Here is a 132,113-nt window from a genome sequence, read left to right on the forward strand (position 1 = left end):
AAAGCTGAAAATTTTAAATCAGATCTAGCAGATGATGCATGTTAAGTGTGCCTCTCCTGCAGTACCTCCCTGTAACCACCAGAGGGCAGACACATCAAATAAATCTCCTCGTCTGAACGGGCTTCTCTTGTCTGTTTCTCTAAATGCAAAGCTGGACCTCTCTCAGCTGCAGGGTTTCAGATCCTGTAAATTAGTGTAACAAAAAAAAACAACCAAAAAAACATGTTTAAGCCGGAGCTGGCTTTGCATCAGCTGGATCATAACATTGTTCTGGAGCTCATTCATACTTCCTGTCGTGACTTCAGACACAGCTACTTGGACGACAGTTTTGCACCGCGCCTACAGAAGTGGAACAATGAAAAGCATCCTTCAACAGTCAGTGTAGTTTTATAGAAAAAGCTTGTTCGGACGCTCACTCTCACTCTCTCCATGATTTATTTTGACTGTATTTGGGTGCAACTTCCTACAGTTTAGTGTCACAAAGCTGTGTGTGTGTGTGTATCATCTGTTGGTTTTTATATTGTTTCATCACAGAATCAACGCCTTCTGTTTTTAAACCTGGGTCCTAGCTTTAATATTTGGGGGTTTAAATGAATGTTTAAAAAGAATTTAGTGAATTAAAAAGTCATCAGGGCAAAACATGTCGGACCAAAGATCGACCACTAGATCGGCCACTGACCAACTCCGATTGTTATTCTAATTGTCTGACAGCATTATTAGAAGAGATCCCTACACATAGAGGCAGTTTTGTTAAAGAGTAGGATCCAATCATAGACTGTGTAAAACTCAGACGTGGTCTCAGTGACGTCGACCGCTGGTTTCTGAAGAGGCAGTTTAACCATGTTAGAAAAAGCTGACTCTGATCAAGAAGTAGGCAAAGAGGTGGAGCTGCTGAGGCGGGATGAATAAATATCTTGGGAACTGAAACACGCCCCTCTAGCTCGTCTAGCTTGAAAAACAGCCCCAAAAAAAGCCGAGAGTTTAAGGTCAGTAAATGGATTAAGTTAGGATTGAAGACTAGCCTCCAGGAAACATCTCCCAACAACGGCATCCAGCTGTCCGTCAACTCGGACACGCCCCTCAATAGCCTCAATACTATCAGAACAGATGCATCAGAACCTGAATGCATGTTTTTTATTTGTTGTATTTTATCTCTGCATTAGACCCTTGGTGACACAGTGTTGTTGTGTTTGTGAGTGTAATTCCGATACTGACCTGTAGGTGGAGTCTTGGCTTATGCTGGACTCCAGGTCATTTCAGCCAAGTTTTGTGAATGAAGTTTTCAGCGTGCAGCGAGCTTAATTTGAGTTTAATCTGAGTGTAACTAATTGCATTTTGTTCTGTAATTACTGGAAGAGGTAAATAAACAGATCGGCATATCCAGAATGATGATATGCATTGGATATTGGATTTGTTGCATCGGCAAGAACACACTTCCAAACTAGATCCAATTCACCCCTCAGTTGCCGACTAAGCACAATACTGGGTTTGTTTGAAATCTTTATAGGATGAGTTGAACCCCACTGGAGTTTTTTAAGAATAAATAAATTAGCTAAAAGGACTAAAACTGCATTTTGAACCAGGCTGTAAACTTGTTTATTTCTCATGTAAAAACTGTTTTTTTTTGTTTTTTTTAACATGAGCCCTGATGGAGATTCCTTGGCGTTTTGCAGCCAGCCCCAAGTGGTCACTCGATGAACTGCAGTTGCGTTGCACTCCTGCATTTAGCTACATGTTTGAACAGCTGAGGCTGCAGCTTGTTTGAAACCAGAACAGAAGTTGTTACATCGCTCTCATTAAAAGGCACCCGACTCCATTGACAAAAAAAAAAAAAGTAATCGTACCTCCAAGGATACAGGAGTTGCTGATCTACCGCCCCGCCTCGATTGTGTGACCTTGTGTTACACATTGTTTAGGATACAAACGGCAACAACTCCCGTGTGATGCGACATAAAACTCCCTTCAAGTCAATGACGTCTTTTGGTTGTAGAAAAATGTGACAACTGTTCTGTTAGTTAAAAAATATGTATCGCACTCTTTTAACAAAAGAACGTCTATCTGTCTCTGAGGGATTATTCTGCAGCCAGCACACACACACACTGTTTACAGGAGCAACTCAATAACTTTAGTACCTATCAGTCATGTAGACCCCAAAATATATTAAATAAGTACCAGGATTAAAAAGACCTGAACTATCCTGTATACAGTATAAATGTGTTCCTTCATTTGTTTTCACAGTGCACAATGAGCGATGACTTAGAAGAAGTTATTCTTAAAAAAAAAAAAAAATGTGTGGGTGAAATGATTCACCACCTGGTAAAACCCAGCAGTCATCACAAAAACAAACCTTCTTCCATGTCATGTCTTGCTGAAAAAAATGTAGAAAAAAGTATCCCCCTGGTTGGTTCTCCCCTTCTGACTGGACCCTGGGTCTACTCTGGGTCTCCCCTTTCCTAAATCTCTAAGTGAGTTCTTTCTTTACGGGGGCCAACAGACGTGATGATTGCTCAGTTCTTGGTCCTTAACACAAGTCAAAATATCCCGCAGACTTTGGACACAACACAGCAGAAGTATTTTCAGCAGAGCACCTTTAAAAGTCGTCAATTTTGAATTTGAGTAACTCCACGTTTACAGACCAGCGCGAACAGAGTGATCCCTCTTAGTGCTGTTTTTCTGTCATTGCCTCACGGTTGGTCGCCGTCTTAATCGCCTCAATTGTTTTACAGCAACTGGCAGATGTAGAAAAAAAAAAAAAAAAAAAGAAGGGGTTTAAAGACAAAGAAAGAGATGAAGAAAGAGCGACGTTAAAGTGCAGGTTTCTGTAGTGTCACGCTGTATGTTACAGATTGTCAGTCAACTCTCAAAGGTTCACACAGAAGAAGTGCTTTCTAGAAATACTCATCAGGGCCGTCGAGTGGACAAACAAGAGAGTGGGCGGGGTCATGAGACACATGTCAGCGATGTGTGCTCTCTGCGTCCCTGATCAACCAACCAGCGTCTGGCAGTGAATATGTCCACGGGGTTACCTGGGAGGTCACAGAGCCCCCCCGAGGCTTATTGTTCCTTCGCAGGGCCGCGTCACTTGTCCTGCCCCGCTCAGAGCGAATCGGGTGTGAGGATGGAGGACGAAGGTCAAGAAGGCGGCGGAGGACGCAGGCTCTTACACTTCATCTCGTCCAAGCCCTTCCAGTATTTGTAGTTCTCCGACAGATGCTCCATGAGACCGGGCAGGTTGGCGAAGGCTGAGGGGGGGATCATGGGAAAATTCACATGTGGTTAAGACAAAATCAAACTGCAGAAAAATAAAACAAAAATAAAAAAACTACAAGAATATTTCATTTTGAAATGGTTGTAATGCTTTACAGTCATGGTCGTGTTAGACTTATAAAAGTTTGTCAGGGTGTGAATATCACATTTGGACATTAGGGTCTGTCTTTGTGGAGTTTTAAAAAACATGCTTTAACCATTTCGAGCCCTTGCAGCCTCGTGCACTCATTCACTTTCAAGGCGACGTCAATTAAGTCAGGGTTTAGGGAGGAAATCGAGATTCAACTCATATCTCCTTCACTTTCCCTCCTGTCAATAACAAAGCTGTTTTTCTGAGCGCCCCCAGAGGCCTGGAGGCCTTCAGTTGATTTTGATGGTTTTTGCAAAAAATGTCTTTATCTTTTCTTTATTGTGTTTGTGTGTTTTTGAGTCTGCAGCATTAACGCCCTGTGTACATTCACAGCTTTAAATTGCACAGCGCACACAACCTCAGTTTCAGAGGTTGGTTTTAATACCTCAGTCTGCTTAAAGTCTTTATATGTGATTTTTCACACTTAAATATAATATAAATCAAGTATATCCTCTGAAAATAACTCTGTGAGTCATGACTGTCTACAATGGGTGTAACACCCGAGTCCCATTGTCTGTGATGTTTTCAGAGTTTTCAGAGTCCTATCTTCAGTTTGTTTACATCGCCGGGACGGCCGACTGACTCCTCCCCTCACGTATAAAAGTTGTTTAATTGAGGGACTAGAGAAAAGAAGAATAACATACTGTACTCACTGCTTAACTGTGTTTCTAGATCACGCTCATTTCAGGTAAATTTACATGCAGCGTGAAGATACGAGCATAATAAAGATCGCTAGCATTAGCATGCTAACACAACAATGCAGCGCGAGTTGTTTTGGTTTCATGCTGGTGCTCAAGGGCGACATCTGCTGGATTAAAAAATCGCATATAAAGCCTTTAATGTTTCACTTTATTTAGGAAAATGAATAAATCATATCCAGGTATCAGCATCTCTAGACCTCGATGAGCGCGGAGGAGCTCCAGAAGTTAAACTGACTTACTGAGAGCGCCGTGTGCGCAGCGACAAAAAAAGTTCTGAGGCAGAGGGCGTTTGAGCTCAGGACACTGAGCGCTGAAAAAACTGAACTGCATGGGCTTAGTAATTAAAATGAGCGCTGCCAGAGGAAACAACAGCCTTAGTGAACACATGCTCTAAATCATTTTCAGCTTGTTTGCTGTTAATGCAGATGCTTCGGCTTTTTGCAGCACATTTTTTCATTTTCAGTTTTTTGCTGTCATTGCATTTATATCCACTTTGCATCGTTTCTGAAATTGCTGCATGTTTTTTTTCCCCTAAACTATGTCACCGTATGATTCTCTTCTTAAATGAAAATAAAGACATACTCTTCTCCGCAAAGCTAGAAATACTTTTTCCAGGAACAGATTCCGTCGACTGTCCTGAGACGACACACACAGCTCCTCTTCCTGTTATCACTCAACATGAACTTTAAGCAGGAAGATGTGTTTTTCTATGAGGGTGTGTGCGGTTCATGTACAGTGTCTACTGTTATGTACACTCTGCAATGTTGCTCACACACACACACACACACACACACACACACACACACACACACACACACACACACACACACACACACACACACACACACACACACACACACAGCATTCGGTCTGCAGTGTGTGTGTGTGTTCTCAGTTCACGACCTGCTGTTGTTTACATCTTAATTTCCGCCCTGTTGCTGACCCGCGGAGAATCTCTGGACTCACATCGACCTCATGTTGGTCTGACAGCGACCCAGTGACCCCCGTTCAACTAAGAGAGGCTACATGTGTGTTTTTATGTTTGTGTGTCCTCGTCTCCTGAACCCCCGTCATCCCCTCCTCTCTTTTTTCCAAACTTTTCCTCCCCAGACGCCCTCGCACTTTTCTCTTTGTCCCACTGACATTTGAAATCTTTCCGTGACATCAGAGCTGTGTTGACAGTAAACAAGTTCCCCTCTTGGGGAGCCTTAAACTAAAATTCAGTGGGAGTGAGGGGAACTAGAAGCTCTGTAAGTCACATCCCTTCTTACTGCTCTCCCTTCTTCCTGAAATCTGCCCTGAAAGATGAAGACTTCTTTGAAGGCAGAGACAGAGCGCGGGAATGATGATCTGAATGTTTCAGGTTCTGTGTTATCCTGATCTTATGTGACATTTATTCGCATATGAAGTGATCATAAATGAGTGTTGAGATTTAGGGGTCTATAACCAGGCTGGTTCTACTTCTACTTAAAGTTGAGAATAAATCTCAATAGATGTACGCTCCTCGTTATCACAAACGTCCGACGATATGAAAAATGTTTTGTGAATAATCAAATGGAATCTTTCAAGTGTCAAATAGTGCTTTCACACTTGCACAAAACTCCTGATTTTTAAAAAAAAGTTTTCAGGGTGAGCTCTATGTGTGAATTCAAACAGACATATTTTTCACTCAGACTCTATCCGGAGTTTCTCCTGCCAGCCCTCTAGAATTGTTTCCACATTGAGTCTGAGTGAGCTGATGTGAGAACACAGCAGGATATTCTCAGGAGAATTCACCTCGAGCAAGTTGGAGGGGGTGTTGGCGTTTATTCCTTGCGATTTGGTGCACGGTGCGTAGACTGTCTGCACGCGACCAGTGTGATCTCCGTGCGCTAGAGCCGGGAACCTTTTTGAGTCTCAAGATTTGATTCGATTTTGATTCTTGGGGTCACGATTCGATTCAAAACGATTCTGAATTCATGATTCAAAGTCTATTTTTTAATGAGTACATTCTTGACTATCTACTCCAGTCATCTGTGAGACCGGCTGAATGTCTTGTTGCTCCATTCTACTGAGTTAAAAAGCTAGCCTTAGCACTTAGCAAGGCGTGACTGATTAGACACATTTTTTTTATATTTTAGGAAGTTCTGAATTGATTTAGAATCTCAGAAGATAAGAATCAAACATTTTTACATAAATCGTTTTTTTTTTCCCACCTCTACCTTGCATGTAATTGAACGGCTGCATCACATTTTCTGTTCCCCAGTATGTTCTTCTACGCTCTTTTGTTGATATTATGAAATCATGTTTCTGTCAAACTACACAAAGCACTGATATAGAGGCAAAAATTCTCATTATAGCGTCGTATAGTGGACTGTTGCTTTGTTCCTTTTACCCCGTGTGACACTGACACAGTAGTCTCCCGCTGTGAGGTAAATATGTGAACAACCAGATCAGGAGGATTTCAGGGGCAGTCCTCCTTCAATTCCCAATAACATTTTCAGGAGAGCTTATGGTTTGCGCAAATTTTTCTAAAAAAGGAGGTCCAGTACATTGACTAAAAAGTTCAAGCCGTGAAACAGCTCTCACGGCTCTGCAGGGCAACCCCAGCAGTACGAGGTGACAAAGCTCCACAAAGCCAATTACTGTAAGTGTTTAAGTTGTTTCTGAGTAAACATATAAGCTAACCTCTTCCCACACAGTCAGACGCCTGTTTATATGCACAGAGCTTTTATTTTTGGAACACACACCCCCTCTACTTGGAATTGAAATTGAAACGAAAATAACCAAAAAAAAAATAAAGACACACTGCAAAAGAGTACAAATCCAAAAAGTTCTCACCGTCCCAGGCGTCGAACATATCCGTGATGAAGTAGTCGATGAAGGAGATCTGAGATTTGGGGACGCTGCAGGTGTTTCTGTCAAACACAGGCATCACCACGGGCAGCCCCTGTCTCTTCTCCTCGTCCGTCTGCACGGCAAACACACAAAGATGACAATTAAATGACCATACCAAGTTAATACACGTAAAAATCTTTACATGAAAAACTGCAGCTTGGAATATAAAAAGTCCAAAAATAAGATCAAGTATTGAAAGTAAGTCAAAGACAGATACACTGCTGCTTCACTATTTTTTTTTTTAACATGGCATTATTCACACTGGGCCGTGTGTTTGTGTGTTCCCCCCCTCACCTGGGCAAAGTACTCCTCAGAGATCCGCCCGGCCCACTCGATGCACAGCTCGAGCGGCCTGCAGGGGTTGGCCACGTCTGCACACTTGATCAGCATCCTCTTGATGAGCAGGCGGTTCTCCGGAGAGTTCCTGATGTTGGCCTGACCCTCACAGTCGCTGTTCATGCTCTGTTGGAGAGAGAAAAAAAAAATACATGCAAACCACTTCTTTCAAACGCTACGTGGACCTTCTTTCTAAAATCATATTTATTGCAGTTTTTAGTGTGTTTAATAATGATGTTGTCATATTTTGTAGTTTGTGTATTTTTAGTGTGTTGAATTCTCTAAACTTCAGTGGTAGCAGACGACAGCTGATGTTTGCAGGGACGGTAAACATTGCCATGGTTACAGCATGCTCCACCAATCCAGGCATGTCACTGTGACACTCTAGGATTGTGGGTAATGTAGTTATTTTTTTCCCAAAGACCACAAATAAATGATGTTTCTCTTAAAGGCTTTATATGTGATTTTTCACACTTAAATGTAGAAATCAAGTATATCCTCTGAAAATAACTCTGTGAGTCATGACTGTCTACAATGGGTGTAACACCCGAGTCCCACTGTCTGTGATGTTTTCAGAGTTTTCAGAGTCCTATCTTCACTTTGTTTACATCGCCCGGATGGCCGGCTGACTCCTCCCCTCGCGTATAAAAGTTGTTTAATTGAGGGACTAGAGAAAAGAAGAATAACATACTGTACTCACTGCTTAACTGTGTTTCTAGATCACGCTCATTTCAGGTAAATTTACATGCAGTGTGAAGATACGAGCATCATAAAGATCGCTAGCATTAGCATGCTAACACAACAATGCACCGCGAGTTGTCACAAATCACATTTATAAAGCCTTTAAAACCATCAAGGTTGACATCATATGAACTTGTGTCTTTTGCAGGAGCATTTATCGCAACACATTTTTCTCACACTCACGCTTGTGCTGGTCTCTTCTATGGCGGCCATCGGCTTGTTGATGCTGTTGACGAACTTGCTGACGTGTTCAAAGTGTCGGGTCATCTCCGTGGCCAGGACCATGTCAATAATGGCCTGTCGAAGCGTCCGGAACTGGTTCCTGTCAGGAGAAGAAAAAGGATCAGGTTCAGGAGTAAAGGCCATTAACGTAAATCATGCTAACAGAGGCTACATACTGCTTCTAACTGACCTGTCTGTGTTTTTGAAGATGTTGCTCTTGGTGTCTCGGACAGTGAGCTGGAAGGCGAGGGCGGCGTGGTGGCTCTCGAGCACGGCCGTGTCGTTGTACAGGATTGCCAGTTCGCTGCCGGCGTTGCACAGGAAGGAGTTGGTCCGGCCCGGGTGGTCCACGTCGTGCACTGTGGCTGCTATAAGAGCCGCCACCTCGTCCAGCTGGTCCAGACTGCCCTGAAGGAAACAACAGAGAAAGGAGACATTTTCACACATGCACAAAACTTCCCCAGAAATTTTCAGGGAATGCTCTCTGCTAAGGAAGGAATACAAAGAGAAGAAACCATAAAAAGCAAATTTCAAAACAAATTCCTTAAGATCAAGAGGTATTTATGGTATTTAAATCCAAACTTGTGTCATTCTACCGACCTTGACCCGCTCCTTGCGCAGGAAGTAGGCCGTGGCATGCAGCACGTCTGCGGCGTGTGTGGAGTTGTGGTAGGAGTTGGAGGAGTGGTAGCTGCTCTCCATGAGCTGCAGCCAGGAGCGCAGCGTGGCCTCCGAGCAGCTCAGAAAGTCACACACGCCGAAACTCGTGAAGATCTTCAGCCCGAGGTACGTCAGCGGCCTGCAGAGAGAATATCACAGGAAAACACGAGCTGAATGGACCGCAGTGTGTTTTAAACCTCAGAAAGTTTTTCTTTAAAAATACCTCTCCGGCTAACTAGCTGCGAGCTGAACATTTACAATACAGATACAAGAGTGAGGCCTTTGTTCTCATCTGAATCTATCAAAAGAGTGAATTATATCCCAAACATATCTTTGCATATTGTGCATTAACATGACAGAAATACGATCCTTCCAATACGTTTTATTTTTATTTCTTTCATCCAGAAGAAACATCAACATTTATTCAAAGATTTTTCACACTTAAATGTAGAAATCAAGTATATCCTCTGAAAATAACTCTGTGAGTCATGACTGTCTACAATGGGTGTAACACCCGAGTCCCACTGTCTGTGATGTTTTCAGAGTTTTCAGAGTCCTATCTTCAGTTTGTTTACATCGCCCGGACGGCCGGCTGACTCCTCCCCTCGCGTATAAAAGTTGTTTAATTGAGGGACTAGAGAAAAGAAGAATAACATACTGTACTCACTGCTTAACTGTGTTTCTAGATCACGCTCATTTCAGGTAAATTTACATGCAGTGTGAAGATACGAGCATAATAAACATCGCTAGCGTTAGCATGCTAACACAACAATGCAGCGCGAGTTGTTTTGCTTTCATGCTGGAGCTCAAGGTCGACATCTGCTGGATCAGATGCGAAAATCACACATAAAGCCTTTAAAACCACATCAGTAGCTCAAAATGCGCAAATTTTGCAATGACAGTAGGACACCTCCCTAATGGGGCCCCATCTGACAGCATTGCTCTGCTTACGAAATCATGTATTATGCTTTTGAAAACCAAAGCTCGTCGATGAAAATCACCGGAAGAGGAAGAGCATCTTGACACTTCTAGATCTAATAGAGGTTTGAGGGGCCCTTAACTTATTTTTTTGCAGAGGGCCCCAGCGGACTCGAGAATCGCCACTGATGATATCCATGCAACAAGCAATACATTTATTCTCTGAACTGCTGAATTGGCGGTGATTTTACCTCTTGTGTGTCGCTGCCTCCAGCTCCAGGATGTTGAACTCCCAGCACTCCTCATCGTTCAGCATCTCGGCGATGGATGGAGGGACGTCATTCAGAGTGACGGGGATCGCCAGCTGGCTCTGGCTCATATCTAGTAGAGTACATACACACTCAGTTACACACACATGGTTACACACACACACACACACACACTGTCCAAGGTGATTTGACCATAAAAGGGGCAAACAGAGAGCGAGAGCTCTGTCGGGGGATTTAAACGATAAGTGTCTGTACCCGCCTTGGTATATACATGTTCAAACACACTGGCTTAACGTCTCGCTTCATAAATCAGCTCCTCTGAGACGGTGATTACATGAACGGTGTTTGATGAGATTGTTTAAAAAACCGTCTGAGAGCAGAGGCAGGGCAGCTCTTTGTTTCAAGTTGATGAACAAGAAGACGAGTTCAGCGAGAAAGAGACTCTCCCCTTCAGATCCTCTCTCGGCTAAGTGTCCTTGTGACTTTAATCATTGTAATGGAGATGACATAATACGGCGTTAACACCCCTAGAAGGCTCCCAAGAACATTGTGATATCTTCAGTAACCACATGAATATTTATATATTCATGTGATTCAGTCCCGGCAGCAGACCTTGTGTTTCATTATATCTGTAATAATGAAGAATGAATTTGATTTCTTTCTCCTTTGACTCTTCTTCTCTGTCTTTTAATTTTATTTTATTCTTTCATTTTATATAACTAATTTGTTTGTTTGCCCTTCCTAAAGATGTTAAATATCGTAAAGAGAAAGGGAAGAAAAACCTTGATGGAGGGAAAAATGTATGAATTTATGTAACACAGATCCAAGCTACCTCAGTTTGACTTCAAGCTACTTTAAACAAACTGTAAAACATGTTTCTGTATTGTAAGTGTTATTTTTAGTATTTCCACGTCACTGGGGGAGACACAACCTTTTTGACACCACACCGCTTATAAAAATGTAAAATATTGTCATCCTTATGTTGAATATAAAATATGTGTACTGTATGTTACGACATGATGACAATACAAAGTAATAAAAAAAAAAAATGAAGGCCACGGGCTGAACCCTCTTCATTTCTCCCCGATCAATACCCCTCCACACACCCCGTATGCACAGATGTTCCACTTCATGAGTGACTTTGTTTTGTTGAGAAGATGCCATTTTTCTATGTATTTTGATGATTATTCAAATTCAGGCTGAGCTCAAGCCTCCAAGAGAATTGTCTGTGATCTTGGGGGTTTTCCAAATCTCCCAGACTGCTGGTAACATCTGGATTAACAAGGTTTTCAAACCCCTACCCTGATGACATTACTGAACTGATGTGATCCTGCTTGGAGATAAGAACAAACTTTTGCTTGAATCTACTCTGAATTTACATTAAACAACCTGTGGGAAAAGTCCAGACACAACTGTTAAAGGAAGAGCTCGTTTTAAGGGGAGACTCCAATATTTCTTTGAAACTTACTTTTGCAGAAGACATATTCATTTCCAGAGAGTCTCCGTAGCCCATCCTGGAGAGAGAAACAACAAATACAAGACATTGTATTTAAAACAACTGTATCCAATGAATATCATCTTTAGAATTCCCTTCTGAAAATATTTTCAGTAGCAGTAAAAAAAAAGCGATCACCCGTAAATGGTTACAAACTGATCCGCCCAGTAGATAACTGTTTCGAAATTATGAAAGAGATTCACGAGATGGAAAAGACTGACTTTCTTATTGAGCGTAAGAAAGGACTTGTACAATGCAAAAATGGGTCAAAATGGAGACAATATTTGACAGATCAATGGATAAGGTGCTAGGCGGTTTGCCCCACTCGTTCTGACAACTTTATGTCGTTTACCTCCCTTTCACTGTTTTATTTTTTATTTTACTTTTCATTTTATTTTATCATGTAAATTACGAGCAGATATTTAAAGACCCCCTTGTGAACTGCACTACTTACGTTATGCCCTAAAATTGTCTAAATGTCTGACAATTATTCTGATGTTATGTTTATGTTTGATGTTTTTCTGTTGAAAAAATAATAAAAAAAGTTTTAGTGGCGACAAAAGAATAAAACAATTTTTTTGGAAAGAATTGGTTTCTCGAGATCTCGACTTATTCCGGCATCATCTTAAAAATTGTGGTTGTCTTGTGATAACTGAATCATTTTCTAGGCTTAGACCACGACATGCCACGCTGCTGCTCCCCCTCACTAATGAGACAAGTTCAGCCTGTTTCTAGATAAATTATATAAGATGAGACCTCAAAAACAACCAGAACGTACTAGGAGTGAATAAAATACATCGATGCATGTCTGCTTTGGGCTTCCGTACATAGTGAATGGTGACTATTTTATATTATTAAAAAAAGTCTACAAAAACACATCATGTATCATATCACATGAAGCCTATTGCAGATTGTTTTAATCCAGACACACTGGATGTTTCCCTGCAGTGACTCACCTCACTGTGGGTGTTCTTTCATGAACTTTAAGAAGAAGAATAAAATACTCTGTTGGCATTTAAAAAAAAAAAGATCTGATTTGATTTTGGAGGCCAAAGACGATGTGATCAGACGAGAATGCACGTTCAATATCAAAGGTGTGAGATGAGAACCTCTCCTTAAGAAGAGGATCGATCACATGTACTTATGAATGAGTGAAATGTCTCACTCTTGCTGCTTACGTTCATGAGCCCCCCGACCAGGTCGTTGGTGTGGGGGTCGTCTTCTTTGGAGGCGAGCTGCGGGGAGTAGAGCTCGGTGGTTCTCAGGATCTCCAGCACGCGGTCCAGAGCCTCGGCCACCGTCACCGGACTGCTCTCCTGCGCCGCGTTTATGATGTTGATCACCTGAGGAAGAAGGGACAGAAACGTCTCTATTCTGCTTCAACAGAGCCTCCATACAAAACACAAAGAGCCCCTCTGCACGCCATGCTGGAACACAGAGCGCTCCTTTCACTGTGCACGGTTCATATGATCTCGTAGAAAACTCTTCTGGGGGGAAAAAAAAAGCTCCTTTAAGGACCTCGGAGCATCACAGGCCCTGCAGGAGAGGACAGATCTATTAACTGTCTTTTATCCAAAATCTGATGTGGCCTCCTCTCTGCTCTGGGTTATTGTTGCTCACGGCACCTTCACATCATGATAACGGGGTCGTGGAGAATCCAAAGATGAATCCCTGATCATATCTGAACAGTTTTCATTTATATGTTATGTTCTCAAATAAACCAAGGACTCAAAACACATCCTGCTCTTCAAACATTTACTGTAACTAAATATCTTAAAGGAGAAATATGTAAGAAATCTACTGAATTAAATCTTAAAATGTCCTCACTATACGATCAGACATTAAGGAAACATGTTGAAGTGCTGGCATCTCTGACAACAACACAGCAGCCAGTATGTCCTCCTTCTAACTTTAGATTCTGCTCCTGAATGCTCTGGATTTGTTTGGACCAGAGAAGGTAGGCGGTTTTAAGGCGACCCCCCCACACATTGGCCGTTTTGGACGCCCCTCGGTTTGCCATAGTTATCAGGTCAGACCAACAGGTGTTGCAGCGATGGAAGCGGGTCAAGAGAAGTGGTTCAGATAGAAGTGATTGTACCCGACCTAAAAAGCCTCTGCATGTTTCTAATAAGCTCCACGAGCAGAAACGTGCTCAAACTAGGATCAATACTGGAGATGCTTTTTGAAAAATGGAGAGAGGTTAGAACACAGAAAGGTTTACAGACCCATGCAGAGCTGGATAAACACTGAAGCTTCAGTGTCCACCACATGGTGACCTGTGTGAGCATGGACTCTAGAGAGGAGGGGGGGGGGAGACAGCTCTCTCTAATGTTTTGAATTTGGACTGCAGTACCCATTTTAGACACTAGGTGTCCGAGTTATGTATTGCTCCTTTAAGAGAGGCAAAGTTTTTGAATGCCTATCTAGAGTCAAATACATTTGGTGGTACCATGTATTACATAAACCTTAGCTGTTGGTTTAAGTTGTTGTTCTTTCACTGTTTGTGCAAAAAGTGTAACTGCTGGCGGTTTTGTACCTTGGTGATGGGAGCTTCGATGGTCATGGAGTGAATCCTGGCGACAGAGGAATATCTCCGGTTCTGTAAACCCGAAGCTGCAAAAAGAAAAAAAAAAAAGAAAAAAAAAAGGATATTAAGTTCAGTGATTCTCAGCTGGTCCAGCCTAAGGACCCACCACCAACTCCGTCATGCAGAACTGCGACCCAAATTTGGGATTTTTTTTTTAACCAATCAGATTTATACATCAGGCGGTATCAATGTGTGGCAGAGCAAAGAAACAGAACAAAACAAACATGTTTAAAAAGCACTTCATTGACTTCTTTACACAGTTTTCTTTCTCCCCGGATACACCTCGGCGACCCACTGAAAATGACTTCACGGCCCACTTTTGGGTCCCGATCCTACTGTTGAGAAACCCTGATTTAGACCTGACTATAAATCATTTTACACAAGGCCTGTTGTTAGCTCCAAACAAAACACTTGATGAAGTGAAGGAAGGATGTAAGGAAATTTAAATAGAAGAATTTAAGAAATGTAAATGTCAAGAAAATGTGAAGTAAAGAGAAGAAAAAACATGAGAGGAGATAAGAGGAAATTGATTTGATTGAAGAGTAGACGCAGAAGAAGAAGAAGAAGAAGAAGCACTCAGCTGATTCCTGAAAATAGCAGCAGCTGTTGAGTTGAAGAGAGCGGCCTGTGATGTCATCGGCCCAAGTGGCGACTATCAAACAGTCTGACTCACGCTCTCTCTTCTATTCTTCTTCTTCTGCTTCTTTGTGTTCTTACTTTATCCTCAGCGCAGTTATCTCATTACTGCCGTCCGTCTGAATCTGCTGCTTATCTCCCCTGCAGACTCTGCAGCTCTCCATTCATCCAAACAGAAGCTGAAAGGAAAGATTAAAAAAAAACAAAAAACAAAAAACACTGAATGGTCTCACCGTCACTACCGCGAGAGCTGAGCGATCGGGACTCGATGGAGTCTTTCCTCCTGTCGCGGTGACGTTGAGAATGGCACTCTGTGGATGGGAAACAGTGGTCATTTAATATAGAGAGACAGTTTGGACAGATCCATGCAGATATGTGCAAGTTTTATTTAGCTTCTTACGCATTTGACACAATTTGTGCTCTTATCTATCTTTATGAACTTCAGGCTGCAGAGAGACTGTCGCCAAGTATTCATTTTTTCTGAATTGGACTTTTCTGTCTTTGGAATGATCTAACTTCAGTAATTACAGCTAACTAGTAAGGGGACAAACGTAAACCAAAGCAGGAGAACCAAAATGTGCAACGTTTTTTAAAGACAGTAGGAAACCTCCCTAAGGGGGCCTCAATCTGACAGCATTTACTCTCGTTGCCCTGCTGAGCATAGCTTGCATTATTTGCCTTGAAAACCGAAGTTTGTCAATAAAAGTCAACAAAGAAAACTGGTAATTATCCGTTTTAACCGTCTTTAGGAGAGAGGGCCCCCCAATTGATTTTAAATAATGATTTGAAGGGGTTGTGTTCAGATATTTCAGTTCAAGAAAATGTACAAGAACAAAGTGATCAGACTGTATGAAACTGGCAGTTAGTGTGTTCTGTGTGTGTTTTTCCTTTTTATTTCTGAGGAAGTGAAGACTGAATTGTCGGATTTGTTTCATGTTGGCGTGATATTCATTCATTGATTGTAATTTGGACAGAACATCCAGACATTTATTGTTTTGCTTTTTGAGTAAGGGGGCAGGCAAAACTAGATTTATCCTTCTCCCTGCTCCTTTCTGTACATGGGATGAAGTGTGAATCGCCGCTGCGTTGATGTACTTTACAGTCTGTGGTGTTTTGTTTGTTACCTGACTGAGAATGCTCCCCGCTGCATCTCTCCTCCTTGTTGAACTTGTGAATCTGACAGACAGAGAGAGGAAGACCTGAGTTAACTGAAGGTTAAGAATAACAAGAGTCACTGAAATAACATCTTCACCGACAGAGACACAATCATCGTGATTCCCTTCACACTCGTGTTGTCATACTGGAAATCAGTCTCGTTTTCAAAACCGGTCTTGAGACCACGCTTTGAGGGTTTCCGTCTCGGTCTCTGAATCCAAAGCATTTTTCACTCGGACCTGTCTCGGATCAAGACCGGTCAAGACCACCACTGATTGGCTGTAACTGGATCTTAGGCGGTCGTATCGCATATCATAACTTATCGTGTCCCACCGTATTGCATCGTATTGTAACGCACCGCATAACGTATCATACTGATCGTTTCAAATCGGATCGTATTGTATCGGATGGTGAGTTCCCTCGCTTCCTAACAGGATTCATAAATTATAACAAGCAGGGCCATTCTTGACCTCCGTAGGTCAAATAGACAAATACGCCTAAACAGCAGCTTTGGTTTGTAAACTGTATTGTGTTGAATTGTCCGTCCGACAACACAGTTTCTAAATCCTCAAGTTTAATGAATGTCTGTGAATTTGATATTTTGTTCAAATCAAAGAACAGAATGATGACATGCACACATCCAGAGATAAAAACTGTCATGTTATTTCTATTTGTAGCTTTTAGCGATGTTTGAATTTGGTTTTTTTAGGGAGCCTTTAATAAAATCTGGCCAGGGACAACAGATGAAAATTTGCCTTTTGGCTAACTCTGGCATATTTACCAAAATGTTTATTAATATGCAATGTCCCTGTAAAATAAAACAATAAAAAAAAAATAAAAAAAAAAATTCTGTTTACGATTCACTATTCTGTGACTGTGAACCTTATATAACACTGTCCTGTGTTTATTATACTATATTTCATGTGACAAATGTCCTGTACGTCCTGTTAGCCACACAGAGGTTATTGTACATATGAGGAGCCTCTAATCCAGTTACAGAAGATTTTCTACACCCAGTGACTCACTGCACCTTCACATGCTGCTGACAGTGCAGCCTGCACGATTATGCAGCAACGAAAGGCTCATCAAAAAAAACCTTATAATGATGATTTCTTATGTTACAAAATCAGCATGTTGAATTATTTGTATGGAAGAGAGGGAGTCGATCCCATTTCATCTTTCTCACTCTGCTGCCCCTTTAAATTCCTGAGTCGTGTCTCTCGTCTCTGCAGCGCGTCCCATTCTCAGTAAATAGGATTAAGGCAGTATAAACACTCATGTAGACAAATAAGGGCGCCTGATTGACCCTGGCTACAACTACTTTTTCCTTGCGGGGCTGCGAACTCAAACAAACATCTTTAAAAATATCTTTGGCATTAGCTTGACTAAAGCTTGAGATTCCATTGAAGACAAGTGGCCGTAAACCTGCTTAGACAAAAAGCTGCGTTACAAAACAACACGATGTGATGGAAACTGTGCGCCGCAGCCAAACGTCTGAGTGGGAGGAAGAGTGTTTTAAAATGCTCAGATGAAAATGTTCAACACAATATCAGATCCTTGTCATGCTGTAGAGCCCTGTGTGGTCGGGGGTCATCAAATAGTCCACCTTCATGTCTACACTGCATCTGTTATGTGTGCTAAAAAATGCTTTAGAAACAGAGAACACTTTGATCATTCTGTTTAGTCTGACAGCGCACATCGTCTCAGGTTGTGGGGTATGACTTTCGGGAATGGGATCAGTCTCTTCCATGTCGAAGGGTTTCCCGCTCCAAACGAGCAGGAATGAGGCTTTGGCAGGCAGACGCCAGCGGCTGACTCACCCTGTGCACACACCATGAAAGCGAGCGGTGAGCTAAAGCTCGCTCTCGGCGCAGCTTTGTTGGGAGTATAAATAGATCTGGCGCCTGGCTGTTAGCCCTCGCAGGCCTTAGCGGGGGATCCTGGGGGGTTTAGCCGTAGCTTAGCATAGTATGACGTTATTGGCCTAGAACCCAGCTGAGAGCAGCGACACACACCTGCAGCGGGAGTAAAAGCGTGCACGCTGCTGAACCACAAAGCTGGAAAATCTGCAAGGCGGTTTCAATCTGACACCACGACCTGAGGTTCATTTTGAAGATTTAAAGATCATAAGAGAACGTAATGTACTTTTGTAATATGTTGTTTTTATGTGATATCACAGTGAAGGAGCTTTAGGGCTATTTCTGACCCGACAGCTGTGTTGTGTTATGCATGCTCACTGTCAAAATAAACCAATAAACTAAACTTCAGCAGAGTTTGTCATCTGCACATAAGACCTAATTTACACCAGGCTTTATCGGGCCAACCAGGATTGAGATTTGTTCAAATTTCGACAAAAGAGCAAAAACAACTTAATTAGTTGTCTGATTTGTTTATTTTATTTTGTGAAGTTTAGTTTTTTGCTGAAAAGTTTCTATTAATAAATGTAGCTTATAAGTTGACTTTGGATCCGCGGCTGCCTTTTGTTTTCATTTGATAGCGTGTTAAACCCGCTCAGCAATGGCTTACCTCATTGATTTTGTTTGAAGCCATCACATTAAATTAGTACAGTTATTTTACAAGAAATACATTAAAGGTTTTTAGCAGTAATTATTTCTCCAAACACAAACAGAGTGTGGGTGAATTGGGCTGCATTCAGACACCCAGAGAGAGGAGCCATACAGATTTCTGTTTTTTACTTTTTATTTTCTTGCTCTTTGGAAATGGACGGTAATTCTTAATCAGTGTTTTTAGTTGTCCAAGTAAACAGTTCAAACTTTGGACGATCCTAGTAACCTTTGCTTGCTTTAATGGTGTTGTTCATATTCAGATGTATTAGGGCAGGGGTGGGCAACTGGCGGCCCGGGGGCCACATGCGGCCCCCATCAACCCTCAACGTGGCCCTCAGGTCAATTTTTACACATCAATTAATTGGAAACATGAAGAAAACAAGACAAAATCTGCCATGAAATCATGAAAACCAGAAATATGTCCATAATAATATTTGATCAGTGGTATATGTTGAGTTAAATTTGAGACATAATTGACTGTAATCGTTTTTGTATTCTACAATTTGGCAATCTGGCAGTGAGAATTGAATGAATGTGGCCCTTGCTGTGACCAAAGTTGCCCATCCCTGTATTAGGGGATCACTGGGCTGTGTGGTAATGGGGCTGGGCGATTTAGTCTGTTTTATTATTATTATTTTTATTTTATTTCTCCATTTTATTTTGTCTTTTTACTGCGCTGTTATTTTGACTGTTTTTATTTAAAAATGTATTTCTTTTTATTATGTTTTTTTTTTCATCTTGTAGGTACTTAGGTCCTTGCCTTATCTATATCATTGTCTGGTACACAATGCTGGGATTTTGGGGATGGGGGCGTGTGGGTATGCCTTGTTCTGCTCAATGGAACTCATGTAATCGCCTCCTGCCTACCCATATTGAAAAAAAAAAACAATAAATATTTGATCACAAAAAAAAAAAGCTTTGAACGTGGTGGTCGTTTGGATGTTTTTTTGGGTGTGGAGAGAATCGTTGGAGCGTCAAACTTCATTAGTGGAAGCCTTCACTAAGTGGCCTAAAAATGTGTATTGATCAATGTGTATTCGATTCTGACAGCCACTCTGGAGGCAAAAGGCTGTGACGTAACCTCTTGAGAGAAGCTCTACTAAAAAGGCCTTCAGGGTTTTTTTTAGAGTGCTGATGATTGAAACACATTCAGATTTTTGTGAGGACGCTCGGGTATCTGCAGCCCTACTCAGACTGCCGCTACAAGATGTGATTTGTACGCCCCTGTGACGTTTAGCTTTCAATGTGAATGTCGCTGAAGCGTAATGAGGGGAGGACGTTTTGGAGGTCGTAACAGAGGTGAGACACTTTCAGCTGAGCCAGCGGGGGGGAGCACAGCGCTGTGTGTGTGTGTGTGTGTGTGTGCATGTCTGACTGTGTGTGTATGTGGAGCTCCAGCTGTGCCAGGCTTCTACAACGCCGTCACAGAATCAATATGAACGGCTGAGCTTAGTTACAACACTTGTGTGAAAACAGCAGACTGATCAGGGCTTGTGTAACACATCAGATTATCATTCCACTCACCTGATTATTGTTGTCTATGTGAGGTCTCTTGATGGCTACAAAATGTCGAATCTTCCTGTAACAAGAGACGAGAGTGTGTCAGTCGCTTTAGACATCTCGGTAATGACGTCGACCTCTTGGGAAGATTTTAAAACATCTCACCCTCCTTGGCCGACGACGGGTGTTATCTTCACATGCTGCTGGATGCTGTCGCCTGCCTTCTTCCTAGCGAAGTAAATACCCTGCCACTCCTTCACAAACAAACAAGCAAACAAAAAAAAAACCAATCAGGACATGATGCAGTACTCTCTCACTCCACAGATGATAACTGTGAATGATTACACTTCTTACCTTTCCTTTCTTGATGCAGGTGTTGATGGTGTCCAGCAGGTCTGCTCTGTTCTTGTCGCTCTTGGGGAGTTCAGTCAGCTCCTTCCCCATCAGCTCCCCCTTGTGGTAGCCCATCATACGCTCAAACGCTGGATTTACATACTGCGAGACAAAAAAAAACAAAAACAGGAAGATATTCAAGTTTAAGTCGAGCAATCAGACCGTTTCTAAAATGACTCTTTTGTGTTGCTTTGCGCAGTTTATCTGATGATTTTGTATAAATGTTTTGGGGTTTTTTTTGCACGTTTTTTGCGGTGAGATGTTTCTTCGTTGTGACGAGTATTTACAAGTAATTAAACATAAAGGCAATAACCTATACAGCGTTGCACTCTGTTGCTTCGTCCACCATCTTGGACATGCTGTAACCATGAAAGTGTGACTTCCATAAAAGGCTTTCCAACATGCAAAAAACTCCTGAAAAACTCCTGACATTTCCATTTCTGCCGGGCCTCACACTCCTCTTCACACTCATTCCTTTTTCTGAAATCTTGACACCAAAACCCGACTCTGAAACGCGTTCCTTTTTACAGAAGATGTCAGCTGTATTCATTCAACAACGAAAAATATACATTAGGGACTGGACGCTCAGACGGTCCGTCACATGGACTCAGGAATATGACAGCAGAGACGGGATCAGTGTCGTGCCTTTAAGCGCCGTGCTTTAACTCTTATTAGCGTTCAGATAGACGACTCGTGATCGTGCATTTAAAGCAATTTAAAGCACGCCGTGAACGCAAACAGCTGAATTTTTCACTCTGACTTTACCCGGAGTTTCTTCTGCCAGACCCCTTCGTATTTTTTTCTGCATTTGAAATGATGTCTGTGCCTCCCGAGACCCCCCCCCCTCCCCCCCCCCCTGTCCCCCAGGGAAAACTCCCAGCTGTGAGGGACATGTGTTGAAGAGCAGCTCAGGAAGACTTCATGGACAGGCTGTGCTGATATTTTCTGCACATTTTCAGGAGTGCATGTGTAAACTGGGCTACATACTCTTTTGAAAATCACATTTTTGCAGCTGAATGTGTCACCAACAAACAACCTTTTTGCTATTTTAGATCCCCTTAAAACTGCAGTTCTGTTGAAATTGAAAAAAATGTGAATACATCCAAATACTTACTTAACCAGGTTCTTCAGATTCACATCTTTAGGGGAGCCACAGACGGGCTAAGGAGTCTTCTGAATCTGGCTTTAGTCTAATGCATCTGCATGTCTGTGTGTGTGTGTGTGTGTGTGTGTGTGTGTGTGTGTGTGTTTTCTCTACCTGTATTATGTGGTCCTCGCTGGTGATCTCCACAGCCTCTTGACAGTTCTCCAGAGCGGTGAACACAGAGTTACAGGCCCTGCAGACGGATTAATAAATTTCAGTCCATGCACTTTCTTTCACTGTCTGGGATGTGTGATTTTATTTAACGTGGTTATCTTTTAACTTTACCTCAGTTTGAACTGACAGCGCACCTCCCCGTGCTCAATCTGAATGAGCTCATTGTAGCAGGCCGACACACTGCTGTTCTCCGCAAACCTCTGCAGGCGGAACGAGGTCAAGTGACAAGGGAGAGAGAGAGAGAGAGAGAGAGAGAGAGAGAGAGAGAGAGAAATGAGTCAGAATGTGCTCAGCAGCCACTTGTTCTGTAAACTCCGACGTCATTTTCACACCTTCAAACACTGCCGATAGTCGGAGCCTCTTTCAGGAGAGTTAACGTGCTGCTATTTTAGCGTCTGCAGTCACTTAGAGGCCTCAATAAAAGCCTCGTTCAGAGACAATGATGACACGTTCACTCTGTTTTTGAAACACAGCTGTACGTACCCTGCTGAATCCAGCACAGAGGAGAGGAAGAACAGACGGCTCGTCCTGGTCTGCCACTCTTTAAAATAAGAGAAAAGAATCGTCACAATCTACAAACCAAGTCTTTTTTTTTTTAGGAAACATCCTTGTAATGATCAACTTTGTGACCTGACAGTGAAGGGCTTGTTTATGCACCCTCACGGCCACTTCTGTTTGACTCTGTGACCGGTACAGACATTCGATTTGAAGTCACATATAAAACTAGAAAACAGAGAACAAATAACAAGTCAAATCAAACTTACTTTTGTGGCACAATGGCGAGAATAACGGTGTTCTCAGAAGGCTTTGTGGCTCTGATCAACCTGGAAATAAAAATATGTGGATTAAAAAGTCAGCGGGAGTTCATTCCATTCACACTTTGACCCCCCATGAGAAGCGGTTTGGACTCAGGTGCTGGATAAACATGTGGTCCAGGTTGGAGATTAAAGTCATGGCCACAGAAGAAGGGCGGGAACGTTTCAGCACTTTACACACAGACGCCAAACACACACATCTGCTGCAGAGGTTCAGCCACAAAGCCACACAAGAAAAGGGAACACAGTGAAGGATGTAGAAATGTGTTCTGAGTTTAAGACAGTGGTTCCTGTTAAGTCTTCAAACGCCTGAAAAGAAGACAGAACTTGAATCCCAGAGTCACCAGTGTGAAATCAAGAAAATGTGTTTCAAGAGTCAAAGAGGTTTCTGAAAGTGGCCAGAGCCTTTTGCAGTGGAGAATGGGAAAGAGAGACAATAAATACATAAATAATAAAGAAATAAAGTGACAATTTGTGTTTTAGGCTCACTTAAATGTCACTCTGTTTTTGATTAATAATTGAATTATGTGGGATCCTTTTTTTCCTGAAGTAGTTCATAGTGTTAAAAATCAGGTTGTACATTTCAAGTGTTCTTCCACTGAACACCAGAGGGCGCCAACCAGTGCTCCACAGCAGTTTCCCCCAAACTACACTTAAAGGTAGAAACCAAAACAAACTGCTGTTTGGCTGCACCTCCACCTCCTCCAACGACACACCTCCAACCCCCCTCCCCCCCTCGCGTTCGCACGAAGGAGTCGAGCACAAGCGGCGGTCAAAAATTGCTCGAGCTGCAATCGTCTGTGACCTGCATTGTTGTTGTTAGCACGCTAATGTTAGCTTTTTAGTTATCTCGTAGCTTCACATTGCACATAAACTGACACAGAATGGCCGTGATCTACAAATGTTTACGTGGCATTGAGGTCTCTGACAACAACGCAGACAGCAGGACTCGAGCTTCTCTCTCATTGTAGACAGTCATGACTCAGATTTCTGCTGTAAAACGTTGCACATTCTTCCTTTAATTTCAAACAGACTGAATTGTGGAAAGTCTTCATAAGTATTTATTATTTTTGAGTTCAGTGTAGGATTGCTTGGTCTTTGTTGGACAGATTCTCTGAACCTTTTGGCGAGGGACGCGGTAAGAAGGGGTGCTGAGGGGGCCGCGGCACCCCTTAAAATCAGGCAAAATCAAAACCATCAGCCAATATAAACATTTAAAATACATTAACCATGTTTTATGGCATACAAAGATGTATCACACTGATATGAGTCATCGTTATTTTTTTTGTCTATGGAAGTTGGTTACTTATTTAAAATGCCTCCCGCAGAGTGAAACGGGCGCTGAGAGCAGTCACACAGGTAAGGCTCACCTGCACACAGCTTCAGGCTCAAAGTAGCGCGAGTGACGTCCATCGATGACGATAATCTCGTGGTGTTTGTCCAGGAAACACTCCACGGCGGACTCGGCCGTCCGCGCGATGTTGCACCTGAATCCAGCGCGGTCGCAGGCCCACCAGAAGGCGTCGCTCTGACTGTCCTCTTTGGCGAAAACCAGCAGGACCTGAAGAGACGAGAGGGAACAATCATGAATCTAAACCTGTAGCGTCTCTATTTTTCTTCATTATTTTCTTTTAGAATTGGACTGTTTTAGAAGTGTTTTGATTTATATAAATATTTACTGATAAAAAAAAATCTGTCACTGCATTTCCACACTTGATGGATCTTTTGAAAATACAAATATTTTGCATAATTTTTCCGGTTAAAAAGTTTCTTCCTTTCAACGTCAGTGTGTAAAAAGTCAAGCACAAAATGTCCACAAGAGAAACACAAGAGGAAAAGATCAAAAAAGATGGAAAAACATCCACAAATGAAGAACACATTACAAGACGGAAGAGGGCATGCAGACATCATGACCTCCCTGACGGAATATCAGTAAATCCATTTAAAGGGGCATAACTAAAGATATCAATCAAAAATACATTCAGAGAAATAAAAATAACACTGTTGAAAATGGATAAATGCTCCCACCGCACCCCTTTTAGTTAAATTACTGGTAACGCAAACAAGGCCTTTTGTGATTCTAGACTAGACAACACAAGCTTTTATTGAGTTTAATCTCTTATATAAGTTTTTAACTGGAACCTCTCGAGATTCATTTTAACTTTTCTAAATTTAGAAAAAGACACCAAACGCCTCAGGGATGATTTGCCCTTCTCCTTTTCTTTGGGTAGTTCCTCTGTGGATTACCTCCCACAGAACCATGACAAAAACAGCTCAGGGGATTCGACCACTACGATCTGTCCCTGACTGAAAGTGTGTTCATGCATCTGACCTCCCCTCCCTGTGAGGGTCTCCAAACCTGAGCATGCAGGGCTCCTGTGTGCAATTGGCTCTTTGCATACTTGTATATACGCCTGCCTAATCACTGATGACAGCTAATTCACACCAGCAGACTCGTGTTTTTGATCCCACACTGCGTTCTGACCCTGAACACACCGCTAACCTTTGAGTACGGCGCTGAAAACACAACACTGTAAAAGATACACATAGAGAAGAGATGAGACAAAAGAGCAGCTGGTCTGCAGCCAGAAGTAACAACAACACTCAGCTCTCAGCTTCACCTCCTGACTCTGAGCAAAGACAACAAAGGATAGAGAGGCTGAGGGGGAAAAACTGACTGTGAGGACCGATTGTGTATTAGGGTGACGGAGAAACAGCTGTCTGAGAGTGAAGCCGACATATTTATTGCTCCCCCTGCTGGCTTGCTGCAGTATAGCTGATAAGCCCCGCCTCCTCTGTGTTAACAGATGAGACATGGGGCAAAACTATAAAAGTTCAAATACACTTCCAATAACTGTTTGGTCAAACCCGGAATCTGTTGTGATAGTTCATCATGCTGATAAGGGATGTAAAGATTCACATCTGTACTCTGAAAAATGAATCTCAATAATACGGTGAGCGTCAGCAGCTGCAGAGCGAGATTTTGAAATTGAGGACGCGTCATTGTCTTTTAAAATCGGAGGTGTGGAAGCATTTTGGCTTTCCCCGAGACAGAAAATGAAAGAGGTGAGAAGATAGCAGACGAGACAAAAACTGTGTGCAAATATCACAAGAAGACAGAGAACTACAGAAACAGCACGACCAACATGATGCAGCGTTTAATCAAGCCCCTAAAGGAATCTTTTCCAGTCATAATTTGTCTTCAGTCTCATTTTTTAAATTAAATGTTGAGAGAATCGTATCGGGAGTTGAGTGAATCGTTACATCCCTATTGCTGATCTATGTCCCCAGTGCTGATTTTTCCAAGTGTTGCTGTTTTCATTAGGTATTTGATGAAAAAAAAGAGCGGCTGTAACGTCAGGATTGACAGCTCTGCTGACTCCTTAAAGCGCTCTCAACCCGATTAGCAGACTAGAGGAGGACAAGCGAGAGAAAATGTAAAGAAAAACAACAATACAGTCGTTGAAGTTTCCATAAACGAGAGTTCTGAGTCTCTGCTTCAAACTGACACAAGAATTGAGGCATTGGTGGCGCAGTGGTGGGTGCGCGCGCCCCATGTGTGGAGGCTGTGGTCTTCTGAGCGGGCGGCCCGGGTTCGAGTCCAGCCTGTGGCTCCTTTCCCGCATGTCATTCCCCACTCTCTCTCCCTGATTTTTCAACTCTATCCCTATCTCTATCTCTCAATTAAAGGCGCAACAAGCCCAAAAATAAATCTTAAAAAAAAACAAAAAACTGACAAGAATCTGTTCTGCTGAAGACTGTAAACCGACCTGAGGGATCTTTGATGTTTTTATGAGTATATTAACCGGTGCTTTGGTTGGAGAACTGGCTGTGGTGTCAATTCTGCGGTTGCACCAGTCAGCTTTATGTCAGCGCTCGTCTTGTTTTTTTTTTTTTAGCTTTAACGGAATGAGACGAATGCAAATGTTCATGACGATAAACAGTCAACAATGAGGACTCAAAATGCTTCCTGTATGGTTTTAAAATCAGGAGCATACATTATCGTATGTTATCTTTATTTTCTGGTGTAGCTGTGCAGAAAAATGCAGAGTGGAAAAGACCAGGTGGGAACAGAAAGTGACGGAGCATTGGTGGGTGTCTGTGAAAGGTCCACACTCTTTGATCCAGTGCAGCTTTGTGTAACCATGGTGCTGACATGTGAAATTCCACACACACAGCACCCAGATGACGACGCTGCAAAACCGCACACATCTCTTACCTGCCGCCCTAAACATGTCGCCAAGGACGAGCCTGTAAGGCGGCGCTGTTGGTCTTAAGAACCCAGGAAAAAAGGAGGCGCAGATAGGTAGAGGTTAGAGCGCTCTGCCCATGTACTGAGGCTTAAGTCCTCGAGAGCGAGCGGCCCAGGATCTAATCCGACCTGTGGCTCCTTTCCCACATGTCATTCCTCACTCTCTCTCTCTCCTCTGTGTATGACTCTATCCACTGTCCTGTCTTTAAGATAAAGGCGTAAAAGGCCCAAAAATAAATCATTAAAAGAACAAAACATTTGAAAAAGAAGTCTGCAATCCATCACACCAACATCAGATCTGTCTTAAACACACACCGCCTCAACCGTTACTCACTTTTAATGAAACACGTGTAAATCACAACACAATGAACCTGCTATAGCATCTTCAAAGTAAATAGACTTCACAATTTGAATTCTTACATTTGTGAATTTAGCAAAAGGTTGTCACAAGTTCAACACCTTTCGACACAAACAACAAAATGTCTGGTTTTTTTTATGAAAAAGTAGAGAAACTTGAAGGAAAAACTTGAAAACTTGACTTCAGCAACAGTTTCAACCAAAAGCTTTAGCAACTACAGCGAGAGAGACAGTATGCAGTACTGAGTCTTCCTGTGCTTTTGAGAATTGACCCAATACCGGGTGCCTGAAGGACCTCTATATTAGTTGCCGTCACATCTACACAGGTATCAATATCATTGTGACATACAGATATATATTATGTATAAAGAGATATGGATTTATATTCTTGCATTGTGACAACCCTTTGAAAGCACTGCAGTGTGTAAGTGACTTATTTGTGACTGTTGCCTGCGACTGGCTCACATTTCAGAGGAGTTCAGAGGTTAATCTGCCGTGTTTGCACAGTCAGGACAGACGCCATCAGATGCTGAGAGGTTCCCAAACACAGAGAGAGAAAGAGAGAGGGAGAGAGAGTGGTGTCACAGGGCTAACCAGCTTTAAGCACTGGTTTTGTTTTGGGGTGTAACATTTCCTGCAGACTGCCTGCTGCTGTGGACCGGCCTGACTCCAACTGCAACTAATAATATCAATCCTTCATCATCTACTAACATTATTATGAATAATCATGTTATTATTTTCCACCATTTCCTGCTCATTGTAGTCGTTAATGTGAATATTAGACACATCAGAGGATTATCAAACATTGCTGTTCCTTCTAATAACACTCATACTTTAACCATTATTACTGGCGCTGTAGCCATACATCTGTTTTACTGGTTGTTGTTGTTTTTCTGTTGGTTTGTCTCGTTCCATCTCTCTTTCTGTAAGACTAAAAACCGTCTCAGCAGGCAGATGCTCGAGGGTTCTGCCTGGTAAAAAGGAGGTTTTTCCCTCGCCACTGTAACTTTGCTAAATGTTGCTCAGTGCTGTGCTCATGGTGGATACATGTTAGGTCTCTGTAAATAATACAACAAAGAGTACGGTCTAGACCCAGGGTCTTGAGATTATATTTGTTATGAATTGGCGCTATACAAGTGAAGACTGACTGATTCAATTCATTGAGTGTGTGTATGAGGACACATTTGTGGGGCTGGTTTTGTGTTTGTATTTAAACACAAAACCAACTCGCACATTTTTCACCATCCAATTTTTGATCAGATCCATCTGTCAGTAAAATGTTTATGTGCAAGAATTTTGTTGTAAATGTCTTTAAGTATTTGCAAAATTCACCAGTTTTTTTTTTTTTTTACTGTTTCTTCTTCCTTAATTTCTGTTTCACTGAACGTTATAAAATACTAGTAAAAGGAATGCATTGTACAACTTTTATGTGTGCAGAAAATAGTCAGTTGTTTTGGTCATGATAATTGGTTTAAGTCATTTTGAAGCAGAAAAGCCAAATATTTGTCGTGTTTGTGCATCTTGGAGGAGACAAGTTCACAGACTGAACCGGCGTATTTGTGGCATTTTTGATTGCATGAAAAGCTACTTCAACTATTAGACAGCTCAGTCTCTTGCCAATTAATTATCTGTGACCCTACAAATCAACTGACCCATAAATGTCTATTTGTATTAACTTTTCTTAGTACTGTCAGCCTGTTGAATCTCTTCATATGGCATTGCATCCTGCAAGAAAAAGTGAGTACTCACACTTTTAAGTGTGTATGAAAAAAAGTGTTCATAAAACTGCAGTTACACAGAGGAGAAATATTTTAAGAAAAAGCATGTGTGCTACTTAACCTTCTAACCTTATTATCCCCGTAATGAGTGAATGATATGCTTCATTAATGAGCGAGGACGTGCAGTTTCTGCAGAGGTTGAGGCTCCGCAGGACTGAGAGGCAGTAACAGTAAATGTCAATGGGAACTCATAACTTTCTCCCGCAGAGCATTTTATCTCCCTCTTTTCATCTTCCCGCTCCAGAAAAAGTCGAGGAACAGGAGAGAGGTGGGTTTGGCAGCGGATCCAGCAGAGAGCTGGAGGTGCAGCTTTTCTGGGCTGTTCTCTGTGCGGGTCTTTCAAGGGTTTTATTAGGCATGAGACAAGCTCTTAGAAAGCTTTTTAATCAAAAATGTGCTCTCTTTCCACCTGCCTGCATGCTGCCTCAGATTCCTGGAGTGATGTTATTTGGCATGCTGCATAAGGATACTGTAACTTGAACATAAGTAGCATGCCGGGCCTCTAACGTCACCGTGCTTGAGCAGAACACTTGGACATAAGTCAAACCAGCACGGCTGAAAATGAAGCTAAAACCACATTAGCTAGGAAGTGTGTTTTCCATTTGTTGTAGCTGGCTAAATGCACATCATCTCAGAAGTGCGGTGACTGGTTCTATGTTTCTAGAAGTGTTGTAGTCAAGACAACACCAACAAGACCAAGACATACCCGAGACCAGAGTGCTCCGAGACCGAGACAAGACCAAGACATTTAGGGATCGAGACAAGACCAAGACATTTAGGGACCGAGACCGAGACAAGACCAAGACATTTAGGGATGGAGACAAGACCAAGACAATTAGGGATCGAGACCGAGACAAAACCAAGACAATTAGGGATCGAGACCAAGACAAGACCAAGGCATTTAGGGACCGAGACCGAGACAAGACCAAGACATTTAGGGATCGAGACAAGACCAAGACAATTAGGGATCGAGACCGAGACAAAACCAAGACAATTAGGGATCGAGACCAAGACAAGACCAAGGCATTTAGGGACCGAGACCGAGACAAGACCAAGACATTTAGGGATCGAGACCGAGACAAGACCAAGACATTTAGGGATCGAGACCGAGACAAGACCAAGACATTTAGGGATCGAGACCGAGACAAGACCAAGACATTTAAGGATCGAGACCAAGACAAGACCAAGACCAAGACATTTAGGGATCGAGACCGAGTAAAGACCAAGACATTTAGGGATCGAGACCGAGTCAAGACCAAGACCAAGGCAGGGCAAGATCGAGATCGAGACAAGACCAAGACATTTAGGGATCGGTACCCAGTCAAGACCAAGACCAAGGCAGGGGCTGACTGAGTCAAGACCAAAACCATAATTAATTGTGTTTCAGGGAGCTAAGTGTCACTCACTTAGACCGGGAAGGTTGCGGCCTTAACCGGGGGATAAAAATCAAGTTATGAATAAGTTATGTGTTCTTTTAGAAAGAGCGGTTTTGGGTCTAATCACAGTAATGATGTGGAAAATGGGTTCAAATATGTTGTTATTAACTTGAAATATGGCCAGATTTCCCTCATGATTTTTCACAGATTGTTGTCTTGTCAACTGTTAATCAATCACTGAGCACTTAATTGTGACTTTTCTTTATTCAGATTCCCTTGTTCATATTTATAGTTGTCTACAAGATGATGAGCTTTCCCACCCTGAATGTGATTGAAGAAAAAGGCCTCTGTGAGAAAACTGTCAATATTTAAAAAGTAATTTAATAAAATGCATCTCATAATGAGATCACTTCTGAGGTTAAAAACTTGCAGGACAGAGGAATGCTGCGAGGTTTACCTGTGACTCAGCCAGCTGATAACCTCCAGGAACTCTCTGTTTCTTTGTTGCATAAGGATAAATCTGAGGCGCACATGTCCTAATCCCCTCACCAGAGGATGAGCGCACTCAATCCCTGACTCAACCCTGCCTCATCCTCCAGTATTACTCACAAGGTCCTGACCAGCAAGGCCAGACTCCAGCAGGTCTGACACTTCAGAGACACAAACAAGGTGTCTGAGGAAAACACTTCACATTAATTTAATGTTCTCCCCAAAGCCTTGAATGTTTAGATAATAATGAAAGTGTGCTCGGATCAGGAAGTAGGTCGTTGAGTGTAATTTATGCTTTCAGGATGATTCATGTTTTTTTGGCTCAGAGAAGAGAGAGAGAATTCAAATCTGTTCTGTGTTTGTATTATTTTAAAAACAACACAGAACAAGCTTTGAGAATTATTCTTAAAAGGATGATTTCATAATGTGAAGAGTAATGTTGTCATGTCGTGTGTTTCTGTGATTTAGGCTGCTTGTTCCAGTAGAGATTATATTTGCAGACTATAACAATATGACCCAAATATAGCAAAACAGATTATTAAAATTACATATCAGGCCAAAAATATAAATAGATTTAAAAGACGGTAAATTAGTGAATTGTTTTGATTTGAATAACAGGGCGCCAGTAGACTAGTGGTTAGTGTGCGTGTGCAGAGGCTGGTCCTCCAATCAGGATGTCACTCCCAACTCTCTCTCGCCCCGATATCTGACTGTATCCAAAGTCCTTTCCCTAGATTAAGGTAGTGTTGTAGTCAAGACTGCATGAACTGAGACCAAGACATACCCGAATCCAGAGTGCTACGAGAGCGAGACAAGACCAAGACCAAAGCAGGGCAAGACCGAGACTGAGACAAGACCATAAATATCACTGAAAAATTGTCACTCACTTAGACCGTAAAATCAGGAAGGCTGCAGACTTTGGGTGTACAAATTAAATTATGAATGAACTGAAGTTATCTGTTCTTTTAAAGAGGGTTTTTTTCCTTCTAATCACAGTAATGATGTTGAAAAATAGCCTTTCAGTGGTGGTCATGGCTTGACTTGATTTAAAATCCAGAGTCTGCACGGCCTGAGACAAGACTGAGTAAAGACATTCAAGTGGTCTCGAGACCAAGTCTTGAGACATAGACCGATTTTCGAGTACTACAACACTAGATTAAGTCATAAAAGGCCCCAAAAATAAACCTTTAAAAAAATGCATTGAACAACACGGACAATGAGAACCTTGAAAATATATGTAACCCTCAAACACTCAGGACCTGATGGAAAATATGATCAGGAATAGAGCCGGAACAATTGGTTGAACAATTAGAGGGACAATAGTCACTTTTTCAGGCAAAAAATAAACTTAAAAAATGAGTAAATATTATTTAATTTCAGTATCTGAAATGAGATAGTTTGCTGCTTTTCTTTTATTTATATATCCCTGTTTACTTTCAGTCTTAAAAAATGAATTTGACGACCTTTCTTAAGACTTTGCAACGTTGCAATGGGCCTTTTTTTTGACACTAGATTAAAATATGCATTGATAAATTACACCAACTAATCTCACAATGAAAATGATTGTAGTTGCAAAACCAACATTCATAAAATACAGGTTAAAACACAATCCGAGTGATTGTAAAAGAAGAAATAGAGGATGTATTTCATGCAAAGTCCCTAAAACACAGGATGAAAGACTTGCCACAGTCATCTCTGTTCTTACCTGAATCGGCTCCTGAGTCAGCCTCATTGGTCCAACACATTCTTCTGTAGAGGAAACCTGCAAAGACACACGAGGCTACATTGTAAATAACTGTCACAAACACATGAAAATCAAACAAATATCACATTAAAAAAAAGCATGGAGCGCGTCTCACCATTTTACCGTTGATGTCCAGAAGCATATTGGCATGTTGCTAATTTATATTCACAACTTGTCTCTCTATTTCAAGAACCAGATCCAGCGCTAAAACAAGAACTTCCTTTTAAAAGTTTGGAGTAAAAACAGTGACAGCCTCCTAGAACAACAAATGCATTGTTTCTCTCTACGCTGACGACTCGTGTATTTACACGCGGTATTAGCAGAAGAGAGTGGAGCCGGCCGCTGCAAACATGTTTAGCAGGTATTAGCAGGCAGGCGCAGATTGAACTCACAGGTTTACTCTCGTAATCCTCCTGCAGGAGCATCCCAATCTGAGCCCTATATATGTGTGTGTGTTTGTGTGCAGGCTTATAACCCCCACCCTCCCGTCCCTGCGTCACTCCAGAGTGAATAAGCAACTCAGCTACATGTGCATCCTTTGAGCAGATGCATGCACACACATGCTTACACCACACAATGAATCAGCTGGGCAGCATACGTGTCATGTTTGGATATTAACCACGTGGTGTTATGAGTGAGTTATGTGTCGGTGAGTCATTTTTTCTAATTGGAAGATTTATCTAGGAATGTGTGGTTTTCCAATGTTCACAAACACACACACTCATGACCGGCACAGGAGCGGTTTCTGTAAAACATATATGAGTGGTATCCACAACAACAGAGAGGAGGGATAAGAAGAGAGGGGCGTCTGGGATTTGTCTTAATTCTGCTGGACTACACGGGACGCACAGACTCATTCCAGAAACAACTGTGTGACTAAAGCAGTGAGGTGGACAGGAGACGCTGACTCAGAAAACACAGCAGTCTTATTTGTCAGCGATTATCAGGCTTACAGGTGGACACACATTTCAACCCACATGTAGTCTCAAATGGCCACACTTGAAGAAATAGGCTCAATTTGAGCAAAATTTTTTTTAAAAGTGCAGCATTAGTCAGACTTACAAGATAAAGGAGAAATCAGTCGTCGTCTGTAATCAGTTTAAAAAATGTGTACTGATGGTTTGTAGTGAAGGTTGAACAAAGTTAGAAAGATCAGAAATTCAGGAGGAGTGACTAAAACAACTAAATATTTGAAAAGCTTTGCAAAATCTCTTTTTGACTTCTTTGATTTTTAAAAATACTTTATTAATCCCTGAGGAAAAATTCTGCTTCAGACTCTGTTATTTTAGAAAAATGCTTCTCACACACATAGGCCCAAATCACACACATGCACAAACAGGACCTGTGGACATGCATTGGTGGAGAGATGTCAGAGTGGGGCTGCTACACACTTCTACGCCGGGAACACCCCAGAGCAGTTAGGGATTCGGTACCTTGCTCAAGGGCACCTCGGCAGTACTCAGGAGGTGACCTGGCACCTCTCCAACTTCTGGGTTCCCAACCCAAGTCCCTACAGACTGAGCTACTGTCTTAAAAATGTTTGTTGCACATGACTAACTTCGGTCTTTATTTTTTAAATTAAACTGCGATAGAGTTTATTAGTGATCCGCAGAATCACTAAACAGTCACTAAAAACAGATTTTACTGCCAGCTGCACAGGTAGAGGACGGTACAGGTACATTAGAACAAACCATAATCAGACAGGCACAAAGTAATCATCTCATGTTCTCCACCCTGAGAGTACTAGCTCCCCAAACCCCCCCCCCCTCCTCAGGCAGACGATAGAGGGTACCCTTATGCAGGAACACCTTTTGTGTGTATGTCGTTATTCCCCCCTCTCTCTCTCTCTCTCTGATTTCTGACTCTATCCACTGTCCTATCTCTAAAAAAAATGGATTAAAAAAAAAACAAATAAACTATTAAAAAAAAAGAAAAAAGTAGTCAGCTCTGCACACACAAGAACCTGGTGCTCTGAAGTCGCTGACCACAGACTCTTACCGTCCCGACAGACACAGATTCACCTGCTGATCTCGCCTAATTATCTTCCCGAGGATTGAAGCCGATTTAAGGAAACTTTGTGACAAATTTGAAGAAATTCCCTCAACTTGTACTTGAGATAACGACAATCAGTTTCACTCGTTTCATGGCCTTGAACTAAGTTTTTTTGTTGTTGTCTTTTTACTGTTTATTCTTTTTTTTATAATTATCTGTTTTGAATGTTGTATTTGTATGTATTTATTTCACTACTTTATCATCTTATAAGTTATCGTATTAACTTATCTATTGTTGCCTGTCTCTGTTCTTATGCTCGGACAGTTTGTCCCTGAAGCTCTCCGGGCTGCGTGCTTGTACGTTTGAAAGGTGCTTTATAAATAAAGTTGAGTTAAGTTTAAACAATAATGGGATGGAAAGCCCCCCAAAAAAACCCGTCTTTGTCCGTGACTATAGCCTCATAACTCTGTTCGACTTAAAGACGCGTCAGAGCCAGATGTGAAACAGGACAGGAAGGAAGGACGACAGAAAGCGGGAAACTGCGAGGTGATCACTGCCGGGAACGGGTTCAGACGGCGGAGGTGGAAGGTGATGGAGTGTGTGTTGGCTGAAGCTGTCAAAGGACAACATCTTTACACAAACACGGTGGATATACAGGAAGGAGGGGAAATATTAAAGAAGATTCAGGATACGCAACACTTCATCCTGTGGTTTGGGAAGTTTCACACTGTTGACAAACTCGGACAAAAATCTGGCAATTTATCTTTCTTCTGTTTGGGAGAGAATGACGGCCAACGTTTTGGAGCTAAGAGCTAAAAAAGTAGTTTATAGTAAATTATATATAGCAATATATTGTAGTTTCTATGATCTTTTTTAAATATTCATGTGACTCACGATGTATATTTAGCTTAGCTGTAGATGTGTTTGTTCCTAATTGTTTCTAATTTTCTTTTCCACTTTCTATGGAGGCCTGTTTTTTCCCCCAATCGGGAATATCAGACAGGGTTGTCCAGCTCTGCCTCTGATTGGTCCGATTAAAGAGCAGGTGGACTCTCCATCGTGCAGATCACAATCTCCTGAGTGTGTCTGTGTCTTAATATTGCTCGTCTTACTTTGTGATGTTGACTGGAGAAAGCTGATTCAGATCTGAAACACGCTGAGATCATAAAAATGTCACATGGTGTCCAAATATGTGTGTCGACTCTTATGTTCAGATTTAGGTGCCCAGATGGGCTAGTGGTTAGGTCACGCCCCCTTTATGGAGGCTATAGTCCTTAAGCGTGTGGCCGGGGGTTCAAGTCTGACTCCTTTCCCGTATGTCGTTCCCTGATTTCGTACTCTATCCACTGTCCTATCTAATAAAGGTAAAACGCCTCATGTAAATCTATGTGGGCTGCACGGTGCAGTGATTAGCGCTGTTGCCTCACAGCAAGGATGTTCCTGGTTCAAATCCCTGTCGGACAGGAGCCTCTCTGTGTGGAGTTTGCGTGTTCTCACTGTGCATGTGTAGGCTCTCTCGGGGTACTCTGGCTTCCAAAGGTTAAATGAATGTGAGTGTCTCAGGTGTCTGTCTCTATATGTCTGTGACTGACCAGCGAACAGACCAGGGTGTAACCCCGCCTCTCGCCCAATGACAGCTGGGATCGGCTCCAAGCCCCCGCGACCCTGAACGGGAAAAGCGGTAAAAGACAATGGATGGAAACAAAAGTTGTGTATGTTCAGATTTGACAGGAGTTTGGTTTGTGAAGGCGACAAAATAATCCCAAATAAGTACCTTCTAGTCATTGTCCTTTAACCTCAGGCAGGGTCTTTGTTTTCACATCTCCCCTTCCTCTCACCCACATATGGAAATCCTCTTTTTTTTCCTTTTTTACTCTTAAACCGAAACTTTACAAAGCTTTCTGAGTCACTTCAGATAATTCTTTTGTTTCTGTGAAACGCTCTGAAAGGGTCTGAATAAATAAAGTCTTACATGCTGCTTTGGGCCCGTGCAGGTACATCGTGTCATCACATATATACAGCACACACACTGTTATGATACAGATTAAACAAAGCTTTCATTCTGCAGGCCAGCTCTGACATGTGGTACATTAAAAAGAGCAGTTTTAGTCTTCTGAACGACACCAACTTAACAAAGTTACAGAACGTTTCATGTGTTCTTTTGAAGGTGTTTACGATGATGTTCGACTGACGACTAAGTTTACGTTATCGCCAGAGAACAGAAAGAGAAGTTTAAGCCAACAGTTTAATCATTTAAAGTAGATAGGTTTCTCATCAGGACTTGATCTGATTCAGGTTGAAATTTAAACATAAGGGATGACATCATCTCTCTGAGCTCCGCGATAGAAATCAGTCAGCCAATGCATACAAAGATCATTACACTTACTGTGATGTTACATCTCCACGTTAACTCAAAGGTCATGTTAGTCACTAAATAATCGCCGACTTTAGTTTTGAAATCAACTTGTGTTTAATCGGATTATGAACATTTTACAAATTAAACAAAAACTTTCCTTTTTCTTAAAGGAGTTGAATAATGTTTTGATTGTTACATCCGATGTGGAATTAAAGTTTGTTTTTTGATATTTCTTGATTATGGTGATGTCATATGTTGAAGTTTCTTATATTATACTCCAGCTATGATGTTTTTTGGTTCGTTTCATTTTGAGGATAATGATGCAAACGGACAGATTGGAGTCTTCTTTTTGTTGTTTTGCAGTTTTTTTTCCCATGCATTATATAAAGTAAGAATGATCGTACAACAGTTCAGGGTGAAAGGCAGAAGTCTGAGCTTTCAGCTGCAACAAGAATCAAGGCTGCAGCTTTTACAGCTAGTCTTTTAGATCATTTGAAACAGAGCATGCCATGCTCACAGTGTGGCCTTCAAGACTAAATCTTCTGATCCTTCTCCTGAGGTCGCGTTTTATCTGTTTCCAAACCACACTAAAAAAGTGATTTGATTTATTTCACACATTCTCAGATAAAAAAAAAAAACCCGCTTTCATCGTCTCATATTACTCATCGTTTTTGACAGCAGGCCTTGGTGCTTTATGTGAATCACATCCTTGTAACGAGGCCCGGTCTTATCTGCAGCGCAGGTGGCCTTCTGTCTGAGAGACGCAGACCTGAGGTCAGCCGCAGTCTGCACACTGACACGCTTATCTCCACAGGGTGAGGTCATGATACGCTCACACTGATCAAGTGATATTCTGACATAGGTTAACTCTCATGTGAGCAGCTCCTTTGCATCAACCTTCAAATTTCATGTTCACACTAAACCAGGAACAGCAATGTTAGCTAGCACTGTGAGCTATAAAGGCTGATAGTGTGTAGCAAAACCAGGGCGATAAAATCCTCCTTTTACAATGTTTATGATTTCATTAAAGTCTTTATATGTGATTTTTCACACTTAAATATAATATAAATCAAGTATATCCTCTGAAAATAACTCTGTGAGTCATGACTGTCTACAATGGGTGTAACACCCGAGTCCCACTGTCTGTGATGTTTTCAGAGTTTTCAGAGTCCTATCTTCACTTTGTTTACATCGCCCGGACGGCCGGCTGACTCCTCCCCTCGTGTATAAAAGTTGTTTAATTGAGGGACTAGAGAAAAGAAGAATAACATACTGTACTCACTGATTAACTGTGTTTCTAGATCACGCTCATTTCAGGTAAATTTACATGCAGTGTGAAGATACGAGCATAATAAAGATCGCTAGCATTAGCATGCTAACACAACAATGCAGCGCAAGTTGTTTTGGTTTCATGCTGGTGCTCAAGGGGCGACATCTGCTGGATCAAAAAAAATCACATATAAAGCCTTTAACAGCTGGAAATATTATAAACTTCTTGTACAGTGTAGAATGCAAACAAACGCGACGTCCACAGTATGTCAGACATACCCGGATTATGTGACGCGGGAAAAATCTACAATATGCATCAGACCGGTCTCCCTCACGTAATGTTTCCCACAATGCAAAGCGCAATGTCAGAGATCGAAATGATGGCCAGCAATGGCCACTGTAACAGTAAATAATCTCAATCAGAACAAACCACACGTAGATATCACCAATTAACTTCTTTGATTCTCTAAATCATGAAAAAGGAAGCCATGCTGGTTCATGCAGATCTGCAATATGATTGGCTCAAATCCCTGTTTACAATAACATACATGTTTTTTTTAATTAGAGCCACAAATTAGACATTCAGGATTTACTGTCCATCCCTGACAACACTCTTTCTGACATAACACATTTCACACCACAAAAAAAAAGAACGGAAACATGACTGCATGCACTAAAAATGCAGACTATGCTCCATTGAGGTAACTTTCATGTAAACACACACCTACAGGAACTTCATTGGAAGTAAACAGACGTCTCGCTCCCACTTTCAAACTATTTTCCACTTCAGAGTCTGGATGACATTTCTGCTCTAACACTCCCTCTCACACCCAGCCCGAGGCCACGCTGAGCAAATAAATCCAATAATTGTTCAGAATAAGTTGTTCAATTTAGTGCTGTAAGGTTGTTTATATCTCCTTCTTCTTCTCTCAACAAACAACAAACAAGGAAAACCAGCACGATCTGTCTGATAATCATGAGCGGCTGCTGTAAGATGTTCATCTAACTTCCATAAAACTATTTTTAATAGACAAAACGAACCTCACTGCTGTCCCATGAGAGCAAATGAGCTTGTTTACTTCCTGTCTTTTTTACCTGTAAGAATGTTAAAGATGATTGTAAAGCTACAAAACACAACAAAAACAGCTCACTTGTAAAGACAGAGATGCCTGAATATGTCAAGCAAAGATCTAAAATGGCATCTCCACAAGGATTAACATTACCAGTGATGATGAAGATTGAAAACCAAAACACAATTCAAGATAGATTCATCAATAAATAGACTGATCTCCAGGATTATTACCTTTTTCTTTGTTTTTCCTGCTGTAGAAGAAAGCGTTCAGGGTTTTCTGCACCTGCTGCTTGAAACTATCTGCAGACCTGATTTTAATTTGCAAAGCTTTCTAACTCTGAATGTTTTTAAATTCTTCTTGAAATCTCTGGAGTCCAGGCATTCTTAAAATGAACGTACGACTATGATGGTTTGTTTTTGTTGAAACTGTGTGCTGCCGCTATATTTAGCCAAGTGGCCCTTGCTAAAGACATAGGACAAACTCAATGGGATAAAAAATGTTTAAAAAGTTTTGAAATCTATCATCAGTGGTTTTTACTTTAGTTACTCGTCTTATGTGATGAGATGTTACTGGTAGTTGTTTGCATCATTGAACTGTTTGCCCTCCCCCAAAAATCCGTCTTGATTTCTTCCCTAAAGCCAACATTTTCTGCCGGATTGAACAGAGGCGAGCGATTTGACGCACTTCCTCAGTCGACACGTTTTCAAGCTTGCAGAAAGATTTAATTCACCCAGAATTCATTGCATGTAAGTGGTACTGAAAATGGGCCCTTGTCTAAGTAAGCTATGCTAACTTTGAAACCAGAAACAGTTCTTGAAGTGCTCTCCAGCAGACTCCACTGACAGGAAGAGTAATTCTATAAGACCTTTTGATAATGTTTACAGAATCCAATGTGTTTAGAATAGAAAGTGTTTTTTGCCGGGGAAAATTACTGTTTTTGTCAATGGAGTCTGCAAAGAGGGCAACTCTGTGATTTTTTTCCGGTCTCACAAAAGCATCTCACTCTGGATTAAAAGGTCTATCTGTTCTGTTGTCTGTAGTCAGACACTTGGAAGCCAATAAATGATGACTTCGATGTGTTGCATTTCCTCTGAAAGGTTAATTTGTAGTCATTTCATCCTGTTTCATCACAAACATCTTAAACGCCACTGCCTGTCATGCAAGTGAATACATAACTCTTGATATAAACAGTCAGATGTGTAATAAAACAAATCACCCCATCTACATCTTTCATGAATTAAGAAATTAGCTCTAAAGACCAAGACTGTAAACATTTATTTTTGCTGTAAAATGGGCATTTTAAGTTTTCTCCAACAAGGATCCCTTTGCTATTGCAACCAGCTTCAAGTGGACACTCGAAGAACTGCAGTTTTTGCAGTTCCTATCTGGCTCCATTTCTTAACACCAGATGTGTTCAATGAGATCTGTGATTGTTATCATTCTCTTTATCTCATAGTGTCTTCCTCTCCAGCAGGAGGCCTTACATTTTGTCAGTCTGCTGTTAAAGGAGTACATGCAGACTCCCTCTGCACAGCCGGGAACTTTGTTCATTAGGATTTACTTTGGTAAAGTGTTCATTATTATAATTTTTTTTCAAAACACACAACCTGTGCTGTTCACATTCACTGAACTGATGTTCAATTGAAAATGCTGAGTCATCATCTCTGCAGATACTGATAATGAGCGTCTGTGTGAAGACACCCTGCAGGGATCTCTGTTCACTTTCCGCTCCTTCACATGCTACTGTTCACACTCCTGATGGTACTGACCAGAGGGGTAAACAAATGACTTGTGTATAAATGTGCTCTCACACACTCACACACAAACACACAAAAACACTAACACAGGAGCATGATCAACATCATGGCAAATTATCAGAATCCTGCAGAGGAAGACAGATGGTTTAATAATAAATGGTATCATTGATCCTTTATCTGTCGTCAGAGGTGATGTTGAACAGCTGACTAGCCAGCGCAAACACACACACACACACACACACACACACACACACACACACACACACACACACACACACACACACACACATAATCTGTTGCACTCTAAACTAATGACACAAATCTTTAAAAGGTATTAAATGTCCAGACTTAAATATCATTAAGCTTTGCGCTATGATTCAAGCTGCTAATGAGAAGCTTACTGTAAGACTTTCATCCAATCTAATTATTTCTTCAAGCTGATGTTCATCTAAATTAGAGCCAAGAGGAGGAGCCATTTTTGCTAGAAATGAATTAAATGTGAGAAGAAGAGAGCATGGGAGCAGCCGAGCCTCAATAAAAGCTTTGAACACAGGCCAGAAGTGTATCACAAACACAACATCCAAACAAATAAAGACAGTTTTTTCAAGCAAAAGGTCCAAAAGTATAGTGCAACAAAGTCCCACTGTTCAAACACAAAAGTTATAAACACATAGTGTGTGTGTATTTTAGTTTGGAAATGGACTCCATATCTCATCCGGGCCTGAAGAGGGTTAATGTGCTGTGAGGGTCTGATGATAGGATCATCTGCTGTGCGACTTCTTAACAAAACACAGCTCTATCCTCTGGGGTTCGATCATAAATATGAAGAAGTATCTGTTCACATGCTCCCACATGACAACACATGTACACAAGCTGGTCTTCACGCTGCTTTTGCAAAATAATCGATAAAAATGTGCAGAGACAGTCCGTGCTGTTCTCTGTTCTGACATTTTCTACTTGTTAATTTGATTATCCAGTTAAGAGCAGCTTTCATGTTAATGTGATGTGTTAAATGGAAACACGTCAGGGCTCTCATCCAAGAGACGAGAGATTCAATCTGACAGAGACAGACCATCGAAAAGTAAACAAGGAAATAAAAACTGACCTAAACTCTATTTGTTATAAAACCTACAGCATGTGTAGAAACTAACTTCTTATTCCGAATGTGCCTAACTTTGATAAAGTTAGTGATCATTCTTACCATATCGCAAACTTTTATAAAACCTAACCAATCTTCAACTCTTAATATAAGTAGATCTTTGTCCTAAAGTAACATAACGAAACGTAACGTAATGTAACGAAACATAACGAAACGTAACAAAACAAAACGTGACGTGATGAAATGTAACATAATGAAATGTAATGTAACGTAAGGAAATGTAACGTAACGAAATGTAACGTAAGGAAACGTAACGTATCCAAACGTAACAAAAACCAAACGTAACATTAAGAAACGTAAGGAAATGTGACAAAAGGAAATGTAACAAAACCAAATGTAACGTAAGGAAATGTAACGTAACGAAATGTAACGTAAGGAAACGTAACGTATCCAAACGTAACAAAAACCAAACGTAACATTAAGAAACGTAAGGAAATGTGACAAAAGGAAACGTAACAAAACCAAACGTAACGTTAGGAAACGGAAGGAAATGTAACGTAAGGAAACGTAACAAAACCAAATGTAACGTAAGGAAACGTAACAAAACCAAATGTAACGTAAGGAAACGTAACGTATCCAAACATAATGTTAGGAAACGTAAGGAAATGTAACGTAAGGAAACGTAACGTAATGTAATGAAACGTAACAAAACGACGTGACGTGATGAAATGTAAGGTAATGAAATGTAACGTAACCAAATGTAACGTAAGGAAACGTAACAAAACCAAATGTCACGTAAGGAAACGTAACAAAACCAAATGTAACGTAAGGAAACGTAACAAAACCAAATGTCACGTAAGGAAACGTAACAAAACCAAATGTATCGTTAGGAAACGTAAGGAAATGTAACGTAAGGAAACGTAACATAATGTAACGAAACATAATGAAACGTAACTAAACGAAATGTAACATAACGAAATGTAACGAAATGTAACGTAACGAAATGTAACGTAACGAAATGTAACGTCACGAAATGTAACGTAACGAAATGTAACGAAATGTAACGTAACAAAATGTAACGTAACAAAATGTAACGTAACGAAATGTAACGTAACAAAATGTAACATTAGGAAACATAAGGAAATGTAACGTAAGGAAACGTAACGTAATGAAATGTAACGTAACCAAATGTAACGTAAGGAAACGTAACATAACGAAATGTAAAGTAACGAAACGTAACGTAACGAAACGTAACGTAACGAAACGTAACGTAACAGAACGTAACGAAATGTAAAGTAACGAAACGTAACGTAACGAAACGTAACGAAACGAAACGTAACGTAACGTAACGTAACGAAACGTAACGAAACGTAACGAAACGTAACGAAATGTAACGTAACGTAACAAAACGTAACGTAACGAAACGTAACGTAACGTAACGAAACATATCAAAAAGTATCGTAATGTAGCAAAACATAATTTGTATTTGTTTATTTAACTTGAAGTTAGGTTGACTGAAAGTTAGAAGCAAATGTAACGTAAGGAATTATAGCTGAACATGAACTGGTAACAGTGTAGTACTTATTAGAAAACATCCAATTTTAAAGAACTGATTGCGACTGTATGGGCCATTCTACCGAATTGGTTCAAAGTCAGGTTGGAAATATTTTCACATTTTTTAAGTTACCAAAATGTTTTCCCTATATATATTGTACCATATCTGAAGTACACATATCTAGTAAAATAATTGTCAAATTTGATATTGTATTTTTAGGCTGTTTTGGAATGTATTTCCTCTCCCAGTATGCACAGTAATACTGAATAGTGCAGGTATCAGATAGAACTTTCAACTAAAGAAAAGTATTGTTAGCAATTAAACTGCTCATTTCTAATGACTAAACTAAAAACGAAAGTTAAGAATTGGGGAAATGTGTTCGATAACAATTTCCAATGGCCAAAAGTTTTGTGTTCAATTTGACTCTTTTGTCTAACCAACAGTCTAAACCCCACAGAGACTTTACAAAAACAACTGGATGCAGCAGATGTTTTTTTTTTTATAAAACGCGGAGAGTAACCTAACAGATTATCAAACTAGTCGGCGATTAATTGTCTTTAGATCGAATAATCGATGCAGTAGCCAGCTGTCACCTTATTCTTTACCTTATTGTAGGTCATAAATGATCATCACTCTGACAGCTGACTGCAGGGAGAGACTGATGAAGTCGGTCAATGACAGGAGACATTTTTGTTTATAGACTAAAGCCCCCCCATCACAAGGCTCCGGCCTCCTTAAGTAGCCTGACAGACAGACAAACAAACCCGTTCACGTGTCTGTGCCAGCACTGCACACCGTGTCTCCTCCGTCTCTCTCCACCCGTGTTGTTTTTCTGTACCTTGACGCTGGCGTTGCTGGTCTGCGTCTCGGCCTCGATGCGGACGTGTCCCCCCCCGCTGTTCTCCTTCCGATCCCGGTGCGAGTTGTTGCGCGCCTGCCTGCCCTGGTAGGTGATGACGGAGGGGGGGGGGATGGTCTCGGCCGCATCGCTCTTGATGAAGAGCCCGTGCAGCGTGGCCGCGGTGCCCTGGGAGATGGTGGTGGTCTGATGCGGGGAGTTGGATTCGTCCGAGTCTCGGCAGTAGATCACCCCGCTTTGAGAGACGTGGATGCTGGGAGCGCAGCCCATCACCCCGGGGAGTCAGATCCCGGATAGTAAACGCGTCGGGTACCACCTTCCTGCCCGTCCACACAGGCGGATGTTTCCTCCGGGCATCGGCTGCTCTCTCTCTCCTCCACACACACCTCCGCTTGAGTGCTTGAATTTTTTTTTTTTTTTTTAATTCATGCGTCCTCCGCTGCTCCGAATCTTACATTTCGAGATCATATCTAGGACAAAAGGTGTTCCAGGATATAATCTAATCCTTTCCTGATGGCCTGTACCACCCGCCAGACGAATGAATCAAATGAATAAATGGACTAAACCACCTGGCAGCTTTTCATCACCCCTTTCCTCTCATCCTCAGTCATATATGCTGCATTTAAGGACCCCTGGAGAGTATCTGGATTTATGAAATCTCCTCTGTTTCTCCACTCTTTGCTTGCAGATGCTCGGCCCCGGTCCATCCCCCCTCTCGCTTCCTCTCTCTCTCTCTCGCTCTCTCTCTCTCTCTGTCTGTATCCCCCCTCCTCCTCTCTCTGTCTCTCAAACATTATATCACTTCCATCTCTCCATGACCCTCTGATTCCCCCAGAGAGCTTTTTTTTGTACTCCTGGGGTCATCTTAAGCATCACTTTGCAGAATAATGATTTCAAAGTAATGGAAGTTTGATGAAAAACCACTTATACAGCTATAAATACTTCCCTTCCGTCCTTGCAGATCACGTTTTCTCAACATGTCTTGACAACATGTGCATGTCTCACTTTAACTGCGTATCATGTCTATTTTTTGTGAATTTGTTTTTGTGGTTTTATTTTATTTTTTTGAGGATTATAAATTGATTTAGGCTGAGCATTGACGTGACCAGATGTGAGTTGATAAAAAAAAACCCACAAGTGTCTGCAACTTTTTATTGGTAGATCATTTGTAGGCTCAATAAAATGCATTAAAAATAGACCAGAAAATGTTTGGAATTTATCGCACAAAGAATCCCTTAAGGGTCTTTTTTCTTTGAGGTGTTAGCAATGCTGCCCAAGTTGTCTGCAAAACCTTAATATTTATGTTTTTGAATTACTTGTTTTGTCAAAACCTTAAATTATTCAGCTTAACTATCATATAAATCATATCATATCATATATGACAAAGAGCAGCCCTCAGTTCTCCCCTCACAGAAGCAGGCATCACAGACTGAAAAAGTGGATAAACACTAAAACAATCAAACGGTAATTGATTTGGAAATAAAAAGACAGATACATTATTTAGTGCTGCACTCAAATAAAGGGCAGTTGCTAAGTCTGTCTGGGGGGTAGCCGTTTTACGTCCCATTGCGGTCAAGTTTTGGAAATTGGGTCGGTAGCTGGAGTGGATCCACTTCACTTCCTGGGCTCTGCCGAGGTTCCCTTGAGCGAAAACCAAACCTCCCCCCCCCCCAACTATACTCAGATGCTCTTTCACGAGCAGCCCCCTCATCACTCCGATAGTGAATGTCCGCAGGTCCCGTCGGCCCACGTCTGTGTAGCATTTCCAGTGGCGGAAACTGGAGGGGGCCAAACGGGGGCCAGTTGTTTTGTCAGAGGGGAACATTAAACCCAGGTGAAAAATAGACAAAAATGTAAAAATCTAGATTGTGAGTCCGGTTGTTGAGTCAAATTCCAGTGTGTTATTAGGGGTGGGGGGGGGGGGGGGGGGGGGGGGTGGGTGGCCACAGGAGGGACCAAGATTAGTGTTACAGGGTCACTGGCCCCTGTTGGCTCCTGCCTAGAACCGCCCATGAGCATGTCTCAACAACAGAGTGAAAAAATAAAGAAACTAATAAAACTGTATAAAGTATTTCTTCTTCTTCTTCTTCTTCTTCTTCTTCTTCTTCTTCTTCCTTCTCTATATTTTTCAAGCAAAACAAACTGAAATACAATACTTTGACCGTGACACTATCCAGAGACAGACCAGTACAATCTAGTCTCAAAGGTTCCTCTGGTTTTATTATAATCAGTCTATTATAATACTTTATTGTTACTGCTGAACCTCCGGTTTCCAACCCTAGTTCCTAGACTGAGCTACTGCAATCGTAGACCGTAAATATAAACAGATGACGCGTCTGAGTGACGTCACCCGTCTGTTCCTGCAGGGGGCTTTTGAGTCCCATCGATGGCGGTCTCCGTGCTGGAAATGCTGTCTCAGCCTAACTTTCAGTCAACCTAACGACAGGTTGAGAGCTGGAGCTGAGGCGGGTTTTGAGCCTCTTGATAATCTGTTACATCATGCCCGCCTGTCAGTCAGGTCAGACACACGCCGTGTTGTGAATAACTCTTATCGTTCATAAAATCAGAACAGATGACTTCTAAAAAAATTCACCGTATATAGGTAAAAAGAGCAAAAACGCTAAACAGCGAGCAATGCTGTTCTGCAGAGCAATACTGATCAATTGGAAGTACAAAAGTATTCACTGCTGTTTTTATTTACTGCCTTTTACAGACGGAAATACAAAGAGAGACAAAGTACAATTTACAAAGCACAACATTTTGGATTAAAATAGAAACCATCTATGAGTCATATCTGGGAGTCAGTTGTTCAAGCAGCCGAGCTAAAACATCGACATCCGATAGAATCTGCTTCCATGTCTTTCATTTTAGATTTAAAAACATTTAAGGACACCAGCTCCTTGAGCTTTAAGTCATTCTGCAACAGATTCCAGGCTGAGGGTGCAGAACACCCAAAAGCCCTTTTCCCAATTTCTGTCCGAGCGTTTGGGACAGAGAGCATAAAGAGGTCCTGAGAACGCACAGAATACTGTCCGGTACTTTCCTGTGTGATAAAAACACACAGATAGAGAGGAAGCAGATCAAGAATTGCCTTATAAAGGTGTACCAGTGCATGAGCCGACGGGTCGCCAAAAGCGGGCCATCCAACCCGAGAGTACAACTCACAATGGTGAGTCAGAGCTTTACAATTTGTAATGAACCTCAAGGATGCATGGTAGGCCGTATCAACCATACGGAGACACGGAGCAGAGGCGTGCACGTACAAAAGATCACCACATTCTAAAACAGGTCAAAAAAAAGTTGCAGCGACAAGCCGCTTTTTTACATTAAAAGAAAAACACAACTTGTTTCTAAGATAAAAACCCAGTTTCAGCCTCAGCCTTTTCACCGGACACAGTACATGTGGTTTAAAATTAAGGGAGTCATAAGAAAAACCTGATTTTGGAAACAGAATATATCACTGTCACTAAAGAGCTGTAATATAATAATAGTCATGATACCTCAAAATGTGAAGTGTAACATCACAGAGGACATTTCTTGAGGTAGGTATTTTTTAGATTTCATAGCCTACACTTTTGTACTTTTACTTGTAATAATTGACTTCATCTAGAGTACTGATTTTAAACTTAGAAACAATAAAAGAGGATCTAAATACATATTCCAACATAGTACAAACTACTTTCTGAGTCTTTCTGTGAAGCCTACAAAAGATCTGATTTAACACTCAGCACTGTTTGACCTCATGTTGACTCTGCACACCGCCCCCTGGTGGCAGGATGCACAAATTAAACAGCATGCTTTTCACCATCACCTCAACACAACAGCTGTATCGGTACACATTAGCTGAAAGGCTGATTTACCCCCAAAAAATATCATCAGCATGCAAGACAGAGCTCACTATCCCACCCGTGTAATCATCCCTCAGATGTTTGGTGTAATAGAAACTTCCACACCACTAAACGTTCAGCAAGCTCACAACGTGAACAACCAATCACTGTCACTGTCATAAAATAAATGCAGAAGTAGGCCTTATTAAACCAGGTAATGCTTCAGCAGGCCTACTTTGATTCTGCTTGTTCTGTGTGTGAAGTTATTTCTGCTTTCATGGTCTGTTGTTTATTCTTTACTGTCAATATCAGCTGCTCTCTTGATCAGGACTCCCTTGAAAAAAAAAAAAATAAGCACCCTAATGAGGATATTCCTGGTAACATATAGGATGGAATTAAGATTTTTCCGAGTATTGTTGTTAGTTTTCTAGAGTAGCAGTCAGTCTCAAGGCGACAAATAAGAGTTTAGAAACTTTATTCTCAGCAATCAGATCTTCAGAAGTAGGCTCACTTCCTCTTCACGATCTGTTATTTATCAGAGCAGCACGTAACAGGCAATATATATAATATATATAGATAATGAGAGTTCAGTAAAAGTTCAGCTCATGTCGCAGTTTTTTCTCTTAAAGCACGAAGTGAACGCACTGAGCTCTTCTTACCTTTCGAGGTCCGTTTGGGAATGACGCTTTCTCCTCTGACAGTCCACTCATGTCGCAAAAGCCACGATGGTACAGTAAGTCCTTCAAAGTGAAGCTAAGGTAATAAAAGGTACAGTAAGCTGGTGTCGATGATACTGAACATACATAGCCTATAATATGACGTCTGTGTCTGACAGCTGCAGCGGTGAAACTCTCCGGGGGGAGATGGTTTCAAACTTCGTAACCTCCTCCCTCTCAGTCCCGTGTCCGTGAGGCCCTAGTGTCCACAACGACTGGACAGATGATCACAAACACACATGCAGGTAGGCCCTTATGTCCACACAGTGACGATTCTAGAGTGAGTTGGGGCCCTAGGCACACAAAAAAAAAAACAAGTCGGATAAGTCTATAGGAGAGAAAGTGGTTCAGTGAGAGTGAGTGCTGTCAGAGGGGGGGTTTCCTACTGTCATTGCAAAATTTGCACATTTTGGGCCACTGCTTCGGTTTAAGTTTGTGAGCCCTCAGGGGCCCACAAACCGGTCTGGGGCCCCAAGCAGTTGCCATGCCTTGCCTTGCCTGTTGACAAGCAGCGCTTATAGGTCCACAACACGTGGACAGATGATCACAAACACACAGGCAGGTATTCATCTTTTAGTAGAAATGTAAAAACTATGAAAAGACTAAAAGAAAAATACAGTTTAAGCAGAATATACCTAAAACTACGCAGTCAGTATGAAGCTCTAATTGTGTTCAAAAACGTGCAAACTGTGGGTTATGTTATATTATATTTTGTTTCATTGGATGTAGTTTTATTTATTTACTAACATTTGTATTTATTAGAATATTTTATTATTAATAAGTCTGTTTAAAAAAAAAAAAAAAATCGCATTTTGGGTTGCTGCTTTGGTCCAGAGTTTGTCAGCCCTCTGGGGCCCCCTACAGGTCTAGGGCCCCAAGCAGTTTCCCGCCTTGCCCGTTGTCAAGCTGCGCCCCTGAACCTTGAGGGATCCCGTATTTCCTGTAAAGAATTTATCCAATAGATACAGATTCATAAAACATATATTTGAACTGCATTATGTTTTGATGAAGTCAGATTCAGTCTGATATTTATTCTCTTTTTGCTTCACTTTTGTCACCGGCTAGTTGCTGGCTATCTGTCTGATGCTTTAGGTACGTGGTGTATATGGGAGTTATTAGAGCTTCATATGGAGTCTGAAAAAGACCCTGATGTGAGCACTGAGACAAAAATAGTACGTTTGCAGGCTGTGTGAACCAAAACAACGAGCCTAAAGAAGCTAAAACGCCCTTCAGAGCTGAGCATCTCTGTGGGGTCAAGCGAGAACTCTGCTGCTTACTCATAATAATAACTTTATTTATATAGCACCAAAAAAACAGGTTTACAAAGTGCTTTGACAAACAGCAAAAACAAGAACAAACTAAACCAAACACAGAAGAACACAAACAACAGCAAGAACAAACAAATGCAAAATACTAAAAATAATTAAATACAATTCAACAGAAAAGAACCCAAAGTGCACGATACCCAACAGACATGTATAACCGCGACCATCATAAGAACCATCATAAGAACCCAACAACACGAGCTGAGACCAAGAGAACCAAAGATTTAAAAAGATGTAAGAAACTAAAAGAGCTAAAAGCAAATAAAAAGATAACAGCAATAAGAAGGTAAGAGCAGTAAAAGAAATAGAAACGAGTGAATAAATTATTAAAAAAACAAAAAAACAATACATTTTTATTTATAAAAATCTGTAACTTTGGAAGGAATCTTATTAGCTTTCATTGTAGATGTGTAGAATTCAATAAGCCAAAAAAAAAAAAGACTTTCCAGGGTGCAGAGATGCTCGTACAAATGAAATCATCGCCGGGCTGTGAGGGAGAATACATGGATTCCTGATCGGTCTGCACCAGCAGAGAACAATCACCTGACGGGTCAGAGAGAGCATCGATTAGTCTCAGAGCGCCGAGGACGATTTCACAAATCAGGCAGCCTGTTTGGGGAGCATGCACATATTCATAGACGTGAGCGTGGGGGGGGGGGGGGGGGGGGGGGCCCGGTTACTTGTAAAAATCTTTCTTTTTCCTGAGAAGCTGCTTTTTCTACGACACAGTATCAACTGGAAGCTTTTCACCGCAGCAGCACTACTGGAGATGTTTCATAAACAAACAGAAAACACCTTTAGGCCTGAAATGCTCAGAGTGGAACCCGGGTTACACAACACACTGGGAGGAGGATTCAGAGAAATGTTGTGATGTTAGCTTTATCAACACGAGATCAGGAGGAATGTACAAACTTTAAAATAGCTCTGCGTAAAGAAAGAAGTCCAGAGGACGGTCGACAGGTCGGTCTAGTGCAGCAAGCTAAATAACATTCATGTAGAGAAATGAAAGGACAAGGAGCAGAAGTTAGTTTACTAAAATAGTAAATCAGAATCTAGCCTATATTTATTGCCAAGTACATTTACACATGCAAATCAGCAGAGCTCCTGCTGACAACTTAAAAATATAAAAAGCTATTTAAAAAAATGTGCAATAGAGGAGCTGTTTCAGTTTTGCAGGTATGGTATGTTGTATTTAAATAAAGCTGAGGACAGTGTAACTTCCTTTAAAAAAAAAAGTGAGACCCTAAAAATGTTCAAATTTAAGGGTGTTAAACGTGAATTCATTGAAGGCAGCTGGAATAAGATTTGTTGACGTAACAGTGTAAACTCACAGTCCACTTCCTTTACTCTTATCTCTTTATTTGTACTCTCACATCATGTTACTGTCACAGCTGAGGGGCTGAAGACTCCGAGGTTTTGAAATGACTGCTTTAAAAAAAAACAGACTACATTTGCTAATTATTTCACATTTTCATTTCATTAAAGAGTAATCATATTAAAAATATATAGAGCTTTGAAATGTGGGCCATCGCCGTGTAAGGCCTTCAGACTCGTCATTATTTCCATCAATATTTGAGGCTGTAGGCGATTTATTTTGCTGTGCTTTTATTTCAGCTATTTAATTTGTTGGAACTGGAGTTTGACCACCTTTTTTTGGTTTGTCATAGCTGATCCATAAATCTTTCTGATTTGAAAGATAAATGATTCAGTTTCTGTGCAGCGTCCTCAGCTGGCCAGCAGAGGGCGTGAGAAGTACAGCAGACAAGATGTGAACGGTTCAATACAACCTGAGATTTAGCTGTTTTTTTTTTTTTTTAACAGGTCAACAGATATTCTGCTTCCTCTGAAAGAAAAAAGAAAAAGTGAAATTATTATTACTATTGTCTATTTTTTTTGTATTGTATTATCATGCTGTCTTGTCTCCTTTTTTGTATGTTGTCGCTGTTTTTTGTTTTGTTTTGTTTTTTATACTGTCAATGTTATGTCTATATGTTTGTCTTTGTGTGTGTGTGTGTGTGTGTGTGTGTGTGTGTGTGTGTGTGTGTGTGTGTGTGTGTGTGTGTGTGTGTGTGTGTGTGTGTGTGTGTGTTACTGAATGAAAATGCAAATAAAAATATTGGTTAAAAAAAAAAAGTGAAGGAGATGTAATTAAACACTATAAAGTGACATATTGAACTAAGATTGTCTTCATGATAACATGTGATGCTCTTTTTTTCTCAGCTTAAAAGTGTTATTAGATCGAAACAAAGAAAACTGAAGAGAAACAGAAGCTGAGAATTAAAATCAAGTGATGTGAGAAGGTCGGTAATCGTACAACAATGACCTCAGGACTTTAATATAAACAGCAAAACAGCCACCAAACAATATTATTCATTATTTTTTAGCAATAATTGTGAGATTTTAAAGGTATAAATGTGAAATATTTTTCCGAGTAGACTCATAAATTCTGAAGATGCTGAATGTGTGTCCTCCGGTTTAGCAGATTTCAGTCTCTTCTGCTCACCTCGCAGGATTGTGTAGCTTACCCTGTTATGACATAAGCAGGCCTTTGTTTTCATAAATCTGAATTATGCACGGCTGAACTGAATCCGCCTCACACACACAGGAGCCCACAAACACACACACACACACACACACACACACACACACACACACAGTACAGACTGCTTACGTACACTTTGATGCATAAAGGAGGCTGTCACACCTGTTTGTGTGTCCTCCATGTATTTGTTCATACTCGCATGTTTGCAAACATACATGACGTCTGAGATCATGTGACCGTTACATATCAACTACAATCATTTTCACATGCTTTCTGCAGGATTGTTTTTCATTTTCATCAGGCAAATATGACAACTCTGTTTCTGAGAAAAATAGGCTCATTGATTTTCATGATTTTAACGAGGAAATCCTCAAATCTGTTTTATTTGTTATTTTCTACAAGACATATTTATTTTTTTGTGGTTTGAGCTACATGTAAACTTTGCCCAATGTCCATCTTTTTTTGGCTTGTTAAGTTCTTTTCACAATCACTGTCTTCATTTAAAATGTGACCTATTTGGCTATTTAAGTTTCCATTTGACACTACACCCTGATACAAATCTTAAAATGGTAACATTTGTTTGTAAGGGTCCCGTATAGCTAAGATATATCTGTTGCTATGAGCCAATGTTCACCGATTCTATTCATGATTTTCATGGACAGGATCTCAAAATTTGGGGGCAGATAATGTGGTTTTGTCGGCGTCCTCACGCTGGGACATCCGGCATTCACTGGGGCGGTTTGCAGCCGAGTTTGAAGCGGCTGGGATGAGGGTCAGCACCTCCAACTCTGAGGCTCTCCTCCAGAATGTTTCCTCCGGATGCAGGAGTGGGTTTTTTTGCCCCCAAGTGGAGGATTTTTAATATCTCAAGGTGCTGGTCGATCTTCATTCCAACCCTCAACTATGTTCATAAGTCCTGGATACAAACGGTAGAAATAAATCTCTTCCAGAGGGGGGCTGGACTCAGTCCTAGAGATAAGGTGAGAAGCTCAGACATTCAGGGGGAGCTCATAGAGCCGCTTCTCCTTTACCTTAAAAGGAGCCAGTTGAGATGGTTCGGGCCTCTGATTAGGATGCCTCATGGACATGGAAGTCTGGGTAGACTTATTGTGTCGACCTTTTATTTGCTTATCTAGCTAGTTTTTTCAGTTCTTTTGTCAAACTGAAGTTGCTATTCTGTACTTTTAGGAGCTAATGTTTGAGATAAATACTTTCACACGTTTCACACAGCAGCACATCTTCCACATCAACTCGACGTGTTGTCTGACTTTTTCCACTATTACAACCACAACAACAACAACCACAAACTGGCGGGCAGAAAAAAAAAGTATAAAGCAACTTCAGAAGGTGCATGAAGATTGCAGCGGTTGCAGGATATAAACGTCATCGACTTGATGACGCTTCCTGATTAGAACCTGCTGCGTTCACATCACATCAGCTCACACAGACTGCTTGCAGACATTTTTAATAAGGAGCAGGCAGGGGGAAAGTTTTGATGAAAAATGTGGCTGCATGCTTCACACATGCAGAAGACATCAATTCAGTAGTTTTATGCATTTGTGACAAAAGGGAAAGCAGAGTTTTATGTCCACCCTATAGGCTGCTTTTTGGGCGGGCAGCTTCCATTTTTGATGCAAAACCAAAGCATCGACTCTCTGTTGAAAAAGGTACAACTTTTTCTTTTCTCAATGGAAAACTGTCTGCAACAGTGAGATGGATATAAATAGATGTGGCCGTGTTGTTGTCTTCCATGCAGGTATTCTTTTTGGATTTAGTATTCGTTCTGGTTCACGGTAACTATGCGACATGTGTCGTATGAAATGAAACTGTAAGTTCCAGATCAAATGTGATTTCTCACATCCTGAACAGAGATCCAATAACCTTTTTTTCTCATCCAACAGCTGGAGATCAAGACACAGATTGCTCCTTCCTCTACTCGTCTGACACGTCAGTGAAGACGGCCAGTGGCGTCACGTTGAGCTTAGCGCTAAACTCAGAACGATATGATCAAACCTAGACCTGTTTGCAGTCATCCCACCTCTCTGCCCTCTCTATATTAGGTCTGAGCGTCAAAAAAAACGTATCGACGGGGTACTATCTGTTTGATAAGAAATGCAATTCTTCTCTTATTGAAAAAACCTGAAGAATTGGAATTCTACAGAAGATTTAAGGTTTCATTAACATGCAATTTCAGCTCAGTGTGAGGGCGGTTTATCAGTGTCAGCAGGGAGCAACCTCACAACATTTCAATCAAACGTTACAGGCCTGACAGGCTGCATGTTCAGAATTTGTATTGGCATGTGTGGTGTTGTTGTCTGTAGTATTGGAGTTCATGTTACACAGAAAAGGTTAAAGAAATGTGAGAAGCACAGCGCTGGGCTTTCTGTCTGACCTTTTGTTAAAAGAGGCAAAAGGTGAGAAGTGATGTCCACAGATGGAGCATCATGTGGGTCAGCTCCAGTTTCTATATCTGATAAATCAATATGTGAATGTTTTTTTCTTTTAGCCACACTGACAGCAGGAGGCTATGGATGCAACCTCTGCCTGTTTGTTAGGCGTCTTGAAGTATCTCAGGATGGATTGATATTTAGTGTAAGCCTTGATGGCCTCTTGATAATCATGGTTGGTGACTTATCCTGCGCCTACATCAGGTCAGTTGTAAGTGCTTTACTTGTTAATATTTAAACCAAGCAGCGACCTTTGGTGTTAAAAAGCGAAGCCAATGCAGAAGCGCAAAAAACTGCAGTTCCTCGAGTGTCCACTGGAGGCAGAGTAGCATATTTAAGTTACAATTTTTACAGCAGAAATAAACATGTTTACAGCCAGGATCTCAAAGACTTATTTCATTTGTCGTAAAAACTGTAAATCTTTTATATGGAGTTAGATCAGTCTCAATATTCACAAATGCACACAGAAGGATTCACAAATGTATTTCATTCTATATAAATGTAAAACAAATCCACAAATAAAAAAATAAGATTCACAAACGTATTTCTGATTCACACAAATATTTATAGTTTTGTAAATATGTAATAGAAATCCACACATATATAAACTGTTCAGTCTGCATTTACAAACTGTTTGTCATTTGTGAACCTCACTGCATTTGCATCCTGCACTGGATTTGTTTTCCATTTATATATTTGTGTGTGCATTTAAATATATTTGTGAATCCTTCTGTGTGCATTTGTAAATATTGAGACTTGATCTAACTCCACACTTCTATTTTGTCTAAGGCAAACCTCCAACCTTTCTTCATCTGAGAGCTACTTTGAAAAAATTGAAAGTGGCCAAGAGCTACTTGCATTAAATCGCTTGCATTTATTTACACAGCACACATCAGCCGAATTGAGCTACTGTTTGTACACGTGTGAAATTGCAATAAACCAATGCTCATCAATAATCTTAAATTCACATCAAGGTGCCACATAGTGAGCTATGTTGCTGAAAATTCACATCAATGTCCAAGAAAACATTCCTACTTTACACTTGTTTTGATGGGCCAAATGTATGAATAGTGGAAAGAAGTGTATTTACTGTCATGAATTTATTTATTTTTTTAACACAGTCGGTCAACCTGTAGGCGAGCTACTGAAAACCTGCTCCTGAGCTACCTGTTGGAGACCCCTGGTCTAAGGTTTCCGCTTTCAAACGTTTAGTCATGCCTTTCAAACAACTTGGCTCTACTATTTTCAGAATAATTCTGCTGAATGGGTACAGCTGACCATGAGTGGCCTTCATTCAATACGGAGACATTTTTATCTAAAGGGCTCGTGCAGATGTAAATACTTCCTCTTGCATATTTTTAAAATCTCATTTTCTAAAGCGGACATTAATTATGTCAGAGTCCCCATAACTTCCACAGAGGACACAATGGGAAGCATCTGAGTTGATGGAGCCTAATGAAGGAGCCTTAATGGTTTTCTGCCATTCAACCAGACCACTCAGGGCTTAAAAGGAAAAGCGACAGAGTAGCTGAAGTGGCCGCAGCATCTCTGCAGATACACTCAGAAGACAAAGCAAAACAAACATCAAAGACGCAGAAAATACATTTAATGAGCTAAATGCAAATTTGTAAATAGCTCAAATGATTGAACATGATGAAAAGTGTGTCTGTAAATAAAATCAATGATACTCCTATTAGAGTATAAAGTAGTGCTTTGAAACAGCTATATCTACTGTGATGGAAACACTTCTTAGCAATCAGGTTATTGCCATGTCAACAAGTTGTATAGGCACATATTATAGATGGTATATCATTAATGGAAATTTGTTTAGAAGGTGTTTTCAAACATTTAAAATACAAACCTGATGTACATCGATGCTTCTTGATTGATACAAGAATTGAACTGGCAATAAGAATGAATTTGAGTTGCATTTAAATTCCTATGAAGAATTCATTTTCACATACTATAAATTAAAGGCTACCGCACACATTTAATCCTCACTCTGAAGGCTGCAGGATGTTTTACTTCATGTCAAGTATTATTCTACAATTCAACTATTAATTTAGTAGACGCTTTTATCCAAAGCGACGAACATCAGAGAGTAAATACAACACGAGCAAGGAACTAGAGAGAGACGGAAACAACGTCAGGAAGTGCAAACGAACAGCTTTAAGTCTGATCGGACACACAGGTGCTGACAGGCTGAGCACAACATCGACAGCCTTTTCTTGACAGTTCTAGTCAGCATCAAAGCCGTCTTCATCAACATCATTATCATCATTACTATCATTAAGTGCGTGTTCATGAAGAGCTGGGTCTTTAGCTTTTTCTTAAAGGTGCAGAGGGACTCTGCAGATCAAATGGAGTTTGGTAGTTCGTTCCACCACCGGGGGGCGACAGAGGAGAAGAGTCTAGTTACGAGAGTTAGAGCCCTGTAGTTAAGCCCGGATTGGACGCCTGTCACTGGAAGAGCGTAGTGGGCGGGAGGAAGAGTAGACCTGGATGATAGAGTTCAGGAAAGGAGGAGCCGTTTTAATATTGCAGTTTTGTATCGTGTCAATCTCCACAAAAGAGGTCAAAATCCTCCAGCTACACTTGTAGTATGAAGATAAACTTTTTTTTAACAAATTAGAACGACGCGTTTGGATTGTGGCCTTCATCGGAGTCATCCACAAAAGGGAAGCCTTGAAAAGGTCAGAATCTGGAACTAACTATTAAAAAGAATAAAAATGTATTTAATCATTTATAAATCCTCTCAGCGATTGTCAAACTACATATAAAGAAAATTGAGCCAAAATGTGCATCTGTTCTGGTGACCTACCCAGCATTACCACAAGGAAGAAACTTTAAAAGTTGTTTTTTATTTGACAATGGGACTCTGAGAGGGTGAAGGCAAACAAAAAGAGTTATAGGTTTTATGTGAAACACTTGTTCCATAATAATCTACAAGAAGCTGCAAAACTATGGACAAGTTCATACTTGTACTTATATTATTTCCAAATGTTCCTGAATCCACATTTGCCGTCTAGGTGTTTGAGTTATTCTCATGCAGTGGCCAAGTTTTAAATTAGAGAGCATATGCACTTCTTATCTTGAGGACACAAACAAGTTGTTTTGCACGACTCTCCACCAGGAGTGTGGATAACACCGCTGTCCATTTTCTGCATCTGAATTGATTGACCTTTGAAACAGCCTGAGGCACCTGCAGACCACGGGGACAGAGCTTAGACAGGTGCAGGATGAGTACTCGGTGTCCTCGACTCTTAATAAAGTGAGGAATGAAACTCAAAACTTTCTCAACAATAATGCATTTTTACTGCGAGTTCATTCAATTAAACACTCAACAACTTAAGCATAGCACATGCTGCAAGGTCGTTTAATCAGATGAACCAGATGTTTAGAAAACAAAAGTCCCAAAATCTCTAGTAATTTATGTGTTCAAGTGAGCTACCATATTATAACAGATAAAGTAAGCATTAAAGGTCACATATTATTCTCCTTTTCAAAAAGTTTAAATAAGTCTAAGAGGTTCCCAAAACATGTCTGCGAGTTGTTTTTTAAAAAAAAAACAATAATCCACTCTGATCCTGTATTTGATCATGCCTATAAACCCCTCTATTTCAGCCCTGCTCAGAACAGGCTGTTTCTGTGTCTGTAGCTTTAAATATGTAAATGAGCTGTGTCTGACCACACCCCCTCTCTCTGGAAGGGCTTGGGTGACTCGGGTTTTCTCACTCCGTGCCCTATTGTTTACGGTGAGAAGGCAGACTCAGATGGCAGAACAAACACCTAGCTGTGGGAGTGTCACCCACCTGGGGGAGGGGCTACTGCCCTTTGTGATGTCATGAAGGGAAAATCTTCAAACGGCCTGTTTGAGCACACATTTTCTGAAAAGTGGAGCAGGTAAAAGACGGAGAGGATGGACCTTTCTCATAATTGAGGTGTTTGTAGACGGACTAGAGACACACATTAGCGTTCAGTAAACATGGTAAAGTATATTTGGAATAATATGTGACCTTTAAGTCTCTTTCTAGCTGACATAACTGTTGGATATTGTTGCAAAATTGAAACAACAGCTGAAGTTTGACAATGCTTAATCGTGTAACCTCATACAAACTCCAGGCTAACAATCATGTAAACTAATGGAAGCTCCTGGTTACATTAGCATTGAGCAACCTCCTACCTTAAATCAAAGATATATAGTCGTACTTCAAACAAGCGACCATTACACAGCTGTTATTTTAGCCACCATCCCAATGTTAATAAATGCTAACGTTTGGAAATACTAGCTCAAAGTGTTTTAGCTACTGTAAGATAACAACAGCTATACTTAGCATTAAAGCAATTTATAGCTACATCACATTTAGTAGTGTTTAAAATTCCTTTCATACATCTGGGGCACTTAATATTGAAAAATCAACCTGGACACATTTTCTTACCCGTGTCCTTTAATGGCCTCTGGACGGCGCCATCTTGATGTATCTATTTAGTGAATACATTCATGGCGTTGTATTTATTTACTTTTCACAATTGTTTTTTTAAGATCTGGTTTCTCACTTGACGACGTGTTCATCTGATGATCTGTTGTTCCTGACATTTGAATGTAATTGTCTGAATGCTGCTGTGACTGTTTGTTTCCTTGAAAATTGTCCCGACATCTCTTGTGACTCCGGGATTAATTAAGTCGTCTGAATCTTAGCAGGGTGCGACCCAGCAGTCTACCTAGAAATTGGACCCCAATCTTTCATCTGAATTCTCTTTAATGTGGTCTGGACGGCCCTTTCTCTTTGCCCTCCGAAGAAAACAGATATTCAAACTCTTCTATTCCTTATCTGTTGCTATCATGCTGTTAATTGCTGGCAGCAGTGATTGACTTAAAGGCCAGGTGCTTTGATCATTTTTTTTATTATTTGCTCAGAATTGTGGTTTCTATGAATGACCTGCTCGGCACAGGGGGATGTGTTGTCGGTGACGTCTCTAAATGCTGCTGTCTTCTAAACTGAATTGTCACCCCAGGATACATCACTTTGTTTGAACCTTGAATCCTGTGGGGAACTATTTGTTTATTTTCCATTTTTGCATCCCCCTTGGACAAAGCGGTACATCTTACCTCTTTGACGATCATTTCCTGTACATGTAGTAAAATCAAAGTCTGACCCTGCTCTCTCTTAACAGTCAATCATAACTTATTGTGGAAAATTTAAATGAGCGCTGTTCTAGCAATCACTACATCTGACACCTACCTATGTCAGGGGTTACATACATTCAAAATGATGAAGAAATTATCATTTTGTGTTTGTTTCTATACTATGGGTCCTATAAAGGCATCAAAATTAAAGCTCCTGTGAGAAAAAAAAATGGGTTTTTGTTGGTTTTGGCGCCCCCTGTGGTCAAAGCAGTATGTCTTATATCTGCTGATTTTGTTCATGTGTAAGAAATTGTTTAGCAAACCAAAAAAAATCCTTCTTCTGTCAAATGTGTCACTTACCGGTAATTCAAATATTTTCTGTCTTGTCTGCATGTTGCTATCACTTTACTGACACTTAGGCAGCAATTTTTATTTAAAAATAACAATATGAAAACAATCAACGTTGTTGCTGATGGTTTCGTTTGTTTTTCCAGATCATTTTGAGGCACTGCTATTTATTTCAGTCTGTTTTATTATCAGATAAAAAAAAAAAACCTTGCACTGGAGCTTTAACTTCTGTTTCACAACCAGCAAAACAACCATCACAGCTGTTAAAACCTTTGTTTGATTTTACAGATAGATACCTAGAAAAAAATATGGCTGTAGTGCAAAATCAGATTTTTTTTTTTTTTAGCCTACTCCACTGGTTTAATCGTTAACTGTTCTGTTTTACTTGCAAAAGACATAAAAGTGTCTGGTGAATATTACAGGCCTGGAGCAAATTAGCATAAAAAGATGTTAACATTTGAGACATTTTGTTACAAGGTGACGTCAGCTTTCTGTCGTTTTAGCAGCTTTTGTCATCAGCTGACACTCTCTCTCTCAACTTGCTTGTCCATCTTTTGCTCACGTCAAACAACGTAATTGGTTTGGAAAGGAAGGGAGAGGGAGGGGTTGGGGGGGGGGTCTACGGTGGGTGACAGGCAGCGACCCTGTCCGTTGGTTGTTACCGGTCCTGTCTCTATAAAAAGCCGCTGTGGTCGCGGAGCAGCTCAGACTCTCTCTCCGCTCAGGTGCGCCCTGCTGACAGAGATGCGCGTAATGATGGAGCGCACATTCCGGGAGCAGCTCTTCTTTCTGGTGTTGTGTCTGTCCGTCCTCAAGGGAGACTCCAGATACATCGAGGTAAGTTCTCCACACTAACTTCTCTCCTCATTAACTTATATGAAACGAAGTCCCACATAAACATTAATGACACTTTTTTCTTTCTTTCTTTTTGCAGAACAACGAGATCTCAAAAGATGAATTATATTCATTTTTCAACCCGGAACTGAAAAGAGAAACACCTGAAGAGTTGATGTACCGCCGACCTTTACGTAAGTCATGAGAAATGTATCTCTATTATTGATTTTGCAAACATATCTGAGAGGTCGTCAAGCTGCATGAGAGCAAAATAAACGGAAATGTTGTTTATTTACATCCCACGCACCCTGAATAAAAACAAACATTTTAACATATAATTTGGTCTTTTTTTTTATTTATAAAGGTTCCTTATAATATGAAAGAGACCTTTTTAATATTTAATGTGTTGTACTAAAGTTAGCTTATATCATTTAGGCTTTCTCTCTGTTCTTCAGTTGTCCTGTTTTTATTTGGTTTCCTGCTAAATGTTTATAATTAAGATAAAAAAGGAGAAAAAATATTACATGACGCAGGAAAAGGGATGACTTTTTGCAATACTCAGTGATATAACAAATGTCTATAATTTGTTTTATTGTCTTGTCAGTAAATGTTCGTAAATCGCACAAACCTGTGATTCTCCCTCAGGCTGTCTGGACATGGTTGCGGTTGAGGGTCAGTTCACCTTCACCGCCGAGCGTCCTCAGCTCAGCTGCGCTGCCTTCTTCATGGCAGAGCCCAACGAAGTGATCAGCGTGGATTATGACAACGTCGACATCGACTGCAGTGGAGGAGACTTCATCACGGTAAACTAACAACTTGCATCACAAATTCACATTTCAGTGTGAAGCTGCGTGTAGAGAGATCTTGAAACTCGAGTTAACATATCAAATAGAACAGGTAAAATCTTTAAGCAATGCTGCAAAGAAACTGCTTTCTATGTCAGTGGTATGAATGTGTAAGAAATCAGTCGGGATAGAAATTGAGTTTGTCAATACAGCGTAGGTTTTTTTCATGACATCTAATGACGTCTAAGCTAAACAACACTTCCAAAGATTAGACAGAAAGCTCCTTTGCCATAAGGCAATCATAGCCTTAATAACCTGCTTACTATAAGTGACCTTCTCTTTTAATCTGCCCCTCCATGTTTGCATGCTGCTCTATTTACCATCATGGTCTGAACCTTTGATTAAAACATGCTATCTAAAGAAAAGATCAACCAGAATGTATCTTGTGAATCAGAGGTCCAACACTTTCTCCTCCTCCTCCTCCCGGTCTTTGTGCCTCGTGCAGGTGTTTGACGGCTGGGTGATGAAGGGAGAGAAGTTCCCCAGCTCTCAGGATCACCCGCTGCCCGTGTACGAGCGTTATGTGGATTACTGCGACTCGGGTTCACTGAGGAGAACCGTGCGCTCCTCTCAGAACGTGGCCATGGTCTTCTTTCGTATTCACAACGCCGGCAGCAGCTTCACCCTGACGGTCAGGAAGCACATCAACCCTTTCCGTAAGTGAGAGACAGACACATTCAGAAACTATGAAATGCACATAGGCATGCAAATGATCAAGCTGTGTCATTATTTGTGCAGAATGTGTATTTCTTCACTTCAGTCACTGATTGCACCAACAGGGGATGGTTTACCACCAGTTTGTTCCAGGTGGCAAATGTTGTCTTTCAGTAATACACAATGACAAAAATAAAAGTTTAAATCTAAGGGCTACATCTTAGCAAGAAGTGAAGATTTGTCAAATAAACCTGCAGACATTTTTTGGGGGAAATCCTCAACAGCTTTCCCATTTTGCTTAAATCACCGCATCGTTGTCTCTAATTAAAATGAGAGGAAGATTTTCTAATTTGTCTTTCAAGAAAAAGAAGTCACAACATACAAAAAAACATCCTCCTTTGATTTTGGACATTTATGTGGACTTTTTTGGTCTCTTGTCAATATGTAGTCAGCAAAGGCGGAAATAGACGGGCCTACATTAACATTATATACTAGCTGACATCACCATGACAACATCGAAAAACAAAAACAGTTGTGTCTCCTCAGGGACATTTAATACTTTAACCAGTTAAAACAGTTAATGTTGCCCTCTCTGCAGATAACCAATGAGGAACAAGATATAGTTTGAGCATTTAGTTCACGAGCCCCGTGTTAATTTATGCTTAAAAATAACCAAATTACTTTTAGCTGGCGTCCTTTCTCATCTTTTACATTATGAGCATTCCAAGGAATAGGGGGAAAGTGAGCTGGCGTTTAAATTTCTGTCCAATGAATGACAATATCTGACTTCATCATTCGCTGCTTTAGACGTTGTCTGTCTCATTAAAACTTCCTGCAGTTTTTAAATGCCCGTCGAGTCAGCGCCGCGGTACTTGCCTTTGACTTTTGTTGATTTTTAATTTTTACTTCTTGCAGCCTGCAATGTCATCTCCCAGTCACCAGAGGGCAGTTACACGATGGTGATCCCGCAGCAGCACAGGAACTGCAGCTTCTCCATCATCTATCCAGTGGAGATCGACGTTTCCGAGTTCAGCCTTGGACACTTGCACAACTTTCCCAAGGTAAACTAATTAAATAAAACTGATTTTTTATTAAATATAGACTTAATTTTGCAGCAGTGTGCTTGAATCTCCTCAAGGTTTCCACTGATAGAGCCAACGGAGCTACATTTTTTCAGGGTGTTCAAAGCAGCCAAAAAACCACATAAAGAAAAAAAATATCAACATCAATGTTATTCCAGAAACAGGTCCTTATTTACATAGTTATACATGTATGCTAAAGTTCATGACTTTAGCATACTAAAACGTGCCAGAAAGATCTTTATTTTTTACTCTGGAGATCACTGTTCAGGTCCTGTGTGAAACCAAATGTTCACAACAGTTGGAAGAATAACAGCAAGTTGGAAACATTGCGAGATAGTCACACAGTATTTGGTCAAATAGGCGTAAAAAACAAAGTATTTAAGGAATAATAAGTACATTTAAGGAGAAGGTCATGGTTTAAAAATGTCATATAGTGTTCAGAAGTCATGGGCATGTCAAGAAAAAGGAAATCACTTGTCCATGTAGACAAATTCTATAAACAAAACTGAGTATTTCATGAACCGGTTTGTGCTGGTATCTCCCTGTCAATGTGGTAAAATGAATGTCCTACCTGTGATTCCTTTCCAATGGATACTCTATGACTGGATCTGTCTCTTTTTTTATTGAAGTCAAGATTTGGCTGTTAAAATACTTGATTTGCTCAAAACCAAATTTCCTTATCAGTCTACATCAGTCCAATTTATTTACCTGTAAGACGCAAATTTCTTCAAGTTTTCTGTAGCGATGGCGTCAGTTTGACATTCAAACATTTGTAGCATAAAACTTTTTTTAATGTTGTAAGTTGTCATTGGTTTTATTGGACAGGCTCTTAGTCATCTATTATTTGGGAAGAGATGAACACAGTGAGCTTAGGTTAGTGTCAGCTCTGCTCTGGACCACTAGAGGATAAACTGCTTCACTAAATGTTTTTTTTAATCATTCTTTGGGGGAAATGAAATAGACCACTGGATAGTAAAAACCTTGTGACCAATGAACCAATGATTTGAGGGATAAGTCGACCAAACGATTAAACATTACCACCTTGGTTGGCACCAGAGTTACTAGTCTGTTTAATGTTTTATTGATATTTAATAATGTTGGTCTTCAATGCTGGTCGATGTTGTGTCTGAGCTGCAACACAGCGAGTCACCACTAGCCAGGGCCGTAGCTCCGGTTAATGGCAACTTTCAGCACGCCTGGTGTAAACCAGCACAGTGGACGGATGGCATCTCGTGGCACGGAGCGGTTTGGCAGTATTTTGATCAAGAGAATGGCTATAGTTATATGAAGTTTGTATCAGGTTAAACTGGCAGATAAGACTTCAGTCGGGGCAGTGCATAACCAGCACAGGCATGTAGACGTTAACCTGCAAATAGGACCAAGTGTTGTCGACATGGAAGACAAATAAGCTAGCGGCAGCTCGGTTCGCAGCCTCTTCCGTCATCCTGTGCCCACCAAAGAGAGCTGCAGAAACACTGATTCATTTCATACATGCCTAATCCAGTCAGTTTACTGGTTTTAAAAATGGATTTGTGTTTGTGTGGAGTAGGAGACCTCTGCATATCATTTGGATCCAGTTAAAAGAAAGGGATGAACACTGATCAAGTTCAAGACTCATTTGGAAAGTTTACAGCCAACGATGCTGTTTCTCCAGCACAAAGCTTTAGACATTTGACAGAAAAAAAAAAAAAGATATTTCATGAAACCATGTGTTGATTTCCACAGAGATCTCTGCCTGGCTGTGCAGAATCGGGTGACTTTGTGCAGCTGCTCGGGGGAAATGGAATCGACACATCAAAGCTGCTGCCCATTACGGACCTCTGCATCTCCTTCACTGGACCCAGTGAGTTCACATCACTCCCCTTCCTTTAACGTTATAAAAAAGCTATCCGGCTAAACTTAATATTTCTTCTTCTTTCCTCGACAGCTCACATGAAGATCGGCTGCGACAACACGGTGGTGAGGATGGTGTCCAGCGGCAAGTTTGTGAGCCGAGTGTCTTTCAGCTACAGGCTGCTGGACAGCCAGGAGCTGCAGACGATCAAACTCAACAATGTGGAAGATTTCTGTTTCAATAACTGATCCAATAACGGGATCCTCACGTGGCAAATGCATCAATCGACAGCAAAATTATTTGACTGCAATCAAGAGATCCACCTCGCCCCGCCCATCTGTACAGACACAATGTCTTTAAGTCCAAAGACGTTGAAGTAAAAGTGTATTAAAAGTGAAGATATGTACATTATTTACAGTGATAGTATGGTGGCCTCCAAAATTCACTGGCCTTTCATTTGCTGGTTTAATTTACTTTTCCACCATTTTCACTCATTGTTTGTCGCCTAATAAAGCCGAATGAAGTGTCCTTTGTGTTTGGTGGAACTGCTATTTGCTTTACTCTTTTGTTATGTTTGGGTTTTTTGGTCATTATTCTTGCAAAGGAATGGTGCTAAAATGAATGTTCTACCTACTGTTTTTATTTTGTTGAATGATTCATCATGTGCTGAGTTATTTCCTGCCACAGATGTCACAGAAGGCAATATTTCGGGGTGTTCAATAAAATAAATACAAAGTGTTCATTGCCATTATGCAGTTAAATTTGTATAAAAACCTTTTTGTAATAAAATTATACTGCATGACAACGCACTCATCTCTGGTTTCCGCTCGTATCTTTTCTGTTTTAGGTTACAAAATTGCTCCACAGAAGACAAACAAAAGGGAGGCTTGTCGTTTAAATATGATAAACTACACAGTCCTCATCATTAACTTTCAATTATTACATTTAATCTTAATAAAAAGGGGAAGAAATGTAAATGTAAATGCACGTTAAAATGTAAAATGTTGACACTGCACTAAAAAGCTTGAAGGTTTTTATTGCTCTATCTTTACAGACGACACTTTGGTTTGGATGGTTGGACAAAATATTGATACAGGAATGTATGATCGGCCTAGTGTGATACAATTATTGAAATGTGGGGTCAAATATCAATATTTAAATGGCTATCTCAACATATTTCCCAGGCAATTTGCCTCACCTGTTCACCACTTCATGACTCCTCACGGTGATGCTTATGACATTAATGAGGGCAATGGCGATTCTAGAGTCTGTTGGGGGACTCGGCGAAAATCAATTGTGGGGCCCTTCACTATTATGTTCAATCAAGACTCTACATTTTCTTTGTTGGCTTTCACTGACAGACTTTGGTTTTCACAGCGACGCAGTGAGTGCTGTCAGATTGGGGCCCCTTTAGGGAGGTTTCCCAATCCTACTGTCATTGGATATTTTGGTCAGGTGCATTGGTCTAAAGTTTGTCAAGCCTCAGGGGCCTCCAACTGGTCTGGGGCCCTACGCAGTTGAGTGCCTAGCCTGTTGACAAGCAGCGCCTCTGAATGAGGGTAACATGGGAAAGAAGCGATTTGACCAAAGATGACATTGACAGCGGGATAAAAGACGAAGAAGACATCGTTGAAAAGTAAGGATTTAAGTCAAAGTCAAGTCAAATTTATTTATAAAGCACATTTAAAAACAGCTACAGCTGACCAAAGTGCTGTACAATACATTAAAAAAGAAAAAACAACTTCAGATCACAACGTCCACAAGAGAGAAATATATATATGTATACATATATACAAATAAAAAGAAAGAATATATAAAGAAAGCAACAAAGGAACCTGAAATAAATGGTCTATTCAGGACCAGGGGACTCAAATGCTAAAATATAAAAATATGTCTTGAGACGGGACTTAAAAGAGTCAACAGATGGTGCAGACCTGATTGAATGAGGGAGGCTGTTCCACAGTTTAGGGGCTTTTACTGAAAAGGCCCTATCTCCCTTTAGCTTGAGCTGTGAGCGGGGAACAGCCAGGAGGCCCATGTCTGATGATCTCAGGCGCCTAGATGAGGTGTACGGCCTGAGGAGGTCGGTAATGTAAAGGGGGGCCAGGCCATTCAGGGCTTTCTACACAATCTTAAAATCGATTCTGAATCTTATTGGGAGCCAATGAAGGGACGCTAGGACAGGACTGATATGCTCCCTCTTCTTGGTTCCAGTCAGCAGCCTTGCTGCAGCATTTTGGACCAGCTGCAGACGGGACAGGGACGACTGGCTTATCCTGGTATATAAAGAATTGCAGTAGTCAAGCCGGGATGAAATGAGTGCATGGGTTACTGTCTGTAAGTCACTGAATGAGAGGATAGGTTTTAGCTTGGAAATTGTATGGAGCTGAAAGAAACTGGATTTGACAACTGAATTTACCTGCCGATCAAATGTAAAGCCTGAGTCGAAGATAAAGCCAAGGTTCCTGGCGTGGGGCCTAATGTGGCTGTATAAGTGACCTAAGCTGTTGGAGACCTGTTTGATGATGTCGGGGGCGCCAAAAAGAACAGCTTCAGTTTTTGACTCATTTAATTGTAGGAAGTTATGGGCCATCCAGTGTTTTATGTCTTCAAGGCATTGTGTAAGAGAGGTGAGTTCTGCGAGATTGTTTGGTTTGACCGGTAGATAAAGCTGAGTGTCATCTGCGTAGAAGTGGTATGAGAGGTTGTGCTTCTGGATAATTTGACCCAATGGGAGCATGTATAGTGAAAATAGTAGAGTGCCTAGGATGGATCCCTGTGGTATCCCACAGCTCAGACCAGATTGGGAGGATGTGGCGTTGGTTAAGTTTACAGAGAAGGTTCTGTTGTTCAGTTATGATGTAAACCAAGTCAGGGCTGTGCCCCCAACACCAACCCAATGCTGCAGGCCATTAAATAAAATTGTGTGGTTGACAGTGTCGAATGCTGCAGTAAGGTCCAGTAAGATCAGGAAAGCACAGTTTCCAGAGTCCATTGTATTCATTTAACATGATTAGAGTTTAAACTGACACCAAAATGAATAGATACATTAATCCTGCACTTCAACTTTTAAGAGGCCTTTAGGATTCTAAAGTTAATCACATGTTGTGAAGTATCATATGATTGTCTTGTAATTATCATGATCCTGGGCCCATCCATCGAGTGTATCGGGAGTTACCCTGCGATTACCACCGTAGTAAAATCAGTCACATATTTCTGAATTTGACATTCAAATCCTTCTGTTGAAGTTTTTCTGAGGTGGGGTCCTATGCACTGTCACAAAAATCTTGTTTTAGGCATGGTAATGATCAGCATGTTCAATTAGCAGCCAGTCACTAATAACTGTTTTGGTTATTTTCCATTGACATTAAATAAACGTCCATCCACTCTTTAATTACAGATGTTCAGTATTTATGTAAATATGAACTCAGAGTTTGCAGGCTCATATCCTGGTAGTCAACCTCTACAGTCAGGGGAGCACGTGCCATTTCATAACCCCTTCATATGTGGGATGATGTCACTGACTGTGGTATATAACTGGCCTTCGGTGTCGCTTCAGAGGGAACAGCAGGCGATATCTCTGAAAATAACGACTTGAATGGTGCAAACCAATGGGGCGACCAGTGATTAAAGGCCTGCAGGTGTATTATCAACGACAGACACCTGGAGCCACAGCTGGTGATGAACGACAATGTGATGATGACCCATGTCTTTACTGCAGAACACTGTGTGTGTGAGGATGTTCATACATGCTGTAGTAAATAAGCGGCACTGGTGGTCTTCCACTAATTGAAGTTGAACATCTCAGAAAAAGAAGGTGAGAGCAGAGCAGCTGTCTAGAGGGACTTCTCTTCTTATAATTCAATAATATAAATAATATAATCACAGTTAGTTTGGCAACGCCACCCAAGGGAAAATCACCCACCGGGGAAAATTCTAAAGAAGGATTTCTAGTAGAGATGGGACCGATCCGATCTAATGTCTGTATCGAGTCTGATATTGAAATAATTTATGTATCGGATATCGGACATTGATACGCTATTGATCCCCAACAAGGACATTGTAGAACTTTTTTCATAAAACCGAAAAGTCCTTGAGACGCTAAGACTTGTGTCGTCCAGACTGATGATTCAGGCCGTTGTTGTTTAGGAGCTTTCTGTTGTACTGTGATACTCACTCAGCCAACTTTTATGTTTTTGGTTAGTAAGTGTTCACTGAAAAAAAAAGGCTAATGACACATCCACTTCATGATATCAACAAGCAGAAAACATGGTCTACAGGTGATGTTCTTAAAACTGATATATACGTCTTCTATAAAGTATCAGTTGAGAGCTGTGTAGATATCATGTCATGTTCTTTCAAAATATGAAACGACTGAAATGTTGCTCAGACGAAGGGCTGATTGTGATGATGCCACTCTGATTGAACTCGTTTGTTACTCTTCAGATTGTGAAAAAAATCAACCGTGACATTTGAATCTGGCCTTTCAGAGAGGCAGAATTATCAATAATCTGTCAATCACGCAGCAGGGGCTCAAAGGGAGAACAGACACTTTATATTTTTAGTGCTGTGCCTCTCAAAATATCAAACCTTTGTATTTATGGGAACAAAATTATAAATCATGACATCTGTGACATTTAGAAACAGTAGACTATAAGTTTGTGTAATTAGTGCTTAATGTGTCCTTTTAAGATTCATGATGTTTCTACATTTCTCCAAGGATATTTTTAACCTCATATCAACTTTTTTTTTTTTTTTTTTTTTTTTTTACCATTTAAGTAATCAGGAGAGTATTTTATGAATCACAGGTGACTCTCTAAACAATGCAAAAGTCGCCGAAACACCTCTTTTTCCAGTGTTGGAGACGGACTGCATGATGGCATCTTTCACTGGTTTGTAGTTGTCACTACCCCCTGAGGAGTGACCACACAGTGTTCCAGGATCAAACAAGCTGCTGTGGAAAATCAGCGTCCTCACGTGCTGTGCTTCATAATAGGATCTTCCTCCATCTGTTAGCGAGCTGATCCGGAGGTGTTCTCACATATAATGATGTTTCACACAAGTGTGAAAAGCTCTCTTGAATGTCCCCTAAACGCAGAGCTGTTCTCGCTAAGTGTGAGAAAACCCTGAGGCCGGATTGTTCTTTTTTTGTGAAATTTTCATCTACCTACGATTACCTGGCTTTTGTCTCATTATTTATTTTTAAATTACTGAGGTGAAAAAAATTGAAGTCATTATTCTTTGCTCAGCAACAATAGGTCTGCAGATCATTCACATATCTTGCACTAATGGTTATCTTAATTCAATTTGCTGAAATGTAATTTTAACTTGTTTATAATAAGTTAACAGTACAACTTTAGATATACTACATCTGTGGTTCCCAATGTGGGGGTCTTGACCGCCTCTTAGTTATGCTGCTATAGGCTTAGACTACCAGGGAACTGGCCCCTTGAGCTTCTATCTCTCCCTCTCTCTGTGCATTAACATCATAATACTGCAAGTCATGATTAGTAAGGGAATATTGCAAAAAATCTGGGAATAAATTCCTTACCAATAGATTTGTTCACAAATGTGTTCATAAAGGTGTTGTATAAAAAGATTTAAATCCAACTCATGTAGGAAAATCTGAGAGCTGCTCAAAGTCGGGGTACCTGGAACCTTATTAGTGAAAAATGTAAAATGTTAACCTCTGCCTTAGGTAGCTTGTGAAGGGTCAAAGTAGGGATTCCACCTCTTACCACATATTTTTCTAGGAGCTCCTGACCTCTTATGTCTCTTAGGTTCCTCTGGATCGTCGTAGTGGACGTCCTGCTGCTATGTTGATTGATGATCGGACTTTATTGTCAGACAAAATTTGTCTTGTATCACAGCAGCTCCATTTACAACATAAAAATTAAAGACAAAATACAAAGACACAAACATTTGACACAACACTCAAATATTCAGAGGCCTTCGACACGCTTCGATCTGGGATTCACCTTCACCTCGGTCTGACCTGAAGCAAGCATCATGTGAGCTAAAGAAAAATCTGCCGTTTGATAACTTGATCCATAAATGTGTTCAATCCTGTCACAGCCATGAACTTGAAACTTTAAATTTAGTTTCCTCTGCAGGTGCCTGATTGGATCTGACTTCTTTTTATTTTCCGCTGAGCCGTTTCTTTTATATGCTGATCGTTTGCTTCATCCTGTTTCATTTCTTTTAAAATTCTGTTGTTTTTTGCATGAAAATCAAATTCTAATTTATTTTAGTTTACTAGAAGTAAGTTAAGCTGAATATGGACCATCAGACAAAAACACAACAACACTAATTAAGTCCAGACAGATGTATTCGCACTGTTAATATGAAGCCCACTTAAACCCCCCTACAGCTGTGTAACCTTTCTTCACTGTCCACAAGGTCCATAACACATACCGTCAGCTGAGACTCTAATTAATCTAAGAAAACACTAAGACCCTTATACACACACTCTCACACACACACACACACACACACACACTCACACACTCACACACACACGGGTCACTCCTAATGAGGAGTTATGACACTGACAGTGACGCACAGAGTGACGAAGGGGGGGGTGGGGGGAGGGGGGGGGGGGGAACGGACAGCATGTGGGAGATAAATGCTGGAGGCGTTTTTCAAATACATTAATCACAGGATGCACTTTTGATGAGTGACATTGGAAGTCGTGAGAAAACTACACTGAAAGAAGTGACATAAATACGTTGACCGTGTCCGTCCTTTCTTCCTCCTTTCACCTTTTGGAAATGTTCCAATTCATGTCAACAACTCTATGTGTCCTTCCTGCTAATGTGTTTTATGTCCCTGGCATGTTTTAGATCATGCAGGGCTCTCTCACATGCGAGGAAACCGACCTCCTTACATGGTAGGCTACGGTGAATCCAGATAATGTGATACAATGAGGTACTACAAAATATTGAAAAAACTGTCAGTGTTGCCTGGTGGGTGCATGAATTGTTGAGAAATTAGCTGAGAAAGTAAAAGGAATATTTCTGGAAGAGCAGGACGTTTTAGACAAAAATTCATGATTGTTTCCTTTCCCTTCCCAAAAAAAAATCAACATTTACTTTGACTTATGACCATTTTATTTAACTAACTAAAAACCCCTCCCTCCTTCTTTTGAGGTCCTAAAGACACATGAACATATTTCATAGTTACATTTCTTTTTTCAAGGAGTCTTTTACCTTTTTAACTCGTTGACTATCCAAGTTTTTAATCACCATTTTGTTGTGGGTCACGCCCCAATTTGTTTCCTTTTGTGCTCCTTACACTTCCTATCCTGTCCTCCTGTATTTGAGGAGCAGGCATGTTTAAAGAATCTCAAGCATCTTCTCCCAGGCTTGTATTACGTCATAATTACAATTAATGACACAGGAAATGCTCACGTCAGTGACTCGAACTTTTGGATTTGCCGGGAAATGAGACACAAGAATAGTTTGTGTAGTGTAGTGTGAGAATATAGCCTAAATATCTGCACTTTAAAATAATCAAATGACACCTATGATTGGGTACAACCTTTAGAAAATTAAAGTACATAATTACTGCATGGTATCAACCCGAGGGAAACGGGGGCATTATCCTGCTCGATTACAGATAATCACACACAAATTGCATTGTTCCCGTGAGGAGTTTGTCTGAGCACCATCTGCGTTCATAAAAGCGTCACAGTTGCCGTCATAAATTGCTTCAGTAATTTTTCCTCCACGTCACCGCTGAAAATGTCATCACTAATTAAATGAATGTTTGTGAAACACTGAGGAAAACCCTCAGAAGATGCAGCTTGTGTCTTCACTTTTCGTTCTCCCAAAAAGGTGAGAGTATCAGCATTTCTGCCCGAGGGGAAGGACGAGTCAGTGTGAAGTCGCTGATGCTGCTGGACCCAGGTGGTCTCTGCGTTTTGGGATGGCCATGCGTCATCGAGACATGGCACACACACACACACACAGTCATTTCCCAGAAGAACAGCCTTTTTTGTTTGCAGTGTGAGATGTCCAGTAAGTTAACACTAAACAACACATCCTCTCACACACACACAAACATGCACAGGGGTGTTAAAAAAACAAAGTACATTCCAGCAGATTTCATTAATCTGCTTTATACTTCGTCTTCCCGATATTACAGATGGATTTTACAGCAAGAAAACATTTATTGAGGGAGGGCGGGTAGCCTAGTGGTTAGTGCGTGCACCCCAGCTGGTGGGACTCGAGCTTCTCACTCATTGTAGACAGTCATGACTCAGAGAGACATTTACAGGATATACTTGATTTCTGCTGTATTTATTTATGTGTCGCACATTCTTCCTTTAAACATAAAAATACAAATGCAAGATAAATTCAATGACAGTTTGCAGAGGTTTACTTTAAAACAATGTCCTATTGGCTGCATCAGTTGAAACACAATATGCTGAAATACAGCCGTGAATATAAAGACAGAGTTTTGAAACTTGCTACTGAACTTGTTGTAAGCAATTATTCTATCACAGACAAAAACAAGGCGAGAAGTCGAGAAGTGCGCCAAAGCTGAAGGACAAAATAACCAAAGTTGATTTTTAAGTTACAAACATCAGGCTACAATAAAAACAAGTATACGTTGGAACAGGTAGGTTTAAGGTGAGCTCTGGAAGTCATCAGTTCAAAGCTTAATGCTTTTACAATCAGTGACAGATAGCGTCTTTTTACAAGTAAGCAGCAGTGTGTGAAATAGTAAAAAATGTTAATGTACAAATGTTTGAACAAGAACAGGAATTCCCCTTTTTTCTTCAGTCTTAATAATTAAATTGTTGATATTTGAAAAATATTTTGTGCGTCTAGAAAAAAAAAGTTAGAGTCCAGTGGGGCAAAAAAAATACAAGCCTAATCAAAGAAATACAAGCCTTGTATTTCTTAAAGAAGTCAAAGTTGGATTACTTCACCATACACATGACAGCATGAGAACACACATGACAAAAGTTCAGAGGGACCCAAACGTTGGGATTTTTTTCTAATAAATTGGTGAAGCCGAGCAAGAGTAGTGTGCAGGATTTGTTCTTTTCAGTGTGATAGTTTAATGTCCTACATGTATCTACTTCAAACACCTCCTTTAAAACATCACACACATAAAATGACTTTACTTCTTTTCAAAGTTTCTTTGATTGCCGTATTCAAACAAAAGGAAAATCTTAATTCAAAATCAAACAAATTGTTTTTTGATGTCTTACCCTAACCAAAATGCTTGTGTTTTCTTATTCTTGATTTAGCACATGAATGCCTCGTTTGTCATTAAGAAGGATCCTGATGCGAGATAAAAACCAAACATAAAATTCACACACATGGACTTGAATTTTCTCCTGAGACAAACACAACGGTCTGTCTCCTGGTTTAAAGTGTAGAAGAAGAAGAAGCCATGACATGAAACTGCTTTTGAGTTGTAGGATTTAAATACAATTTAAATAAAAATGCATTACTTTCAAATATTTAATGAGCGTCATAAAAAAAAGGGGAACATGTGTCCTTGTACACCGTTCTATATATTATTTAAGAGCGACTATTTCACACACTGTCACAGCGTTTGGTTAAAATATGACTTTCACAAAGCTCTACAGTGTGAGACGTTTACAGGGCGGTTTTAAGTGTGAAGACATTTTGACATTGTTAAAAAGATTTACAGATTTTCTGCGGACATCTTCTTGGGTTTCTTCTGCTGCTCCTGAAAGAAGTCGTTGCAGGCGACAGTCAGGGCGGCCACCAGGACGACAAACTCGTTGAAATCCACCTCGTTGTCTTTGTTTGAGTCCAGGTCGTTCATGATTTTCTCCACGAGCATCGGATCCTTCTGAGACTGAAAACCAAACGACAAAGCTTATTCGACAAACGATTTTTGAGTGTCTTAAGGAATCCTGAATAACTTGGGACTTGTAGTAAGGACACTTTGGATCCCTGTTTGAGCTCCATCTGTCCGTGCATGATCACAACATTCACGCAGTAGTTTGATTGATCGCGGCGCTTCATATTGACTCGAGGCGAAAAAGCTGCCACCCATGTCCAGAGAGCAGAGTGATGTTTGTGCCAAATGAGCCGTGAGCTGCAGCTGATCACACAGCACATTAAGTGCTTTGCTCATTTCCTCCAGGATTGAAAAACACGACACGGCTTTCCTTTTTCAAACCCTCAGACCTCTGAGGAAGCTGTGATCTTTATGTTGTGGCATTCATTAAAGTCCACATCTTAGCGAAAGGTTAGGGGGGGTTAGACCTTTTCTTTCCCTCTTGAATATAACATTTATTTTTCCCTCACCCCCCCCCCCCCCCACACATGTATTCAGAGGCTAAATACATTTAGGAGGCAAACCTGAGGCTATAAGGATGCAGAACTACATGTCTTTTTTTTTTGTTTTTTAATGAGGCTAAGAATACATTTACAGGATGTTTCTCCTCTACTGTGTTACCTGATCAAGCTAAAAATGACACCACAAAAATAATATACAATACGTCTGCATGTCGGGCTTTGCTTAGAGCATCCGGTCAATTTCAAAATAAAACACAATATATGGATTTGCGATCGTATTTTTCATAATTTTATCAACATTACGTCAAAATCGGCACCAAATGAACAACAAATCATCCTCAGAAAGACAAAACATCGATCTTGTAGTTCTCCTGTGATGTGTGCGATCCACTGTGCTGACGTTGACTGACGGACCGCGGATTGGGGATAAGAATATTCACAAGTCAATAAAAGACATTTGAGTACAGGAGTGCCAGTTGCCGAGCGGTTAGTACGAGCGCCCCATGTACAGTGCCTAAAGTCCTCGAGATCGGGCGGCCCAGGTTTGAGTCCGACCTGTGCCTCCTCTCTCTCTCTCACCGGTTTCTGACTCTATCCACTGTCCTATCTCTAAAATAAAAGGCGTAAAAAGAAGCCCAATAAGACATTTAAAAAATAAAAACATAAGATACTTGAGAGCTGAAACACTAGTTTGTCAAACCATTTCACGACACTGTTTTCAAATTGTAGTTCAAATGTTTAAATAAGATTTTAAAAAATGTGGTTTCAAAATAAAATGTAAAGAATTTTACTTAAGACTTCAAAATTTTAACAAAGCCAGTTAACGCTTCATGGTGGAAAATTAAATCCTTTTATATATATATGACGAGGAGAAAATAAAAATAGTGGGCTGACTTCATTATCTTTTCTCTCCTTGTCAGATTTGGAAGTCTCCAGGCCTGACTGCATCTTTTGGATAATTCTCACTCTCTCATATATATATATACAGTAATATATTGAGCCTTGGTGTACATGTGTCCCAAGTTTCCCGTCAGAGGAAACTGAAGGTGAATGTTTCATCACTGGGACTGTGTCTATTCTCAGAAGTGACTCTGGCCCGAGGGGACTCGATGACATCACGAGTGTCTATATTTGGAGGGGATACGGGCCACTGATGATGACGCGTGAGCACCTGAGGCCTCCCATCCGCATGAGGAAGGACAAGAAGAAAATTAAAAAAAATACATCTGAAGGCATCACAGATCTGACTCTTTGGCCTCGGATGTTTTTTCTCTCGACGGGTTGGTTCTCAATCATTTGGAATCGCGAAAATTGTGGGCTCATAAACGCTGCTATCGCACAGACTCAGGTTCTGGGCTTATCTGAAATGACCTTATCCATCTCGTCCTCCTCACCCTTCATTACTCACAGAGCTGTGATGTGAGGGCCAACAGCAGTAACACTTCTACAACAGCTGGATGTGCGATCAGTGAGGACACAATTTCCTCAAACAAGGTCAGAATGCTATTTATTAAATATTATGAAACATTTGAAAACATGATTATCTAATAAGACTTAAGGTGACTGTGGCACTTTCCGGTCGTCTGTACTGGAAAAATGTTTTTTTAAAATAGGCTTTTAAGTGGATCATTCAGTTAAAGGTCACATATTGTGAAAAATACACTTCACCATGTTTACTGAACATTAATATGTGTCCCTATAGTCTGTCTACAAACCCCCCAATTATGAGAAAAGCCTGCTCTACTTTTCAGAAAATGTGTGCTCAAACAGGCCGTTTGGAGATTTTCCCTTCATGACATCACAAAGGGCAGTAGCCCCTCCCCCAGGTGGGTGACACTCCCACAGCTAGGTGTTTGTTCTGCCCTCTGAGTCTGCCTTCTCACCGTAAACAATAGGACATGGAGCGAGAAAGCCAGAGTACACCCAAGACCTTCCAGAGAGAGGGGGTGTGGTCAGACACAGCTCATTTGCATATTTAAAGGTACAGACACAGAAACAGCCTGTTCTGAGCAGGGCTGAAATAGAGGGGTTTATAGACATGATCAAATACAGGATCAGAGTGGATTTAGAACTAGGAACTTCACACACATGTTAAGAGGAGCTCTGAGACTTATTTAGACTTGTTGACAAAGGAGGAGAATATGTGACCTTTAAGTGTTTGGGTACTTCTTATATCTCTTTTTAAAAACCTTTGTTTCTTTTTTCATGCCGTTTCATTGTTCACCTGTATGAATAGTAATATCTACACCTTGTACAATAGTGCTGTATAAGTATTCATTATTTCTCAGTCCAGAAACAGACCATAAAGTAAGCTGTTCTTTAAACTAATCAGACTGAATACACACAGATTGTCACCTAAAACTCAACCACGGCCTACATTTCTGTTATTAAAGTACATACTACAAATAAGCCATTTGATTAGACACTTTTAATTTTGGATTGACTCGTCAGGATTTATTGGCTGAATAATGGAAACACTTCCTGTTAACCAGTAATCACTTCAGTAAAGGGTGCTGCACAAAAACACTACATGGGAGGTAGGGGGTCTCTGATTAATTCAAAATGATGTTGTTCCTAGCCCTCTTTGATAGAGGTTTTATTAACAAAAAAATAAATGCTTGGGATTGTTCTACCTAAGTATTCCCCTTCAATTCTAGTAAGCACTGTCGTACATTTTCTGGTATGAGATTTGTCTCTATTTTGGCAAAAACCTTTCAACTAATTCATCTTTAATTCCACTTAATGATTCGACAACTCCAATCTAAATACACAGCAAGCTAGAGCATTGCTAGCCGAGTGATTACATTACAAGCCGAATAATTGCATCGTCGTTGGTTCAGTTCTGACAAGGACATTTGTGTCTTCACCCTCTCACTCCCCATTTGTCTGCATCTTCACTTCCAAATTGTCCCCAAAAAAAGCAAAAAAGTGCTGGAAAATAAGGAAACCACACAAACAAAAACACAACTGGTTAAGAATGTAAATTTACCGTGAGGAAGTCGGTGAGCTCGCTGTTCAACAGATCCTTCAACTCGCCCTTGTTCAACTTGTGTTTGTCTCCATCATTCCCAGAGTAGTTGTAGAAAACTGTAATCAGTGCGTCCATCGCACCCTCGAGCTGGCTCGGCATTCTGCTGGAAAGTCGATAACTCAGCTGCTTCCTGGGAAAGAAAATCATGTCAGCGATAAGACATTTTTTTTTTTAAAAACGAGAAATAAAAGCAAAGTGTTTCTACAGACGAGGGGTTCTTACCTGGTTAGAGTCCCGTTCAGGTCTGATGAAAGGTGTGGAGGCACAGCTTGTTTATCAGGAAATGACGAGAAGCTAAGGGTGCCGTCCTCTATCTTTGCTGCGATAATTAATTCCACAGGTGAGACGCCCATGGTAACTGTCTTTCTTTCCAGGTTTTAATCAAGGCCGTTAAGTGAAAAACATGTACCAGTGTAACCCCCGAAGCCCCCATGGGCCCTCACGTATGTATCTGCACCACTTAGATCCCTGAAGAGGCTTCAGTAATAGCTCATCAAAAAAAAAAAACGAGGGAGAACCTGTCTGACAAATGTTGCAGACAGAACCCAAGGCACATTTTTGTCTTAATGATTCAAGCCGATCTTAACTGCTTTCATTCATCTGCATGAACAATGAAAACAACATGGCGCTGTTAGTAGATTTCTGATATATACCTGTGACATAGTGAAGTGTGACTGTAGCCCTGTGTCTCTGTGGCCCCTGATGAGTCCTCGTCTTTGGAAACTTGCAGCAGACAGCAGGGGAATAAGTTCTGAAATAGATGTGACATGTTTTGCTCGAGGGACACTACAGGTTTCCATTTTTGTTTCCTTTTCTCATCTCCACCTGAGTTGACAGACAATGATGTTTAAAAAGTTTTCCTAACATACTCTGAAGCGTATACCCACACACTGAACTTAAGATCAACTTTCTAGTTTTTTTTACTGGCATGTTAAATACTCTGCATCATTGTCACTTAACCAATTTTATTTTTTGTGAGTAAGACAGTGCCACCATTGCGTTCTGTCCGTTTGTAAAAAAAAAAAAAAAAAAATCATAATTTTTGCACGAGTATGAGACATCAAACGCTTCAGAGAAAGCTTTCGTATTTGCTGACCTGTGAACTTGAATAGAAGAGGGCAACGCTCTCTTTTTTGCTCATGGCAGTTTTGGGTTAAAAATACGACTGAAGATGTGAAGTTTTATTTTTTAAGATTCTGTACTTATTCGATACTATCATATCAATCAATAAAATGGTCTGATGAACATAAAAAAAGGACACATTATTAAATCATAATTTCAAAGTGGTGCAGAAAACCTTCAAATTGTGCATAAATATTGATCAAATCGAGGGAAAGATGTTTCTGGTGCTAAAAATGTTCTGGGTGGGAGACTTCCAGACCTCCTACAAAGATAATAATAATAATAATAATAATAATAATAATAATAATAACTTTATTTATATAGCACCTTTTAAAAACACAGGTTTACAAAGTGCTTTGAGAAACAGCAAAAACAAGAACAAAGCAAACTAAACCAAAAGAGGACCAAAGATTTAAAAAGATGTAAGAAACTAAAAGAGCTCAAAGCAAATAAAAAGATAACAGCAATAAGAAGGTAAGAAGAAGAAATAGAAACAAGTGGTTAAAGGATAAAAAAACAAAAACTATAATATTAATAAAAATAAAAAGTAAATATAAATATAAAACATAAATAGACAAAGTAAGACAAGAAATTACCAAGTTACAACACAAGAGGAGTTAAGATATGAGCATAAATAAAAGAACAGTAAGAAGTAAAAGAAGATAAAAAATAGTAAAACCAGTAAGAAAAGACATTAAGAAGACGACAACACATAAAAACAAGTCTGTAAAAGTACGTTTTAAGAAGATGTTTTTCAAATAGACTGAACTTGTCTGTGCAGTTTTTGTGCATTTAAAAACATTATACAGGGAAATAAGTTTGGTTGAACTGATCAGTAACTTGCAAAATAGTCTCAAGAAGAGAGTATGAAAAAAATCGTGATAAAATCGTGATTTTGCAAAAAAAAATAAAAAATAAAAAAAATAAAAATCCTGATATGATATTTTTCCGATATCGCCCACCTCTACTGACTGGTATCCAAAAATATAGAAAAGTACTGAAGTATTGATCAATTTGACAACTTTATTAACAACAAGGTAATTCAGCTGAAGCCTTATGTATACATTTGCACATACAGCTGGCGTCTGATCCAACTGATAGGTGGGTGTTGTAGCCGTTTACCTTGAGACTAAAGCCCCCTCCCTGCGGTCTCTGACCCTCAGCACCTTGCTGCATGTCATTCCAGACTCGATTGCCTCATTTATCCGTTGTTCTCTACAATTAGGGGGGAAAATGTTTCATGTTCAGAAGCCCACGGAAGATGTGACTGAGACTACGTCTATGTTTTATACAGACTAACACTCACACCTTGTAATCTGAAATCTGAAATCTTCTCATTGTTAGTTTTATATTTAGCAGCAGCAGCCACCATGTGTCACTTTGTGTCCCGACGTTTGCTCTTTTTACACGACTTCCCCTCCCTTTGTCGCCGTGTCTTAACTGACAGTGGAGAATAACACTTCATCCAAGCAAGCCCTCAGCCCCCAAAGATAAACACCCGAGGGACGTCAGCTGTCAGGTGTGCTCGACACTTTTCTTCCACTTGCTGCCACTGTCGCGGAGAAAATAAGTTTCCATTTGTGAAGCTGATGAAACTGTTTACGTTGCAGCTGCCGAGCGTGGAGCGAGAAACTGACCGTGTAATCCTGAACATAACCTGACATCACATCGATGCACTGGATGTGAAATTATTTCAAAATATTTCAACAGATTCAACAAAACGTTAAGTTTCTCAAGAAATCTGATTAAAATGATTATTATTTGGAAGATAGTGAAAGAAAAAAGTCTCTTTTAAATAGTTTAGTTCAGCACACACCATCCCTCATCACATATAATTTCTGAAGACATAATTTAAATAATTTGAGGTAAAAACAGAGAGAAAACACAAAACAGGTTTGCATAATGAAGCCTGTATCGTAGAGACGGGGATAAAGCTTTAAGGTCTTAAAGTGGCCAAAATCCTTACCGACTTTCTATATGACAGATGAATGAATGTTCCCGTCTCTGCATCAAAGATACAAAAGAGTTAATGTTTTTTGATGCACGCAGCACGACACAACACGCTTAAACACAATTCTTAATCTTTTCCTTTGGGAACAGAGTTTGCAGAGGACGAAAGGTTATGCAAGTTATCCTGAAACTGAGCACATTGCAATATAATGCAATAAAATGATTGTGTTGAACGCTTCAGTGTGTTATTAAAAACACGTTTGAGTGAACTTTAGCACGCTCATTTGGGAAAATCTCACAAATTCCAGTACGTAGTAAGTTATACAGATCTTTTCATACATTTATTCTCTTCAACTTTCTTGATTGTAGACGTACTGTTGCTGCTTTTTACAATTACTTAACTTTATTTCTCCCCGTTTACCGTCATCCACCAAAAACACAGAGAGAAATCAAACCAACTTTTTAATTCTGAAAGGAGAAAAGTAGCGAGCCAAATGTCGGAGATGTGGAGCCTCGGGGTTAAAACAAGTCTGACAGAGCAGCTAGCATGGCTGTAGACTCTCGTTTCCTTTTTGTCAAACCGAGGCGTGAGATCAAACCTGCTGATATCTCACTCTGAATCATGTTTCCACTCCTCTGCTGTGCCCGACACTAACTCGAGGCTGTGTCTTTTAGTGCTACAGAGGCTGAAGGAGGGGGTGAAGTCCTGCACCTGTTGATAGGCCCGGACATGAATCTCATCCCGTTCCTTTAATAACTTCAGCGGTGAAATCTCATGATGTCACACAGGCTTGACCAAAAAAAACAACTTTCTTTACCGTTGAGTGGACAATGATGAGCATGAAAACAGGTCATGGAAAGCCTATAGGGAGTCTGACCGCTTCTTATACAGGACTAAATCTGAAATCCCCTTTACTGCCACATATATAACCACACAGAAACAACAACTAAGACTCTGCTTTTTTAATTTCTGTCTGGTTGTCACATCAAACGTAAACACAGGAGAGTGTTTTTTTTCTACTGTTTGTATATGGTTAGATTATTATTATTTTATTTTATTTTTAGGGGGCTTTTTCTGCCTTTATTTGAGAGATAGGACAGTGGATAGAGTCAGAAATCAGGTAGAGAGAGAGAGTGGGGAACGACATGCGGGAAAGGAGCCACAGGTCGGATTTGAACCTGGAAGACTACAGCTTCCATACATGGGGTGCACGCACTAACCACTGCCCCACCAGCGCCCCAGATTATTATTTTTTAAATCAAATGACTTTGATAATCCTGTATTGGAGATAGTAGGAAGCCAAAATAGTTGAAGCTTGATTTATTTCCCAGCCCTACATTGCTTTAAAAGGTGTAAAACGTGCAAATGCGAGCAGGTAAAAAGGCCCAACAACACATGATCAGCAGAAGTCAAAGTTAAATTGAGTTGTATTTCCCTTCTTTCATTGCTTTAGTGCCAATGGCCTTTTTGAAAGACTTGATTTTTACTGCCCTCTACTGGTTCATAGTGGGTATCAGAAAGTGTGCAATCTGTTATTCCCTCTGTTCAGTGAGCATCATGTGTACACTACTTCCGGTGCCCAAACAATATTGCTACAATCATGTTTATGATAATTGAGTCCAGCTGTAAAAATGGACTTGGAACAAAAGTATGTACACTGACTTACAGTTAAATACACAAAAACGACATTTACCTATAGCTCTGCAGGATTTACAACACACACACACACACACACACACACACACACACACACACACACACACACAGTATTTTCACCTGCATCTACACGCATGATTTACAACCGCCTAAAGTACAATAAACTACTACAAATACATTTACCTGTATCTCAACCACACCGGATTAACAGCGCAGGTACTCTCAAATCACAACTAGAGCCAACAGTCCATTAACAAATCACATCCGCCCAAACCAAACTTACCTGAATGGTGCGTCACCTGTTGGAGTTTCTTTTCAGCGGCCTCAGAAAGTTGCTGCTCCTCATGTTTCCAGAGTCAGGTAACTCTTCTCTCCTTTTGGACACCTGAGCCTGGCTGACGGTTAAGTTACAGCGTTATTTTCATACACCACAATAAATACGATATCATTTTTAGTTCATGTCATTATTTTTTTTTATAGCGTTTTCGGTGCTTATTAAGCATAATATATTCGTAATTAATTAATTAAACTGCTCTTCTCTGTCTTGATTTCATTTTGGCAGTTCCCGCTTCACCTCTGACGTCATATGGACGGATCCACTTTTAACAGGTAGGGGGAGTAGAAATTACACGTAGATTAGTGTCATAGTTTACAGTCACTAGTTGGTAGGTACCAATATGCCCATAGACAAATATTTAATAAATGTGAGTGTTGTCAGCATTAAGTAGTTAATCACGAGTACTCTCATCTTAAGGCAGTACAAAAATTAAAAATAAAAGCCTTACAATTTTTATTATTAAATGCAAAATAATGGAATTTTAAAAATGCAAACTATTAATTGCGATTAAAAAATGTAATCATATGACATCCCTAAACAATATTTATTATTAACAATTACTGAAATTTTTAATTATTTTATGTCTGATTTTTTTTTACCATTAAGGTGCCTTTTTGTTCTTATTTATATTTCCACTTATATCATTATGTAATGGCAATTTGGGGTGAAGTCTTACGCAGATGCAAGCAATGATTTTCCAGCCGTTATTATAGTTGAGTTGAAGGTTTATTGAAGTGACTTGATGGAGATATGAGAACAAAAACCATACCATTTCCAGTGAAGCGAATGAATGAATGAATTGTTGTTGGTCTGAGTGCTGGTCTGAAACATGAATGCCGGTCTGGTGAGAACTGTCTGTGCTCCCCCTACCTGTGCCTTCCCTTTCCTGTCACCTGTGCCACCATATATACTCGCCCCTGTGCCTTCAGTGTCCCTAATGGAAAATAATATGTTCAGATGAATCTAATTATACAACATGCCAAAGATAAACACAAAATGACTCCTACAACTTTTTGAAAGATGAATAAATACAGAGTATCATGCGGACAAACTCAATATGCTGATGATGTCATACGACTGGTGTATGACGTTTTATGCTGTTTTTTTTCTCACAGGTAGATAATTATTTTCTTGTTGTAGACTTTTAACTTGAACTTTTTTTTTTGCTTCACTTGTTTTTGTCTTGTAAAGCGCTCCGTATCTTAGTTTTGAAGGCGCTGTAAGAATACACTCAGATGAAAATATTTCAAACTGAGGATGCCGTATTAATTAATTATGTAACAATGATGGTGTTTATTCTTATGTAATACATGAAACGGAGTCATTTCAGTTCACTAATGCCAGACAAGAAACATGACTCATGCGTCAGTGGTTAAATAATTATCAACGGGCCATAGTCAAAACGTTAGTCAAGATCAAGTTAATCCAACGGATATCACGTGATATTTTTTAAAACTTCCCACCCTGTATCAAAATAATTGTGTGACTCCATAGAAACACGGGCTGTGATTTTCTTTCCCTGTAAACAAACAGAGCAAAAGCTTGACGACATTAGAAAGGAAGTACTTTTGAATTCATGCCTCTCGTTTGACAGCTCTCTATGATTAATTACTCTCGGGGGTTCAAGTTGGTCGAATGTGTGTTTTTTGGAGTGTGTTTGTGTGTTTTTAGATTTAGTGACATAATGGGGACTTGCTTTTCTCTTGGGAAACTTGTCAGGCTCCATAATGTAAATAATTAAATTTAACGATAAAATTCTGGATAATGCAGATAGATAGATTAGATAGATTTATCTTTATTGTCATTGCATGATACACAACGAAACTCAGTTGAAGCAATCCTGTTTGCAGCATTTGACATATAAAATATACGATAAGTACACAGTTACATTTCCAGGAAATTAATGTTAGTTTTATTCTGAAGTAATTGAAACACAATGTATGTGTTTTGGGACCTGATATGAGATTTAAAAAAAAAAAACGTTGACAGTCTGAATTCAAAGATGGGTCAGTGGAAGAAAACTGCCAGAGGTTTAACTTGATGTTCTAATTCTTTCTATAAAACTCTTAAACACTTCCCCCTCCTGTGTCTCCGTGTATTAAAAGTCAAATTCAGCAGCAGTCGGAAGCTCTCTCTCCATGATCTGGGTCGGAGATGAGAGCGGCTGTGGCCCGGCTCCTGAGCCCTGGCTGCGGTCCTTGTGCTCATGAAAAAGGGTCTTTACAGAGCGGCCTTCTTTTAAAACACAGAGGGGGTTTTTTTAGGGGAGGGGGGTTGGAGGTGGGGCTTGAACATACATAAAAGCCTTAGACGGCCCGCCAGTCCAATTTGGCACGACATCACCGGACAATTTGCTGTTGCCTAACCTATGAGAGGCCGCCGATTGGATTCTCTCCATTCATCGTCTCCTCGTTAGAGAACAATCCTCTTGGATCGGCCCTCTTTTTGGAAGAGAAACACAGCGTCAGTGATGAGCGCAGGCGAGTTACTCACAACTTTATTCTGGATGTTGGATGTGAATAACGTGACCGGGTGTCAGACCCAGGCCTTGGTGCTGCAGCCGGCCTGGGACTACCTCCACCAGAACCACCATGACCTCCTGAGGAGCCCTCTCTTCCCCGTCGTCCTCTCCGTCTCCACCTACTTCGTCTTGGTCGGGCTGTACACCGTCCTGGACTTACTCGCACCCACCTGGCCCTGCATCAACCGCTACAGGCTCCACCCTGACCGCCCCGTCACCCGTCCTAACATCTGGATGACCTTTGGTGTCACCATCTACAACCACGTCTTCTACATCTTCCCGTCCGCGGTCGCTCAGTGGATGTGGAGGCCGCCAACGCCGCTGCCCTCCCAGGCGCCCACTCTCTGGAGCTTCTTCCTGGGCATCGTTGGCTGCATGGTGGTCTTTGACTTCCAGTATTACCTGTGGCACCTGCTCCACCACCGGATACCGTGGCTGTACCGTACCTTCCACGCCGTGCACCACCAGTACAGCCAACCCTTCAGCCTCGTCACTCAGTACCTCTCCGGCTGGGAGTTGTTCAGCGTCGGATTCTGGACTACAATCGACCCCATCCTGCTCCAGTGCCACTGCCTCACCACGTGGGGCTTCATGGTCTTCAACATCTACGTCTCCACCGAGGACCACTGCGGCTACAACTTCCCCTGGGCGCTGCACAACCTGGTGCCCTTCGGCCTCTGGGGCGGCGCCCCGAAGCATGACACGCACCACCAGCGGCCCGGCACTAACTTTGCCCCTTTCTTCTCGCACTGGGACTGGCTGGGGGGCACCAACACCGTGCCAGCAGCCGTCGGCGACGCTGCTGCAGCAACGGGAGAGGAGGAGATGAAAGGGAGGAAAGACTAAGGAACTCGAGTTAATCTCTCATTGACTCTTTTACTCAAAACGGCCTCTTTTGTCCCCGCTCTCATTCCTGCACTTTAGTTTTTTTCTCTCTTCTCTCCCACAGATCTGTTTTCTGCCGCTCCTGATTACCTGCATGTTTCATATTATTATAGTGATCGGCATATTTCGATTAACACCTAGAAAAATATGGATATTCTTTTTTCTTACGGATCTCTAATGTTGCGCTAAAAAGTAAATTGTGGGGGAAAAAATGATCTCATACGTCCTTTTGTACATGTATTTGTGTATTTCCTCAGGACACTTTCCATACAACTCTTAACATGTTTCCAGCTACAAATTAAAAAACAAAAACGGAATGAAAATTGCTTCTTCATATATCTCACTACACTAGATCTTAGTATTTAGCTGTTGGTAGAGGGGTGCGATCTGTCAGAGTGATTACACAGTACACTCTTCCTCCTCAGCACTGACGCTCTCACACACACATGAATAGAAGCCCTTTTAGCTGCATCCCAGTATGATGCGTGGGCGCAATACTAATCCACCTCCATCTTCTCTTTGAGGGGAGAATGCTCTAACTGGAAGAGTCCTAATTAAAGTCTTAAATGACAACATGTTTTTTCATGCAAGATGTGAATTGTGGATATGAAAATGAAACATCTTAAAGATGTCTCTGCAGCGGCAGGGGTTGTTGTTGTTTTTTTTATACTTTTTAGCTAGAGATCACTATAAGAAGTTACATCATTTTCCATTGATTTTGAGATTTATTTAGACAGAAACTGTTTAAAAGAAAGTTTTAGTTTTTGAGTTTCCACTTCACCTTTGTAGCAAAATTAGTTTCTCCTGTGTGTGGTTTAAGTTGCAGTTCAAGAAACTCACCACCAGAGGTCACTTTCCCTCCAAACACTTAATCAAAGCAGTAAAGCCAAAACAGAAGTACATGTTTTGACAGATTAATTTGTAGCCGAGGAAACCTTACACATATAGACGTAGTTTTAGGAGGATATCGAATGATACCACACAGGATATGTGGTGTGCCATACCGTAGTGATCAGTTCAACTGTGTGTGTTACTCCACTGTGTTTGTTGTCACACACACTCTGTGACACACACTGGCGGTCAGAACAGGTTTGACATGTTTCTGGTTGGCTCGGGGAACTGACAGTTGCATCAGATCCTGCTCATTTTAGAAATAGGAGATTCCTCACGCACCTCTGTTTGTGTGTCGTTAAGTCAATACGGCATATTCTTAAGAAATAAAGACACAGGCTGTGTCTCCAGGTCGGCAGCTCTTATCAAAAACAACAAACAAGGTGCACACTCGACAATAAACACAGTTAAAAGGTGCACGGCTGCAACAAGACTAGAAAGATATTAAAAAAAAAAGTCTGCACAAAAATGTCCTTTAGGCTTTCTTTTAGCTCTTATCAGCCTACATTCTTGCCATCAGTTGTGATTTTGTTTTGGTATTTAATAACATAATCAACAAACTCTTTACTCCCATTGTTGGAATGCATTCAGGGCCATTTTTCAAGAAAATAAGTAGAATACTTTGAATTTGTATGCTTGACTTTAATCACGCATGTAAACAGGATTGTCAAGAACAGAGAACTATGCAACACAATCCAGCATATACTGGAACCCCCTCCCCCCATGAGAGTTTTAAACTCCTTCATTATAGTCATGGCTGACAGAAACTAAGATTAGGTTTAAGATTAGATTAAAAGGCATAATTTAATGGACACATTTTGACATGGTTTCTTACTGTAATCATTAACGTCTTTAAAACATCTCCGCAGCACATTAGCTTATCTTAGCCTGCATGAAACTGCACGCTCGATCAGCAGGTTGCAAAGTCCACCGACCTGACATCATTCTGTTTTACTCTTCAACCTCCCGTTATATAATATTTGTTCATCATAAAAAAAACAAAAAAAAAACAAAGCTAATACCCTTCCCAGGAACGTCCTAGAAGCAAATGTTTACAGGCTGAACAAACATTGATCACTAAGCTATGTGTTGGACCGAACTGTTTGGAGTGCAGCCATGTAAATATGTCTGCACATGTGAAACAATCATAAATCAAATGGAAAACTTTGCAGTCTCGTCATACAAACCCATGCCTAACATGGCCTTCACCTCAAAGCTGCATGTGCAAAGACAAATTGCATGGTTTAGTAAAGGTCCTGCATGTTCGATTACGAGGAAACTTAGAATGTTAGAAGTTGAAAACTTGGTTTATTTTGAAGGTGTGTACACTGACATCATCTGCCTTATTTTACCACATAATCATGCACAGTCATGTGCAGTAGGAAATGACAATCCCTACATTATTCTTCACTAGTACATTCATCTTTAAGCAACAAATGATTGCCTAATTTAATACATACAAGTGTTTCAGTGTGGACATTTTTACCCCCAATCAAAGCATTCTTTATTTCAAAAATTGACAGATAAGATCATACGTGTGATTTCTGAGTATTTCTATGTTTACCCTGCTCACACAGTGTAAGTCACTGATGCGTAAAAGAAGCTGTGTTTAAATGTAACACAGCCAGGGAGTGGCTCTGTCCTTAACATGCGACACAAAGGCAGGCAGGCCCGCTGCACTGACAAAAGGTAAGACGACACTCCGCAACAATCATTTACCTTTTTTAAACCGACGAGGACCCTGCCTCAACCAGTCATTACACAGGAAGCTATCTCTATTCACAATGTGTGTGTGTGTGTGTGTTTACCCGGGGGAGGGGGCTATTAATGCTGGGGTTATCAGTTCACTAAATTCTTATCTAGAGATAAAAAAAGAGCCCCCTCTTGGTTCACAACACCACTTTTGTTGACGGTAAATTGTCTTCTGTAGATTTGAACTAAAATATAAAATGTATAAGCAAGACTGCGTGAGCTTTAAGAGAAAAATAAAAGATGATGCCTGGGGAATGTTTCCAGTGTGTCATATGTAGGTGAAAGGCCTGATGCTAGAAAGAGTGGGAAGAAAACCAGTTTACGTTCGCCTCACTGACATGTTTCATCACGCCCTGAAAATTCTTCAACCCTCTTTAAGTCAACCTAATTTCTTTCCGTGCCATCCTTCATAAAAAAACAGCATATTGAACAAAAAAAGACATCTGTTTAAAAACTGGTCCGTCCACTTTATGACAAAAACCAGCACCACACATTCCATGAATTCCAAACATTTCCACAAGTCGGGGGAGAAGGATCCATGACGACGAGTCTCGTCTGCCGGGACGGTGAGTCAGGAAGTTTAATCAGTTGCGCAATAATAAAGAAGTATCACAGAAACTGCACGGGGTTGATGTCTCATCATTTATTTATTTTTTTTAAAAAGTAACAATAAACCAAGTTTCATCTTTCACAAGTTGTTTAAAAAGACCAAGATCAAACGTGTTGGCTTCAGGAGTTTGCTGACAGATTAAAAAGCAGAATGAATATTAAATACACAATGACTTGACTGGTTTCCCCGGGGAAGTCATCGGGTTCATTTGGTTTGTTAAATATAGATGCCCTTTATCATTAAATGGTCTTCAGTGCAGGCAAGAACAGTCAGTCAAAATACAAGGAAGGGGAAAGGATAAAGTTCAGTCACGCTCTCTCTCTCTCTCGATATATATATACAGAAAACTAAAATATGCATTCATTCTTCACATTTAACACTCAACAGCAGTTCATAATGACGTTATATACATCTTTAAAACGTACTCTGCTCTCATCCAAACAGATCCATCTTCACATTTAAAGGGGCAAATCGGCATTCTCAAACACAGACCCCACTCTTTTTATGATATTTTGGAAACTAAATGTGTAAAAGATACTAATATCTGACAACGTAACAGATTTGTTTCCTAGTAAAAAAAAGATAATTTTCTTAAATGTAACGCCCTTTTTCAATCCAGATACAGCGGTCTTAATGCTCACTCCAGAGAGACCAGACTCCATTGACAAAATCAGTTATTTTACAATCCATATTAAAGACATTGCTGTTTTACTGTTGCCTCTAATGGTTTGATCATTTGTGTTTTAAACAGTTGGTTTGGCTCCAAAACTGTATTTCAGTAACGCAAAAAAAACAAAAAAAAAACATACCGACCAAAGCCGTAGCAGACATGCAGCTCTTGCACTCTGAGTTAAAATGAATGTTTTTGTCAATGGAGTCTGGCGGCTTTGAATAAAGTAATCTTAAGTGACTTTTCTGAATTCAAAAATGGAATTTTACACTTGAAAAAAAATGGGACTATCTTCTTATGGATTTTATCAGCAGTTCGGTCAAACACTTAAAACTAACAATCTGAACCTGAAAGTGGCAAACACAAGAACTTTGAGTGGGCACATTTGTCACAGAAAAAAAAAAAGTTTATATGAACCAAATAATGTGAGAAAAACCGAGCCTGGGTTTTAAGAAGACCAGATCAGCCGTTTTAAAGTTCATTGAGGTTACCTGGTTCTGCCTGATGGCTTATGTCCATTTTTTTTTTAGCGACCCTTCTTCTGAGTTGCAAATAGAACGAGATCTGTGTGATTACTGTACAAGCACAGACAGGCCTGATGGAGTCTCTGCCGGCCCTAACAGCTGCTGCTCTGCGTGTTCCCGCTGTCCGACACGTACGACTTGCTCTTCCTGGAGTATTTCATGGAGCTGAAGGAGACCCTCATCCTCTCCACGGTCCTGCTGCTCCGGCACAGCAGGGTGTTCTTCACGTGGTCCCTGAAGTCCTCGGACACAAAGTAGTAGATGAACGGGTCGAAGCAGCTGTTCAGACTCGCCAGGCACAACGTGGAGATGTAGAATCCGTAGCCGTTGTTTACGACCCCGTCTTTGAGGAGGGAGTAGTGCACCACCAGCATGATGCTACTGGGGATGAAACAGACGAGGAACGTCATCAGGACGGTGACGATCAACACCACGGCTCTGTGGCGGTTTTTCCCCGCCGCGCTGTCGTCCATGTCGTGACCGAGAGCTCGCAGTAACAGAACGTACGCCACCGCGATGATCACGCACGGGACCAGAAACACCACCAATCCCATGAAGATGAAGTAGTAATAGGGGAGCTGGACGGAGGGGAACGGGTTCAAGGGGTCTTTGATGACGTTGACGTCGTGGCAGGTGGTGATGTTGGGGTCTTTGAGCCGGACCGTGTGGTCGTACAGGTACAGCGGCGTCGTCGTGAGCCAGATGAACGCCCAGATGGCAACGCAGACACCGACGGCGACTTTGTTGTTCTTCCTCTGCTGGGACAGCGGGTGAGCGACGACCCAGTACCTCTGCACGCTGAGGCAGGCGATGAAGAGGACGGAGCAGTACATGTTCCCGTAGAAGAAGCTCACCAGGACTTTGCACAGCGGCTCGCCGTACGTCCAGTCGTTGCCGTTGAAGTGGTAGGCGATCTTCAGAGGCGTCCAAATGACGAAGAGGAGGTCGGCCAGAGCCAAGTTGGCCATGTAGATCGAGGACGGGTGCTTCTTCTTCGTCCGGACGAGGAACACCCAGATGGCCATGCCGTTGGCGGGAAGTCCAATCGCGAAGACGATGATGTACATGATCGGGATGAAGACGGTGGTGAGGTTGCTCTTCAGTATGTCAACCGTCGCCTGGTCCACCACAACCAGTCCCGAGTCCGCAGGGTCTTCACGTCCGATGAATCCTCGTCCTTTAACTAAAAAAATATACATTATATTAATCAGGGCTGAAAATAAAATATTGACTCATCAATTGACAAAACTTAATTTACTATTTTAAGACGATCAGATAATTAAGGCAAACCTTAAATATGCAAATTAAGTGAAATAAAATCAAGTTTCCAAAATATCACACTTCCATTATTTTAAATTCTGTGAAGTTAAAAATCATTGTTGTGTTTAAATTGTTGGACAAACCCAACCATGTACTGAGTAGGTTTGTCACGATACCTGCATTTTAAAGGCTTTATATGTTTATTTTTTTGATCCAGCAGATGTCGCCCTTGAGCACCAGCATGAAACCAAAACAACTCGCGCTGCATTGTTGTGTTAGCATGCTAATGCTAGCGATCTTTATTCTGCTCGTATCTTCACACTGCATGTAAATTTACCTGAAATGAGCGTGATCTAGAAACACAGTTAAGCAGTGAGTACAGTATGTTATTCTTCTTTTCTCTAGTCCCTCAATTAAACAACTTTTATACGCGAGGGGAGGAGTCAGCCGGCCGTCCAGGCGATGTAAACAAACTGAAGATAGGACTCTGAAAACTCTGAAAGCATCACAGACAGTGGGACTCGGGTGTTACACCCATTGTAGACAGTCATGACTCACAGAGTTATTTTCAGAGGATATACTTGATTTATATTATATTTAAGTGTGAAAAATCTCATATAAAGACTTTAAACTCCGATATGACACATCAAACAATATCCGTTTTTCTGCAACTGAACTAAAAAAAGACGTCATAGGAAACGAATATTGGGTCAATTCTAATTGTTAATAATCGTTCACACTGTCTTAACAGCACATATACATTTAGCATGTTTACATATCTAAACCATTGTAAATGTATTTGTACTTTTGAGGAAAAGATAGCGTAACCTCTTCTGCGCTCTGTCTATTTGTAAGAGACATCGACATAACGTCTGTGTCTCCACTTTTGTGACGCCAGAGGGATTTGAGACATGTCAGTATTTGCCAACCTACGAATTTAAACCACCAACTTGATTCTGTATTTCACATGTAGTTTTCTTTTATCTCATATGAGCTGTTACGTATTTCATTTATTCTTCTGTACAGCACTTTGGCCAACTGTGATTCTTTTAAAGTTGGATTGGATTGTAAAGATTCACTGCTTCGAACCGGTAAGTGATGGTAAAGTTAAAGATCTGTGTGAATCAGGCGCGCTAGTTCTGTAAAAACGTTAAAAACTGGTCGATGGTCTAAAGGCTATAAATTGGTTCACTGAGGTTTTGCTTTCCCACACTGTGGTATGCTCAACCATAACCACTACTTCCCCTCACTCACAGCAGCTCTGTGCTTATATTTAAAGCTTCAGTACAACTACTTTGTACAAACTTCGATACTTTTGATCATCACATTTTTTTGTTTGTATCCTAAAATACAAGATATGTAAAAGTGTTGAAGTAGCCTAACAAAAAAGGTTGACACCCTTGGCACCAATATTTTAGCCAAACTATTATGTTCATAAAAACTTTTAAATTATTACTGTTCCTTTAAGTTTCAGATTCTAGGACTGCTGCTGGGAACTTACTTAAGCTTACTTCAAAATGTCCTTGTCTAGGGCTCTGGAAACAGCAGATTTTCAATATTTTCTGACACTTATAAGGCCAGATGGTCGAAGATAAAAAAAAAAAAAAACTAACAGATACATTTCAGCTTGAAATAAGCATGTGTTGTAACCCTAGTGCCGATATCTATGCAAACACTTTACAGACGATATAAACTCATAGTTTGTACACAAGAATCAAATTATAATGAAGTTAAGGGGAATTAAGATCGTTTTCATTATCTCAACAGGTTTGAAAGGGAAAAGGGAGAAACTAATTATTTATTTAGTTCCACATTTGTTATTTTATTTTTGGGCTGCCTAATGAATGGAAATTGGAGATTGTGATCCAGGAACTTGTAACCCCACTCCTAAATAAAAACATTTAAATACAAATACAACCATGAAAAGAAAATATTTCTAACAGTAAGTCACGCAGAGGTTACATGTCCCCCTCCCTGTCTGTTTGGGAGTTGGCCATTATTGAAGGTTAAACAACAAATGAAGATTTGAACGAAGGTTATTTGTTACATTTGCAAAGCTACACATTTATCATTTAAACATAGCTTAAACCAAAAAGCTCTCCACACAGATGAGACTCCCTTCAGGTGAGCCTCACTGGTTTGGTATGTAAACGACCTCGCTCTGAGAAAACATTAAACACACGGAGGAAGTTACGACCTTACCTGTGGCGTTTACGGCAGAAACACAGCAAAACATTAACAGAAGTAACAATAAACGAGTAGAATCCATGGCTGAGAACTTTCGACGCTCTCAGCTTCTCTGCACTTTTACAGTCTCCCCTCCAACAACTTCTTATATGTCGACTAAACAACCATGAGGGACACACCCCGAGACTACCTGCTCGCACGCTGGCTACGTCACCCATGCCCCGCCTACCACGCACACTCATTTACCAGACATCAAGTTGCATTCCAGTTTCTGTGAGTAAAACTAAAACACAGACAATGAATCAAAATGTTTTTTTTTCCCCTTTTCGATATTTTATGATTTAAAAACAGACCACATCAGAGATATTTATTTTATTTTGTTGACAAAAAAGAAAACCTTTCTGAAACATCTTTCAGCAATAGAAGAAAAATGTTGAACTATTACCCAATTTTCAGCTACAAATTATTTTACTTGAAAATGAAAAGAGGGCTCTGGACTGCCATTTTAGTATAAATTACTAGTATAACAAAATAGATAGGATAACATTACATGGAATAGCCTGCTTCCCCTTTCGGGAGTGTGTTATAAATAGATGTTTGTCGTTTGGAAGAGGAAACATACCTAGATATTTTAGTAGAGTAAATTACAGTCAAGCCTTCAATGTGACATTACGTGATGGAATTCTATAATTGCGTTGTTTTTGGCAATTTCCTCCCCACAACAACGCAGCCAGCTAATGATCAAGTTGTTTTACGCAGTAATAATTGTTCTTCAAATCGCCTGCCAATCAAAGCTGACAACTTCAAACGTTCTTCTCAAATGTTCTCTTCTCACATTCCCGGAGTCCAGAACGAAAAGTTCTTGAACATTTTAAGTATCCGATTTTTGTCTGGACTAATTTATCTGTAAATCAAAGGAAGAACATTTATTTTATTAGAGTTATAGTCTAAGGCGGACAAGAACTTTTGGCACAGAAATAAAAAACCTTCAAGGCCTTTTAAAAACAAGCTGATAGTGTGATGGAGGAAAAAAAACACATTTAGTTTTATAATTACTTTTTAATGACAAACTTCAAAATGTAATTCTACAAGTTAAAATGATAACATTTTAAAAAACACACATTCCAGATAAATAAATTTGTTAAGCTTGAAAATTCATACAACATGCAAGTGTTCATTGATGGCGTTAAAGACATTTGGCACTTCATCAAACATTGGACAAGAATCCATTTCAATAAACACAGAGCACTAAGAGGTTGGTATGTTAAAAACAGTAACAAATAAAATGAATCGTATCCCTGTGAAACAAAACTTCAGCAGCAAAGTGCAGTAAATAAAAGTTTTATTAATCAATGCTATTAAAAAAATAAAAAAATGTAAACTATTTACAATCATTGAAATAACAAAGCTGGTAGGACGTCTGTGCTGCAGATGACTCTGCTCCATGTCATCACTGCAGATTTTAAAAATAAACCTGTTTCATTTTATACCTGAAGGGAGCAGAATGAATAACTTAAAAGAAGGATGCTGGGAAAATAGTTTTACTTTTATTTTTTCCATATTTCAGGGTCTAAATGATCAATAAAATAGTAAAAAAAAAAAAAGTTTTTTTGAATTTGCCTCAATGGATCGTACCTGATAAAAGATAAGCTGATAAAAGATAAGGGCTCTTTTTTTTTTTTACCGCTGAGAGGCTAAGATTATTGTTTTCAGTATCTGATAACTTTACAGGATGGAGACCCACAGACATGCTCATTCCACCACCAGACTCCATTCAAAAACATCATCATTTTGTTTCACACAACCAGCACACAATAGCTGCTACTCTAACTGCTGCATCAATCTGTTTGTTTCTATTTTTGTGTGACTTCAGTGCTTTGAATTATTGGTTTGGATTCATATTTATAATAATATTTCACACATAAACAAAAAAATAAGTAAGCAGTTGAGGCATCAGTAAACCAGCATCTGCATGGTAAAATGACTGTCTTTGTGAATGGAGTTTGGTTGCCCTGAAACTTATAAAGACTACTTTTGGTTAAAAAAAAAAAACCAAGAAGCCTGATTCTCTTTTAAAAAAAAAGATCTCCATCTGTAAAGATTATCTGATGTTGTCAGACACTTTGAAAAACAAACTGAGCCCGTCAGTGCCAATAACAAGCACTTTTAGAGGACGTACTTTAAACAGGTTTTTCTACCTGCAGGGATCATGTTACAGGCGTTACAGCTGCTGACTACGGCAATGTCCTGGAGCAATTCCAAAACCGGTTTCTGATCCCAAAATATGTTTAGAAAAAAATGGCGCCCACGTCTTAAAAAAAAACCAAACAAACACTGGATTTACCCGGTAAAACCAAAACAATCCACTAGCAATCAGTGCTCTCAGTCTTCCCTGACGTGCTATACGACTTCTTCTTGTTGGAGTACTTCAGAGCGCTGAAGGAGACCCTCATCCTCTCCACCGTCCTCTCGCTCCTGCACAGGAATGTGTTCTTCACGTGCTGCCTGAAGTCCTCAGAGATGTAGTAGTAAATAAAAGGGTCAAAGCAGCTGTTGAGACTGGCCAGGCACAGGGAGGTGATGTAAAACCCATACAAGTTGTTCTTAGCTTCATTCAAGAGGAGGATGTAGTGCACCAGCAGCATGATGTTACTGGGGGTGAAGCACACTAAGAACATGATCAGCACGGTGACGATTAAAACCACCGCTTTTCGACGCCTCTTGGCGATGGTGGGGTCCGCCATGGTGTTCCTGAGCGCTTTGAGCATGAGGACGTAGGAGATGATGCACACGACTGTTGGGGCGACAAATCCTACGATACCCATCGTCAGGAAGTAGCCCGCTGCTATTTTCTTCTGACTGGGTCTGGTGATGTCATGGCAGGTATGGATGTTGAGATTTGTGGCGTAGACCTCCTGGTCGTACAGGTAGAGGGGGATGGTGAGGAGCCAGACAACCACCCAGATCGCCGCGGAGACGGCCACAGCCGTGCAGTTGTCCCTCTGCCGCTGGGAGAGCGGGCTGACCACGGCCCAGTACCGCTGGACGCTGATGCAGGCAATGAAGGCGACGGAGCAGTACATGTTGCCGTAGAAGAACGCCACCAGCACTTTGCACAGCGCCTCGCCATAGATCCAGTTGTTGCCGTTGAAGTGGTATGCAATTTTTAAAGGGACCCAGATGACAAAAAACAGGTCAGCCAGAGCCAAATTAGCCATGTAGATCGATGATGGATGCTTCTTCTTGGTCCTAAACAGGAACACCCAGACGGCCATGGCATTAGTTGGCAGCCCGATGAGAAACACGATGATGTAGATGATCGGGAGGAAGACGGTCGTGAGGGTGCTGCTCAGGACTTTTTTGGCCGGGGTGTTGACCCAGACCCCGTCATTGGTCTCTGTACCGGTGAAGCCTCGGTCCTCTAAGTGACAAATAAAGAAGAAGAAGTAGAGCAGGTTTATATGCAGGAACAAACTGAACACAGTCACCTGAAACTCAAACAAAACAATGACAACTCTCGCTTCTCTTTGTAAGCAGGGCTTTTGAGCATGACTCATTTGCATTAACTTTACATGAAGTGTTAGGCTGTGAAAAACAGATTATTAAATCCAGCAAGACTAAATAAATAAACTAAATCAATGACTGAAGCAGCGTCAAACGCGTCAATATTCGACGCTTGTAGCTTCTTTTTTTTTTAAACTCGCGATTATTTCAAGACCATAAGAAACAGCTCAGGTGGAAATAAACCTTACCTATCTCTGACACGCACGTCTTCACGCAACACAACAGGAGGAACAGCAGAAAGCGTCGTGTCCTTAAAGTCATGGCTTACAAATTAGAGGTTAGAAAATAAAATAAGCAAGGGTAAATGTCCGCGGGTGTTGGCTTTGTTCAGTCTCTCCGTCGTCGTCTTCCTAACAACCATGCCCTCCTCTTCAAACGGCTGGTTTTGACACCTAAAAGTGATGTCATCCAGTCAGGTGACCGCGCGCAGCCTACGAGGGACACACCTGGGAAGATTCGTGTTATGAGGTGGTGCTTAAATGACACAAGCCAATGAAAATGCGTTGTTTTTTTTGTCAAGTCAACAGAAAAATAAGGACACTTAACTTTATTAAACTTCACATACTTTGTCATCACATATCTGCCCCCCAGGAATAAGATTTATTCCGTTTTCTGTCACTTCCCGCGAGGTGCATGTAGCCTAATTCTTGGCAGGGATGCATTTCTCGGCATACCACCTGCACGGCTGGTGGTATGACTGGGTTAGATGTTTCTGTTTATCTGCACTACAATCAATAATATCCGTTTACTTAGGCTACAAACACGGGCTTTTTGATAAAACCGTGCATGGAAATTAAGTAGCTGGTATAGGCTATATTTAGCCTTCTCAAGAATGCTACAATAGGCTTATTTAAATTCAGGATTATGTTTTTTCGAATATTTCCACTTTAGCTACTACAGATAGCCTACTTACTAGTCTCAAATACAAATATTTTCCTTCTTAGTGCAGTTTTGTCAGACGGATAGGTTGTTTTTCATATAGGCTATAGCCTAGCGGATTCTCTTCCACTGTCAGTCCAATGTTCCTGATGTTTCTCTATGGTGGTAAATGGCAAGCTATTTTAACATTTAAAGCAAACTCCCCTACCATCAATAACATTCTTACTATCCACAATTGTAAGGGGTAGGCTAATTGATATCCATAATGTAATTTCTCAAATTACATCACTATTTTCATTTAGGCTTAAGTGTATGGGGCTTTCAATAACATATTCCTATCCAGAATGAATATTCAAGATATCTGTAATTGAGTTAGGCCTATTTTTTGGGAAAAAAAACTCCCATCTCAGATATCTGCAATCTAATTTTTACAATTTCATTTTCATTTCATTTCATTTCTTATAAAGTAACATTAAGTTATGGTTTAACGGGCCTGACTCAGTTTAAAAAAACTGGTTTCCAGCAGGTTCCTGTTCTGCAGAACACAAAACATAAACCACAGTCATGACACATCAAGACAAAGACATTTACAGGACATTAGCATGGGCTAGGCAGATACAGACAAATAGAAACAAACAGTACAGATACTGCGAACAGCACATGAACAATTAACGAGTGCAGGTGTAAGTGTGGAGAAGGTGTCGTTTGTATGTATTTTTATATGAGGTAGATGGTAAAGTGCTAATGTGATGGGGAATGTCATTCTAAATTTTGGTGTATGTGTAAAAGAAGGATTTCCGACCATAGTTGTTTTTGTATGCAGGGACTGGGATGAGTGCCTGTGAGGCTGACCTGGTGAGGCGCACTTGTCTCGTATTATGTGTCGGTAGAAGTGCAGCAAGTGTTGGTGAAGTGCTGTTTTTAATCTGAAAATAGTAGTTAATTAGGTTACATTTTTTTATTTTGGATATTTCAAATCACTTTGAGAATATCTGGCAACGATGATGATGTAAATGTCGTTGTGAATTCAAAGGCTATGAATCAAAACTGATTAGTTGCCAAAAATTCACCCAGTATGGGATGAGTGCCCGTTGAGATATGAGCTAATCGGAGCAATTTTTTTAATACAGACTAAACATGTTAGTTTCTGATGTAAAAACAGGCTTTTTACAAAAAGAATAATAGGCTATTTGACTTCTGGCGCTTCTACAGCCAGCTTCAATAGGACACTAGATGGGGTTCATGGTTTTGGACTTCTGCATCGGCTTCATTTTCAACACCGGAAGTCGCCCCTTGAACCCTTCTCCTGTGGTGAAAATATTATTGGAATGAAAACCGTAATATATTCACATGAAGGGACACAATGCACCAACTTGGCCTTTTATTGATTAATAAAATAAATGAAAAAATCGTACAGTATTTATGGTTAGACGTTACACTGACGGCAGTGACGTTGACTGTTGGTTGCTTATGTGATTCTCTTTGAACCTCCTCATGTTACAAGTCTTAAATACACCAGTCAAACAGTTTTGGGGATACAAAATATTACACATATACCTCATCAGTTCAATGCAATACATTTTTAGTAAGCCATTTCTGTCATGTGTTGTGTTTATGTTGTGAGATGCTACACCTTGCTATTAGCTGCTAGCTAGCCGGAGCTTTGTGTTCACTATTTCTGCTTTACCTCAAGTTTTTGATTCTAGCAGGGCTAAACGTACAGCAGAAGTATTCATGAAATCTTCTGGTGCTTTCTTTGATGAGTACTTTTTTGATTGTGGTTGTTGTTTTGGCCTATATACTTCTCAGTTGATTTGTCTTGTATTTCACAGAATAGGCTGCTTGCATTATAGTCTACAATAGAGATTCATTTCAATTACAAACACTAAACTGGAAATACTTACATCTAGTCTTTCAGTACTTATATTACTTCTTACTGTTTTTGCTTCAAAATTGATATAGACCTACTCCAGACTAGGGCTGGGAAATATATCGAGTTTTTAAGATATATCGATATATGTTTCAAACAAGATACAGGGTAAGACAATATCGTTAATATCGATATAGTTTAAGTTGCATTAAAATAACGTTATAGAGGTGCCAGTTCACTTTTTTCTCATCTCACTGATGATGACTGACTGTCTGTCCCTCTTAACCCTGCTCCTCCTCTCTCTCTCTTTTATTGTATTTAAGGAACATTTTTATTTTATAATATTACTTTTTAAATTCACAATCAGGTAGTTTATTTTTCCATGTGTTTTCACTGCAAATACATATCGATATATATCGAGTATCGCCATTCAGCTAAACAATATCGAGATATGAGTTTTGGTCCATATCGCCCAGCCCTACTCCAGACCCACATAGGCCCAGTTCCGCAAATCAATTCCCTGGCGCTACAGCAGTTCGGTTTGAGGCATTTCTCAGCGAATACCTAAAATAAAGATGAAGTTGATAAACAGTGGTAAGAATAGATTTCATGCTGTTGCATATAGAGCATTACATATAGGGTAAAAAATAAATTGAAGGACAAGTCACTAATATTTACAATATATCCTCCATCTTTCAAACTATACCGGCTTGTTCCACTTGAGTTTTTCGGCTTGAGTATTTTGCAACTTCCAGCTTCTTTATTGCATTATGCAGTACTTGTTTAATCGTTTTGATTGATATTTTATGATCCTTTACCTTTGCAGTACATTTCCCCCTTTTTATCAATTTGATTTATGTGAAACTTCTTGGTAATGAATCCCATTTTTCCATTAGCATTTACAATCAAACATTGATGTGAAGGATAAATAAGTTGACAGGAGACATAAAACACAGCCCAGACGGTTGTTTCCAATGGCATTGAAAGACTTAAAGATGATTTATTTTGTTAGTTGTTCCTGTACATTATCATAACTCTGCTGTAAGACTTAAACACAATGAAATGAGACGCCTTCCTTCAGGTTACATTTTTATAAACAAATTAATAGCGCCACCTGCTGGAGGACAACATAACCTGGAGAACAGTCAAATGAATTCTGACACACCTGAAGTAATTACAATTTCCCTCCAGCAGAGAGCAGTGTGACATTGCTGACTACACCATGAGGGAATGTTGGATCAGTGCATGACTTGTTAGTTTATGTTTGTAACACTGTGACATTCCTAAAAAAGTTAAAACTATTATTCCAAAGAATGAGTGGTATAAACATGGTCATTAATCATGTGCAAACTAGTACATCATTAATAATTACAAAATAAGCTTTAACCGACATATTTACAGAGAATATAAAAAAAATAACTACAAGCCCTTTCCTTCCATTTAATGTAATACTTATAGATTCATTTACAGCTTATAACATGGTAACAGAGAAACATGAAAGCGGTTCATAGTATCAGATGTTCATCAGAGTTTTCTGAGTTTTCCAGGAAACCAATCTTATCAACTTCCTTCCTGTGGTTCAGTCAGCACTAAAAAAAAGCTCTTACGCCGTCACATTTGTTGATATGAAACCAAACCTTTAACTTCTGTTGGTTTGATATCTTCCTTTTCATACAACCACAAGAATAACTTTTATATTACTTTCAAAATTGAATATTTCGGCAGTTCCATGACCCTGAAATGACATGCAAGAGTCTGTCAAGTCAGTCTTGTCAGTCAGTCTGCACATTTTGGAGACTAAATAAGAAGGTGCACGTTTTGGAGTTGCTCCATAGCTTTAGCCGAGCCACAGAACATGCTAGCTGAAAGGCATTTTTTTGGTCCAATGTGACTGATGAACACAGTACGTCCACTAAAAGTGCTTGTTTTTGTTGTTGCTACTAACAGCCAGCAGCCTATAGTGACAAAACTGTATCCCCCCCTTCAGAACAGAGACATTTCTGAAATGAAATTGAAGTCAAATCATGACTTCTTTTTTAAAATTTTTATAAACAAAAGGATTTAAAAAAAAAGTATGCATCAAGTTAATACATTCAAAGCATAGATATGAAAAGTGAAGCCTGATTTCTGGCATTGAAGCACAGATGCTTTTCAAAGACACTGAATTTCTTCACAATTATTTTGACACGTTATACACTTCCATTCCTGTTTTTGAAAAGTTCGGTCATAATTTAAACTGATTCTGATGTATTCATCATCATCAGCCCAAACCCTTACACCATCCATGAAAGTAGGAATCTCTCTGGCTCATGAGCAAAAAACACATTTTAAATATGTTTTTTTTGTTGTCTTGGGTTTCTCAACATGGCGCTGTTTTACGTGCTGCAACACGATAAAAAAATATAAACATTTCGATAATCAGTTTCTTGCGATTATAGCACACTGTTTTTTATCTTGTGTGCCCGCCGCAAAATACAGAAAGGGCCACCTGCTGGTTAAAAATTTGTATCGCAATACATTTTCTGTCTCATCGATTTGAATTGTCCTTCATGTGTATCGCAAGGCACTGTTACATTCTAGTTTTAACTGTTATATTTGCAGCCATCTACTGAAGCAGATCCAAACTTGTTGTACCTTCAGTACAATTGATCTAGACCGGTGGTTCTCAAACTATGGTACGCGTACCACCGTTGGTACGTGGGCTCCCTGTGGTGGTACGCAAAGAAATCTCCACAATATAAAAAACAAACCCGTTCAGCATAAAACAACATTTTTTTTTTGTCGTACTCTTATCTAGCTTGTATCTATTGGGTTGTATTTATATCAAATGTGTTTTCCCCTCTAAATTAATCTAGTTTTTGCGACAAACAACTTTAATCTGCTCAGAACAGATATTCTGTTAATGTTATTCTGTTGTGTGGGAAACACTGCAGACTAAATATTTCCAAACAGGTTGTTGGTATGAAGTTGTCATTTTTATTGTTCTGCACTTTTCTGTGTGCCAGTTCAAGCGCTAGCCCTTAGTAGGCCTACAGTGTGGCTGCCAGCAGTCAATAATAAATAATATTCTTTTTATGAATTAATTTGCCTCTTGCATGAAATGTGTGTTGAAATAGGCCCACAGTGTATTTTAACGTCTACCACAATGGTGATACTTGGAGAGCCAAATATTTTCGGAGGTGGTACGCAGTCTAAAAAGTTTGAGAACCACTGATCTAGACAAAAACTATAATAAAAAGGAACAAAAAATGCACCCACTTGCTCATTTTATCTCAGACCATAAGTTTCTTGTATTGGCTGCTGAGGCTTGCCTGGTAAGAGTCCATTTTGTCGAGTGGAGTGTTTATTTGGGAGCTTTCTTTATGGCTGGATTTCAGAAGTGTTCTGCTGGAGGATCTGCTCGGATCCGATGATGAATGTTGAATTTTGCTGGTGCCCTGTGTGATCTTCTTACACCTCAGCACACTGAAAAGCTCTCTCTGGAATTGAGATGATCCAAAATAGTATACCAGAGGATCCAGGAGGCAGTTCAGACTTCCCAAACACAGAAACACCAAATAGACCACGTAGAGGCTATCCGAGGCCTCCCGACTCAACGTATCCCCCTCAGTGAACTGCAGCTGCTGCAAGAGGAGGAAGCAGTTTGTGGGTGTGAAGCAAAGCACGAACATCACCAGCACAGTCAGAGCAATCACAACGGCTCTTCTTCTTTTGCGCGAGTGGCCTGGAACTCCCGGTGGCACCTTGCTCAGGGTCATGATCACCCGAGTGTAGGACACCACCGTGACGATCAGGGGCAGGAAGAAGAGGAGGCAGCAGAGGGTGAGGAAGTAGGTTTTGTAGGCCCAGAAAAGCTGTGAGGGTTGGACATCGTGGCAAGTAGTGATGTTCAACTGTGTAACGGGGTATGTCTGTTCAGTGAAGAGGAGGTGCAGCGAGCCAGTGAAGGAGAGAAACCACGCGGCTAGACAGGCTACGATGGCATTTCTAGGACTTCTCCAAGACAGGGAGTCAATAGGATAGACCACAGCGAGAAGTCGGTCCACACTGATGAGGGCTATGAGCAGAACGGAGCAGTACATGTTCCAGTAAAAGGCTGCGGTGACCACACGGCACATGGCTGGACCGAATATCCAGTCGTTTCCATTGAAGTGGTACGAAATCTTGAAGGGCAGCACCATGGCAAAGAGCAGGTCAGCACAGGCCAGGTTCAGCATGTAGATCGCCGCCGGCTTCTTTGGCCTGATCCTCCGAGCGAGGACCACCGCTGCACAGATGTTGATGGGTAAACTGATGAGACAGACCAGTGTGTAGAAGGACGGGATGAGGACGGTGGACACAGGTCCTGTTAGAAACAGCCGCGCCTCCTCTGAGATTCCATGCCGGCTGGTGTTGGATGGCGACCGACGGGAGATAGAGTTGCTGTTGCTCCTCAGAACAGGTACAGCATCCTTATATCCACTGCCACTAGCACTGCTTGTGTTAGTTATGTTTGGCCCCAGACTAGATACAGGACCCTTATCCTCGGTGTGACCAGGTTCCAGATATTGAAGCAGGTCCTCATCTGTCCTCTGTGGACTGTCATAAGAGATGAAGGTCCTCCCAAGTGCACTGACTAGAAAGAGAAAGTAAAATGAGTGAGTCAGGTTTTTTGTTGTGAAGCTCAACCATCATGAATCAACTGTTTTGTTCTGTATTTTTCTGGTTATATTGATGTGAACATCTCATCTGATAATCTGAATATAAGTCATTTTGGCTCTGAAAAATTATGTTGCGCTATTGACTTAAAAGAAAGTGATTAACAGACAACCAAGGACTTCATGGAGGAAAAGTCAGCAAGAGATGCCTTAAGAGACATCCGTTTGCAGAAAACGCAAGAAACGGAAAAGAGCGTAGTGACATGTCGTGACCCCGCTGCGCTGTGGAAACAAAGTGGAAATGTGGAAATTGGCAGCCAGTTGCATAGTGACTACTTCTGCATTATTCTTTTTACGTCTTGCCTCCTGATATATAAACATGCTTTTTGTAACAAAAAAATAAATAAAGTAATGAAGCCATATGGTGACTCCCCACTTGACTAAACAACGTCTGTAAAACACATTTTGACAGACAGTGAAAACCAATACAAATGATGCACACATGATTATGTACGAATTTTAGAACACATAATGAATTATCTGGGTATCTCTGTCATCTATGCGTATAACTAAATTGATATTAATATTAAATCGATATCAAACATTGACCCAAAGAATTCCAATCACGGTGAATTGTGAGGTTCTTGCCAAAACCCAGCCCTTATTATCTTCATTATATCTACTTTATAAATATCAGCACTTATAATCTGGTTCATATCTATGAAAGGACTACATCAAACATGTATCAGACAATAATCTTAGCAAAACATAACATTAGTCACACTTTAAGAATTAGGAAAAGGAAATGAGTGGGGGTGGGTGAGTGGGTGGGTGTGACTTAAGCGCTTGAAAAAATGTCTGGCTCCAGCTTGTTAAATAGTATATCTGTTGATTTTCTCTTTGATATTGTAAAAAAAAAAAAGAAGAAATCTTTGGGTTGTCGACTAATTGTTAATAATAATAATAACAACCTTGGTCTCTGAGATAATGTGATGGTCTTTTTGTTTGTTTTTTAAACTGATAGGATAAAACCAATCTAAAAATCCGCCATCAGTAACAATGAAATCATTCACATATGATTCATATTGCAACTAACAACTATCTCCTCCACTGATTTATGTGTTGATTTTTTATTAATTAATTGTTTCGTGGACAAAAGAAACATCCATAAAAACATCCAAGATCTCAAGGTGACAGCTTCAAGTATCCTCGGAAGTTGCATAAAAAAGTCCAAAGATGTTGATTTAACTTAAAGAGCTGTCATAATTTTACTTTTCTACCTGAAGAAACGATGTATTTAGTGTAGTATATGAAAATCATTGCTGATTAATTGTGTGCTAGGCCTATAGATGATTGGACTGTCATATAAAGGCCCAATAAAATAGGTACAATATAATACTTTTTTTTTCGGTTTTCGCTCAAACTTATAATATACATTTGTGTAGGCTTCAGCAGTGTTGTTTTAAATCAATAGAAAGTGCCTTCTTACCGTTTTTGGCTCCAGCCGAGGCTGCGCACGCACACACCAGAGCAAAGAACAGCAAACTTTTTGGACACATCGAAAACATGTCGCTGCCAAATAACGAAGTCATAAAACAGTCAGGAGGAAAGCAGTATTAATTGTTGTTAATCCGCGTTTCCTCCTCTCGTGTTTCTTATTGAGTTTCGGCTGCCTATCTTCATGCAGTGAATGTAGATCTGAGTTTGAGTTTCCACCCACAGTCCGGTCTGTCCGTCCCGAAACGTCCAGTCCACCAATCAGCTGCAGCCTGTCTGCAGCACGGCCGCGCATTCCTACCGTCTGATGTCAGGAATGATGTCAGCTTCCCGTCACACAGCAGCCGCATCCAATCAGACGATTAACGAGGAACTGCTAAATGGACCGAAAACGGACACATTCCTGGCAGATGGGGGTCGTCTGTTTTTAGTTTAATAACTCTTGTGTAAGGGAAGGGTTGCGTTCCCACAGACTGAAAAACAAATAAACAAAACAAAAAACCTTAAAAAAAAGAGTCTAATGTTGTACAAAGATGTTTTCACAGAAGAAAGATTTATTTTGAGGCCTTAAAGAGGGAAAACGTTTCATGTGAAAGTGTGAAAGAGTGCTCACAAAAGTGCTCTGTCTAAATTATTATTTTATTCTTCTGTTTTGTTTTCATGTGACACATTTGATGTTTTAATAAGATAAGTGCAGGCAGAATTGTGATGTAGTCCGCTTGTGAGGTTGCAGGTGGAAACTAGAAACTAAATGTTGTTGCAAAGAGTCTCCTGTAACTAAATGAACAGAACCATAGATTTATATGAACACATGTAGATCTTTTTTTCCCCTGCTGATTAGTACTGCTCATGTGCTCACAGACTGCTGCGAGTGTAGAATACTAACAAAATAAACCATAATTTGCTGACCAAATTAAACCCAAAGTTAAGTAAATCATTAGCAAATAATACACATTCAAATGTTGCCTTTTGTTAAAAAATCTCAAATAAGACAATATAATGTATTTCTGTCTTTAGGTAAAATAGTAATTCATAGAAAAACAAATGCTGTTTTAGTCTATACGCTGAGGCATTACATGTTTGGAGTTCATTATTTGACCCAGAGAGGTCTCACTCCACGTTAAATTCATAAACCAGCTGTTAAATTAATGATTTTAAGAGAAGGTCAGAGCGGCTAATTTGGGATTGTATGTGGAAATGCTGTTTAAAAATTATAATCCACAGCAATCACACAAGTATGAAGTTTAGTTTTATTTCATATCTATGTTAAATTTAAAAAAGAAGAGAAGTTATGTGTTAGGGAATTTCGCCAAACTTATCTGTATAACAGGATAGGATAATACTTTATTGATCCCCAGAGGTGAAATTCTGGCGTTACAGCAGCACAGACAAGAAAGCTCAAAAATACACATTAAACAGAATAGATAAATAAAAATAAAAATAAAATAAAATAATAATAAAAAAAAATTAAAAAAAACCAGGGGGTATATACAGTACAAAATGAATGATGAAGTTAACTGGGGGGAATTGAGAATTGAGGCAGTATTTGCAGAGAATGACAAGATAAAGTGACAAGTGATGATTAAAGTGACTTGGTATGAAAAATAGCAGCAAGTAATGTAAACATCAGAGAAGATAGGCAGTGATGTACTACAGTAATGCAGAGTGCAGTTATATAATATAATGTTGTATAATATAATATAATATGGTGCAATATGAACAATATAGTGTAATATAATGAAATATTATATAATATAGACTAGTATAATAATATAATAAAATATATAGAATGTACAGGAGTAATTAAAATCACAATGGGGTGAAACTAGCTCTTCATTTTAAGAAATTTCTGAATCACCTCTCTTCAACATACCGACTATTACTATACCGTTAATCACCATCTTTAAAAAAGATGTGATTGCCTCAAAGCAGATCTTCTGCTATTGATTGTATGTAGGTGTGGTTGCCTTCTGTAGTGTTTATTGTTTTAGAACTTTTTTCTCTCCGTGATCACATTAATCAAAGGTTTCCTGAATAATATCACATCGTGTTCTTATTTCTTTAGAGAACTAGCAATTCTCATCTTTTTGGAAGATATTTCTCTTACATATGTTACCCTTTATCCACAAGATTGTACATCATTTCCTTTTTATGTTCCTGGACACACTCGTAAAATAGTTACCTGTTGATCAAAGTATGTTTTATGAGCTGAAATATCTATAGATAATCTCTCTGTTTAAAACACCCAACAGTTCAATCTTTGTTATGTTTTTAGTCGGGCACATCTGGCAGTGGAGCTGAAGTGAAAAATCAGATACTGATATATCGGCCGATATCTTTCTTAGATCTGTGTTCGATCTATAGAGATAAATATACATATTTATTGCATTGATCCCTCAAATGCAGTTATCAAACACTTGTGGAAAAGATATACAATATGATGAAGACAAGATGGTCACTCAACTGGAAAGTAACTGTGCATGTAGGCGCATCACTGCTTGACCCTCTGGAGGGTGATAATGTTTGTTGTAATCCATATAGCGCCCTCTGCTGGTGAAAGAGAACTGCTAGTCTTTAACAATGAAAATAAAACGAAATGCTATTTGACTGGTGAATAAATCTAGTAATACCTGCGATAATATTAGTCGTTATCGATAGTGGCTGGATATGTTCAATATTTACGATCGAAAAATCCCGAGGACGGCCGAGCACGGACTCTGTGAATTATCACGTGGAACGGAACAATAGCCAATAGGGAAGCAAGCTGACGTGAAGCAGGAAGCACAACAGACGTTACCATGGCGACAACAGCCAAGTTAAATGGATGTCATGAATTCAGGACCAACTTGTTGATTTGTGGCAACAACACGAATTATATTACAACGTGTCCTGAAAAACAAACCACAATCCAACTGACAAGGAACGGAGGTTGATCAAAATGTTTACCGCGATGGATGTACCAGCCAACAGCTAGCCACATTTAGCTTGCCCGTCATGTTTGTTTACTCTTAAATCGCGTTTGACCGCGCGAGATTACACGTTAGGTTAGTGTGTGGTGTGCCGAGTTGATCGTCTCGTTGCACACCACACACTATGCGATCTGAACTGTTAATCGGTCAGGATTGTTGTCATGTGTGGGGTCTCTCACGTTATCAAAATCGTTTAAGATTTTAAAAATCGTGTAGTGTGTACCAGGCTTTAGGGTGTTAGTCGAATATCTGCAAACAGTCTCAGAGAAATGTTGATGCACATCAATCAGAGGCTACACCGTAGAAATAATTTCACTTTAATTGTATTTTATTAAGAATATTTTCTACATTCATGTTTGCTCCATATAGCAGTAATAGAAACTGGTGCCTTTAGCATACACAATAAAACATGAAACTGGTGGATAAGGAAGTGGAAAGAAATGAACAATTGGGATCAAGAGGTATTTTTTTTCAAGCTTCCATTGAAAGATTCAAGAAGCATTTAGTCCCTTAGCATCCCCTGTAATACGCCGTATGTATGCGGCGCCTCAGGTTACCTTTTATCACCAGTAAAGTGTAGTGCTTCCTGCTTTAAGAGGACAGATCCTGGATAATGGTGTGAAATGACGTCTATTATAAACAAACATTTTCATAGAGCGAGTATTTCAATGCGAGGATGTAATGTTTGCTCAGCCCATAACAGTTCTTTTTTTCTAACATTGTCATAGAGATAGAGAGATAGATATATAGATACTTTATTGATCCTGAGGGAAATTCAAAAATTCAAAATAAAGATATGTTATTAATTCAAACCCACCAGTGTAAAAAAAGGGCAAGTATTTAAGTACAAAGTGATTGTCAATTTATCAAAAGTACAACACAAGTGCTTGAATTAAAGATTTCCACAAACATTTTAATAGAGGAAACACGTTACAATATGAAGTTTGTTTTATTAAATGTAAAATGTATAGATTAATTTGGTGCTTATAATGAATGCAGTGCAAAACAAAAGTCTTTCATTGCATCAATTGTGCAGCAGAGTTTTCTAAAAGGCACAATACTTTCAAACTTCAACTTCCTTACATTGTTTTACTTCATTAGTCACTCCGAAAGAATGTCGGTCAATGAACATTGTTTTCATGAAACGGACAAAAACTTCCAGGAGGCGCTGCATATATGTGAACGCAAACAGCCAAATTTTATCACTCTGACTTCACCCGGAGTTTCTCCTGCCAGACCCCTAGTATTTTTTTATGCAGCAAGTCTGAACGAGCTGATGTGACAACGCAGCAGGATATTCTCCGGAGAATTCACCTCGAGCCAATAGGAGGAGGGAGTGACATTTTAATACTGTGGCTGCTGCACGGTGCATAGAGTGTCTGCACGCGACCACTACGATCTCTATGCATGTAATTAGCAGTCCTCCCGAAATGATCTAGATGTTTTGCGGACTGCATGTTTGAAAACGGCTTTACAAGGTTGATTAACTGTGTGTTCTTTATGTGCTGGTACTTGGACTTTAATAGAATATTTCTGTTAAAAATACAGGTTAGAGTCAGTTAAGTTACTATGATTACAGGGTGAATACAATATGATTAAACCTGGACCCTTATGTAATTCAGGTCTAAATAAAAGCAAAGTTATCAAAGTTTGGAGACATTTTAGTGGAATTTTGTTCAAGCCTGCATTCGCTTATTTTCAAGGACATTTAAACCAAAAGTCCCCTAAAAGAGCTTCTTTACAATTGACAGACTCTGATTGCCTTTAAAATTGTCGGATGACATGCATGAGATCTTCAAAGCCATGCACTCCATGAACATACAAAATGATTTAGATTTTGTAGAAATCTGGATTTTCTTCTGCTGCTTCCACCAATCATCTAGTGTCTTGGTTTACCTTGTTACTTTTACTGCGTAGTAAAATTAGCCACTTTGTTTTGTTAAATTCTGATTAAAAGATTGTTTTTGCCAACAGCTGCAGATTTAAAAGTATATTTTGCGACATTTTTAACATTCATACATCAGATCTCAAATATATTCTACAGTAACTGAAACTATTGTTCAGTTATGACTATTTACAAAAAGAGCGAAGTAAAACTCCCTCTGGTTTTGCTGTTCTGATCTCTGTTTTAAAACTGTTAGTGCTTCTTTCAGCTTGTTTGTTTCTCTAAGATGCTCAAAGATGTTTCATCCTTTTTTTGCGTAAACATCTCCCTTTCCAACTGTTAGCCCTGAAACCCGAAGAGAGACGATGGGCAAATAGTGGCAGACCCTGGTGCTGTAGAGCAACGTCTACTGGACATGTGCTCTCTGATATACGCGTATACCTTTGAAAAAAGATTTTAACTTAACAAAAGGAAAGACAATTCCTGAAGCTCCTCTCTGTAACAGTCTCATATTGAGTTCAGAACAGTTTTAGTCTGCCAGTAGCAAAAACATGCACTTTTCTATCATGCACTTTTCCATCAGTCAGCTTGCCCTGAAAGAATACATTGCAGCCATTAAAGCCTGTCTTACAGACACATACTGGTGCAGTCTTTGCAGCTATTCCACAACTTTTTGAGGGTCTAAAGTAATTTAATTTCTAAAATAAATGGAGGATACAGGTTTAAAAACACCAAAATTCACCTTTGATACCTGCTGAGTGTGCCTATCAGTCCAGTTGTTTCTTGCACTGGCTGCAAAGGTTTGCTTGAGAAGAGTCACTCTTGGTGGGTGGAGTGTTTATTTTGTAGTTTTCTTGGTGGTTGGATTTCATGTTTGTTTGGCTGGTTGGCTCACTTGGACCAGGTGAAGATGGACCACCACTGGGGTCCTGTTTCTTCTTCTTCCACCCTAGCATACTGAATAGCTCTTTCTGGAATTGGGATGAGCCAAAGTAGTAGACCAGGGGATCAAGGAGGCAGTTCAGACTTCCCAAACACAAAAAGATCAAATAGACTATGTAGAGGATGTCTGCATTGTATTTGATCTGAGCTCCTTCTGTATCCTTAAGCTGGTGCATAATGAGGACGAGGTTAGTGGGTGTGAAACACAGAACAAACATCACCAGTACCGTTCCAGACAAAAAGACTGCTCTTCTTTTCTTAAGTGAATGGTCTGGAACTCCTGGTTGGTCCTTGCTCAGGGTCATGATCACACGAGTGTAGGACACCAAGGTAATGATCAGAGGCAGGAAGAAGAGGAGGCAGCAGAGAGTGACGAAATACATCTTGTAGCACAAGAAAAGCTTTGAGGGTTGGATGTCATGGCAGGTGGTGATGCCCAACTGTTTAAGGTGGAAAGTCTGTTCAGTGAAGAGGAGGTGCATCGAGCCAGCAAAGGAGAGTATCCACATGGCTACACAGGCTATGATGGCATTTCTAGGACTTCTCCAAGACAGGGAGTCAATAGGATAGACCACAGCGAGAAGTCGGTCCACACTGATGAGGGCTATGAGCAGAACGGAGCAGTACATGTTCCAGTAAAAGGCTGCGGTGACCACACGGCACATGGCTGGACCGAATATCCAGTCGTTTCCATTGAAGTGGTATGAAATCTTGAAGGGCAGCACCATGGCAAAGAGCAGGTCAGCACAGACCAGGTTCAGCATGTAGATCACTGCCGGCTTCTTAATCTTTATTTTTTTAATGAAGACCAGCCCTGCACAGATGTTGATGGGTAAACTGATGAGACAGACCAGCGAATAGAAGGACGGGATGAGGATGGTAGACACAGGTCCTGTTAGAAACAGCTGCGCCTCCTCTGAGATTTTGTACCGGCTGTGGTTAGAAGACTGCAGAGGATTTGCATCAGGACTATGTTGGGTACCTTTAGTACAGTTGCATCGGTTTGGTCTTATTTTAGGATAGGGCCGTCCTGCCACACTGCCTGGAAAGAGAACATAGATTAATGTTTAAAATCTACATGTAAGAAAAATGACAAATATTCAAGAATAATTTGGTTGTTTCTTTACAAATACAGGGTAAAAAAAAAGTTATTTAAGGTCGAAGTGTATCCCTCAGGTCACTTTTCATTACCATCATATTCATTGGGAGAGATGGGGTCTTCTTTTGGGTGGTTGGATGGTGTGCCATGGTAGTTGCTGGGTCTGGCTAAGCCGACTGGAAAGAGAAAGTACAAGTGAATTTAGCACAACTGTGTAATAATTAAGGTCAGATGCAATCCTTCAGTTCATCTTTAATTACCATTTTCTCTGACGAGTTGGTCGGATGATACTTCAGAAAGACCAAAGCCATCTAGGATAAAGCTGACTGGAAAGAGAAAATAAAATGTGTCAAACAAGTATTACCAAGGAAGCCAAGTAAGATGTTTTAATTTCCCCTATAGACAACCCTGAACTGTTAACCAACAAGATAATACAACTTTTTTAGAATCAACAAATGTTTGTGACACCTTTGCAAAATCAAAATGATATAGCCAATGTTAAAAGTATTGTACACTACAAAGTTAGAGCAGATCAGATTGACTTAAGACTCGACGTAAGCTAAACCACTGTTTTCTGCCTTCTATTCACTTATGATAGATGGATAGATAGAGATGTTTGCTTCAGCTTGATGAGTTAGAGAATCAGATCATTTTCTGTTTAACTTTAAGAATAACTTCATGTAAAAATAGTTGCTACTTTGATTTGAAAACCCTAAAGTACACAGTAGAAAGAGTGGTTTAATGTCAGATTCTATGGCACAGGTCATCTTTTATTACTATTATTATTAAAGCTATTGCAGAAAAGCCTGGAAAGAGAAAGTAAAATGGGTGAAACGAGTCACAGCATCCAGTTCAGGTTCCAGGTTCACAGCATCTCTCATCCAAGATGAACGCAGTTGCTTGAAGGCCAAAGCCCATATTGTATTCTGTTCTGTGTTTTTGCTTCGTGTCTGTCTGCTTTTGCTAGTGACTGGTCAGCCATTTACCACACATTCAAAGTTTTGTGCTTTCCAAGTAAATAAAAAGTCATTATAAAAATATCCGACTGGTTCAGCAGGATAACAGAAACTTAACATTCATGCAACATTGTCAAAAGGCTAATTTGCGCAGATAAATGCAATGCAATTGGAGTCGGAGCAACACCTTTAAACTGACTGACGTCAAATTGAAGGGATACTTCAGCCATTTGCATTAAGCATTGTATCAGTAGTAAACTGGTAGTATTTTTGAATGGTCGTGCATCCAGCCCTCATTTCCCCCTGAGATGGGAAATCTTTGTATTTCTAAGTCTGAAAAAGAGCTCTTCCAGTGACGCAAATATCGTCATATTGCGTCACTGGAAGCTGTTGCGGTTAGCGGGGTGAAACTACAACACTAGTTCCTCATATTTTAGACCACTGAAGCTACAGACCAATCACAGATCAGTGGGTGGGAACTCACTCCCAGAATCGAAACTTAACGTCCGCCATATTGCTTGGAAGCTATGCTAACAGACTCTATGGAGAAAGCTGATAATGGTGAAAAAATATAAATATATGAATGGATGTCGAAAGATGTTCTGTCTCACAAATTTATGGTAAACCAGTTAAAACATTTCCTGAAAGGTCTACATGCTCACTTAATCTGTCTAAAAGAATCTGGTGGTCTATAATTATCAAAAGCAGCACTGAGGTCAAGAAGTACCAGAACCGAAGGCTTGTTGTTGTCTAGGATTTTTCTGATATCATTAACTGCTTTTAGCAGGGCTGTCTCAGTGCTGTGGTGTGCCCTAAAGCCAGATTGAAACATGTTTGAGTTTAAAGGCACTCAGTTCATTAAAAAATAACTTCTCTAAAATTTTGCTTAAGAAGTGCTAAAAATGACTGGGTGTTAAAATATCCAGGTTCCCTTTCTTTAAAAGAGGTTTTACGAAAGCAGACTTAAAATCAGTAGGGAGGACGCCCGTAAGGAGTGATTTACTATGGAGAGGACGTCCTCCGACTCTGAATTAAAAATGGTTTTATAAAGGGATGTTGGAATTGGATCAAGGGAACACGTGGATGGCTTCAGTTCTGTTCCCACTGTCCTTGGTGTTGCAACATCAACCAGTGCAAAACATTCCCACTTAACATCACTGTGTATAGGATACTGGAAAAAAAAGTGGTCTGCTTGCTTTTTGAATTAGATGATCTGTTGATTTAATATTATTTTAAGTATAAGTTGAAGTTAAAAGTCCTGAATTGAACAAGAGTCTTTTTAGGTCAGATGCGATTTCTTAATCACCATTCATTACCTTCTTGATGGGTTTCATAATACTCTCGTAGGGGGAATGTTGTGTCATTGTAGCCTGAGCCCTCTCTGATTTCACTGTCTGGGAAAAGAAAGTAAAATTGATGAATTTTTAATTTTCCATTGCAAGTCGATTGATCCACTGATCTTCTCAGTGTCATAGTTTTTTTTAACAGTAATTTCTTAATTTCTCATGAACATTTTCTACCATCAATTTTCTACAAAATTACACATTTGATGTAAGATAGCAATAAAAAAAATCCTACGTGTATGCAAAATCTTTGAAACACAGTAGAGAGTGACTTAATTTCTACTTACTGTTCCAGGTCGTTTCCAAGGCAACACACCCAAACATCAGAGCCACAAGTTGCAAACTTTGTGGACAAATTGAAAACATATTGCCGCAGAAATAATAAGTCGTAAAAACAGAAAACAGTATTTGAGAAGTCTTTTCTGTGTTTAGTTCTTTAAACCTTTCCCAGGTTGGTTCTGCTGCAGATCTTCATCCACTGAATTTTAATCAGTTGTGTCTCTGAACACTGTTTAGTCCCATGCCCCTGTCAACCAATCAGCTGCTGCCCTTCTTCAGCACAGAGACAAACTCCTACCATCTAAATCACATTCTTATCACACAGTAGACACATCCAATCAAACAATTACTGTGGAACTCCTGAATGAAGGGAGGGCAGATCATTTCAAAGGAATTCAGGAAATCTGTGTTTATGTCATTTAAAACTCTTGTTGATACACAGAGAAGTGTGTTCCTCCAACCAAGTCAAAAAACAAACTATAAGAATAAAGTCTAACGTTGTACTAAGATTTGAGAAAAGACATAAAAACGTATAATGTTAAGAACATTGTTTGTTTTGTTATAATACAACAAGTGTCATGTAAAAACATGATAACGTATTCTTTTGTTATCATGTTGCACGTTTAACGTTATAACGGGATTACTGTGTCTCGGTGGAGGTGGACTTCCTGGGAGATAAACTCTGTTTTTTGAGGTTGCACGTGGACTTTAGCAATGAAATGCATGTTATAGCATCTATGCAAAAAGCCTCCTGTCACTGCACGAACAGAACCATAGACATAAAACAGGTATACATGTAGATCTATTTTCCTGCTAATTAGTATTGTGCATGTGCTCATAGACCCCACTGTGTGTACAATACTTAGTAATCTGCTGATCTAATTAAACCCAATATGAAGAAAAGCACAGAAAAAGTAACTTCTGCCTTTGTCTTTTACCTGTTGCTGTAATCATCACAAAATATGGAATAAACCTTAAAACGTTGCTTTAAAAAAATCTTAAATAAGAAAATATTCCACTCTTCTTAAGTTCCTGGCCTTCCGAATAAAAATGCCTAATACCATGGTCTGGGTGAATACTTGATTCTGATTGGCTGAAGGGTGTCAAATGGGTGTCCATTGACATTTGATAAATAGACACCTATGGAAGTAATCGCAGGTAACAGTCTGTTCACTGTTCCAAATGACTGCACTGCAGAGGGTTTCTAAGATGAGTAACCATAGCAACATAGCCCTAACCCTAGCCAATATCTTTTCCGGCCTTTAAAGCTTTACTGACGTTGGCATTAGCTGGCCGCAAACTCTGCAACTTCGCATTGGCAACCGTCTGACGCACAGGCCTCTTCGTCGTCCTTTAATCCCTGATATTGGAAACCTTGTCGGGCGTTATCCCTTACTTATATTTCTGTCTTCAGGCAACATAGTAGAAAAGAAAGACAAGTTTGTAAACGGTCTCAGAGACATGTTGATGCACAGCCTAAACTTTATTTGCAGACCAGTGTATAATGAGAATATATTGTGAATTGAAATCCCCATTGAGCATTTGCACACCTTTTAAACATTGGACATCATTTCACTATAAAAACAAGAAATCACATTTCATGTATAATATTTCTACATTTATGTTTGCTCAATACAGCAGTATATAATAGGAGCTGGTGACTTTCGCATAAACGAGCGTGAGGGATAAAGAAGTGGAGAGAATTAGACTACTGGGATTGACTTGTGGTGCAACAGATCATAAATGTCACGGTTTCTGATCAGATCACAGATTTTCTCAGAGTTGATCGTTTTTTCTGATTTGCCACAAAAAAAAATTACTTTGTGCATTTAGACAGCTCTACAAAATACAAATCAAAATTCATCTCCATTTGTGGTCAGCAGTCAGATAAACCTAACCTCCCTTTTTATTTTGTAAGTGCTTTAAAAAATCTGAGTACAATAGGCTGTAATATAAAAAGCCTGCATCATTACAATGAAGGGATTTGTTACTCTCATCAGAGACATTAACTTTAACTACAAAAAAAAAGAAATCGTTCTTTAATGATGCACTATTTGTACTCATTCTGAACAGTCAGATTTTCCCTGAAAGAACATATTGCAGCCATTAAAGCCTGTCTTACAGACACATAGTGAAGTGATCTTCGCAGCTATTCCACAACTTTATGTGCCTTAAAGTAATTTAATATGTCAAATAAATGGAGGATACAGGTTTTAAAACACCAGAATTCCCCTATGATGTCTGCTGAGTGTGCCTGTCAGACCAGTTGTTTCTTGCACTGGCTGCAAAGGTTTGCTTGAGAAGAGTCACTCTTGGTGGGTGGAGTGTTTATTTTGTAGTTTTGTTGGTGGTTGGATTTCATGTTTGGTTGGCTGGTGGAACTGCTTGGATCACTTGATGAAGATGGACCGCCACTGGTGCCCTGTGTCTTCTTCTTCCACCCTAGCATACTGAATAGCTCTTTCTGGAATTGGGATGAGCCAAAGTAGTAGACCAGGGGATCAAGGAGGCAGTTCAGACTTCCCAAACACAAAAAGATCAAATAGACTATGTAGAGGATGTCTGCATTGTCTTCGATCTGAGCTCCTTCTGTATCCTTAAGCTTTTGCATAATGAGGACGAGGTTAGTGGGTGTGAAACAGAGAACAAACATCACCAGTACCGTTCCAGACAAAAAGACTGCTCTTCTTTTCTTAAGTGAATGGTCTGGAACTCCTGGTTGGTCCTTGCTCAGGGTCATGATCACACGAGTGTAGGACACCAAGGTAATGATCAGAGGCAGGAAGAAGAGGAGGCAGCAGAGAGTGACGAAATACATCTTGTGGCACAAGAAAAGCTGTGAGGGTTGGATGTCATGGCAGGTGGTGATGCCCAACTGTTTAAGGTGGAAAGTCTGTTCAGTGAAGAGGAGGTCCATCGAGCCAGCAAAGGAGAGAAACCACGCGGCTACACAGGCTATGATGGCCTTTCTAGGACTTCTCCAAGACAGGGAGTCAATAGGATAGACCACAGCGAGAAGTCGGTCCACACTGATGAGGGCTATGAGCAGAACGGAGCAGTACATGTTCCAGTAAAAGGCTGCGGTGACCACACGGCACATGGCTGGACCGAATATCCAGTTGTTTCCGTTAAAACGGTATGAAATCTTGAAGGGCAGCACCATGGCAAAGAGCAGGTCAGCACAGACCAGGTTCAGCATGTAGATCACTGCCGGCTTCTTAATCTTTATTTTTTTAATGAAGACCAGCCCTGCACAGATGTTGATGGGTAAACTGATGAGACAGACCAGCGAATAGAAGGACGGGATGAGGATGGTAGACACAGGTCCTGTTAGAAACAGCTGCGCCTCCTCTGAGATTTCTTGCCTGCTGGTGTTAGAAGACTGCAGAGGATTTGCATCAGGACTATGTTGGGTACCTTTAGTACAGTTGCATCGGTTTGGTCTTATTTTAGGATAGGGCCGTCCTGCCACACTGCCTGGAAAGAGAACATAGATTAATGTTTAAAATCTACATGTAAGAAAAATAACAAATATTCAAGAATATTTTAATAATTTGGTTGTTTCTTTACAAATACAGGGTAAAAAAAAAAGTTATTTAAGGTCGAAGTGTATCCCTCAGGTCACTTTTCATTACCATCATATTCATTGGGAGAGATGGGGTATTCTTTCGGGTGGTTGGATGGTGTGCCATGGTAGTTGCTGGGTCTGGCTAAGCCGACTGGAAAGAGAAAGTACAAGTGAATTTAGCACAACTGTGTAATAATTAAGGTCAGATGCAATCCTTCAGTTCATCTTTAATTACCATTTTCTCTGACGAGTTGGTCGGATGATACTTCAGAAAGACCAAAGCCATCTAGGATAAAGCTGACTGGAAAGAGAAAATAAAATGGGTGAAACGAGTCACAGCAGGGATGCTTTTTAAGATTTATTTTCTCACCAATAGCCCAGCCTTAATCTATCATTAACTGTTTAGATAAAACCCTCAAAGTGGTCAAAGTGTATCCCTCAGGTCACTTTTCATTACCATCATGTTCATTGCGAGAGACGGGGTATACTAGTTGGTTGGATGGTGGGCCATCGTAGTTGTAGCGTCCGGCTATGCTGACTGGAAGGAGAAAGTACAAGTACTGTTGCTAAGTGTAAAAGGCCAATCAGAATCAAGTATTTAGCACAACCATGTAATAATTAAGGTCAGATCCTATCCCTCAGACCATCTCTAATTACCAGTATGCTGAAAGCCTGTTGCAGTCATGCCATCTGGAAAGAAAAAGTAAAACATGTCAAACAAGTATTACCAAGGAAGCTAAGTAAAACATTTTAATCTCCCCGATAGCAGACCCTGAACTGTTAACCAACAAGATAATAAAAAGCTTTTAGAATCAACAAATGTTTGTGACAAAAGAATAAATAAAAAATGGTAAAAATGGTTGTTACTTTCATTTTAAAACCCTAAAGTATCTTTTATGAATATTATTGCCAAAGCTATCAGTAATAGGGCACCCGGAAATAAGTTAGCATTTGAGCGCCATGGGGTCTATCGTCTAAAAGTCAATGGGAATTTTGAATGGGGTTTGTGGTTAGACGCCGGAAATAAGGTCTGTGGTTAAAACAAGCTATAGAGATGTTGACGTTTTGTTAGACGACATAAACTATGTTAGGTAATACCCCCACTTGTGAATTTTGAATTTTTTAACGCGTCCTTAAAAAGGCGGTTGCTAACAAGTGGCTAAATAAGACTACAGTGGTTGTCGGGAACATTAAACGTCATCAAGCCAGACACAAACGCCAAGAACTCTCTCACTAGTCTGTGATATCTCCTGTAGGTTTAATCTTTGTGTTAAGGCAAATTTATTAAACTACGCAGATTAGTCTACCGGAGATGGTCTGAAGCATAACGGTAGTGACGTCAATATCATCCGACCGTGGTGTAGTTCGCTATAGCATAACGTTAGCTTTTTACTTCTGTCTGCCGCATTAAAGGTCCCATATTATGCTTTTTCTGGTTTTATATATATATGTTATTATATATTCAAAGTCTGCGGAAACGCGGCTTCTCCTACGTCCTCCTGTTAGCTGTGGCATTAGCTGCATGTAACGCTCGGTTCTAGCCCCCCTCGATAAAAATCGCTGATCTAAGCCCATTGGCTCGTTGTGGCCCTGCAGCTCATGTTGAAATTTCTGAGACGCGTGCTGAGCAACTGACCAATAAGGACAGAGCGGATCGGCAGACCAATCAGAGCAGACTTGGCCCACGTGGGGTCTAACAGTGTGGGCTCAACAGAGTGCAGCTGACGGACTCAGAGCGGAGAGGGAGCAAGGAGGAGCAGTACATGAAAACAGACACTTTTGTCGAACTTTAGCTATTGTGAACGTACAAAAGTAGGTACATAGATTAAATATACAAACCCCCAAAAACTGCATAATATGGACTCTTTAACGCTTCAAACATCATAAAAATGGTGTTCATTTGTGAAGATTGAACAAAATGCCTTCGCATCAGAAACGTGCGTTTGCCACAGAGCTTTTTTTCTGCAATGATCCAAAATCCAATGCAAAAGTCCCATAGGCGAATTCTCGATAGACCCCATGGCGATCCTACTCCCTGGTTGGCCTACAAATAAACGTCATATGGTTTGTTCTCTATGGTATGTCCTTGTAGGTGGCGGTAGTAAGATTCCTTGGAAGTGTCTGGGAAGAGGAAGTAAAATGTGTCAAACATGTAAAAGTACGGATGCTAATTAAGATGATCGTTATCACTGATTACTGACTCTAAATAAATCATTGATCAGATCAAGGTCAGTGTGACCTGAGGGATGCTATCTCTTTTATTACTGTCATGTCTATGGGGAAAAGATGAGGGGTTTCCATCTTTGTTGTTGGATGTTGTGTCATTATAGCCTGAGCCCTCTCTGATTTCAGTGTCTGGAAAGAGAAAGCAAATGATCAAACATGTAAAAGCTGGGATGCTAATTAAGATGATCCTTATCACTGATTACTGACACTGGGGAAAAGATGAGGGCTTTCCATCTTGGTTGTTGGATGTTGTGTCACCATAGCCTGAGCCCTCTCTGGTTTCAGTGTCTGGAAAGAGAAAGCAAATTATCAAACATGTAAAAGCAGAATTGATAATTATGTTTTTTTTTCTCACTGATATAAATCAAGACCAACCAGATACTTTTTTGGAACCAACAAATGTCTTTGACGCCTCTTTATAATGAAATATAACCAATGTTGATAATATTAGAGTTACAGCTATATTTAGACTTTAGAAGAGCATTTCTGCCCTATTTCCTCTAAAAAGTGTATACTAGCAAAAAACATTCAAATTGATACATCTGACCCAAATCAGCTGGATGCAGTATCTGCTGATATCAGCAAACAATTATTTGTCAGACTCAACCAAATAGTAATTGCAAACAATAACAAGAACAAAACAGAAATCTTTTAACAATTTAAAAATCGTTTTAAGATTTTTTAATTTTTTAAAAGACATATATAGTCTCACTTCAGATTATTGAAGTTGTTGCTTTTCAAAACACATTGAAGTCAACGTCTTTTATTTCTTGATTTTTTTGGTCAAACAAATAACAGTTGGCATTGGGGAGTTTAAAGGTCCCATATTCTGCTTTTTCTGGTTTTATATGCTCTTTAGTGTGTTTTCCAAGTGTCCTGTGCATGTTTAGGCACATCTATTTGCAAAAATTCAAAGTCCGCGTAAACGTGGCTTCTCCTACATCCTCCTGTTAGCTGTAGAATTAGCCACATGTAACACTCGGTTCTAGCCCCCCTCGATAAAAATGTGTCAGTGTGACGTCTTGTCAGTGTGAGATCACTGATCTAAGCCCATTGGCTCGTTGTGGTAAGCCCAGCAGCTCATGTTGCACGCCCGTTAACTTCTGTAGCCCGCCCACGATATGCCGTAGCCTGCGGTAGCACAGTAGTGCTAAGGTGCTAATGTTTATGCTCCCCTCGGACGGAGCCAGTGGCTGTATTCCCAATATGGTAAAAGGGGCGGGACATTTCCGAGAACCGTGCTGAGCGACTGACCAATTACGGCAGAGCCGACAGGCCGACCAATCAGATCAGACTTGGCACACGTGGGGACTCTGAACGTGGGCACTTCAGAGCCTTAGAGAGAGAGTCAGAAGAGAGCCGGTGCATGGAGCGGCAGTTCATGAAAACAGACACTTTATTATAACTTTATCTATTGTGAACAAACTTTAGTAGATACATAGATTAAATATACAAACCCCAAAAAGGGCATAATATGGGCTCTTTAAGTTCTGATATGACATAAATACAAGTATATTTTACATTTTATATAGGTATTCAATATATTTACACATTTTTTAAATTTCGGTTTTGTTAAACACGTTTTACAAATCAATCAGTGAAATCGTCTTTATTAAGATAAGATAACACTATATTGTCCGTTTGCACAGAAATTTCGCATTACAAGCTCAGAGATCCTTTCATCACAATCAAATCACATCACACTCAAAAGACCAAACATAAAAAACTGCATGAACTACATTCTAAATCATATAAACTTTGTTATATTGATAGCAGTGAACAATGTTTACTTGGATAACATATTTACCCAGTTAATTGTTTCATCCAAGCAACAACAATATAATTCCTGTAACACAGCAGCCAAAGGGACTATTCAGATGTCTTCTGTTTGACTCAAAGCACAAAGATCTTTTACTATGACCTGTAACTAAGAAAACGGCAAAATGTCATTCCATTTAAGAAATTTAAACCATAAAGATTGATCTACTTATCTTCTGACTGCCATTATTTATACAGTCACTTTTGTGATACTTAACATTTCCCACCATATAAAGAACAACATGGTCATGTCACTAGATTATAATTATTGATGCATAACGGCGTTCATCATTCGTTGAAGCTTCTAAATGTAGAGTTGATTTGAACTACTTTACACTTGTGGCCTCTAATCATAAAACACATGAATACTAATCCATCCATTTTCTTTACCGCTTTTCCCATTCAGGGTTGCGGGGGCTGGAGCCGATACCAGCTGTCATTTGGCAGGAGGAAGGGTACACCCTGGACTGGTCGCCAGTCAATCACATGGCTGACATAAAGAGACAGACAACCAAACACACTCACATTCACTACGGGCAATTTAGAGTCTCCAATAAACCTAACCAGCATGACTTTGGACTGTGGAAGAAGTCCTGAGTATGCTGAGAAAATCCACGCATGCACTGGGAGAACATGCAAACTCCATACAGAGAGGCTCAGTCCGACGGAGATTCAAACCATGAACGTCCTTCAACAGCGCTCTAATGCACCACTGTGCAGCCCTTCATTAAACACATGAATAATAATAATTCATTTTATTCAAACCACACTTACGGTAACATCTAAAGCACATATTAGAGTGCAAGACATTCAAAAAGGAGCTTTAAAAGCAAACAAAGTACAGGATAGATAATTAGTTGAATATGGTTGAGAATTGTTATCTTGCACTGGAGGGTTGCTAACCAAAGACATTTAGTCCAAGTGCAAAACCCTCCTCTGTAATGTAGTGGATCAAGTGTCAAAAATATATTTCATTACTTTTTCTATGTCTTGTATTTAATATTTACCTTTTTAAATAGCACCATCCCGCTTAAAAACAAAAAAACAAACTTCACATGTTTGTACCGACATTCAGAATGATAATATAAAATCTCTACAGTACAGCCCAGTACTCTCTGGAATATGCAGTCAAATAAGATAGTACAAATATTTAGTCAAATTCTACAGCTGGCTTTTTTATTGACTCAATTCTAGGTGTTGTGGCCGGTTTAAAATATTTTACCTGGTTACAGATATTTTGGTTTACATTCAATTGCCAGACAGACCAAAAAGTTTTAGACCAAGATACCAACACATATTCCTAGTTATTACTGTTGTAAAGGCCCACATGCAAACTGTTTCAAACACAATAGAGAGTGACTTAAATTCTTCTTACTGTTCCAGGTTGTTTCCGAGGCAACACTCCGACACATCAGAGCACACAACAGCAAACTTGTTGGACAAATTGAAAACATTCTGATGAATAATAAGTCACAACAAACTAAATGTTGAGATGGCTATTTGATGTGGATAATCTGTGATTAGATCCGTTGTCCTTGAGCATTTCCCAGGTTGATTTCTGCCGCACATCTTTATCCTCTGGCTTTAGCCACAGTGCGTTCTCTCGGGAACGTCCCGTCCACCAATCAGCTGCAGCCCGTCTGCAGCACAGAGACAAATTCCTGTAGTGTGATGTCACTTTACCGTCACACAGCAGCGACGGCCAAGAAATTTCATGAGGACATGCATTTTTACTGGGACACTTTTTTTAAAGTCTTTGGAGTCAGTAAGACAAAGACAACCAATAATTTTAAAAGCAAAAACGAACCTTTCAATTCAAAAGTTTTACAATTTCAGTCAACTTGATTTGTAATCTTACATTTATCCTGGCTGACTTTTCATTCAGTCATTTATCCCTTATCTCTGAAGCTGTGGAATCAATTTAACTAAAGTTAAAGTACTGAACCCGTGGACTGACAAAATAGACTTAAAGAAACATAATCCCATTTTAGACTTTTTTTTTTGGTTCAAAATTGCTGTAACTAAGCTCATCCGTCATAACGTCGTAAGAAAGATGAAGAAGCAACCATGGCAACCACTCGCAGGCGGAGTCCATCACGCTAAACTGGGGATGTTTTTGTTATTTCGGAGACGCCAACAACACCTCTTCCTACACACACATGCACCGTGCAGCTCAGAGGATGAAATGGGTCCGTGCTGCACAGATACAACGGTTTTTGAAGCAACAGGAGCCGTTTACAATTACATCATGTAGCGCTCCACTTCCTTATTTGAGCATGGTTGCGTTCACATCTCTCGCGGACTGCACTCCAGTACGCATGAGTCACGCCCTAGACCACCTCTCCAAGCGGACGGTACTCGAGTACGGTACGTTTGTGTTCACACCAGACTTTGGGGTGAAGCGTACTCGGATCCGGGCCTGGGTCCCTAGTGTGAAACCACCCTAATACATCTACATCTTTTTGTAATGTAAACTGGAACTCAGATTGTATTTTTTCAAAACTGCTATTAGAAATAAAGCATCAGAGACCAATGCCCCACATCCTGTGTTTACAGCTGTGATATTGCGAATCACAGTGGAAAACATAGAAAATCCCATCGTAATTTTCTATTTAAGGACAGAAAAACATTTCCTTGGAAGAAATAATTACATCTGCATCTGTACTTACCATACTACCAGTTCTGACCCTGGTAGACTCGATTCCCATGACGAGAAAACACAATTTTTATTTGCTCTTTTCACAAAGCATGACATTCCCCACAGCCCTTGAGTGAAGATAAAGATGAAGGCTTGGCGACAGAAAGCAGAGCAGAGGATGATGCTTGAAATAAAAGGGTTAGTTGAGAGAAATAGTTTTTTGTGTGATTGTTGCTCTGTGTGTGTTGAATTGAGGATGTATGAAACAGAGAGAGAGAGAAATGATGGGGGCAGGATGGGAAGACATGTTACTAATTCATCCCTGAATTTGTTTTCCCCAGGACTTGGACTGTGAGCTCACAGATGTACCCATATTCTTATGATATTTGTCTCTTTCTGATAACATACAACGTCATTTGTGTGGGTTATTGATACAGGCCTATTTTGATACCTTTAAACAGATAATTTTTTCCCTATTTCCTGCCCTTTTGCTTATCTTCTGCCTGTAGTCTCATACTGTATATAATCTACAGACCATTGTCCATCCATTTATTCTGTACTTTTACCGCTTTTTTCTTCCTTAACCACTGTACCACCATGCAGCCACAGACCATTGTATGTATATCAAAATGGACAGTGTTTCTCTGTCTCCTTTGGTTGTACTGATCTGAAGCCAGATAATTCCTGTGATGGGCGCTGACATATTGCGCTGCTGATGTAATTTCTAGCCAAAACGTGCTGAAGGGAGCAGGCTGGTCAAACCACAGAATTGACGGCGCGGCCAAATCGCTTACCGCAGCACACATTAAACTTACCGTTACAACATCAAAGATCTCTCAGAAAGGTACACAGCAGAACAGATTTATGATCGGTTTGGAGCCGACACTCACAGTTATGGAAACTTTCTTTTCTGTATTAAGTTTTCTTTACGTTTTTTTCTCACCTTTCCTTCTAACCAAATAAATTATTAATAGAAAACTGCTCAGGAAGATGAACAGATACACCTTGTACACTAAGCTAATGCTAACATTAGCTGATAAAAATGCTATTAGCTAGCCTCACTTCAAACCTCCAAGACATCCACAATGCACAACCTGGTTTAGAAACAATATGGCCAACAAACTGATGGATGATGTTGCCTCATCCACTTCTTTTATAAAGTCTATCCTTCTTACTCTCTGCAAAAAAAAAGAAGCTATTGGGTATTCTTTTACCATCATGTCACTGCAGAAAGGTCTGCAGAAAAAAAAGCCTTCAACACAACATTTACATATTATTACCACTACATTCGATATAGGGAGCATGTTGGCTAACAATCGCTGATAAACACAGATCAGATTTGGAGCAACATTACAATTTAACTGGAATTGTGACATGCATTGCGTTGGTGTATTTCGACGGAAGTTCAGTGTTAAGTCTACTTTTTAGATTTTGAGCTTTCCCAAGGGAAATATCTTGTCTCTTTTGATAGACAGATAGATAGACAGATAGATAGATAGATAGATAGATAGATAGATAGATAGATATATATATAGATAGATAGATAGATAGATAGATAGATACTTTATTGATCCTGAGGGAAATTCAAAGCATCCAGTAGCAGGTTACGAAGACGTACATGACGTAATATGACAGCAATATACCGTTAATTTTACAGTAACTTCCTGGCAACCCTACTGCCAGTTGTTTACCGTTTTTTAACAGGGGGAATTTCTAAGAGTGTATGGTTTCTTTGATTGTATCTGGTCAGGACAGGCTATGCATTCAACAATAGGGTGTTAAGCAATATTGGCAAAGGAATTGAAAAAGGAAGGATTTGAATAACTAAACCAGGACTGATGATTTGAGGCTTTGGTCTCAAATTCTGAGCAGTGTCTCTCAGCTAGTCAACAGGTATCCATAAATCCTGAAATGTTTGGCTGACATCGAGTGTCAGGGTCCTTGAGAGTTGGCACACCACCGAGTTTCCCCACTGTCATTCTCCACTCTCTCCCTGCTCTATCCACTGTCCTATCTCTCCACCTCCCACTGCTTTGCTAGCAGTGCAAAATGGTGTGCAATGTTTTTTATTAGCCTTGCCGCTCCCCCACTAATGGGTTTATTTACCTTTAGAGGAGCAGTATGTAACTCTGGCATGTTTAAATTTGGTACTGCAGTCCAAAGCTGTCTCCCCCCGCCCACCTCCTCCCTAGAGTCGATGTGCATGCAGGTTGCCATGTCACGGACACTGAAGCTTCAGTGTTTAGCCAGCTCTGCATCGCTCTTTAGACCTTTCATCATTCTAACCTCTCTCCATTTTTCAAAAGCATCTCCAATATTGATCCTAGTTTGAGCACGTTTCTGCTCGCGGAGCTTATTAGAAACATGCAGAGGCTTTTTAGGTCGGGTACAATCACTTCTATCTGAAACACTTCTCTTTTTGCCGCTTCCATCAATGAAACACCTGGTGGTTTGCCGTTTGACTGGCAAACCGATGTGTGAGGGGCAACCTACTGTGTGGGGGCGCCGTAAAATCGCCTGCCTTTTCTGGTCAAAACAAATACAGACCTTTGGAGGAGGACATACTGGCTTTCGTCTTGTTGTCAGAGAAGCCAGCACTTCAACATATCATGTTTCCTTAATGTCTGATGATACAGTAAGTATATTGGACCTTTAACATAACACACGTAGATCCCTTGATCGTGAGACCGTGAGACCGTGAGAAAAGACGCAATACAGGTCCCAGTTTCAGGCTTTAATGGTGTTTATTTAACTCCTGCAGAATGCATAAACTCCAGGACAGAAAACCTTCAGCTATTCTGAGCCAGCATGGGAATAAAAAACTTGGACCAAACTAATGGGTCTCTGGAGAGTGTTCTCTGTAAATGTTGGAGCAATTACATTATTGATACAACTGAAGAAAAAACAAACAGTAAGTGTTAAAAATGTGGATAACATTGCTGCTGCAGTTTAAAACATAAAGGAGGTAAAATGCAGAAGTCCTCAAATAAAGGGAAACATCGCCCTCCTGTGGGGAAAATTGTCAGTTAACATTTTTTTTGTTTCCTCCAAACTGTATATCTTTTTTCACCATACAAAATAAAAAAAATCTGGATGTTGAATAATCATGAAATAAATCGAATTGCCCCTCTGAGACAACCCCACTCTCCTTAAAGTTGTTCATCTTAAGGATTGTCATTAAGAGTATAATGTGTGTGCAGAAATAGTGGAAAAACCCAATCCCAGCTGTCATTGGGCGAGAGGCGGGGTACACCCTACAGGCAATTTTAGAGTTAACCTAACGAGCATGTCTTTGGACTGTGGGAGGAAACTGGAGTACCTGGAGAGACCATACAAACTCCACACGGAGAGGCCATGTCTGACGGGGATTAGAACCAGGAACCTCCTCTCTGTGTGAGGAAAAAGTACTAACCACTGCACCACCATGTAGCCCTGAGCAAACATCCTTTAGGGAAAATAGAGTAAATCCAGCAGGAGGTAGGACATGACGTAAGAAGGAGGCTATACCATGGAAATCACAAGCTGGGTCTTAATTCAGGAACTGCATCCTTTGAAGGCTTTCCCATTTCCAGTGGTCGACAGTAACAAAGTAGATTTACTTGAGTTCTGTACTTAAGGGACATTTTGGAGCTCTGTGCTTTTTTTTCAGTATTATTATTTGGGCAAATTTATTACCTTTGACTCCATTATGAATATTCTTGTTTCTTGCTGCTTTTGCTCTGAAGTCAGCAGATGGTTTTTGTTTTCTTTTCTAAAGATAATAACATGTGTTCGTGTAGTTGTGCATGTGGTTTGTCTTACAGTCACACGTCTCCATGGTTGAACGCAGAGCAAACGTCACTCACAGCTTCCTGCTGCTCCTGATTTCCTGCAGAAATGATACGAGAGGCTGGCAGGAAAATGTCTGAATGAAGTCTCGATGTTTTTTTAATCCTTTAACAGAATCATCGTCCTGCTTGATTGCAAAGTGCTGTCTTTGTTACGTTTACACCAAGTATGAAACTTAATTTATTTCTTCCTTTAAAAATGGGAAACAGAAAGCAAAATTTCCAGCCGGTTTTCTGCACATTGACTGTTTGACCTGCTGTACAGGAAACAGCTTTTCTCTGCAGATGTGTTTTTGTTTCTTTGAAGA

The 132,113-nt window shown here is 40.2% G+C and overlaps 9 protein-coding genes across 9 annotated transcripts; 2 read left to right on the forward strand and 7 right to left on the reverse strand.

Annotated features, from left to right (window-relative positions):
- Positions 1–2,202: 2,202 nt before the first annotated feature.
- On the reverse strand, positions 2,203–45,247 carry pde8b (phosphodiesterase 8B). Its single transcript, XM_061061432.1, has 22 exons — positions 44,523–45,247; positions 32,545–32,601; positions 23,958–24,148; positions 22,537–22,596; positions 22,256–22,313; positions 21,884–21,972; positions 21,713–21,791; positions 20,416–20,556; positions 20,227–20,315; positions 20,086–20,140; positions 15,964–16,015; positions 15,073–15,150; positions 14,153–14,229; positions 12,795–12,959; positions 11,590–11,635; positions 10,104–10,233; positions 8,875–9,073; positions 8,465–8,682; positions 8,236–8,374; positions 7,270–7,437; positions 6,919–7,048; positions 2,203–3,242 (listed from the first exon to the last, which is right to left on the reverse strand). Exons 1-22 carry the CDS (start codon positions 44,811–44,813, stop codon positions 3,133–3,135), a joined length of 2,622 nt encoding a protein of 873 aa, XP_060917415.1. The 5' UTR covers positions 44,814–45,247; the 3' UTR covers positions 2,203–3,132.
- A 16,313-nt stretch (positions 45,248–61,560) lies between these two features.
- Positions 61,561–66,938, forward strand: crhbp (corticotropin releasing hormone binding protein). Its single transcript, XM_061061784.1, has 7 exons — positions 61,561–61,713; positions 61,811–61,904; positions 62,356–62,513; positions 63,001–63,211; positions 64,125–64,270; positions 66,017–66,134; positions 66,219–66,938. The coding sequence occupies exons 1-7, from the start codon at positions 61,621–61,623 to the stop codon at positions 66,371–66,373; spliced, it is 975 nt and encodes a 324-aa protein (XP_060917767.1). The 5' UTR covers positions 61,561–61,620; the 3' UTR covers positions 66,374–66,938.
- An 8,526-nt stretch (positions 66,939–75,464) lies between these two features.
- On the reverse strand, positions 75,465–80,481 carry s100z (S100 calcium binding protein Z). The gene is made up of 3 exons (XM_061061843.1): positions 79,665–80,481; positions 79,401–79,572; positions 75,465–75,965 (listed from the first exon to the last, which is right to left on the reverse strand). The coding sequence occupies exons 1-3, from the start codon at positions 79,793–79,795 to the stop codon at positions 75,789–75,791; spliced, it is 480 nt and encodes a 159-aa protein (XP_060917826.1). The 5' UTR covers positions 79,796–80,481; the 3' UTR covers positions 75,465–75,788.
- Positions 80,482–86,771: 6,290 nt separating this feature from the next.
- On the forward strand, positions 86,772–88,231 carry ch25hl2 (cholesterol 25-hydroxylase like 2). The gene has a single exon (XM_061061529.1). The coding sequence runs from the start codon at positions 86,979–86,981 to the stop codon at positions 87,873–87,875; it is 897 nt and encodes a 298-aa protein (XP_060917512.1). The 5' UTR covers positions 86,772–86,978; the 3' UTR covers positions 87,876–88,231.
- A 4,141-nt stretch (positions 88,232–92,372) lies between these two features.
- f2rl1.2 (coagulation factor II (thrombin) receptor-like 1, tandem duplicate 2) lies at positions 92,373–95,989 on the reverse strand. The gene is made up of 2 exons (XM_061061375.1): positions 95,824–95,989; positions 92,373–93,544 (listed from the first exon to the last, which is right to left on the reverse strand). The coding sequence occupies exons 1-2, from the start codon at positions 95,888–95,890 to the stop codon at positions 92,454–92,456; spliced, it is 1,158 nt and encodes a 385-aa protein (XP_060917358.1). The 5' UTR covers positions 95,891–95,989; the 3' UTR covers positions 92,373–92,453.
- Positions 95,990–96,847: 858 nt separating this feature from the next.
- Positions 96,848–99,785, reverse strand: LOC132992251 (proteinase-activated receptor 2-like). The gene is made up of 3 exons (XM_061061450.1): positions 99,561–99,785; positions 97,973–99,229; positions 96,848–97,524 (listed from the first exon to the last, which is right to left on the reverse strand). Exons 1-2 carry the CDS (start codon positions 99,631–99,633, stop codon positions 98,175–98,177), a joined length of 1,128 nt encoding a protein of 375 aa, XP_060917433.1. The 5' UTR covers positions 99,634–99,785; the 3' UTR covers positions 96,848–97,524; positions 97,973–98,174.
- A 3,301-nt stretch (positions 99,786–103,086) lies between these two features.
- On the reverse strand, positions 103,087–108,515 carry LOC132992238 (proteinase-activated receptor 1-like). The gene is made up of 2 exons (XM_061061434.1): positions 108,248–108,515; positions 103,087–106,736 (listed from the first exon to the last, which is right to left on the reverse strand). The coding sequence occupies exons 1-2, from the start codon at positions 108,348–108,350 to the stop codon at positions 105,394–105,396; spliced, it is 1,446 nt and encodes a 481-aa protein (XP_060917417.1). The 5' UTR covers positions 108,351–108,515; the 3' UTR covers positions 103,087–105,393.
- A 3,448-nt stretch (positions 108,516–111,963) lies between these two features.
- On the reverse strand, positions 111,964–117,927 carry LOC132992237 (proteinase-activated receptor 1-like). Its single transcript, XM_061061433.1, has 5 exons — positions 117,737–117,927; positions 117,423–117,500; positions 115,411–115,476; positions 115,243–115,326; positions 111,964–115,093 (listed from the first exon to the last, which is right to left on the reverse strand). The coding sequence occupies exons 1-5, from the start codon at positions 117,813–117,815 to the stop codon at positions 113,877–113,879; spliced, it is 1,524 nt and encodes a 507-aa protein (XP_060917416.1). The 5' UTR covers positions 117,816–117,927; the 3' UTR covers positions 111,964–113,876.
- A 1,304-nt stretch (positions 117,928–119,231) lies between these two features.
- On the reverse strand, positions 119,232–126,951 carry LOC132992664 (proteinase-activated receptor 1-like). The gene is made up of 6 exons (XM_061062128.1): positions 126,716–126,951; positions 121,954–123,810; positions 121,754–121,834; positions 121,532–121,597; positions 121,364–121,447; positions 119,232–121,205 (listed from the first exon to the last, which is right to left on the reverse strand). The coding sequence occupies exons 2-6, from the start codon at positions 122,006–122,008 to the stop codon at positions 119,986–119,988; spliced, it is 1,506 nt and encodes a 501-aa protein (XP_060918111.1). The 5' UTR covers positions 122,009–123,810; positions 126,716–126,951; the 3' UTR covers positions 119,232–119,985.
- Positions 126,952–132,113: the final 5,162 nt, after the last annotated feature.

Source organism: Labrus mixtus, chromosome 17 (genome assembly GCF_963584025.1).
Source record: "Labrus mixtus chromosome 17, fLabMix1.1, whole genome shotgun sequence".
NCBI lineage: Eukaryota > Metazoa > Chordata > Actinopteri > Labriformes > Labridae > Labrus > Labrus mixtus.

What these genes read in the sequence shown, in the direction of transcription:
- pde8b (XM_061061432.1), bottom strand. Translation starts at nt 44,813, where the DNA reads ATGGGCTGCGCTCCCAGCATCCACGTCTCTCAAAGCGGGGTGATCTAC. An exon ending in CCTGCATCAAGAAAGGAAAG is followed by an intron (nt 20,316 to 20,415) that starts GTAAGAAGTGTA and finishes TTGTTTGTGAAG; the next exon opens with GAGTGGCAGGGTATTTACTT. An exon ending in TGCGCAAGGAGCGGGTCAAG is followed by an intron (nt 8,683 to 8,874) that starts GTCGGTAGAATG and finishes TGTTTCCTTCAG; the next exon opens with GGCAGTCTGGACCAGCTGGA.
- crhbp (XM_061061784.1), top strand. Translation starts at nt 61,621, where the DNA reads ATGCGCGTAATGATGGAGCGCACATTCCGGGAGCAGCTCTTCTTTCTG. An exon ending in GATGTACCGCCGACCTTTAC is followed by an intron (nt 61,905 to 62,355) that starts GTAAGTCATGAG and finishes ATTCTCCCTCAG; the next exon opens with GCTGTCTGGACATGGTTGCG. An exon ending in CATCTCCTTCACTGGACCCA is followed by an intron (nt 66,135 to 66,218) that starts GTGAGTTCACAT and finishes TTTCCTCGACAG; the next exon opens with CTCACATGAAGATCGGCTGC.
- s100z (XM_061061843.1), bottom strand. Translation starts at nt 79,795, where the DNA reads ATGGGCGTCTCACCTGTGGAATTAATTATCGCAGCAAAGATAGAGGAC. An exon ending in CTGAACGGGACTCTAACCAG is followed by an intron (nt 79,573 to 79,664) that starts GTAAGAACCCCT and finishes TTTCTTTCCCAG; the next exon opens with GAAGCAGCTGAGTTATCGAC. An exon ending in AGCTCACCGACTTCCTCACG is followed by an intron (nt 75,966 to 79,400) that starts GTAAATTTACAT and finishes TTTGGTTTTCAG; the next exon opens with TCTCAGAAGGATCCGATGCT.
- ch25hl2 (XM_061061529.1), top strand. Translation starts at nt 86,979, where the DNA reads ATGAGCGCAGGCGAGTTACTCACAACTTTATTCTGGATGTTGGATGTG.
- f2rl1.2 (XM_061061375.1), bottom strand. Translation starts at nt 95,890, where the DNA reads ATGGATTCTACTCGTTTATTGTTACTTCTGTTAATGTTTTGCTGTGTT. An exon ending in TTCTGCCGTAAACGCCACAG is followed by an intron (nt 93,545 to 95,823) that starts GTAAGGTCGTAA and finishes ATATTTTTTTAG; the next exon opens with TTAAAGGACGAGGATTCATC.
- LOC132992251 (XM_061061450.1), bottom strand. Translation starts at nt 99,633, where the DNA reads ATGACTTTAAGGACACGACGCTTTCTGCTGTTCCTCCTGTTGTGTTGC. An exon ending in GACGTGCGTGTCAGAGATAG is followed by an intron (nt 99,230 to 99,560) that starts GTAAGGTTTATT and finishes TTTGTCACTTAG; the next exon opens with AGGACCGAGGCTTCACCGGT.
- LOC132992238 (XM_061061434.1), bottom strand. Translation starts at nt 108,350, where the DNA reads ATGACTTCGTTATTTGGCAGCGACATGTTTTCGATGTGTCCAAAAAGT. An exon ending in CTCGGCTGGAGCCAAAAACG is followed by an intron (nt 106,737 to 108,247) that starts GTAAGAAGGCAC and finishes TTCTCTTTCTAG; the next exon opens with TCAGTGCACTTGGGAGGACC.
- LOC132992237 (XM_061061433.1), bottom strand. Translation starts at nt 117,815, where the DNA reads ATGTTTTCAATTTGTCCACAAAGTTTGCAACTTGTGGCTCTGATGTTT. An exon ending in CTTGGAAACGACCTGGAACA is followed by an intron (nt 117,501 to 117,736) that starts GTAAGTAGAAAT and finishes TTCTTTTCCCAG; the next exon opens with ACAGTGAAATCAGAGAGGGC. An exon ending in CTCTCCCAATGAATATGATG is followed by an intron (nt 115,094 to 115,242) that starts GTAATGAAAAGT and finishes TTCTCTTTCCAG; the next exon opens with GCAGTGTGGCAGGACGGCCC.
- LOC132992664 (XM_061062128.1), bottom strand. Translation starts at nt 122,008, where the DNA reads ATGTTTTACTTTTTCTTTCCAGATGGCATGACTGCAACAGGCTTTCAG. An exon ending in AACAGGCTTTCAGCATACTG is followed by an intron (nt 121,835 to 121,953) that starts GTAATTAGAGAT and finishes TTCTCCTTCCAG; the next exon opens with TCAGCATAGCCGGACGCTAC. An exon ending in CCAACTCGTCAGAGAAAATG is followed by an intron (nt 121,448 to 121,531) that starts GTAATTAAAGAT and finishes TTCTCTTTCCAG; the next exon opens with TCGGCTTAGCCAGACCCAGC.